Source organism: Gossypium raimondii, unplaced genomic scaffold (genome assembly GCF_025698545.1).
Source record: "Gossypium raimondii isolate GPD5lz unplaced genomic scaffold, ASM2569854v1 Contig00268, whole genome shotgun sequence".
In the NCBI taxonomy this organism is placed as follows: domain Eukaryota; kingdom Viridiplantae; phylum Streptophyta; class Magnoliopsida; order Malvales; family Malvaceae; genus Gossypium; species Gossypium raimondii.
The window spans coordinates 1-130,678 of record NW_026291368.1 but is presented as its reverse complement, the minus strand read 5'-3'; the positions used below and the strand labels follow the sequence as shown (position 1 = coordinate 130,678).

The window sequence follows — 130,678 nt, the reverse complement described above, 5'->3', positions numbered from 1 at the left end:
ATTTAACATTGAAAGAAGCATGCTTAAGCTAATTAATTCAACAATAAAACCACTTTTCTAACGATCAAAACTTTGAAAAACAAAAGCTACATTTGCAATTTGTAAATCACGCCAGGAATGGATTTTGGCTTTGCTCAAAGAAGCAGCAATTGGATTTTAGAATACAGAATACAGATTATCTTGTTTCAAGACTTTTTATTTGGAACAAAAAGGAAATTTCTCTGGAATCCGGTGGTGATGGGAATCATCTGGAAGTAGATGATGGTGAAGGTTCTCAAGAAGATGTGGATAGAAATACTAAGAAGGAAGAGACCAACGGTGAGGCGAACACAGAAATGACGGTTGACCCAAGCCGACCCCAAATCTATCATGGAAGGACAAACTAATGGGGATTGGAACCGGTAATATTGCTAAAACGGCGATGACAAATTCTGGCATGGGGGATGATGATGATCTTGAATTCCTCGAAGGAGATATTAACAGATCTACTATCAATGGATTCCTGCAATAGATTTTTCTGATAGGATTCCATGAATCTTTTAAGGAAATGGAAACTACGGTGGTTCTGAAACTGCTAGGTAGGAACATCGACTATGGGGCTTTAAACAATCGGATCAGTAGCCTTTGGAGACCCTCTAAACCCTTTCATCGTATGGATATAGAAAACATATATTACTTGTCAAAGTTTCAGTGCACGAATGATTTTGAGAAAGTTTTATTGCAAGGCCCTTGAATAATCTATGGGCAATACTTGACTGTCCAAGTTTAATCCGTTACAACCATATCCAAGCATGGTGATGGCTTGGATATGTCTACTAAGACACTCAGGTTTTTCATATCATTCCTCAAAGACTCAGGTTTTTCATATCATTCCTCAAAGAATATTAATAGAAATAAAATATTTGTGCATACGCCACATATGTGGTTAATAATCTTTCATATCACATTAATAATATAAGTTATTTTTACCCTTTGAAGAGTTATCTTGAGAACTCTCATTGTTCTCTTATTTATTACTATGTTCCCACTTTTAGTGATCCATGATTATATCTTCAGGGAATGCAACAAATCTAGTAGGATAGACTTCTAAACGGCTCCATTGATTATTTATTTCTTAAACATCACCGCAAATGTACGTGAATTTCAAATCAGAATCTATCTATTAATGTTGTCATGATTAGTCTCTACTAGGGGAGATAGTCTAATCCTACTTAAATTCCTAAAAGATAAATACATTTAATTGAAGATAAATAAAGATAAAATAAAATCTTAAAAATAATCCTTAATAATTATCTCAATATTAATTATCCTAATATAATTAAAATAGAGTTTAATAGAATAAAATCTCTTCTTTTTGCATTTCAACCCTTGTGTCCTCCATGCTTGCACTTTTGGCACCAACTTTTCCTTGTGTCTCACATTGGCCCATTTTATCTCTAAATTCAAGCTTTTGGCCCTTAATTTTGCTTTTGCCTCAAATTTAGTCCCTATGAGATAAAAGATCATAAATAGCTCAAATTAGCAGGATCATACTCAGAATAAATACATAATTAATACATAAAAATACGTTATTCTAGAGTGTTATCAGTCTCCAATTATAATAAACATGATATAATAAATAAATTATAGTAAAATATACCTGAAGATCTTTAACATCATCGTCATCACCCACGTAAGGATTATATAAATTTCTTTGGGTAATAATTACATATAGTGCGAAGGCCTCAATTGAAGACTTGAAATTGCAATAGCTCTTGCAAGGCAATCGACAACAACTTGAGTAGCAGATTTAGAGTGATCGTACTATAAAATAAAATAGAATCGTGCTGATAACGTGTTATAAAATAAAAGGCAGAAAATAAATAACAAAGAGAATGAGAGAGCACAAAGAGAGCGTATTTTATTAATTAATCGAAATAATTACAATGCTTCTCCAAAGTCTATATTTATAGACATAATAAGTATAAATGAAATAGAACTGTACTTCTAATAACTATTAGAATTCAAAGTATATCAAGACTTATCTAGATCTTGATGGCATTCACTTAATAATAAAATATTCATAACACAAAATTCATTGTTATTTAAACCGAACCAGACCAATCAATTGAATAGGTTGGATCAGGAATGGTTGGGGAATTGATCTAGTGAGAGGTAAAAAATCGATTGACTCGTGAACTGGTATGGATTAGTTGAAACAAGCTAAAAAACCAGTTGAATCGATTTCGAATTGGTCTAATTAATTGGTTCCTAAAACGACTGGTCTGATTGCCCAAAGCAAAAAATTATTAAAATTATAAAATTTAGTTCAACTATCACTTCAACTAGTTTTTTTAGCTCGGTTCAATTAGTCTGTACTAGCTCGTGGGTCAACTAATTTTCTACTACTCAACAGACCAATACCCCAACTGATTCTTGATCCAACCAATCCAATTTGGTTTAGATAACATTAAGTTTTAGAAATTTTTTTATATTTTAAAAATATTTTCAAAAAATATTTTTATTTTGAATTTTAAAGAGTTTTATTTTTATTATTTTAAATTAAATTTTTTTGTTTAAAATATGACAAAAATATTTTTTATTTTTTTATGTACATTTAGGTAGAGGTGATCATGGCGGCCCGGCCCGATAGCCTGCCCGAAATATGGGTTTGGGCAAAAAAACTAGGCCCGTTTAGAAAACGGGTCGGGCCTCAAGCACCACTTTTTTGATCCAGGCCTGGCCCGAATATATAACAAATTTTTATTTTTTTATTTTTAAAATATTTTTAAAATACTTTTTTATTTATTTTTTATTTTTAAAATAAATTTTTGGTGTTTATTAAAAAGATGGGCCGGGCCGAGCCAGGCTCAGGCTTAGGAATTTTTCCCGGGCCGGGTCTGGACAAAATTTCAAGCCCATATTTCGAGCCAGGCTGGGCCGGGGCCTAGGACGCGGGCCGAAAATTTTTTCCGAACCCAGCCCGACCTGGCCCATGATCACCTCTACATTTAGGGTAATCAAACAATTTAACAAACCAAATAAATTTTAAAAAAAGTAATTTTGAAAATAATTTTAAAAATTATGTTAAGGATGGCTTGAATTTGAGAGAGTTGGATTGGAACCGATTTTACCTTTCTTAAATTGGGTTGAACTTGAACAAAAAATAAACGCACTTTTAAGTCGAACTGGATAATAACTTGAAAATAGTCTAGATACTATATATAAACCCACCCGACCCATGATAATGCACCAATTTTTATCGTGGCAACAATTTTTATTACCATTTTCGAATTGCCCAACCATATTAAATGTGGCTATTAAAAATTATTATTACCATCTTCCAATTGTCAAGCTTTATTAAATGTATTAGAAAGTAAAGTAAGTCAGTTTTCTGTTAGTAGTTAGCCTCTGTTATGATTAGTTAGGAGAACAGTTAAGTAACGGTTCTTGGGTTGTATTAAATATGTGTTTTCATTTATTGCTAAATGATATACAGAATTCTTTTCTTCAAGTGCTATTCTATTATCTTAGCATGGTATCAGAGCCAAGGTTCTCTTGGTATATTCATAATTTTTTTCTGGTTTTCTCTTCCTCTCATGGCCACCGTTGCAATCCCAGATGGTGTCCCTGCTGTTGATACACCGCGTCACTCCTCCAATACTAGGGAGGCTGATCATTCGTAAGGCAATGGTATTGTATGTGCATCGACAGTTCAATATTTCTCTAAACATGACACCATAAAACTTGCCTCGCATAATTTTCTCCGTTGGAAGCATCAAATCTTGTTGATTCTTGAAGGCTATGGGCTTGAAGGTTTTGTGTTAGGTACCACTCCATCTCCTCCTCCTGTTGTTCCTGGTTCAGATGGCCAACAAGTTGACAATCCAGCGTTTCTTGTGCATCATAAGCAAGATAAGTTTCTTGCATCCTGGCTATTGTCGACTGTTACAGATGAGTTGTTAGTTCATCTCACGAATTCCAAAACCAGTTTTGATATATGGACTATTATTGAACGACGGTTTAGTGCCAAGTCCAATCTCAAGATCTCAAGCATGCGACATGTGTTGTATTCCCTCAAGAAGTCAACTTTATCTGTTACAGACTATGTATCGAAGGTCAGACAACTAAGTGATGACTTGACTGCTGCTGGTAGCTTCATCTCGGAGCAAGAACAAGTGAGCGTAATTTTGGCCGGTCTTTCAGTTGAATTCGAGTCAATCAGAATTTATGCTTCTGCTACTCTTTTGTCCCTTGACTTGTTGACAGAAATGCTGCTTGACTGTGAGTCACGACAGTTAGAATTGGTAACAGAAGGTTCTTGTAAAGCCAATCTCGTAACTCGACAACAAGGCACGGAGGATCATTTGAAACAGTCTAGTGATTCTCTTCAGTGACCTAAACCAGATTATAAAGGATCGGGTAGAGGTTGGTCTCGTGGTCGGTCTCGTGGAAATGGAAGGGGTTGGTCTCGTTCCAGGCCGCAGTGTCAGTTATGTGGCAAATTGGGGCACATAGTTCAAACATGTTATCACAGGTTTGATGAGAGTTTCTCTGGTGTTGCAGGGTCAAATTCAGTTCAAGTTAACTGTCATCAATCGCATGGTTCTAGATGTTCATCCACTGTTCATTCTTTCCAAACGGGGGTTCATTGCTGTGGCTCGTCTGGTCATTTGCCTCCTCCAGCTACATCTTCCTCACAGTCTGACTCAATTTGGTACCCTGACTCAGGTGCAACGAATCACATTACACCTGAGGTATCCAATCTCACAACAGCTACTCCGTATACAGGTAACAGCCATGTCACTATGGGCAATGGTAAATCTGTTTCTATTGCTAATATAGGCTCCTCTTTTCTCTTAGCTGGGGCTAGACTACTGAAGCTTTAGAATGTTTTGCATGTTCCTCCAGTGTGCAAGAACTTGATGTCTGTGGCACAGTTTGCCAAAGACAATGGTGTTTATTTTGAGTTTCACCCGATTTTGTGTTTTGTGAAGGACATACAGACAGGGGTGACACTGCTCGAGGGCCACATGCATGAAGGGTTATACCGTTTTCATCTCACCAAGTCGACACCCACTGTTGCCTCAAAACCCGGTTCCAGTTTGTTGAGTAATGCTGAACTTACTTCATTTTCCTTATGGCATAATAGACTTGGTCATCCGTGTAATAATGTTTTTGCTCATGTCTTAAAGTCGTGTAATATTTCCTTCAAACAAGATAGTTTACAATAATTATGTACAGCTTGTCAGCTTGGGAAAGCTCATAAGCTTCCCTTTTTAGCTTCAAAAACAGTATATACTTCTCCTTTTACACTTGTAGTGTCTGATTTGTGGGGCCCTGCTAGTGTGTTTTCAAATGGCTTTTGGTACTATGTTTCTTTTGTTGATGTCTATAGTAGGTATACTTGGATTTACTTTCTTAAAACCAAGTCTGAAGTGGCTCAAAGTTTCCTGGACTTCCACTGCATGGTTACTGTTCAATTTGTACATGCTATTTATTTGACTAATCAGTTGCCTACACCTGTCTTGAACCAGTCAAGTCTGTATAAAATGCTTTACAAAGTTAAGCTTGAGTATGGTTCCATGCGTGTTTTTGGGTGTGCTTGCTTTCCTGATCTCAGGCCTTTTCAACAGCATAAGTTCAGCTTCAGGCCTCAACGCTGTGTGTTTTTAGGCAGTGTTCCTACTACCAAAGGGTATCGTTGTCTTGCAGAAGATGGTCGAGTTTTCTTGTCTCGACATGTTCGGTTCGATGAGACCAAATTTCCTTTCAATGAGGGGTTTCAAAAAGAATCATCTTCCAGATGTGTGCCGAGGTGTTCTTCTTGTTCTGTTCTTCCTTTGGTTCTGGCGGCTAATCCACCTGATTTTTCTCACTATTTTCCTACTACAGCACCACCAAGTATCAGTACAGATACGTATTTTGATGTGTGGCCTTCTTCTGAACAGTTACAACCCAGCCCAGTGTCTTCTCCTACTGGAGTTCCTGATATAGTGGTGGAGCCTACGAGTAATGGTTAGCATAATGGTCCTGTACTAGCTCAAATCCCTTTCGTACCTGGAAACCATCATTCTATGCAGACTCATTCAAAGAATGGGATTTTCAAACCCAAGGTCTTTGCTTCTGTTGTGGATGAAACTGAACCCACCAGCATTCGTGAAGCATTTCAAAGTCCTGTGTGGACAAAAGCAGCCACTACCGAGTATGAAGCCTTGATTGCCAATCGTACGTGGGATCTTGTTGCCTTACCAGAGGGTCAACGTGCTGTTGGTTGTAAGTGGATCTTCAAAATTAAAAGACATGTGGATGGTTCTATTGCCAGGTACAAGGGTAGGTTAGTTGTCAAAGGTTATCTACAGGAAGCTGGAGTGGACTTCCAAGAAACTTTCAGTCCTGTGGTCAAGCCAACCACTATCAGGGTTGTTATTGCTTTGGCTGTGTCCCTTAACTGGTCTCTTCGACAGATTGATATTAATAATGTATTTTTAAATGGAGATTTAAGTGAAGATATCTACATGTTTCAACTTCCAGGGTTTGAGCAAAGTGGGTTAAATGGTGAACCACTCGTATGTAAATTGAAGAAGGCATTATATGGCCTCAAACAAGCACCCCGTGCATGGTTTCAAAAGTTAAGAGATTTTCTGGTGGCTACGGGGTTTATGGTCTCAAAGGCAGATAACTCGCTTTTCATTCTTCGATCGGGTGCTCGGATGTTGTACGTCCTTGTTTACGTTGATGACATCATAGTCATTGGTACTGATTCTCAGGCCATTGACAGTTTTGTCACTCAACTAAATGATCGGTTCTCCTTAAAAGACCTAGGTAAGTTAAACTACTTCCTTGGTATTGAGGTACAGCACACGTCTGAAGGGATGGTTTTGTCTCAAACCAAATATGTTCAGGACTTACTTCGTAAAGCCTCTATGGATCGATCGAATAGCCTTCCAACTCCAATGGTCACCAATTGTCACTTGTCTGCTGGTGAAGGCAGTCCGGTCGAGGATCAACATTACTATAGAAGCATCGTTGGTGCACTACAATATGTAGTAATCACCGGACCTGACATAGCTTATTCAGTGAACAAGGTCTGTCAGTTCATGCACAATCCCCTAGATGTACACTTCAAGGCTGTAAAATGGATATTGAGGTATTTACAAGGGACGTTGAGTTATGGTCTACAGTTTACTCGTGCCTCAAAGTTTCTGTTAGAAGGCTATTTAGATGTCAGTTGGGGCTCTGATGTTGACGACCGATGGTCCACTTCAGGGTTCTGCGTCTTTCTCGAAGGTAATCCAATTTCTTGGAGATCTAAGAAACAGTCAGCGGTTTCCCGATCCACGGCCGAGGCGAAGTATAAAAGTGTTGCACATACAGCCGCGGAAATGATTTGGATCCAATCATTGTTGGCTGAATTATGCGTTCCTGTTTCACCGAAAGCTTTAATCTGGTGTGACAGTTCTGCTGCGGTTGCTGTAGCAGGGAATCCCGTTATGCACTCCAAGTTCAAACATGTGGAGTTGGATGTTTTCTTTGTTAGAGAAAAGGTGGCAGCTGGTATACTTCAGGTTGGGCATGTTCCAGGGTCCTTTCAACTTGCAGATATCTTGACAAAGCCACTCTCAGCACCAATGTTCAATAAGCTTCGAAGTCAGCTTCGAGTAGTTAGTATGAGTTTAAAGAAGGTTGAAGAGCAGTAGAGAAGTATGAAGAATATTAGAAAGTAAAGTAAGTCAGTTTTCTGTTAGTAGTTAGCCTCTGTTATGATTAGTTAGGAGAACAGTTAAGTAACGGTTCTTGGGTTGTATTAAATATGTGTTTTCACTGATTGCTAAATGATATACAGAATTCTTTTCTTCAAGTGCTATTCTATTATCTTAGCAAAATGTAGCTATTAACTTGAATCTCATGCAAACTAATATAAATACAGCTTAATTCTAAGCCACGAGACACTATTTTTTTTACAATTTCTCTGTGATGGAATCTTATCCAATGAAGAAACGAAAATAGGAGTGTGAGTATATAAATAGCATATTAGTTTCTCATATCTTCCCACACCTCATACCCAAAAAGTATCAGTTCATAAATATTTGCATTTAACCAAATTGTTTATATAATTGGAAGAGAAAAATGGGTGTTTTTGCAAAAGAAGCAGAGGTTAGTACCCCACTCCCACCTGCCAAGGCGTTTAAGGCCTTTGTTGTTGATCTGGACACCCTAATGCCCAAGGTTTCCCCACAAGCAATCAAGAGTGTGGAGCTCCTTCAAGGAGATGGTGGCCCTGGAACTATCAAGAAGATCACCTTTTTCGAATGTAATTTAATTACTTAAAGGGTAAACTACTACAAATTGAGATGTTGAAGTTGGCCTACATGCAGCCAAGAAGCAAAGAAGCAGCCCAAGCCATAAATGTTGCAGCTGAAGATGGTGTTGCTGTTTTTGTTTAGTTTTGTTACTTTAATTAACATTTTGTAACTTAGTTAGATTCAAACCATTTTGTTAATGTACTTGATGTAATTTGTCAATGTTTGAGCTGATAAATCAGCTTTACTAAGTGTGCAAGTTATGTTTCATTAGTTTCAAGGTTACTTAGTGGTAGTAGGTAATGTTTAGGTAACAATTTGCTTATTTTTTACCAGCTTATGTCTAGTATATGTATTGGCATTGTAACACCCCTTAACCACAAACCGTCGTCGGAATAGGATTATGAGACATTACCGGATATCTCGGACAATTTACAAATAATTCTTAAATAAATAACAAACATATTATAAAATGATTATAAATTCATATAAATTTATGCTAATTGGCTTCATTCATTTTTTTCATTTTTTTTAAAATTTCGACAATATTTCTACTTATTTTTACATAAAACCCCCTGCAAACTTAAAACCAAAAACAAACCAATACCAATATTTCAATCAATGATTTTATACTTTAAAACGCTACTAAATCATGCTTAATAAATTGATTCACTATTTTATTTATCATTCAAAAGATTATAACCATTTACTCACAACCAAGATCATTTAGCATATACATATTTATATATATACAACTCGTGTTCAATCACCTAGTACATGCCACTTAAACAAAAGGAAGAAATACATCATCAAAATTCTCTTGATCGAGTCGGGGATCTTTCTGGATGCTGAACTGGACCTTGAACTCTAATGACCTACGCATAGAAACAACCGTACGTTGAGTATTTCATACTCAGTGGTATTACCATAATTCAAATTATAATATTAATAAACATGTAATGCATAAAATCATACATAAAAATTTAAACTCACATTTCATATTTCCACAATAACAATTCATCAATTAATATCATATATCCACAATTTGGAACTTGGACACATCATGAACCTTAGATTCATTTCTCAATCTCATATCACATTTCAATTCACAATTCGACTTCTCATTTCATTTCAATAGCTCGATTGAACAACTCATTCAGTTTATCATTTTATTATTTACCCTATTAACAAAACTCGGACTTTGGCGGATACACAGATCCAACCAAACACTCCAGTATGGCCCCCAGTGTCTCATCGGATAGTTCGAAGCAATAGTTGACACCCAGTGTCTCATCGGCAAAGCCGAAGAAAATTGGTACCCAATATCTCTCGAATCTATCCGAAGAAATATAGTGACACCCAGTGTCTCATCGACTCGAGGTCGAAGTATCGCTGAACTCTTCCAATCCTATGGCATGCCAACTATATCCGACTCAGCCCGACTAGTTAATAGGGTCTCCAAATTCACATTTCAGTTCAATTTCACTTTTTCACTTTTTCACTTTCAAATCACAATTCAATTCAAAATTCACTTTTCCATTTTTCAAGTCAATATTCAATTCAATGCCAAACATATATTCATCATTCAATTGAATTTCTTTCAACTTAATAATAATACTTACCATATATTTCACTTACCATACATATAAATTTAAATATAGCATTTAATAATAAATAATTTGAATTATAGTAATACAAACCGTAAATCTCCCGTTGTTGTCCTCGATAGCTTTCTCCTTTCCTCTTGATGCTGATGCCTCGGGTTCTTTGTTAGCTACGAAAATAATAATAATTTACACTATTAATTACAGCACTAATTATAATAAATAATTGAACTTCTAATCGATTCCTACCTTGTTCTCAATTTAATCCTAAATAAGTTTTCTTACTTTTCTAATTCAATTCACACTCTATTTCTATTCAAATTTCATCCAAACTCAAATTTAATTATTAAAATTTCAGCATATTTTCCAAATTTCGAATTTCCCTCAATTTAGTCCCTAAAACATAAAACTTATAGTTTCTTTTACAATTTAATCCTTTTATCAATTCTAACTTAAAATTTATTCAATTAAATCCCTAATTTAACAATTTATTCAACATGAATCATGCTTAAAACCTATAAACTTCCAAACCTCTACTTAATTTCATCAAAACTCTACTCTAAAGCTTCTAAAACATCAAAACTAAAAGAAAAAGGGCTTAATTGACTTACCAAATTAAACTCCAAGCTTTAAAACCATATTTTCCTTTTTCTTTCTTTTTCTTCTTTCTTTCTTTCCTTTCCCCAGTTTCGAAATAGCTTCTGTTCTTTTTCTTCTCCGTTTCTTTCTTTTACTTTATTTTATTTGCTTTATTGTTTTTAATTACTAAATAATTAATATAATATTAATATAAAATACCTTATGCTTAAATATTAAGTAAACCAATTGTTTAATTACATTTGTACATATTTATTTTATTACACTTGTATAAATTTTATACCATTTATTTGTCAATTATTTTATTTATTTAATAAAAATCTATTTAACAACAATTGATAATATTATAAATGTACATATATATTTTATTTATAATTGTATAATATCATCTATATCATACACTTGTCATCATTTATTTTATTTATCACACAAAAATCTTATAATTTAATTATTTATCTAATAAATATCTATCTAATAATTTAATATAATTATTACAAATGTATATACTTCTATCAATACATTTGTATTAAATCACTTCTATACATTTGTCTTTGTTTAACTTATTTCATAATATAATAATAATAATAATAATAAATATATTTTATTATTTAATATTAAACCTTAATGATTATTAATGAAATTAAAAAATATCACATAAAATCTTCTCTTACCCACTTATGTCGCTTCATACTTGTGAATTGGCTTAATTGCCATTTTGGTCCTTTATACTTTCTTTTAATCTGTAAGTAAACTTTTACCCTTTACTCTATTTAATCCTTTTCCTAATTATTCTTAATTAGACTAAATTCACCTATCTAAAACCTAATTAAACACACAACTAGTCTCGTAAATATTTCTAATAATTATTTTTGAACTCAATTTACTAAGACGGAGGCCCGATATCATACTTTTCTGATGCCTGTGAATTTTGGGTCATTACAGGCATTATGCCATCTTTCAATGTTAATGAAAAATTCATCATAAAATTCTCTTTTCTTGCTTTCTTTTTCCTTTCAAGCTCAATTCTGTTTTGTTTGCTCAACAAGTATCGAGCTCTCAAGCTCAAGAAACTAATAACTTCATTCATTTCACATTCTTAGTTCCAACAGATGTAGTTATATTAGTTATCTTCATATACCTACGTGCAAGTCCGATTTGGTTGATATCAAATGCATGGTAAGGATTCACATATGCGAAACACAGAGTCGATGTATTAGACAAAGACAACTTGATATACACTTATGTTGTGATCGAAAGTGATTTTTTTAACAACGTGGTGGAGAAAATCAGCTACGAGACTAAGTTTGTAACTGTAAGATACCACAAAATATGTATGCAAAGAAATAAAAGTATAGTATAATTCTTTAGTCTTTATTCCTTATCTTGAATGAAAACATTGATGATGATTATATACACATGTGAGAATCATAGCTCCTAACCAACTGCTTAACAAACTGCATAACAAACTAACAAACTAACCATCAAACTTATATTACTGTTTAACATTCACCCAGCTTCTCCACGGGTATGACCCGAAGTAAACTTTGAATACGAGTAAACAAAGAGACAAATAATGGTTTAGTAAGAATATCGACAACTTGATCACAGGCATGCACTTCACCAACAATAAGAGACCCATTAGCCACTTTTTCACAGACAAAAAACAAATCAAGTTCAACATGTTTGAATTTGGAGTGTAAGACTGGATTGGCTGTAACGACAACCGCACTTGAATTATCACACCAAACTATAGGAGGATCAGCAGAACCAATTTGTAATTCTTGTAACAAAGACACTAACCAAGTAATGTCACTAGAAGCTGCAGCTAGACTTCTATACTTAGCCTCTACCGTTGACTGAGATACAACTTGTTGTTTCTTAGAACACCATGAAACATGCATATGGGCAAAGTAAACATAAAACCCTGTCGTAGATCGACGGTCATCAAAGTCAAGACCCCAATTGGCATCAACATATCCAACCAAAGATAGTCTGTTGCAACGTCGAAAAACCAGCCCATGAGTAACAGTACCATGTAAATATCCCAGAATACGTTTTAAGGCTATCAAATGAATCGTAGTAGGTGCATGCATGAACTGACATATACAATTTATAGCATAGGCAATATCTGGTCGAGTCAGAACCACATACTGAAGAGCACTAGCCGAACTTCTATATTCAGTAGGATCATTAAGCCTATCACGATCATCTTTAGAAAGAGTTGATGAATTAACCATCGGTGTATGACCACTTTTTGTATTAGCCAGAGAACTCCTGTCAAGAAGGTCTTGAATGTATTTGCGCTAACATAAATGAAGACTACCAGTGGAGGACTGAGTGCCCTTAATCCCCCAAAAATAGTGAAGCTCACCCGTATCCTTTAGAGATAACTTGTTATGTAGTTGCTGAACAAAACAATTTATTTCATCAGTCGAACTGCCAGTAATAACAATATCATCCACATAAACCAAGATATAAACAGTGGACGTGGTTGACACTTTAACAAACAATGAGGCATCAGCTTTAGACAAGACAAACCCAGTAGAAATAAGAAATTGTTTTAATGTTTCAAACTAGGCACGGGGAGCTTGCCGTAATTCGTATAAAGCCTTTTTTAGACGACACACCAATGGCTCACCATTTGGTCCATATTGAACATATCATGGAGGCTGCTGCATAAATACTTCATCAATCAGGTCTCTATTCAAAAAGGCATTGTTTACATCGACTTGACAAAGTATCCAACCATTAGTCACAGCAACAGACAAAATGGTTCGAATAGTAGTAGGTTTGACCAATGGTCTAAATGTTTCTTTGAAGTCACAACTAGGAACCCAAGAACACCCATTTGCAACTAACTGAGCTTTTTGATGACTAATTGACCCATCAGGATTCTTTTTTATTTTGAAAAGTCATTTACATCCAATCACTTTCCGACCAGGAGGTAGAAAAACCAGCTCCTAGGTAGAGTAGGCCATTAAAGCATCAAATTCAGCTTGAACTACAAACTTTCATTCTATATGAGCAAGAGCTTCCTGAATAGATCAAGGCTCAAATTCTATAACATCAACTGTCAAAGCTTTAGGCTTAAAAATGCTTGCCTTAGACCGAGTAACCATAGTATGTGTATTCTCTGTAGGAAGAGAAGGAATAATTGAAGATACACTGAATTGACCAATCGGACTAGCTTCTGTAGACGAACTTGAAAGACAATGCTCCCTTATATTATTCCCACATTCAGCCTGCAACCAACTGTGACGGACTCACGGGAATGAAGCATATTTGCCAACTCAAATGTACCAGATCGATGAGAATTGCAACCTAGATCAGAATTGCAACCTAGATCAGAAGGTAAAGGTACAGTCGGTGATGGGACAATGATGCTGCTAGGTTGTGCAGTAGACTAGACAGAAGAAGTTCGAATGACTGGAACATATATAAAAAATGAGAAGATGACTTAACAGTGGGCAATTCAGACAAATGAAATAGAAACTGACGTTCATCAAACATAACATGACGAGAAATAACAACTTTACCCTCTAGAGTGAGACAATAATAACCCTTATGCTAAGAGCTATACCCTAGAAACGTACATGGCTGTAAGTGAAAATCCAACTTGTGTGACACAAAATGACGTAAATACAGGAAGCAACAATAACCAAACACCCTTAAGTGATCATACCTAGGCTCACGACCATAAAGAATCTAATACGGAGATTGACCTTTCAAAATTGACGTGGGCAACAGATAAATAAGATGCACAACACCGCAGAATGCATATCCCCAATAATTCATAGATAGATTTGCCTGAGCCAAAAGTGTAAGACCAGTTTCCACAATGTGCCTGTGTTTGCGCTTAGCAACGCCATTTTGTTCTGAAGTGTGAGGGCAGGAAAGACGATGAAGAATCCCATGGCTAGCTAGAATTGAAGCAAAAGCATGAAACTCACCGCCCCAATCACTTTGAAATTTCTTAATAGTCTTCCCAAACTGAGTGCTGACCATTTTCTAAAACTGAATAAAACACTCAACTGCTTGTGATTTAAGCTTAATCCCATAAACCTAGGTAAACCGACTACACATGTCAACAAACGACACACAATACATATTACCGCCGCAGTCATAGACAACCAATTCAAACAATGCAACATATTCAGTGGTAGAGAGTGAAAAAGGCAACTTATGTGATTTCCCTTTCTGACAAGCAATACAAACATTATCAAGACATTTTTTATTTGAAGCAATTTGACACTTGTCAAGTACAAGTTTAACAATCGCAGAATAAGGGTGACCAAGTCTTTTATGCCACAGTGAAAAGACATCATCATCATTCAATCGAGAATCTTGGATCCTAGTGTTGTTGATAGAAGGAATGACATCAGAATGAACAAACGAACCAGCCGAAAACTGACAGAGAACATCACGAACTTGGCCCCGCAGTAAAATTTCCTATGTCTGAATGTCCTTAACAACACAATAAGAGGGGTGAAATTCAAAAAATACATTGTTGTCAACAGCAAATTGAGAAACAAACATAAGATTTTTACGGATACTTGGCACGCACAAAACATTAGAAAGATGCAATAACTTTTTCATTGTTGGTAAAACAATATTCCCAATAGATGAAATTTTAGTAGGAGCCCCATTTCCCATTAAAAGAGAAGAAGTGCCTATATATGGAGTGGAGGTATGTAAACCAGACGCATTCTAACACACATGATGAGTGGCCCCTAATTCTGGATACCATGATGAGGTTCCTATCGGCATAGGAACACATGAGTTAGTATTACCAAAATTAGAATCATACTGTGTGGCATCTAAAAAATCAAATGCATGAAAATCAAGAATTCGGGGTAGCCCAACACACTGTGAGGAATCAAAATCAAATACGCGTGCTCTTGGTTTAGTTCGCCACCAAACTTTAGGAGCATTATGACGCATAGAGCCTTCAAAATCAACAGAATTAGCATTAGGCCCAAGAGAACTGATTCCAAAATTTTTACTAGCATTGATCGACCCATTATTTTGCCCACTAACAGGCTCAATATACTGGCCTACAGTCAGCCCATTATTTTGTCCAAAAACATGTCCAACAGACTAGCCTGCATTCGGCCCAAAACGCTGCCTAGCAAACTGCACTTGAAACTGCCCACTATTTTGTCCAAAAACAGGTCCAATAGACTGGCCTGCATAACTCAGCCTGTATGTTGCAGCAGAAGGCCCAACATGCAGTACAGACCGCTGGCCCACAACATGCCCCACATCATTCTGCATGATACGCCTATCATAACACTCAGATGGGCCACCAACAGACCCAAACCAATGACCTCTTGACCCACCAGTTAACTCAACCCCATAATCAGCTCCATTAGGGTAAAATTCCCTAGCATGCGACGAATACATCTCCCGATTCGAAAAAGACGACCAGCCTCGCTAGAAATCACCAAACCCAAAACCATCCAACAAACCAAAACCTTGTAACCCCTGTGTATTATGCGTGGAAGCCGTCGAAAATTGCACCGTGGTGGAAGCATTTGGGCCATTGTAGGACCGATTGGATAGATAGAAACACCGCTGCGCCATATGACCAAATCTATTGCAGATTTGACACTACAATCGTGACCAAAAACCACACCCTTGCGACCCATTGTAGCACGTCCTCCACGCACATCGCTTGAAACCGAATCAACTATTGCAGCAACCACAGGCGGTTCAACTAGATGAGCATGCATGGGAACCTCACGCGCCACCCGCATCTGTCGATTTTCGACCTCCATGAGAACATCGACTAAACGCCGAAAGGGAAGAGGCTCCGTCGAGAAAAAGGCCAAGGTCAATACTGCATCAAAATCCGACGAGAGTCTAGCCAAAATGACTTCCAGCTTTTTGGATTCTGACACCGCCGATCCAGAGGCTGCAAGTAAAGCACATATATTTTCTATTTTTGCAATATACTCTTTCACAGTTAACACACCCTTCTTTGTAGAGTGAAGATCATGCTTAATGTGAGAAACTTTTGCACTGGTTGAGGCAGCAAAAAGACGATTCGCGATGCTTCGTATTTCGCATGCAGACTGATACCATGTAAGATACCACAAAATATGTATGTACAGAAATAAAAGTATAGTATAATTCTTTAGTCTTTATTCCTTATCTTGAATGAACACATTGATGAGGATTATATACACATGTGAGAATCATAGCTCCTAACCAACTGCTTAACAGATTGCATAACAAACTAACAAACTAACCATCAAACTTATATTATTGTTTAACAGTAACAGCAGCAGATGGAGGAACAAGTATTAAGGTAACTACCACCTTTTACACCATTGGTTGACATTAATAAGATCTCTCCAGACCTAATGCTCCAAATCAAGGTAGCATCCGAGAAGAGCCCTTCTTTTGAAAGCTATTGAAAATTATGTGTTGGCAAATCCCGATTTCCGAAACTCTACTTTCATTGCGTTCAACGTTTAATGGTGTGGTTTGGATGATGTTTCATGTTGTCTTACCCAAAAACTGTGTTTGATTGTGTAATAAGTGATTTGTCTCTCTGGATTTCATCATTTCTATTTCCATTGTAATAAGTCTTTTGAGTCATTTCAAAATATATACTTGAAAGCAATGTTTTATGGTTCACGACAGTAACACTATTATTATTAATAGAAATAGGCAATGATTGGTTGAATTAACAAGTTAATTATGTTCTGTTAACATTACCTTGCAAAGTCAAATGGAAATACCAAAACAAGAAAAAAGAATTACAAATTGCCACATTCCAAGCACATGAATTCAGGGTCTTATATTGAACATTATCCAAGGTGTCTAGATTCAGGTCATTCTCAGTGCTCGATCACGAACCAGATTAGGCCATCACTGCTTTGACTTGTAAGCATCGTTGCCACAACTAATTATCTTCAACGATAAATTTATCCCTTGCATGGATAAGTGTAACTTTTAGAACTGGAATTAGGTGTGGTGCGCAAGCTACTGTGATGACTCTCCCACTCAAAAAATAAATTTAATATCAGATACTAAACTGATAAGAACAGATACTACACTTGATCTTAGCCTAAAGGCCAAGAAAGGTATGCTTTTACACATCAAGCATCGGGCAATTTAAAGCCTGCTTCTCGCCTGTTCTTTCGTACTCTTCCTGATGTGGGATTTTATGCAAATCAGCTATAGAAGAGCCGCCTACTGGTTTTCCTACAAAGACTGAACCCCTCCTGAATAGACTGGTTCTGGGCCACTTCGGATTTGAATCAACAACCAAGGCACCTTTCAACAAGAAAACCACTGCATTTGCAATTTGTAAAACACACCACGAATAGGATTATGACTCTGCCCAACGAAAGGCTAAAGTGACTCATTTTATTCCCCAAGTGAAATCAACAATCAAGCTTACCATTAAAGAACAATTTGTGAAACTCGAAAGCAACATGCCTGGAACTTTACAACAAGAGCGGAAAATTTCTTTAATCATAGCTGGTTTATTGATCATAATTGTCCATTAACTTTGTACCTTGCAGAAATAATTACAAATATTGGAACTGGAATTGGGTGGAGTGCGCCAGACCCGAGCTATAGTGCAAAGCCTGGGCGACGCCCGAGAGCCCCAGTAGCAAGCTATTGTGATGGACTCTCCCCCTTCAAAAATAAATTTAATATCATGTGAGCCAATGGCCCACGTATCAGATATTAAACTGATAAGAACAGATACTACACTTGATCTTAGCCAAAAGGCCGAGAAAGGTATGCTCATCTCTGTCAAGCATCGCGATATTTAAAACCTGCTACTCGCCTCTTCTTGCGTACGCTCCTTGATGTGGGATCTTATGCGAAGGAGCAAGGCACCATCCCAGCAAAGATTTAGTTTCCGTAGTTGCATCAAACAAACAAATTTAACATTGAAAGAAGCATGCTTAAGCTAATTAATTCAACAATAAAACCACTTTTCTAACGATCAAAACTTTGAAAAACAAAAGCTACATTTGCAATTTGTAAATCACGCCAGGAATGGGATTTTGGCTTTGCTCAAAGAAGCAGCAATTGGATTTTAGAATACTGATTATCTTGTTTCAAGACTTTTTATTTGGAACAAAATGGAAATTTCTCTGGAATCCGGTGGTGATGGGAATCATCTGGAAGTAGATGATGGTGAAGGTTCTCAAGAAGATGTGGATAGAAATACTAAGAAGGAAGAGACCAACGGTGAGGCGAACACAGAAATGACGGTTGACCCAAGGCCGACCCCAAATCTATCATGGAAGGACAAACTAATGGGGATTGGAACCGGTAATATTGCTAAAACGGCGATGACAAATTCTGGCATGGGGGATGATGATGATCTTGAATTTCTGGAAGGAGATATTAACAGATCTACTATCAATGGATTCCTGCAAAGATTTTTCTGATAGGATTCAATGAATCCTTTTTAAGGAAATGGAAACTACGGTGGTTCTGAAACTGCTAGGTAGGAACATCGACTATGGAGCTTTAAACAATCGGATTAGTAGCCTTTGGAGACCCTCTAAACCCTTTCATCTTATGGATATAGAAAACAAATATTACTTGGCAAAGTTTCAGCGTACAGACTTTTTTGAGAAGGTATTATCGCAAGGCCCTTGAATAATCTATGGGCAATACTTGATTGTCCAACCTTGGACCAAAGAGTTTAATCCGTTACAACCATATCCAAGCATGGTGATGGCTTGGATATGTCTACCAAGACTCTCAGGTTTCTTATAAAAAAAAGGATTCTTGAAGAAATAGAGGGACTATAGCGAAGGTAGCCAGATTGGACTTCAACATAGACAACAGAACTAGAGGCCAATTCACAAGAATTGTCGTTTATGTGAATCTTGACAAGCCCCTTGTGTCACAAGTCATGGTTAATGGAGCTCTTGAGAAGGTTCAATATGAATCACTTCCCATGATTTGTTTCAAATGTGGGAAGTATGGACACACGAAAGAAATCTGTTCATTATCGGAGCAGAGGTTGACCGTGGAAAAAGAGCGGGGGGAATCTGCTCTAAATCAGGCAGCAAGTGGAGGGGACAGCGCAATCAATGGGCCATGGATGGTGGATGAGAGGAAAATTAGGCGAAACTCAAGGGTCAATGGTAATAGGAAAGTTGATTTGAGGGGGAAAAAGGATAGGGATCCAGATTTGGTACACTATCTAATCCGCTAACATCGGATGGCTTGGGGGTAAGGCGAGTAAGGTAGGCTTGGAGGGTGAGACGAGTAAGGAAGAATCTGGAAAAGCAGTAGGGGTTAAGGAAAAAGGGTTGGCTCGTAGGAGGGGATGATTTTCAAGGAAACCCTATTTTAATGAAAGGGGAAAGTTTGATTGGAATTAAAATAAATGAAAATGAAGTCGGGACTTTGAGTCCAATGGGAAATGGGGAAGCTTCTTTGGTTAAAGTGGGTTGTGAGTTGCTTGGACCAAGTTTTAAAGCTCTGGGGAAAATCCTGTTGAGTGCGTTGGGCCTTCCCTTTTAAGTAGCGGGCCTGTTGAGGCACGCATATTAAACGCAAAACCCATTTTGAGAAATTACAAGGCAGATTTTGTAGGCAATAAGCTAGATGTGTAGGAGACAAGAAGGATTTTTAGCACCCGGTGGCCCTCTTCAAAGCAATAGTCCAGAGAGTTCTATTAATAATGGAAATTCCATTGCAAACAAACCCCCGATAGGTTCTAGAATTTTTAATGCTTCTAATAATTTTGTTAATTCTTCCTCAATGATTGTTTCTTGTCTTAATCCCATTTTTGAAGGTACGGAAGAAATGATGGTTAAGTTAAATGATGTGGTTTTGAATATTGGAAAACACTCAGCAGTCATCTTTAAAAATAACAACAATGGCCTAAATGAGAGAAGTTTAGGCAGTGGTGAAATTCATAATTGGGACTGTGATACATCTATCATATTTAAGGGATGTGGTTTTGAGATCAGAAGTAGCCAAATGCGTAGTGGAAAGAGACTTAATCGGACAATTAGAGATTGTGGGGAACGATTTAAAGTTACTAGTAATTCTAAGGTTCCTTTAATGGAATCATTGAATTCGATAGTCGAGCTAATTAGCACCCAATTAAATCCATGAGCCTCAAATAGTAAGGTTTGGTTTTCCCTCTCATCCTTTCCTTATGAATTTAACAATTTTTTCTTAGAATTGTCAGGGTTGTGCGAGTGTCAAATTCCTGCAGATTTTTTGAGAGTATTATAAGGAGCATAACCCTAATATTGTGAGTCTACTTGAGACAAAAGTCATAGTGATATGGCAAATAGAATCATTGAGAAGCTAAGATTTCAACATTCCCATCAAGTGGAGGCGATTGGTTTCACTGGTGGTATTTGGGTTGGTTGGAAGGATTCGGTCCAAGTAAAGATAATGTGTAATCATCCACAATTTATCTTGTTACGAGTCCTTAAAGGTAATAATTCACAACCCATTCTAATTGCTTTTGTGTATGGGAGTCAAGATAAGTTGATGGGAGCATCAATGCCCAATCAAGGGAGCATGGAAATGATGGGCTAACTCTACCTCAAGGTCCTATTACAAGATTGAAAGCTAAGCAAATCAAGTCCAGATTGAATATAGTAGTCCAAGAGTTTCTGATGAAGACCCTAAAAACTTAATCAAAGGAAAAATGAGACCAAGATTCACTTTCTTGACCCAATTCCATCATATATGAAGATCCAAGAGTTCAAAGAAAACAAGATTATGAATCTTGGTCTAAGAAACCACATTTTGGAGTTGGAACGAAATGGATCACACTGATAAGCTTAAACAAGCCCAATCTTGCAATGAGCAGATCCAACATCCAAAATCAGCCCATAAGGACGTCCATAAGCCCATCTTAAAGTTTTAACTAGAGTCTATTTGGATCACTTTAGGACTTAGTTTAATTTTCAATTTTAGTTTGTCCCAATTTGTTAATGGCCCAATTAATAAGCTTGGTCAAGTCAAGTTACCTTTCACAATTTTATGGATTTGTTTGGCTAAATTGTAGGCATTTGTCTTTCACAATTTTATGGATTTGTTTGGCTAATTTGTAGGCATTTGTCTTCCATAATTTTAGGGATTTGTTTGGCTAAATTGTGGGCATTTGTCTTCCACAATTTTAAGGATTTGTTTCTATTTTATTCAACCTCTTTGTAGTATAAAAATGAGTGTTATCCACTATCTTTAGGACAAATTGTGAGTTTTTTATTAAAAAAAAATTTTGAGTTCCTTTTTCCAAGATTTGTTTCTTGACTGTTTTAGAAGTTGTTTAACACAATCTTCTTAGATTGTTGGAGATTGTCTTCAAGCTTCGACTCACAAAGAGCTCTTTCTTGGAGGGAAGATTAGAACTGATTGAAGGGAGTTGGATCTCTTGTTCCAAAGGTTTCTTAGGGCGTCCATTCAATCATTCATACTCCATATCCCATCTTCATTTCTTTCCACCCATCATCTTTTTCATCTCTTCTTTAGTTTTACTTGTTTATTTTATTTATTTGCTTTCCTTGAATCTAAGCACTTCAAGTTCTTATTTTTTAGGTTTAAGAATCTGAAAATACATTTGGTATTAAAGCTACAATTTTCTAGTCAAGTCGGTCTAGCGCCTTAAGTTAAATCCACAAATTAGAAGCTTTTCGATCCTAATCCGCTGCCTATATCATAGACGGAGAAGAGTCTGTAGGAAGATCTCAAATTGGTCATTCCAGAAATTCTATTCCAGGGCTTGCGATCAGTGATTTTAATGCTATGTTGTCTTCCAATGAAAAGAGAGGAAGACGATAGGAAGCGAGGAGGTGTTTGCTTTTTAATAATTTCCTTGAAGAGGTTGGATTACATGATTTGGGCTTTTAGGGTCTTAATTATACATGGCATAGGGGGTATTTTTAAGAGTTTCGATAGAGCTATAGGGAATTTTGCTTGGGGTAATGCTTTCCCTCACAGTTTGGTCATGCACCTTCTTAGATTGAAATCTGATCATAGACCTCTTTTACTTTTTCTTAGTCTTATGCCTACGGGGCGTCCGTTCAGGCTTTTGGCTGGTTGGGTGGAGCATCCCAGTTTTACTAATTTTGTTAGAAATAATTGGAACTTTAACGGAAATATGGCTAAGCCTATCTCTTGGTTTACCATGTCCATAAAAAATTGAAATAAGACGGTGTATGGACACTTATATGTTCGCAAAAGACAGTTGATATAGAAACTTGCTCAGATTTACAAAGCTCTTGAAAGATCAGATTCAGATAATTTGGTTCAGTCTAAATTTCAGATTCGAGAGGAGATTGAGAAAGTCCTACATCATAAAGAGTTGTTGTGGAAACAAAGAGCTAGACACGATTGGTTTCATTTAGGAGACCGTAATACCAAGTTATTTCATGCCCACACGCTGCAAAGAATGAAGCATAACCGGATCACGTGTCTAAAAAAAATGAAAATAGAGAATTGTTATATGATGAAGATGATCTTCAAGGTGAGGCTATTAAGTTTTTTCAAAGATTGTATGGGGAAAAATCGAGTCAGATGCTAGTGTTATCAGTTAGTCCCTTTCTGAGGCTAGATTATTTAGGAAGAATGGTTTCAAAGGAAGAATGTAACACCCCCTAACTCCAAACCGTCACCGGAACAGGGTTACGAGGCATTATCGGACATACCAAGCAATTTAAAAATAATTCTTAAATAAATAACCAACCTATTAAAATAATTCATAAATTGTTATAAATTTTACTAATTGATTTCATTCATTTTAGAAAAATTTCTAAAGATTTCGCTTATTTTACATCAAACCCCCGCAATTTAAAACCATATCATTTTCAAATATAACCAATCAACCAATTCATTTCACATTCACATTTTCTATTCTAAATATTTCTAATCAAACTCAATCAACATAATATCAATTTAAAATTTAACAAGGTAATAAATAAATCAAAATAGATAAACTTCTTTCATAATAATTCATAAACTTTTAATACTAACATTTTTTAACCATTTATATTAAAAACATAACAACCTTTATACACATCCTATGTACATGCCACATTACCCAAAGGAAAATATACATCACCAAAGTTATGTCAAGTCGGGATTAACTGGATGTCAACCGGACCTTTCACTTCTATCGACTGCACGACGGAAACAATCAGACACGAGTATTTCATACTCAAGTGGTATTACCATAATTCAAATTATAACAATATTTAAACATGTAATGCATAATTCGTATATACAATTTAAATTCAATATCTCAACAATAGCAATTCATCAACCAATATCGTATATCCACAATTTGAGTTTGAACAAATCATGAACCTTAGGTTCATTTCTCAATCTCATTTCATATTTCGATTCACAATTCAACTTTTTCATATCATTTCAATAGCTCGTTTGACCAACTCGTTCGGTTTATCATTTCATCATTTACCCTATTAACAAAACTCGGACTTTGGCGGATACACGGATCCAACCAAACACACCAGAATGGCACCCAGTGCCTCATCGGATAGTTCGAAGCAATAGTTGACACCCAGTGTCTCATCGGCCAAGCCGAAGTAAGTTGGTACCCAGTACCTCATCGAAACTATCCGAAGAAATATTGTGACACCCAGTGTCTCATCGACTCGAGGTCAAAGTATCCCTGACTCTTCCAATCCTATGGCATGCCAACTATATCCGACTCAGCCCGACTAGTTAATAGGGTATTTAAATCACATATAACCTCAATTCAATCACAATTTCTCACATTTTCAATTCAATCATTTTTCCACCTTTCGATCAATAATTAATCCGCAATTCACACATTTTCACAACTCAATACATTTCCATTCAATTTAATATCAATCACAATTTGATTCAAATTCACTTCCTGCTTTCAATCAACAAACAATTCAAATATTAATTTATATCAACTATTCAATTTAATTCCCTACTAATAATAATAATAATAATAATAATAATAATAATAATAATAATATTAATACTAATATTAATACTAATATTAATACTTACCTCACATTTCATTTACTAGACACATAAATTAAAATTTAGCATTTAATAATAAATAACTTGAATTATAGTAATACAAACCGTAATCTCCCGCTTTAGTCCTCGATAGCTTTCCATTTTCCTTTTGATGCCGATGCCTCGGGTTCTTTGTTAGCTACGAAAATAATAATAATTTATACTATTAATTTCAACACTAATTATGATAAATAATTAAATTTCTATTCAATTTCTTCATTATTCTCAATTTAATCCTAACTAAATTCACTTACTTTCCTAATTCAGTTCACACTCTATTTCTATTCAAATTTCATCCAAACTTAAATTTAACTATTAAAATTTCAGCATATTTTCCTAATTTCGAATTTTCCCAATTTAGTCCCTAACACATAAAACTTATAGTTTCTTTTATAATTAATCCTTTTATCAATTCTAACTTGAAATTTATTCAATTAAATCCCTAATTCAACAATTTATTCAACATGAATCATGCTTAAAAAAACTATAAACTTCCAAAATATCAACTTAATTTCATCAAAACTTTGTTTTAAAACTTCTAAATCATCAAAACTAAATAAAAGGGCTTAATTGACTTACCAAATTAACTCCAAGCTTTAAAATTTATTTTCCCTTTTCTTTCTTTTTCCTTCTTTCTTCCCCTGTTTCGTTTGCCTCTCTGTTTGTTTGTTCTTTCTATTCTGTTTCTTTTCTTTTGTTTTTATTTCTTTACTTTCTTTTATTTACTTTGTTGTTTTAATTATAACAATATAATAATATATTTACTTAATTAATAAGTAATATATTTTATTCTTAAATACATATGTTTATTATTATTACACATGTATTTACCAACACCACCCACTTGTCTATTATCATCACTATACATTTGTCCTTATTTAATTTATTTCTTAATATAATATTTATAATATAATTAATTTAATAATATACTTTACAATTAATTTATATATTATATAAATAAATAATATAAATATCTAAGATTTTTCCCATGTATTACCGCCTATTCTTAAGCCATTGGCTTATTTACCTATTTAGTCCCTTTTATTTTCTTTTAATTTATAATTAGACTTTTACCCTTTATTCATTTTAATCCTTTTTCCTAATTACTCTTAATTAAGATAAATTCACCTTTCTAAAACCTAATTAAATACACAACTAGTCTAGTAAATATTTCAAATAATTATTTCCAGACTCAGTTTACTAAGACGGAGGCCCGATATTATACTTTTCCGATGCCCGTGAATTTTGGGTCATTACAAAGAAATTAAGGCAACACTGTTGGACATGGCACCTTTAAAAGCACCGGGAAGTGATGGTTTCTATGTATTATTCTTCTAAACTCACTTGGTTGGGGTGCAGTTAGTGATTGAGTTTAGAAGGTCTTTCCTTAACACACTGTTGACCCAGAGTTCAATAATTCGCTTATTGTCCTTATACTAAAGCTTGCTAATCTGGAGAGTTTTGTCCAATTTAGACTGATAAGCTTATGTTCAGTTCTCTATAAACTGGTAATGAAGGTCATCGCCAATTGGTTCAAAGTGGTATTCCCTAAGATCATCGCTTTGGAGCAGGCAGGGTTCATTGCAGGCAGAAATATTATTGACAACATTATTGTGGCCCAAAAAGTAATTCACTCCATAAGAAGAAAACAAAAGAACAGGAAGTGGATGGCCATCAAAATAAACTTGGAAAAAGCTTACGATCGAGTTAGGTGGGAATTTATTGAAGCTTCACCCCATGCTGTAGGTATCCCTGGATTTCTTATAAATGTTATTATGTCAACAATTACGAGTTCTTCTATGCAGATTTTGTGGAATGGGGATCCAACACAAAAATGTCGTCTAGCAAGAAGAGTTAGGCAGGGATGTCCTCTGTCACCATACTTGTTCATCTTGTGTATAGAATGATTTGGATATTGCGTAAAGTTTAATATTCATGCTAGGCAATGGTGTCCGATATGGTTGTCCCGATCTGGTCCAGCGCTTTCACATTTATTCTTCGCAGGTAATCTGGTCATTTTTAGTCAAGCTGATATACAACATGTAAGTTTGATTAAGAAAGTTTTAGATGAATTTTATGTTTTTTCCAGGACATCGAATTAATGCATCAAAGACCAATATGGTTTTCTCTAATGGAGTGGATAAAGATCTAGGAAGGAAGTTGTGTAAAACTCTTGGATTTCAAATAACATAAAATCTAGGGAATTATCTTGGAGTTCCCTTATTTCATGAAAGGGTAATGAACAATTCTTTGTGATTTATATTTGAAAAGGTTCGAAACAAGCTTCAAAATTGCTAAACTTGGAAATTACTATTGTCGGTAGGGTTACTCTAGCCCAATCAGTTCTCCTATTTATCCCTAATTTTTTCATGCAACATATAATGATCCCCAAAGGTATTTGTGATGAAATCGAAATTTTGGTGCTAAAGTTCATTTGGGGGCAACTAGGGACAATAGGAAAGTGTTATTGGTTAGTTGGCAAACGATTTGTCAACCAAAGGCTTGTGGTGGGCTTGGTTTTCGCAAACTAAAAGACCAAAATAAGTTTTCTATGCTGAAATTGGGCTTCACTATTGTATCAACCAAGATTTTTTGTAGGTGCGAGTACTTAGGTCTAGATATGGGGAATTTAGGGCCTGGATGAAACGACACCATTTCACTAGGCCTATTTAAATTAAAAAATTTTCAAAAAATTCATTTCAACCCCCTATTTTAAAAAAATTGAAAACCTTTTATTTTTTTCTAAAATTTTCCTAAGGCCGGCCCTCAAGTTTGATGAACCCCATGCGACGGCCACCGGTCACCGACGACGGCTCCGCCATCCACGGTGGATGAAAAATGCCCATTTTAACCATTTTTTAACCCTAGGAACCCTATTTAAAGGCTAGTGCCTAAAATCAAAAAAAGAAAAGAAAAGAAAATCCCAGCCTATCGTGTTCGTTGAACCCTCGGTAAATCCTTAATGGGTTTTGAGGTGTTCGAGACCAAAGGAGGTCCCTAACGACGGCGGAATGTGGAACGGCAGGTAAGAGAACCCTTCCCTTTTTTATATGTTTATTATATCTTTTTAAACGAAAAAATAAAAAATAAAAAGACTACCTTTGTTTTTTTTGCGAAATCTTTTTATTACTTTTCTTTTTTCTTTTTTTTTGTATCTAATTGCTTGCTTTTTTGTATTCAATTTCTCTATCAAAAATACATAGAAATTGTAGCTTTTATAGCCGAATTACATTATCTTTTTTTTACTGTTTTTCTACTATTTCTACTATTTTTTGTTGATGTCCTTCTCTTTTCTTTTGCAGGTGTCCTTAGCTAACAGTGGGGAGAGGCACTCCCGAGGCATCAGATCTTAGGCGACGTGTGTTCTGACATAGCGAAGTGGAGGCGACGTCACACAGAAACCCTAGGTTTTTTGGCATTTCTGAAAAGTTTAGGTTATTGGGCCTATCGGGCTTTAGGTTATTGGGTTTGTAATTTGGGTAGTGTATTAGGCTTGATATTTTTTTAATTGGACTTTGGACTTTATTTTTATTTTGTTTATTTATTTCTTGTTTCTTATTTGGGCTGAATAAAATTGGCCCGTTACAGCTGCCCCTCTTTGCGCATTGACGTGTAACGGGAATGGAGCAAAGACTTTAAAAAGGGCCAATTTTGTCTGGTTTTTGCCGAATCTCGACTTCTTTGGTGCTTCTCTTTTTCAAGTGACTTCATCTTAACCCATTGCAACTTTAGGGGTATAAGAATTGTGATTTTAATCTACTCCGCTGCAATCTCAAAAAGATGAAATTCGTATTTTCAATCTTCCCCTCTGCAACTTCAGGGAGATAAGATTTGTAGCTTGTAGCGTTAATCTATTCTACTGGAACTTCAGGGAAATAATACTGGCTATGGTAGGTTTAATTCGACCTCTTACAACTTCACAGATATTGGATTTGTCGCTTCAATCTGCTCCACTGCAACTTCAGGGAAACTGGATTTGTAGCTTCAATCTGCTCCATTGCAACTTCAGGGAGATAAGATTTTTAGCTTCAATTTGCTCTACTGTAACTTTAGAGAGATAAGATTCGCTATCTTCAATCTGCTCTACTGCAACTTCAGGGAGATAAGGTTTGTAGCTTCAATCTGCTCTACTACAACTTTAGAGAGATAAGATCGCTATCTTCAATCTGCTGCACTACAAATTTAAGGAGATAAGATTTGTAGCATCAATCTGCTCCACTGCAACTTTAGAGAGATAATATTGGCTATGATGATTTCAATCCCTCCCACAACAACTTCAGGGGTATAGGATCTGTGGTTTCACTGATCTGTTACACCGTTCTCTGGGAACATGACTTGTAGAATCCATTTCATGGGCTTATATTTATGCCAAACGATTAGGATGTTATGATCAAAATGAATCAGATGCTCCTAACTAGATGTATATGAATGATATTTACGTGCATGCAGAATGTCATTTTTCAAGAGTGATTCCCTTTTTAATGCTTAAGTTGGCATTGCTCATTATTCGTCGAGGTTCCATCACCGATATATTGTCATGCTTTTTGTTCAGATCTGGTATCTTTGATAGAAAACTCGAAGAAGTAATTACGATTTAAACTACTCGTTCCCCGCATTTCCAACTCTTAGATTTGCTTAGTTCCAACTAGTGGTCCTATTTTAGGTCATTGTACTGTTTAGAAAACCATTAATCATTATTTCAATGTAAAAATGCTTGAAAAATGTTGTAACAATGGACAAGGTTGGAATTTATCAAAGCTCGAAATAAATAAATTAATCGAAATATCAAACGTTGCTAAAATAAAAAATGAGTAAGATGAAATTAGATGCCCCAAATATCGCAACATGAGCTTTTATGCACAAACTTCTTGAGGACCATTTTGAGCCTGATATGTGTTTAGGAGATCTGGAGTACTTTGTTGATGCCTCAAGATGCAACGTCTCTTCTTCTAAAGGGACACGATTATCACATGTTCAATTTTTTATCTAAATCTGAGCTGCCCTTTCTTGGGTTTTCAAATCGAAACCCTTTTGGTCTCAAGGTGCCCTTTGCAAGTTTTCGCCTTGGCCTTTCCCCTTTTTTAGGTGAAGTATTTCTTGACTGAATCCGAATTCACAGTGTTAGGCAGGTTTTTGCCATCCATCTCAGTCAAAATCAACGTTACTCTAAAAAATGCCTTCTTTACCACATAAGGTTCTTCCCAGTTTGGCATCCACTTTCCTCTAAAGTCCTTTTGTATAGGAAGGATCTTTTTCAATACTAGGTCCCCCTCATGGAATTCTTTGGGGTGAACCTTTTTGTCATAGGCTCGTATCATTCATTTTTGGTACATCTGACCATGACAGATAACTTTCAACCTCTTTTCATCAATCAAGTTCTGCTGATCATATCGAGATTGGATTCATTCTGCTTCGTCTAACTTCAACTCTGACAAAACTCGGAAAGAAAGGATATCAAATTCAATGGGAAAAACCATCTCCATTCCATAAACCAATGAGAAAGGCGTTGCCCCAGTGGAGGTTCTGACAGACGTTCGATAAGCATAGAAGGCAAATGGTAACTTCTCATGCCAATCTTTATAAGTCTTAGTCATTTTCCCCACAATCTTGTTGATTTTCTTTTTGGCTGCCTCCACTGCACCACTCATTTTTGGGCGGTATGGTGATGAGTTGTTGTGTTTGATCTTGAATTAACTACAGACCTCCACTATAATGTTGTTGTTCAAATTCAGTGCATTGTCAGATATAATCCTTTCTAGCATTCCATATCAACATATGATTTCTTTTTTTAAGAATTTGTTGACTGCCGATTTTGTGACATTGGCATATGAAGCGGCCTCTACCCACTTGGTGAAGTAGTCGATAACCACAGAAATAAATCGATGTCCATTGGAAGCTTTTGGTGAGATCGGCCCAATGACGTCCATGCCCTATATAGAGAAAGGCAATAGAGAAGTCATAACATGAAAATGATAAGGAGGCACATGAATTTTGTCTCCATAAATTTGGGTAAATGAGGCACATGAATTTTGTCTCCATAAATTTGGCACTTATGGCATCTCTTGGCATAATTGATGCAATCCCCTTCCATGGTGGACTAGTAATATCTGAATCTCACGATTCGCTTGGCCATTGTAAAACCATTAGCATGTGTTCTGCAGACGCCCTCATGAACTTCTTCTAAGTTTTTCTTGGCCTCAACAACGTCCACACATCTTAGTAGCACTTGATCCCTCCTTTTATATAGGATCTCCCCATCTAAGACATAATCGTTGGCCAGTCTTCTTAACATTATTTTATCATTCTCGGTTGCTTGATCAGGGTATTCACGATTCTTCACATATCGCAGTATATCGTGGTACCAAGGGTGGTCATCTTTTTCTTCTACCTCGATGTTGTAACAATTGATCGGAGCCTCATAAATACTCATCTTGATAGGTTTTACATCCTCTTATTTGTTCACTTTGACCATGGAAGCTAAGGTAGCCAGGGCGTCAACCATTTGATTTTCATCTCACGGGAGGTAGCAAAAGGTGATGTCATCAAACTCTTTAATTAACTCTAGGACCAGCCTTCTATACTCGATCAACTTGGGATCTCTTGTCTCTTATTCACCTTTAAGTTGATAGATTACTAATGTAGAATCCCCATATACCTCTAGTACTTGATCTTGCATTTTATGGCTGTATGGATACCCATGATGCATGCTCCGTATTCTGCCATATTGTTCGTGCAATCAAAATCCAATTTACTAGTAAAGGGGTAATGATCTTCGTTTGGGGATACCAGGACTGCCTCAATTCCGTTACCCATAGCGTTTGAAGCTCCGGAAAAATTTAGTTTCCAAGGTCCATCTTGAGCATCTTCTTCAGCAGTTGCAATATACATCAGATCTTCATTTGAGAAATTGAAATTTAAAGGCTCGTAATCTTCTAGAGCTCTACTGGATAGAAAATTTGCTATTGCACTGCCTTTTATTGCTTTTTGGTTCACATGGACTATATCAAATTCGAAAAATAGAATTTTCCATCGGGTCATTCTTCCATTCAGAGCAGTCGACTCCATCATGTACATTAGAAGGTCCATTTTTTAGATTAGCCAAGTTGAATGGTATAGCATGTACTGTCTTAGCCTCTGGGTTGTCCAGATTAAAGCATAACACAACTTCTCAATTGGCGAATATCTTGTTTCACATTCAGTGAACTTCTTACTGATGTAGTATATCGTTCTTTCTTTCCTTCCTAACTCATCATGTTGGCCTAACATTCATCCCATAGAAGTTCCAAATACTGCCAAGTACAATATTAGTGGGTTATCTGGACTAGGTGGCATCAGTACAGGAGCATTGGATAAGTAATGTTTGACATTGTCAAAAGTTTTCTGACACTCCTCATCCCATACACTTGGATTATGTTTCTTAAGGAGATGGAATATGGGCTCGCATTTCTCAGTTAGTTGTGAAATGAACCAGGTAATGTAATTTAATCTCCCGAAGAAACCCCGGACCTCCTTTTGAGTGCGCGGCGAAGGCAACTCCTATATAGCCTTAACTTTGTCCAGGTCGATCTCGATCCCCTTTCACTAACTACGAATCCTAGCAATTTTCTTAACCTAGCCTCGAAGGTACATTTTGCTAGATTGAACTTTAATTGGAATTTTCTCAACCTCAAGAATAGTTTCCTCAGGACTTGCACATGCTCCTTCTTTGTTCGGGATTTTGTAATCATATCATCGACATAAACCTTGATTTTTTTGTGCATCATATCATGAAACAAAGTTACCATGGCTCATTGATACATCGCTCACGTATTTTTCAGTTTGAATGGTATCACTTTATAGCAAAATGGTCTCCACATGGTTACGAAAGTGGTTTTTTCCATGTCTTCAGGATGCATCTTTATCTGGTTGTAACCGAAGAAGCGATCCATGAAGGAGAACAACGAGTAACCTGTCGTGTTGTAAGGTAGGATTTGTTTCTCATCTTGTTCTATTATCCTTAACAAATCAAGGGATATGTTACAATCTCAATCATCTTCAAAGTCCTGAGGTTCCTCTAGACACAAATCTTGCTCAAAAAGAGACTCTGAGTCAGTAGCAACATCGCTCATATCATTGATATCTAGAGATCTATTGTAGGAATAAAGGAAGACCCAAAGAACAAATGAATTTAAGAATAATTATCTGTGTGGTATGAGTATGAATGAAATGGAAAAGATAAAAGAATATTTGCCCAAAATGTGATACAAAGATACATTTTATTGAAATAAAGGTGTTAGACATATGTCTTTTTCACAAAAGAATTCTTATTGCTCCCAGGCTTAGAGCAATAAGAGTATTTTAAACATTACTCTGAATTAGCTCTAAAAATTACAGGGATCTCTTCTGCAGTCTAATTGTTCAGAACATTTTCAGGGATATAAAGGCAAATTCCTGATAAGTTTTCCCGAATTCCTTCTTCGGATATAACGTTAGTACTCAGATTTCTCAACATTTGTTCTGTAGTTCCTTTTTCTGACCTCCTCCGTTTAGGGTAAATGGTTTCTCCTGACACAAATGGTTTGGATATATAGGGAAATATCATCAGTTCCCACTTGACCTCTCCCCCACTCAATCACGCTCTTCTCCTTTCTTGCTTCTTCTCTAGCTCTTTCCTCTTTTGCCTTGCATCTGGCTTATATCCTAAGCAAAGCGGTCTCGTTTGTCCATCAGCATTAGTGCCTCGACTCTCCCTTGAAGGAATTTTTCTAAGTTCTCTTCTAGGTAAGGCTCCTTTTTCCAACCATCAACTGTAGGACCATCTTCGTGGTTTTGGATATTCTTGGTTCTGGGATTTTGTTTCCTCCGACAAAGAAAGTTGCGTTAACAAATTCTAATGATCAGAAGGAAAATTCTATTACCTTTTCATCCGCTCCTATGTATGTTGCGTCACTAGTTACAGATGTAATGATATCCTCTTCAGCGTTTATCGTCACCAGTCGACCCTCTGTTACCAACTTCAGTTTTTGGTGTAGTGACAACGGCACTGCCCCAGTCGAGTAAATCCAAGGCCTCCGTAATAAGCAATTGTAAAAGGGCTTGATATCCATCACCAAAAAGTCTACCTCATATGTATTTGAGCCAATTAATAGGGGTATTTCAAACCTTCTTAGTACTCTTCTTTCCGTACCATCAAATGCTCTTACTATATTTTGGCACGTCTTCATGTGAGAGCTATCCACTGGCAATCTATTCAGTGTGGATAGATTAAAACATTCAGTACAGATCAATTGTCGATTCATACCCTAGGCAATGTATATCCTTTACAGCGGGTAGTGATGTGTAGAGCCTTCGTGGATCCCATGCCCCCTGGCGGTATTTCATCATCATTGAAAAAGATGAAATTGTCGACACTCGGATTGTTAACCAGACAGTCTAGCTTGTTTACAGAGATATCATCAGCGACATAAGTTTCATTTAACACCTTCATCAACGCGCTATGATGTGTCTCTAAGCTAAAGAGCAAGGCTAGTACTGCTATGTAAGCTGGTTATTTGTATAGTTATTCTACAACAATATACTCGCTATGCTTCAAGAATTTTAAAAATTTCTTAGCCTCGTTTTCAGTTACCAGCTCATTAACAGGTGATTCAAGTCTAGCCATCATTTCTTTCTTGTGTTCAACCGTCAAGGTTTTTCCTTTAACAGGTTCGGTTCTTGTATTACAGGGTTATAGCACCTCCCACTGCGCGTGTAGAAACCAACTTCCTGGCACTCTTCTGAAGTGCTAACCTAGTTCTGCTCTCCTAGGATCATCACGTTGCAGTCGTAGTTCCATGGAACCTTTTTGCTGCCCTTATAGGGAAAAGCCAAGGGTTTTTGAATAATAATTCCCAACGCAGCTTGTGTTCCCGCCTCATTACTTATTGGTTGTGAAATAATCACCATCAAGATGTTGACCTTGCAGACCTTCTCCGTCAATCCTTCCTTTGAGGCGTACACATCTCTCATTCTAAGCCCTTAACATCTTCATAAAATTCAATTTTTTTGTTATTTATCATATTTTGCACTAGAACTCTGAATTCAACGCACTCTTGGATCTCATGACCCTCTTTAGCGTGGAACTCATAGTAGCTCCTCGCTCCTTTGGGTCTCTTCTCTGAATCTTGCATGATTAATCCTCCGTCTATCATTTTTTGCTAGACCCATTTTAGCGGGGATTTGAATAACTTTTATTATACACACCCGCAGTGTTCACTTCATTTTCCTTCTTTTTCGGGGTTGATCTTTTAGTGTTTTCCCCCGTATCTATTTTCCCACTCATTACTGCATTTTCAATCATCTCTCTGGACATTACTATATCTGAGAAGCTCTTGGTAGCACTTCCCAACATATGGTTAATGAACAGGGCTTTCAGAGTATTTATGAAAAGTATTGTTGTCTCCTTCTATAGAAAATGTGGTTGGACTTGCGTTGCCACCTTTCTCCATCTTTAAGCGTACTGCCTAAAGCTTTCACTTTGCTTCTTCTCTATGTTTTGCAGCGTAATTCTGCCGAGTGTCATGTCGGTCACATGGTTGTATTGTTTCATGAAAGCCTATGCCAAGTCTTTCCATGAGTTGATTTTGACACGGCTTAACTGGATGTACCACTTGGTAGCTGACCCGATCAAGCTATCTTGAAAGTAGTGGATTAACGTATCTTGTCATCCTTCGGCAGAACATTGTGATATGGGCCTCAAGACAACTAGTCCCATTATATTTTTCAAATTTTAGAGTCTTGAATTTTGGTGGGAGTACTAGATCTGGGACTAAACTCAGTTCTTTAGCATTGACCCGGCAAAGGTAATCAGCACTCTCCATAGCTCTGAATTTCTCCTCTAACCACTTGCACTGGTCTTCTAATTGTTTTAACAATTCTACTCTTCCTCTATCCATTTCAGCCATGTCGTCCAAATTGGGAACAACTAGGTTGGTCAGATTATCCCCGGGATTGGAACCTGAACTTGTTGGGAAGTTTACCAGTGCTGAAATACTGGCTTGATATTGTTGAGGTCTTATGGTGACGGGTACCCTTCGTGGATATGTATCTGGTTGGGATTAGACATTCACCGGGGCAAAGCTTGGGGGTATGTAGGGTCTTCATTATCATCCCTGAGTTAACCACAGTACTTTTCCCTTTTTCGATCCTTCTGGCCAGCAGCTGAGTCAATTGGCTTATCATACTTCGTTGGGATTCTTGTATTTGATCACTCATGTCTTGCTGTACTTTAGCTAATTGTTCCTGCAGCTGCGCTTGCAATTGATCTTGCATGTCTTTTTGAATTTGTTCTAATCTTTCTAATCTTTGATCCGTTACTTTGGTTTTTCCACGAGTACCGTAACGATATTCAGTCGGTAGATTCTTGTTGGTTTCCATGGTAATTGTCATAATTTTGATTAATTAGGGTCTTTTTATGAAACTTATGATGAAATGTAATGCTGATGAATAAAATGAATGCAAAAGAGGCATTGATTCCGATTCAATTCTATTAGAACAACTTTACTAGAAAATTAATCTCTTTACATAAAACGGATATTTTACTTATACGACCTTACCCTAATACTCAAAGCCTTAACTTTCCTAAGAAGCCAAGCCAATTCTCAGCCCTGATTTGATTTTGACTCGTATATCAAGTTTAGCATGTCGGCTTGAACTGCTAGGGTTTTCAAATGGTCGGTTACTTCTCGTACTAGAGTCACAGCTTCACCCATGATGTGATCTCTATCCCTAATCTGACCTTGAGAGTGTTAGAGTTACTTTTTCCAGTGTTCATTGTTCATTTCAAGAAGCTCAACTCGAAGTTCATAATTTTGGAATGCGGCTTCGAGCTCTTCTATCTTTCCTTTTAACTCTTTAATCCTATTTAGGCTTGCTTTCAACTTAATTGCGAAGTTACGACTACAATATTGATGCAGTCACCTTTCTAATTCTGCTACCCGAGCTCTCAATCCAACCTTTTCATTTTGACTTTTTAACAAATCCCTTTCTAGAGCATATTCTCGAAATCGAGCATATTGGAATTTCTTTTCCCACTTATCAACTCTAATATTTTTTTCTTTAATTTTTTACCGTTATTGTTCCGATGTTTTACCCAGCCCAGCAATCCTCATTGACAAACGCTGCTTCTTATAATCTTTTTTGAGACTGTCCAAGTCCTCCTCATCCTTGTTCTTTCATTTTTTTCATTTTCTTGGCTTTTAACTTCTAGACGTCAATTTCTAATCCTAGCCGCATCTGTTCCTCTTCTAGATGTTCTATCTTTTTCCCCAACTTCGAACTCCTCTTTTCAAAGTCTTGCTTTATAATTTCTAGCTCAGACGGGACCACTTATAAGTGTTCTTCTATTGGTCGAGTGTTTTCTTCACTTGACACAGGGACATTGTCATTGACTCTTTTACCCCACCACCAATCATATTCGGGGGTCGCCATGGGATTTGCGGCAAATCTTTTCATTTTGCGGGTTTGGTTCCAAACATTCGATATTTCACAAACCTTCTTCTTGTAATTATCACTTGTATATGTAAACTCACACTAAGCCAACCCTTGCTGTAATGGCCCAAATTCAAGGTTATCGGAATAGTGGTTTCGTAACTACAAATCCAATTTAAAGAGAAATTTATTTTAATATTTTTGCGTGAATATTGGTATGATAGGAAAATAGTATGAAAATATAGATAGAAAAATTTTACCGATTTAGTGATTAGTTAGAAAAGAAATTAGTGAAGAAATTGGGTAAAATAAGGTATCGAGACCTCAATCTCAGAAACCGAGTCAAAAATATTTTTATAAATATTTATGAAGTGTTAATAATATGGTATTAAAATTTCGTTAGAATATTTTAATGTTTGGGTAGTCAATTAAGTGAAAAGGACTAAATTGAAAAAGGTGTAAAAGTTACTAGAAGGATTAAATAGCTCAATTGTTAAATGAGGAGGGACATAAATTGAAAATAACCCCAAAAGAAGATATTTTGGGCGGCATACGCTGAGAAAAATCAGGAGAATTGAAGAATTAAGGGTAAAATTGGAATATTGCAAAATTTGCTTTAAAAGTTAGGACTAAAGTGGAATTATCTAGATTTCTCTTCATTTTTTCTACATTCTCATCAGCCAAAAACGTCCTAAGGGTTTCTTCAAGCTGTTTTTTCATAATTTTTGCACCAAGTGAGTTAATCCTTGCCTTTTTCTTGTAATTTTTGTGTTTCTAAGACTTTTACAACTAGGTCCTATTACTAAATTCATTAGTTTTTGATTTTATGGATGAAATTGAAAGTTGCTATGAATATGTGCTGGAATTTTATGATGAAATAGCATGAAATTGAAGCTTTAACTTATTTATGAGATGATTTTATTAGGTAATTTCAATAGAAATTGTTTTGTAGGACCTAATTGTGAAAAAGTTTCCAATTAAAGTCTAGTACTAAAATTCTGATTTCCAAAGCTTATAAAGTGGTTTAAAGTGATGGGATAAAGTGTTAATTGAGAAAAATAAGCTCAATTGAGAGGTTAATTGAGCAGGGATGAAATTATCATTTATTGAAAGTTTAGGGAAAATGGTAATTAACATCATACACTAAAACAGTTTTGGACAGCAGCAGTACTCTAACTTTGAAAATTCACCAAAAATTGTAGAGATCGAATTAGAGGATGAATAAAATATGAAATTAAAGCTTGTTGAGTCTAGTTTCTCATAGAATAAATGGTTTAATCAATGTAATTTTAAATAATGAGATATAATATATTTTGTGAGACAAGGTCAGAATGAATTCGGGTTCCCCTGTTCTGACTTTGGAAAATCATTAAGAATTGTAAAAAAATTATTATGAGTTATAATTTATATGATTAGAATCCTTAATGAGTCTATTTTCAGAAGAAACAAATGGAAACATCATCCAAATTCTGTACTATGAGATAATTAATTTTTAGTGAAGAGAGGTCGGAACTGTCGAACAGTGAAACAGGGGAAACTTTAAAGAATAAACTGTACTTATTGGCTAAACCAAAAATTCTGAAAATTTTATGGTAAGAATATATATGAGTCTAGTTTCAGGGAAAATTAAAGGATCTTGATTTGGAGTTCCGTAGCTCAAGATATAAATAATTTAGTGACTGTGACTTAGTGAGACAGCTTTGAATGCACTACAAATAATAATAGAATTATAGAGAATGTCACATATGAACATGAAAAGTATTAGATTAATGATTAAATTTATTTATTTAGATCTGGAAAATTCAAATACGAAGCTAGATCAGGGAAAAGAAAAAGTTTGGGATTAGTAGATTTTTGGTTACGAACAAGTGTCGAGGTAAGTTCGTGTAACTTGAATTATATTCCTAAATGCTTGAAATGTTTGTTATAGATGTGAATATGATTTGGATGTTTATTGTATGATAATTGATGAAGTATTGATATATTTGATAAAAAGGGGAAGAAATCCCGGTTGAATAAAAGGAAAATTCGATGGATCTCTGAAAATGAATTGACGGTAAAAAGGATCTAGCCCGGACGGGTGATCCTATTCTGATATAGCCCTCCCGAAGAATATGTGGAAAATGGATTTAGCCCGGACGGGTAATCCGAATTAGGGTATTTAGCCTGGACTGGTAATTTAGATCCAAGCTCATTAGAGTAATTGTCGTTGCAGGGGATTTAGCCTGGACTGGTAATCTCGACAATACTCTATGAGTTTATATTACGTGATTTAGCTCGGACCGTAATCCACTGTAAGGATGAGGCTCACGGAGTGTGCTCTCGAAATGAAAATGTCGACATGAATATGAATTGACGGACCGAATTTGTACACTTAGGTGTACCCTGAAAATCCATCGAAATTCCAAGTAGTTCAACGGGATAAATATGGAAAAATAACAAGGGAATAGAAATCATGGAATTGATGAGCTCATCAATCATGGTATATATATTATTGATACATGGAAATTATTGGACTAATTTGAATGTTGAGTTTGTGCATGATAGGGGAATAATGTATGGAATGGGTGTATGAATGTTTATTACATTGTATAGAAAATATTAGGTAAGTATAATTCTTGTTACATGAGCTTACTAAGCACAAAGTGCTTATCCTGCTTTTTTCCCTGCTTTGTAGTGTTAAGAGCTCTGAGGTCGGATTTGGTCGGAGAAGCATCACACTATCAACGTCAAGATCTCAGTACATAAAGAAACTTATTTTGGAAATCAATGGCATGTATAAGCTAGTAAAGTAGATGTTAATGTGGAATGAATGTATGGTTAGCCATTGGTATGGCCAACAAATTTTGGTTTTGGCATGTGATGAGATTATCTTATGAATACAATAAATTTATCTTGAAAATATGTTGAAATGGATTGGTTGTGTTGGCTTGGTCTCAGTTTAAAATTTGTAGGGAGGATTAGATATTTATAAATGGGTTATATTGAGTTTAAAAAAAATCAGTAAAATCTGGTAATACCTCGTATCCTATTCCGGCGACGGATACGGGTAAGGGGTGTTACACTTGCTTTGCCGGTATAAACTGCCTCGACCTATATTGCCTCAATATAAGTAGAATGGCATATCCAACAGCTTCTCATATCCTGAGTAGAAAGACCCGGTTGAAGTTTCCATATCGGTACAAAATCTCATCAGGGATTATCTAAAGGGCCCTCCATTCGACGTCTTCATCTTGGAAATTCTAGAGAATTGATATCCACCTTTCTTCAGAAATATTATCTCGCCTTAGAGCATCCACAAATTCTTTCAACAGAGAGTAGTTCTTAGATAATACTCGATAGGAGACCTTTTTTACCTTTCAAAAGTGGTTATAAAACCAGGCTAGCAAGAGTTGTGTACATCCGATAAACCTTCCTTCACCCGCTCTCCGGCATGCACTCAAAGATCTGAAAGTTTTAGCCAAAATTGTTGGGACGGGCGTGACCCTTTTTGTCAAGTCAATCAAATAGATCTGAAACTGCATCATCTATGTGCCCTAGTGCCTTAGGGAAGATGACCAACCCGTAAATACTCAAGGCGAAGATGTCGACTCTTTTTTTCATATCTGGATGTGCCAAGATCAAATTTCCGCAAAATTTTCCAATAGATGCATTTACTATCTCCCTTTTGTTTAATCCGGGCCACAACTCATTGCTCGCTCATCCCCGTGATGCTTATTAGCCTCTTTAAGAAAGTCAGGACGTTGGCAGCTCTAGAATAAGCTTTGTCGGCTTGGATCCTTAGGCAACGGAGCAGAGTTGTGTACTCTTCCACGGTGGTCACCAAATCTACCTTCCTGAAAGTAAAACAACTATAGGCGGGATTCCAATACTAGCAAGAGCTCGGAATAAGTGCTTATCCACTTTGACATCGAGTAAATAAGGCAAATCACTATAGACTCGGTAGAATAACTGCTTGGTTTCGTCATCCCATTGGTCCCATACCTCTTTCAACTCTTGGAGATTATTCTGAGTCACACTGATGCGAGTGAAATCCCATAATTCTGACACGTACCCCTCCGTTCTGCTGTTAGCCTTCTCTTGTTGTGTATTCTCGGACCATATCTGGATGGTCGCATTGTCTTCCACTTTATCAAGAAATCCCTTTTCCATGACAAGCTCTCTATTTAGCAACTGAACGTGAATCAACACCATTTTCTATGATGAAAATGTAATGCAATCACAACCAAAACAAAACGAGATAAGTTAGTACGTTTCATACAAAACTAGAATACAAAGCAAGAAATTGTAAATAGAGTATCTATTCGAGTGACGGCTAGGGGTTTGACGTGGTTCTACCTAGGGTAGGTTTTTAGGGTTCATTATATGTGGTTCGGTTCTAAAGTAAAGGTACCTGAACCAGCAGATTCCTCAATCCTTACCCATTATAGGCTTATACGAATCGAGTTCAATTCAGGGGAATACATTTTCCTATGGCTATACGAAGATGAAAATATCACGAAGACATAGGTACGGATGTATCCCAAAAGCGATCCACTATCCTATAAGGAGGTGAAAACCTCACGAAGGAATAGCTTCTCACTCCCACTTAAAAAGGGCAAAATTGAACGATTAGGCAATGTCATGTGTGGAAAACATACAAAAAGAAACTTTTGAACCAATAAAACAGATATGCTAGATCGCTATATAACCCGAGATATCAAAGGCAAAACATGAAGGATGAAATGCAATAAAGGGATCAAAAATTTAAACCAAATTATCCATTTTCGACAAAAAGACCAAAAGTAATCAACTCGCGATTTGACTCTTTTATTTAATCCCCAGTGGAGTCGTCAAGCTGTTGAAACCCTTTTTTTTTGAAATCGACTTTTTATTTTAAAATGAAAAATGGAGACGCGACCAATCACTTTCAAAATGTATGATCGGGTCACCTCGTAATTTGATCATTTTAATAAGAGGTTTGATTTACTAAAAAAATGTTTTTCGGTCTACAAAATTCCGAAATTAGGTTCGAGAGTTGGTTACGCACGAGGAAGGATTAGCACCCTCGTTATGCCCAAAATTGGTACCTAATTGATTAATTGATGTCTTAATGTCGAAAATTGAAAATTTGAAGAGAATTTAAAATGTGGTCCCTTTGTATTAAAATATTTTAATAGAAAAGACTTTATTCCGGATTAATCAAGAAGAAGGATCATGCCTCGTGAGTTAGGACACGACGCTTTTAGTTTTCGAAAACTAGAATAATCGTCATTTTAATTGTTACTTAAATCTCATTTTTTATATTTTTGAAATGGATATTCAATTACTTCGGTTTTAGAAAGAAGCTATATTCCGTAAGTTAGGAACACGACTCTTCTAATTCCAAAAATAATGAACATTGCCCCGGTTTTAAAAATTTTCCTTTTTTATACATCGTGCGAAGAAAACGAACATAACGCTTATAGTGATGTGCATTTAACTTATTCGGGCATAATATTCAAATGGATAAATGCTTAAACCTAATGTATGATATAGTGGTAATGAAATAATTTAAAATGACTATGTGGGTAGAATGATAATAATAAGTAAATAAAGGAATACCATAATAATAGCATAATATTAATATTAATATTAATATTAATATTAATATTAATAATAATAATCATATTAGTAATAATAAATAAACGAAGTAATTTAAGATAAAAAATGGAAGATGCATGATTAAAAAGGATAAATGGACATGACACGAAAGTGCCAAAATAATAAGAGAAATAATAAAATAACAAGAACACACTAAAAATAAAAATAAAATAATAATGGCAATAATAATAAAAAATGCACTAATAAATGCATGTATACAATCTAATTCTTAAATGTGTATAACAATAAAGAAGTAATAAATAAATAAATAAATAAATAATAATAAAATAGTAATAATAATAAATGCACAAAAGAAGAAAAGGAAAAAAATAAATACTGATAAAAGAAAATAAAACAATTTTAAATATAAAAGATGAAGGAATAATAAATAAATGGATAAAAGAATTAAAATAAAAAGTAAATAAGTGAATAATATATAAATAAATAAGTAAATGGGTAAATAAATGAATAAAGTAAAAGGAATAGTGAATAAATATATAAGTAAATAAGTAAATAGATGAATAAAAGAAAAATAAAAAGGACTTATGTGTAACTTAAATGAAATTAAAGAGATAAATCACGATAAAATAAATAATAAAGGGGCTAAAATGTGATGCGCGAAAAAGAGCAGGGACCAGTTGGGAAATTATTTCGAGACCCCCAAACGCACTGTTCCATGAGGGACCAAAATGAAACAAAATAAAATCATAGGGTAAAAATTAAAAAAGAAAAAAAAGAAACAGGACTGGCTTGAAAACAGCCTAAAAAGCGGAAGGACTAGGGTAACAATTATACCCTAGTCACAAAAATGTGCGGATCCTGCCAGGAAATCGGGTTGGGTTTTGGGTCAAATGAAACAACACCGTTTCAGGTGCCCATCCCTTAAAATGGTCTAAAGACCAAAACGAAATAAAATGGCAAAATAAAAAATAAAAAAAGCAAGATATGACTAGATTGAAACAAGCCAAAAAAGCGGAAGGACCAAAGGAGCAAATAGACCACTTTACAAAAACATGCGGATCCCAGAGGATTCGGGTCGGGTAATCGAGTTGGGACTGGATGAAACGACACCATTTCACCAAGCCTATTTAAATTAAAAAAATTTCAAAAAATTCATTTCAGCCCCCTGTTTTAAAAAAACTGAAAACCCTTTTTTTTTGTTCTGAAATCGCCCTAGGGCCAGCCTTCAAGTCTGGCAAACCCCACACAACGGTCACCCCCCTTTTTTAACCCCAAGAACCCTATTTAAAGGCTAGTGCCTAAAATCAAAAAAAGAAAAGAAAATCCCAGCCTATCGTGTTCATTGAACCCTCGGCAGATCCCTAATGGGTTCTGAGGTGTTCGAGACTAGAGGAGGTCCCTGACGATGGCGAAAGGTGGAACGACAGGTAAGAGAACCCTTCCTTATATATATATATATATATATATATATATATATATATATATATATATATATGTTTATTATATCTTTTAAACGAAAAAATAAAAAATAAAAGACTACCTTTGTTTTCTTTTCAAATCTTTTTATTTCTTTTCTATGTTTTTTTTGTATCTAATTGCTTGCTTTTTTGTATTCAATTTCTCTGTCAAAAATACATAGAAATCGTGGCTTTTATAGTCGAATACATTATCCTTTTTTACTATTTTTCTACTATTTCTACTATTTTTTGCTGCTATCCTTCTATTTTCTTTTGCAGGTGCCCCTGGCTGACGATGGGGAGAGGCGCTCTCTAGGCGTCAGACCTCGGGCGATGTTAGTGCTGACATGGCGAAGTGAAGGCAGAGGCGCGCAGAAACCCTAGGGTTTTTGGCGTTTCTTAAAATTTTAGGTTTTTGGGCATATCAGGCTTTAGGTTATTGGATTTGTAATTTAGGTAGTGTATTGGGCCCGATATTTTTTTTGTAATTGGACTTTATTTATTTATTTCTTGTTTCTTATTTGGCCGGATAAATTGGCCCGTTACAATTATTATTTTCTAATCTAAAGCTTATGACAGTGGAGAGAAAATTAAATAAAATCTCAATTCAAATAGATATCTATTTCAATAATTACTAATCAAGAGATAATCTTTGGCATCCGAGACCTAATGCTCCAAATCAAGGAAGCATCCGAGAATCCAGTCCTTGTTTTGAAAGCTATTGAAAATTATGAGTTGGCTAATCCCAATTTCTGAAACTCTACTCTCATGGCGTTTGGATGATGTTTCATGTTTTGTCTTACCCAAAAACTGTGGTCGATTGTGTAATAATTGATCTGTCTCTTTGGATTTTGTCATTTCTTTTTTCTTTGTAATAAGAGTCTTTTGAGTTTTTTCAAGAATATATACTTGAAAGTAATGTTTTATGGTTCACGGCAGTAACACAGTTATTATTCAACAAAAATAGGCAATGATTGGTTGAATTAACAATTAAGTTAATCATGTTTTGTTGACACTAACCTGGAAAATCAAATGGAAATACCGAAACAAGAAAAATAAATTGGTATGTTTACTTAATTTTATATCAACTATGTTAAAGTATATCTGTTTAATTATTAATATTTGAATTTATTATTTACACGCTTTATTATTGATGTCAAACCTTACATTAAGGAAACTATGTTAGGTGTTAAATTAAAATAATGATACAAATATAATTTTATATTATTATAAGAAATTAGTTTGTAATAACGATATAAAACCTTATATTAAGGAAACCATGTTTGGTGTTAGATTAAAATAATGATAGAAATATAAGTTTTATATTAATAAAATTTTCTATATAAAAGTTAATTTATAATAACTATATTTTTATATATAATTTTAGGATGAAACCATAACAGTATTATTACTACGAAGTTTAGCAGAAATTGAAGCCAATTACTTTGAAGATATAAGAAAAAAGAGAAAAATCATTATATTGTCAAATGTAAATGGAAATACTTATCTAAGTAATTATTAAGCTCAATTAAGATTAATATTATGGCATGTACATAGGTAATTATATATATATATATGTGCGACATTTTGTGAATGGATGATATTGGTTTAAACTTCAGTTAAAGTTGATTTGGGAGATTAATGTATACTTTACATAAATGCATGTTTTTGATATATGATAAGCCCTGTATGGAAGTCATTATAAATGACTATTTTGAATATGAAAATTAATGTTGTGTATATATATGTGTATGTTTTAGTAAGGTGACAAACCATTATATTACTAAGACGAATGTGAAATGACATGGTTAAGTGTTGGTTGGGACGGTTTAAAAGCATGTGAAGTAAGTTAAATAAAAGTAAGTTGCTTTGGTTTGATTTGGTGTCTACTTGTGGCATATTGGTTTGAACGATGTGGGATTGGTTAATTGCCTTGTTTTTTGGATGAATTTTGGTCAGTTTTGTGAATGTATGGATGTGTAATTATGCACAGAATAAGTTAATGGTATAGTTGGTGTGAAATAGCTACCAAATGACTTGATTTTCACCAAAAACAGAGTTTTTGTCCTGACAACCACATTTCCTCGTTGCAACGTCGGATGGATAGTATGTGACGTCGGGTGATTTGACGTCGTGACGTCGGTCCTAAATTTTCAAAAATTTAAAAATTTGTCATATTTCATGTTCGGGTCAACAAAAGAGCTTTCGTAAATTCGATTAAGAATTGAATTTAATTATATATCATAATATTTGAGTATTTATGACATGATTGATCAGTTAAAGGATTTATTGATGATATAATTGATCTAAAATTTTGAATATGTTGCAAATTAGCCCTTATTCAGTTCTGGGTTGATTCTAGAGCATATGTAGGCTCGTATAAGACCCAAGAAAGGTTGTATTCGGTGATTATGAACTGAATTGACTATGATTGTATGATTTATGTGTTATTTGAATGTTAATTGCCCGTATTTACTCCGGTAATGACTGTAGCATCCCGTAACTTGGATCCGGCGATCAGGTTGGGTGAGGGGTGTTACACCTATCTTGAGCATCAATAGACTCGAGTTATATCGGAGCATCAATCTTGAACTTCTCCTATTTTTTCGGGTCATTCAAATCAGACACAATAGTTTTTGAATCCCCTGCTTCAAAGTAGGCATCCGTTGCACTGGATGGTTTGAAGCACTGGCATTGGCAAATTGTTGCCTTGCAATCGTGAGAGGGCCCCGTGGGTATACCCCTCGTGGCACATGAGGTGGGGTAAATCCTGGCGGGTATATTGGATCCTCGATATCATTTGTATAGTGTGGGTATCCTCTTGTGTTAAGATTTTCAGCAAGTCCTTTGCCATTGATCAGTTCCTTATCATCTGTATCATCAGAGTCATCTCATCTCTTGACTCCTCCCTTTGCTCCCTCATTTCCTGTTAAGATTTGGCTAATTGTTCTTTCAATTCCTTTTATGCCTTTTCTATCTTCTCTATCTGGGCTGTTTGTTCATTTTCCATAATTCTACTCTTTATCGTATGTTGTACTAATGATGAATCTGTTGATTACCACTTGATTCTAGAAACAACTGTTGGTAAATCTCGCCACAACCATTAATTAGGGATCAAAACAATGTGATGATGAGAAAATGCATGTCATGTTCATGAGTGAACGTTTTTGAATGAAAGGCTAAAAGGATGGAAACATAGATGATAATGTAAGCATAGCCAAATAAATGCATGAATGCAAAAAGTGTTCATTGAGACCCGATCAGGTTAAAATTAACCCTTTTGCTGCAACATATTTTACTCCCAGAAAACTAACAAACAAACATTGAAAATTATTATGTTGCTCTAACTTTTCATTATTCTTGAAGTACCTGTATATGGTACTTGTGTTATCTGGACATTAGTGGGGGATATGATCCTCATAAGACTCTAAATATATGAAACATAATAAAATTGAAGATAACTGCGCTAGATACATGCCCATGTCCGAAAATCTGTCTAATTTAGAATAATATTTTGATTACAATGTCAAAACAAAAGCTGCAACAATAATGTAATAGTCCAAGCACTTGCATCCAAGGTTTTGATTGCTTAAAATATTAGTCTATTTAGAGTTTTCTTCCTTCCAATCTTCTTCAGAGTTCCAATAATATTGCTCTCAAGATTCAATAATTTGTCCATCCATGATAAGCTTGATTGAAGACATAAGTAAGATAAGTACACAAACCAGAATCAATTAAAAAAATATTACTAAAGTACAAAATTTCACTAAATGGCAAAACATCCCATAAAATATAAAGAAATCACCCAAGATTTCTAAGGGCCTAAAACTCACAACAGCTAAATCTTGAAGTTGACACTATAAATACTTCCCTTATATATCAGATATGTACATCAGCAAATATAAAAAAAATTCACTGCAAAGTAGTAATCAAATCCCAAATCACTAGAAATCATGGGAGTTTTAACTTATGAATCTGAGGTTATTACAGCAATCCCACCAGCCAAGATGTTTAAGGCTTGCATCCTTGATGGTGACAATCTCATTCTCAAGATTCTTCCTCAGGCTTTTAAGAGCATTGAGTGCATTGAAGGCAATGGTGAGCCTGGTAGCATCAAGAAGGTCACCTTTGGAGAAGGTTACTTCATTTATGTAACTTTATACTTTGAATCATATATATAATATATATAAATTTGAAGGAAAAAGGGTGAAAACTGTGTGTTTTTCTTCATACAGGAATCCAATTAAATACATGAAGCAGAAGGTCGAAGCAGTAGACAAAGAAAATTTACATTTACAGTGTGATTGAAGGCGATGCGTTGATGAACAAGCTTGAAAAAATCACTTACGAGACAAAGCTAGAAGCCTTTCCAGATGAGCGATCCGTATGTAAGACTACTAGTAAGTATCACACCATTGGTGACTTTGAGCTCAAGGAAGAGGGAATCAAGGCTGTCAAAGAAAAGGCGTCGGGAATATTCAAGGCCATTGAAGCTTACCTACTGGCGAATCCCGATGCCTACTAAAAGTCCTAATTCTATGACAGGATCCACTTCTTGTTTTCATTTTATATTGCTAATAAGAGTTCATAGTTTGCCTTGGTTACTAGGAAGCTTGAACTGTAATGTGAGGCCTGTAATAAACAAAAGTGCATGCAATGTATTCAATAAAATTTGTTGTATGAGATATCCATTGAGAATAAAGAATTCATTATCTTCCATCTTTGAAGATTTATTAATTATATATTGAAGTTGAGCATAGCAAACTTGAGTTTCAGAAGAATCGAAATTAATTATAAAACTCCATTCATACATCAGAAAACTTTGAGGATGGGCTACAATATAATGGGATATTTTCATTAGTGGGGGGGATTTGCAAGGACATAAGCGTCAACAGCCTTGAGTATTTGCAAGGCTTTTTCATTGCCAGCCTTGAGTCCTTCTTCTGTGATCCCAAAATCACCAATGGTGTAATACTTACAGCTGATCTTAGGAATGGATCCACCTGCCAATGATGGCTCCAACTTGGTTTCATATGTGATTTTCTACAGTTTGTTCATAAAAACACTCCCTTCAATCACACTGTAGCTGTACACAAGTTCATCTTTGTCCGATGCTTCCACCTTTTCCATCATATAATGACTGGCTGCCTACGTGTTGATAAATACATAATTTTCACCAACTTAATAGTATATACGATTCCAAGTTATATAAATGAACTAACCTTCTTCAAAGGTAATTTTCTTGATGCTACCAGGCTCACCATTGCCTTCAATGTAGTCAATACTCTTAAAAGCTTGATCAGGAACAACCTTGGGAATAAGGTGCTCTCCATCAAGGATGCAAGCCTTAAACATCTGGGCTGATGGGATTTCTGTAATAACCTCATATTCGTAAGTGAAAATGCCCATGATTGGAAATTATCAAAATACAAAGGGAAACTGTTGAAAATGGCCAACCATGCTACTGTTATGTTTTTGTTAAAGTGCATGCTACCATGATGATTTTGTTGAGTGCATACAGCTTGTATGCATACTGCAGCAATTGTATGCATGTTGCAGCAACATATTTTCTGTTTTAGTTGCAATGTATTTAGTTTAGTTGAAAATGAACTTAGTTGTTGTTGTTTTGATGGGATGATTGAGCTGATAAGTCAACTTATTCATGTGTACAAGCAATGTTTTAATAGTCCCAATGCTGATTAGTGGGATTAGTTGAATATTTGGTGATGTATTTTGATTATAAATGTATTGTTTTCATATTGAATAAGCAAGCATATTAGTTGTGTAAAGCAGATTGCTTCCTTGCTGCACATTTGTGAGCAAGTAAATTGTTCTTTGTTTCTTCTTCCTTTGTTCTCTGTCTTGTTCTCTTCTTATGTTGCTGTCAAAACCCCAACTGTTGAAAGTGGCGAACCATGCTGTTATGTTTTTGTTAAAGTGCATGCAGGCTATTTGCATATTGCAGCTCTTGTACATGCTGCATTAACAAGTTTTTTGTTTAGTTACATTGTAATTAAACTTAGCTGAAAATGAACAAGCTGATAAAAGCTTGAAGTATTTAGGTAGTTGAATGACTAGTTTAGGTGCCTTGTTTATGTGCACAAGTAATGTTTTACAAGTTACTAGGCTACTTAGTGGTAGTAGACAGTATTTAATGATGTATTTGGTTATAAATGTATTGTTCTTTCTAGTTGAATGAATGAGCAAAATGAGCTATCAGCCATAAGCTCCCTTGTTGCATGATTGTGAGCAAGTAAAAATATTTCATGCATCTTGCTTCCTTGTTTTTGGTGTTTTGACAGAAAAACAAAGGAGAAAAAGCAAAGAAACAGATGCAAAGAAATTTTGAACAAAATTGAAATCCTGAAACATTGATTTCTATTATCATTTCATTAAGATAAAAGAAACATATAAGTTACATGATGGTTTCCTAATGCATCACTGCTCCCACTAATTGATTGACTAAAACATAGCTTAAATTACACACAAAATGCAGCTGACATATCAGCTATTACATCATATTCAAATTAGCAGCTAATCCTACTAACTTTAAATACAAATTACAAAAGAACTAAAGCTAGTTACATATGAACAAAATGTTGCTATTGTACTAGTTGAGCATCAATGCTTTTCAGTTGTTGCATTACAGGCCAAAGTTCAACACTCCTCCTTGGACTGTATGCAACAAACACCAATACTTCTTCTTAAGTTCTCAAATCTTTTAGCACCGACAGACTTGGTTAGAATATCAGCAAGCTGGTTTTCTGAGCTGAAATGAATCAGATTAACTTCCTTTGATTGTTCAGCCTCTCTAACAAAATGAAATTTAATCTGAAAATGCTTCGTTTTGCCATGCAATACTGGATTTTTTGCTATGGTAACAACTGACTGATTGTTAACTCTAATCTCAGTAGCTTCAACTTGATCTTCATTCAAATCACATAATAGCTTCCTAAGCCACATGGCTTGATTAACAGCTGCAGCAACTGCAATGTATTCTGCTTCTTCTATTGATTGAGCAATTGTTTGTTGTTTCTTTGAACTCCAACAAAAGACCCTTGAGCCAAGAGTGAATAAATAGCTAGATGTGCTCTTCATGTCATCAATGGATCTTGCCCAATCACTATCAGAACCCTATCAACTTGAGTTCTTTTTCCTTCTCAAATTTCACTCCATAATCCAAAGTCTCTTTCACATAACTAAGAACTCTTTTGGCTACCTTAAAATGAACAACATTGTAACAATGCATGAATCTAGATAGAAGACTAACAATAAACATGATATCAGGCCTTGTAGCTGTCAAATAGAGCAGACAACCTACAAGGCTTCTATATTCTTTCTCATCAACTTTTTCATGGTTGCCATTGTTGGTTAATTTCTCACCTTAAGCCACTAGTGTGCTAACAATTTTGCAGTTTGACATGCAAAATTTGTTTAAGATCTTCAAGGCAAAGGCGTGCTAACTTATGAAGATGGCATGATCAGATTGATTCACTTCCATGCCAAGAAAGTAAGTCATTTCAAAAACATCTTGCATCTGCATTTTAAATTCTTCAATCAGCTCCCTCTTGCTTCCAATTACCAACAAATCATCTACATAAAATGACACAATCAACAGGGTTTCATTCTCTGATTTCTTCACATAGAGAGTAGGCTCACTGATGCTCTTTTCAAATTCGAGCCTAAACAGGTATGTATCAACTCTATCATACTAGGCCATTGGTGCCTGCTTCAAACCATACAAGACCTTCTTTAGCTTGTAGACCTTATCCTCTTTATCAGGAACCTTGAACCCATCTGGTTGTTCAATGAAGATTTCTTCCTTCAGGAAACCATTCAAAAAAGTAGACTTGACATCCAATTGGTGCACTCTCCATTGCTTTTGAGCAGCCAAGGCAAACAAAAGGCTTATAGTATCTAACCTTAGAAAATGAGCAAAAGTTTCTATGAAGTCAATGCCATACTGTTGGCTGTATCCTTTCACCACAAGTCTTGCCTTGTATTTGTTTAGAGACCTATCAGCATTGTAGTTGACCCTAAACACCTACTTCACACCAATAACCATCTTCTGGTCTGGCCTGTCAACCAATTCCCATGTATTGTTCTTGTGTATCATCTCCATTTCAGCTACCATGGCTCTTTTCCAACACTTTTCTTTAGCAGCCTTATCAAAACTTGAAGGCTCTAGTATTGCAACATCACATCTTTGATAGATGTCAGTGATGGTTCTTGTGCCTCTCACAGGTACATCATCAAAATCATCACCAATTGGCTCTTCTTCTTCTTCTTCTTCAGCTGGTTGCAGACTATTGTCTTGTTGACCTTGTTCACACAAGCTTGCATCTGTTCCATTCCAGTTCCATACATTTTTCTCATCAAATTTCACATCCCTACTCACCATGATCTTTTTGGTGGAAGGATCAAAGATCCTATAACCTTTCTTTGTGTTGTTGTAACCAACAAAGATCCCTGGCATAGATCTTTTTTCCAGATTGGTTCTCTTCTCTGCTGGAATAAGAGTGTAGTAGACACAACCAAACACCTTTAGGTGTGAAACAGTCGGCTTAAGTTCAAACCAAGCTTCAAAAAGAGTTTTTTCTTTGACAACATTGGTTGGTAATCTGTTAAGCAGGTACATTGAAGTGCTCACAGCCTCAGCCCAAAATTTACTTGGTAATTTACTTTGAAACAGTAAGCATCTAGCCATGTCAAGTACTGTTCGATTCTTTCTTTCACAAACTCCATTTTGCTGAGGGGTATAGATGGTTGTCAGCTAATGTTGAATTCCAGCCTACTCACATAGCTTCTAAAACCTCTCTGACAGGTACTCAGTGCCATTATTTGATCTCAAGGTCTTAAGCTTGCAACCTGATTGAGTCTCAGCTAAGGCTTTGAACTTGCTAAATACTTCAAGTATTTCTGAATTTTGTTTCAGAAAATTCACCCAGCAAAACCTTGTATAATCATCTATGAACAGCACAAAGTATCTGCTGTCATTCAAAGAAGAAGTCTTCATTGGTCTACAAATGTCAGTATGGACCAATTGAAGCTTGTCTCGAGCTCTCCATGCTTTGTTAACTGGAAAAGGCAGTCTCACTTGCTTCTCAAGCTGACAAATCTCACAAACTCTGTCTTTGAATTCAACCTTGGACATGTCTTCAACTAGATTGTATTTGTGCAGCAAACTAAGTGATCTATAATTAACATGGCCTAACCTTTTGTGTCATAAACTAGCTTTATCAGCAAGACTAGTATAGACTTTCTTTTCCAAATGATTCACATCCAGTATAAAGCATCTCTCAGTCATGGCTACTGTGACTAGTTCTTGACCAAGTGAGTCCTCAATAACATCTTTATTAACTGACCAACACTAAGTAAATTTTGGTCTATATCAGGTACAAAAAGGACATCTGAGATTATTTTATTACCTGAATGTGTTTTGATTACAACATTGTTTTTACCTCTGGCTTCAATGAGGTTTCTATTTCCAATCCTGACTTTGGAAGCAAAGCTTTTGTCAAGATCTTTAAATAAATCTTCATCAGATGCCATATGAAGAGTGCAACCACTGTCTACTAACCAGTACCTTCTGACTTTGCTTGAAGTTGCAAAACAGGATGCAATGAAAACATGCTCCTCCTAAGCTTGAATATCCTCAGCAGCCTGAGCTTGATTTTGCTGCTGAGTTTGTGCCCTTCCCTTATTTTTGCAAACCTTTTCAATGTGACCAAACTACTTGTAGCTCCTACACTGAATATCAGGCCTGTACCAACAGTACCTCTCCAAGTGTGTGGACTTTTTGCAGTGAATGCATGGTGGAAATTTTTTCTTCCCTACATCCCTCTTTGGTTTCTCCCTTTTTTCAAGCCATGGTTTCTTCCCTTTGGAGCTCGAACCTGAGCTTTTTTTGGTTTTTGCTTGGAAAGCTCCTTTAGGATTCTCCTCCAGCCTATTGGCCCTTCTTTGCTCTAGTGCATACAGAGCATTTATCAACTCAGACAGTGAAATGGTTGATAAGTCTATCGAGTCCTCCAAAGAGGAGATTTTTGCTTCAAATTTTTCAGGAAGAGTTGTAATGACCTTCTCAACAATTTTGCTCTCACAGAAATCATCTCCAAGGAGCCTGATGTTGTTGACTATGGCCATTATTCTATCAGAGTACTGCTTAATTGTTTCAGACTCTCTCATCTTCAAGTTCTCAAAGTCCCTCCTAAGGTTGATCAACTGCTGCTACCTGGTTTTGTCTGACCCCAGAAACCCTTCCTTCAGCTTCTCCTAGGCTTGTTTTGGAGTGTCATAGACCGTTATTCGAGTGAAAATCACATCAGACACTCCATTTTGTAAGCATGACATTGCTTTGTGCTTCTTAGCACACTTTTCACTATGTTGTCTGATTTGTGCAATAGTGGGATTGGCCCTCAATGGAGTTGGTTCTGTGTCATTTTCAACCACATTCTATAAGTCATATGCTTGCAGGTAAGTTTTCATCTTCACTACCTAAATGTGGTAGTTTTCATTAGCAAAGACAGGTGGTGGTAGTGGTGTAAAAATTATTTTGCAGAAACAATAAAAACATCAGCTTTAGTTTCTTTTTCTTCAAGGTTTCTCACAAAAACAGCTACCAAAAATAAATGCCCTTAAATATGACAGGCTCTGATACCATTTTTTGGTGTTTTGATAGAAAAAAAAAAGAGAAAAAGCAAAGAAACGGATGCAAAGAAATTTTGAACAAAATTGAAATCCTGAAAAATTGATTTCTATTATCATTTCATTAAGATAAAAGAAACATATAAGTTACATGACAGTTTCCTAATGCATAACTGCTCACACTAATTGATTGACTAAAACATAGCTTAAATTACGCACAAAATGTAGCTGACATATCAGCTATTACATCATATTCAAATCAACAACTAATCCTACTAACTTTAAATACAAATTACAAAAGAACTATACCTAGTTACATATGAACAAAATGTTGCTGCTGTATTGGTTGAGCTTCAATGCTTCTCAGCTGTTGCATTGCAGGCTAAAGTTCAACACTTGTTCTATTTCCTAGTAACCCCAACAAATGGTATCATGAGCCTAAGTCTTTGAGGGCCATTGATTTTGCTTTTGCTGCTTGTTAAGAAAGACAGCAGCTTCTAAAGTCTGTCATCTTTGAGGGCTGCTTGTAAAGAAAACAACAACAGCTCATCCTTGTGAGACTCCCAAATAAGCTTGGGATAAGCTGAATGAGGAGTTGATGGAGTATGTGCATGAAGACATTCCACAGCAGGAGGGAGTATGTCCAAGAAGAAACAAGACTGTAATGAAGAAGGCAAGATGTGTTTAAAGGGAAGTTGCCAACCAAGGCTGTGAAGGAGGAGAAAACTCCATTTGAAGAACAAATCTTTGGCACAAAAGACTGGGATAGTCAAGTGTGTGAGTCAGATTTTGTTGATAATGAGGCCAAGGCTGAAAATGAGTTGAAAATGAATTGCTTGAGCAGAGTCAAGTTGAAACAAAGCATCTTGGGACTGCCAAGCTTGAAAAAGAAACTGATGAATGATTGGTAGTTGCAGCATGGAAGCCAAGGAGGAGTGTTGAAAAGTGGCCAACCATGCCGTTGTTATGCTTTTGTTAAAGTGCATCATGCTATTTGCATGTTGCAGCTCTTGTGCATGCTGCATTAACAAGTTTTTTGTTTAGTTACATTGTAATTAAACTTAGTTAAAAATGAACAAGCTGATAAAAGCTTGAAGTGTTTAGGTAGTTGAATGACTAGTTTAGGTGCCTTGTTTATGTGCACAAGCAATGTTTTACAAGTTACTAGGCTACTTAGTGGTAGTAGGTAGTATTTAGTAATGTATTTGGTTATAATTGTATTGTTTTTTCTAGTTGAATGAATGAACAAAATGAGTTATCAACCATAAGTTCCCTTGCTGCACGATTGTGAGCAAGTAAATATATTTCATGCATCTTGCTTCCTTATTCTATGTCCTGATAACCCCAACAGAAATTGATACTTATTTTGCAGATGTGAGATTTTGGGGTAGAGGTTGTTGAATTGATATTTCTTTATATTTGATTCAATGCAGTGCCAACCATTGTTACAATGCAATATTCATCAATAGATTTTAATTAAAATTCTGTACTTTAGCAGAGAAAGCATCATTGTAAATCCATAAAAGAACAAATTAGTGAATCTTGAAAATAAATTTGTTGCTATGGAAGATTGAAAGGAAAAGAAGTATATGATAGATTAATTAAATATTATAAAAAAGCAAAACCTTGAATTCAAGTGTTTGGACTGTTAGATTATTCTGGCAACTCACTGTTGACACTGTAATGAGTAGATTCCATTTTGCATGCATACTATTTGGGTTACCGAATATATGTGATATTAATCCTTGGATCTGTAGCTTTTATAGTTAATGCCTGCAACAGGTAAAGTCAAATTTGGATATAATATGCAATTAAAATTAATTTATATCAATAATAGTTGAATTAATTAATAAATATAATAATTAAAATATTTTCCAAAATGGAAATGATAATAAATTAATTATAAAATTGAATTAATTAATTATGTTACCAATTTTTGTACCTTATATTTTGAATTTAAAATTAAATTAAATTTATTTTAATTTTAATTAAAAATAAATTTATTCAACTCATTTATCAACACTTATTTTTATCACTAATCCTTCCGACAGAATAAGAGAAGCTTAAACGCACTCAAATTTACTGCTCCTAATCATTGTAATAATATCTGTGTCAACTGAGTTAAAATTCAATCAATTGAATAACTCAACAAATTAGATTTAAAGCAATTATATAAATTCAAATTCGAATTTAAATTAGGAAAGAAATCATAGATATTTGATAAGATGTCAATAGACCGATCTATTATAATCAAACCAGAAAACCTGATTCGATCAACCAAATTCCAAATCCTATTGACAGAATTACAGTTTGTTCACCAATTTCGTAAATCCTGAAAGGAAGAAAGATGAAGATAAATAGATGATGCACCAGCAATTGCAATAAATAGCCTGCATCAATTACAGTTTGTTCCAAATATCTTTGAAGCTTCTTTATTTACTTCTGGAAACACTGATAACATAAGCTTGACAAATTGACCTGTTATTTAGCTAACTAAAGATCACCTGGACCAGCAATAGCAAATTTAAAAGGTGAAACACACACAAACATACAAAAGGGAAAAATTAAGCATAAATGCAATCAAACATTTAATATGCTGATTGCAGCGGCTGCAAACAAAATATTTGGATATTTTCAACATTGGTCAGGATTTGCCAGGAGATAAGCTTCAACAGCCTTGAATATTTGCAAGGCTTTTTCTTTGCCAGCCTTGATTCCTTCTTCTGTGATCTCAAAGTCACCAATGGTGTAATATTTACTGCTGGTCTTACAAATGGATCCCCCACCCGGTGATGCCTCCAACTTGGTTTCGTAAGTGATTTTCTCCAGTTTGTTCATCAATGCATCCCCTTCAATCACACTGTACCTGTACACTAATTTATCTTTGTCTAATGCTTCCACTTTCTCCTTCATATAATTGAACTGGCTTCCTGCATGTCCAAAACATATAATTTTTCACCATTATATATATACCCATATATATTATTCCAAGTATAAAGTTATATAAATGAACTGACCTTCTCCAAAAGTGACCTTCTTGATGCTACCAGGCTCACCATTGCCTTCAATGTACTCAACGGTCTTAAAAGCCTGAGGAACAATCTTGGGAATGAGAGTGTCACCATCAACGATGCAAGCCTTAAACATCTTGGCTGGTGGGATTGCTGTAATAACCTCAGATTCATATGTGAAAACACCCATGATTTCTAGTGATTTGGGATTTGATTACTACTTTGCAGAGGATGTTTTTTTATGTTTGCTGATGTACATTTCTGATATATAAGGGAAGTATTTATAGTGTCAGCTTCAAGATTTAGCTGTTTGTGAGTTTTAGGCCCTTTGGAATCTTCGATGATTTCTTTATATTTTATGGGATCAATGTTTTGCCAGTTACAGAAATTTTGTACTTCAGTATGAGAAAGACACCTACAATTTCTCAAATGATTCTGGTTTATGTACTTATATTACTTATCTCTTCAATATACAACATCAAGCTTACCATAAATGAACAAATTAATGAATCTTGAGAACTATATTATTGGAACTCTAAAGAAGATTGAAAGGAAAAGAACTCTAATAGACTAATATTTTAATCAATCAAAAACTTGAATGCAAGTGCTTGGACTATTCGATTATTCTTGTAGCCTTTTTTTTTTTTTTTGGTAGCTTATTCTTGCAGCTTTTAGTTTGATATTGTAACCAATTGTTGGAACAATGAAACAAAGACAAAGGAACAGAACAGATTCTTGAGCAACAAGGCTCGAGACTTGCAGAACAAACAATGATAGAATTAAACTTTGAAGAACAAAAATGAAAACTAAAAATTGAGAGGGTGTAGAATGATAAATTCTTGGATGATTTTTCATTAAAATGAACAATGGCATAAAGCCAATACAAATACCAGACATGAGCTGGTCAGCATAAGCAAATCAACACCTAAACACTACCTAACTCCACTAATTGCATTGTAACTTACAAAACATAACTTGCACACATAGGTAAGCTGATTTATCAACTTATCAGCACCTAATAATCAAGTACAACTTAGCTCGACTTTAACTAAGTTACAAAACATCACTTGGAGAAACAAAAATAAAACAGTAGCTTGTACTTCTGCTGCAACTGCATGGCTCGGGCTGTTTCTGATGCACCATGGCAGTATGCTTGCCAACTTCAACACCAATACATTATATTACTCCGATTTTTCAGACATGGCTATGTGGCTATGTTCAATTTTTACTATGATTTTCATGTTTTTGAAAGGCCTACAAGGATCATATTTCCACACTGTTACCAAATATGAGTACTTTAAGAAAAAAAGAAGACAAAAGTCGGAACAACATATTATTTGTTGATGACTGTTGGTTAGTTTTTGGAAATATAACACGTTGCAGCAAAGTAACAAAATAAATGAAATGACTTAGAAAGGTGGTACAAATATGAAATCCTTACAGAAAATGTTATTACCACCACCATAGTGATAGAAATTCTGTTTGATCAATGTTTCAAGTACCAAATTTAACATCGTTATGTTATCCTAAGATAGAACAAAAGGTGAAATCTTCCCAAAAACTCTCTTCAACCCCATTTCGGTGTTGGGTACTTTTAACCTCTTCAACACTTCCATTTTCCCATTGAATTATTGGTTCCTGCAGTCAATGGGTACCTTTGATTTATCAATTCTTTCATTATGTTACCTGGACTTGTTGATGAGTTTTGGATACGGATATATAAAATGAAAAGTCCGGATAACATTATTGATGATACTAATCCAGAGTCCTTTGGCAGTAGTTAAATACTTGATTTTAGCACAGTGAGAGGAGCAATTTTGGGATCATTGAATTATGACTAAAATTATTCCAATTTAGAGAAAATGTATGAACTATATATGTTTAAGCCAAGAACACAATCCATTACATATAACTTATCCAACTAATAATTAAAGGTGGATAATATGTTCTATAAGATATATTCAATGCTAAAGCTAGTGGAATTATATCATTTCTTTTTTCTTAAACTTGAGTTTGTTATGTTCAATATATAATTAGTAAATACTGAAAGATGAAAGATGATGAATTCTTTATTCTCAATGGATATCTAACACAACAAGATTCAGTAAATACATTGTATGCTCTTCAGTTTATTACCTGTTTCACTTTTTAGTCCAAGCTTCCTAGTAATCAGGGCAAACTATGAACTCTTATTAGCAATTTGAAGGTCATATGATGGAAAACTTACAACTAAAAGGAAAAAGGCCAAATGTTCGATATTCATTGCGTGCAGTGGATGCAATCTCAATCTTGTGATAGTTTCAATAGGCGTTAGGGTTTGCCAGGAGGTAGGCTTCAATGGCCTTGAATATTCCAATGCCTTTTCTTTGCCTGCTTTGATTCCCTCTTCCTTGAGCTCAAAGTCACCTATGGTGTAATACATGCAAGTAGTCTTGCATATGGATCCCCCATCTGGAGAGGCCTCTAACTTTGTCTCATACGTGATTTTTTCAAGCTTGTTCATCAATGCATCACCTTCGGTAATATACACAAAATTTTCTTTGTCTAGTGCTTCAACCTTCTGCTTCATGTAATTGAATTGGCTTTCTGCATAAAGAAAAACACATAACTTTCACCTTTTCCCTTCAGGTTTAATATACACATATGTATATGATTCAAAGTATAATGTTATATAAATGAAGTGACTTTCTCCAAAGGTGAGCTTCTTGATGCTACCAGGCTCACCATTGCCTTCAATGTACTCAACGCTCTTAAAAGCATGATGATCAATCTTCGGTATAAGGTTGTCTCCATCGAGGATGCAAGCCTTAAACATCTTGGCTGGTGGGATTGCTGTAAAACCTCAGATTCATGAGTGAAAACACCCATGATTTCAAGTGAATTGGGATTTGATTCCTTTGCAGTTTGCAGAGGATATGTTTTATGTTTGCTGATGTACATATCTGATATATAAGTGTAGTATTTATAGTGTCAGCTTCAAGATTTTGCTGTTGTGAGTTTCAAGCCTTTGGAACCTTTGGTGATTTCTTTATATTTTATGGGATGTTTTTCCATTTAGTGAAATTTTGTACTTTAGTAATATTTTTTAATTGATTCTGGTTTGTGTACTTATCTTACTTATGTCTTCAATCAAGCTTATCATAAATTGTTGGCGTTAAGAACAAGTGCAAGCAAATTAGCTTGTGGCTTGAGCAGCAAGGCTCTCTTGCTGAAGAAACAACAGAATTTTAGAAGGAAGAAAAGAAGCAAGGACAAGAAAAATGGAGAGTATATGGAAAGAAAACTTATGAATTCATTCAGAATTGAGAAAATGGCATAATGCGAATACATAAACCAAGCAATAAGCTTGTCAAAATCAGTGTATGGTCACCTAATAAGTACCTACTACCATTAATACATTAAAACTTGAAAAACAAAGCTTGTACACATAAACAAAGCTGAGTTAACAGCACAATCACTATCAAATTACATCAAACATTAACCTCACATGGTTCAAAATGAACTAAAACATATTTCATCAAACTAAAGTTACAAAATGAACAAAAGATCAATAGCTGCACTTGCTTCAGCAGCTCCTGCATGGCTTGGCCTGCATGGCCTGCTTCTTGACTGCTACTGGTGTTGCATGCTGACCAACCTTCGACATAAGTGAACAAATTATTGAATCTTCAATTGATTCTGGTTTGTGTACGTATCTTCCTTATATCTTCAATCAAGCTTATCATAAATGAACAAATTATTAAATCTTCATAGCAATATTATTGGAACTCAGAAGAAGATTAGTACTCTAATAGACTGACATTTTAAGATATCAAAACCTTGGATGCAAGTGCTTGGACTATCAGAATATTGTTGCAGCTTTTATTTTGACATTGTAATCAATATATTATTCTAAATTAGTTAGACTTCCAGACATAGGTATGTATCTAACACAATTAAGTTTAATTTTATTATGTATTTCATGTATCTGCAGAGTTTTATGAGGATCATATCCCTATACTAATTCTCAGATAACACAGACACTATATACAGGTACTTCAAGAATAATGAATAGTCATGAGTGACATAGTAATTATCGGTGATAGTTTCTTAGTTTTCTAGAAATAAAACATGTTGCATGAAAAGTATGAACATGAAATCCTGACATAACATGTTATTACAGCCACCATAGTTCCAGAAATTCAATTTGATCAGTGATTTATGTGCCAAATTTCACATGGTTATGTTCTTGTAAGATAAAAAAGGTGAAATCTTAGACTTTCAGTAATTGCCCCAAAAGCTGTCTCTTGAACTTCGGTGTTAGGTACTTGAACCATCTTGAGCACTTCCATCGTCCTATTGTGTTATCAGGTTCCTATAGTAGATGTTGAGTGTTGGATGTAGACACACTATACAAAATGAAGAGTTTGGATAATAGGTGTTGAAAATGGCTAACCATGCTGTTGTTATGTTTTTGTTAAGGTGCATGCTGCTATGATGACTTTGTTGAGTGCATATAGCTTGTATGCATGCTGCAGCAATTGTGCATGTTGCAATAACATATTTCGTATTTTAGTTGCAATGTAATTTAGTTTGGTTGAAAATGAACTTAGTTGTTGATGTCTTGATGGGTTTAGGTGTGATTGAGCTAATAAGTCAGCTTATTCATATGTACAAGCAATGTTTTAATAGTCCCAATGCTGTTTAGTGGGATTAGTTGAATATTTGGTGACGTATTTTGATTATAAATATATTATTTTCATATTGAATGAGCAAGCATATCAGTTGTGTAAAGTAAATTACTTCATTGCTGCACGTTTGTGAGCAAGTAAATTATGTCAAGCTTCTTACTCCTTTGTTATTTGTCTTGTTCTTTTCTTTTACTGCTGTCAAAACCCCAACAAAAGGTATCAGAGTCTAAGTCTTTGAAGGCCATTGATTTTACTTCTGTTGCTTGTTAAGAAAGACAAAAGTTGCCAAAGTCTGACATCTTTGAGGGCTGCTTGTTAAGGTAGCAGCAACTCACCTTTATGAGACTCCCAAACAAGCTTGGGATAAGCTGAATTAGGAGTTGATGGAGTATGTGCATGAAGACACTCCACAGTAGAAAGGAGTATGTGTAAGAAGAAAAAGGACTGTAATGAACAAAGGAACAAGGTAAAATGTGTTTGAAAGAGGCAAGTTGCCAACCAAGGCTGTGAAGGAGGAGAAGACTCCATTTGATGAACAAATCTTTGGCATAAAAGACTAGGATAGTTAAGTGTATAAGTTAAATTTGCTTGATAATGGCCAAGGTTGAAAATGAATTATTTGAGCAGAGTCAACTTGAAACAAAGCATCTAAGGACTGCCAAGCTCAAAAAACTTGATGAATGATTGGTATTTGCAACACGGAGGCCAATGGGGAGTGTTGAAAATGGCCAACCATGTTGCTGTTATGTTTTTGTTAAAGTGCATGTTGCTATTATGATTTTGTTGAGTGCATACAGCATGTACAATTGCTGTAGCATGCATACAAGCAATGTTTTAATAGTCCCAATGTTGATTAGTGGGATTAGTTGAACATTTGGTGATGTATTTTGATTATAAATGTATTGTTTTCATATTGAATGAGCAAGCATATCAGTTGTGTAAAGCAGATTGCTTCCTTGCTGCACGTTTGTGACGAAGTAAATTATGTCAAGTTTCTCGCTCCTTTGTTCCCTGTCTTGTTCTCTTCTTTTACTGTTGTTAAAACCCCAACAATAGGGTTTTATAAGACCAAGATTATTTAATACCAAAGCTAGTGGAATTCATTATATCAATGACCCAAAAAACGTAGGGAGATAGCCAAACAATAAAGATTTTTATGGATTTGAATTTCCCCAACAATTTTCTTACCTTCTAGGTTGACCTTTAAGGAATATATGTCTAAATTAGTTTCAAATTTCTTCTTAAACTTGAGTTTGTTAATGTTCAAATTTAATATAGTAAATCTTGAACGATGAAAGATGATGAACTCTTTATTCTCAGTATCTCACACAACAAGATTTAGTAAATACATAGGATTCTCTTTTGTTTATTACATGTTTCACATTTTAGTTCAAACTCTTTGGTAATTAAGGCAAACCATGAAGTCTTTATTAGAAATCTGAAGTTCATTTGCTGCAGAACTAAAAACTAGAAAGAAATATAACCAATTGCTTGATATTCATTGAAGTGGATGCTACCATAATACTGAATTTTTAGTAGCCATAGGGATTTGGAAGGAGGTAGGCTTCAATGGTTGAAGAATACACACGAAATCTTTTCTTTGCCTGCCTTGATTGCCTTTTCCTTTAGCTTAATGTCACCCATGTTGTAATATTTACTACTACTCTTACATATGGATCATCCACCTGGAGAGGCCTCTAACTTTATTTTGTAAGTTTTTTTGTCAAGCATGTTCATCAGCGGATCGCCTTCAGTCACACTATAAATGTACACAAAATTTTCTGTTAAGAAATGTCTTATATGTAGCTAAGCTTGTTTTGTTGCATGTTATATGCATGCATGTTGCAACAAGATAGATTGTTGCCTTTAGCTCTTTTGCTATGTTGATTAGTTGTAATTGAACTAAGTTGGTAAGATATTTGGTGTGATTAGGTGCTGATTGATTTGATTAATCAACTTATCTTTTGTGTACAAGTTTCTTTTAGAGTTTCAATATGTATTAGTATTGTTAGATAAGTATTAGGTGATTGTATTTTTTATCACTCAAGCTGACTTATTGCTAATATATTTTTGTTTTGGTCTAATTAAGCACTTGTTTTTTGAGAAAGTCCATCGGGACAGTAAACATGTAACTCTCTATGATGTCTGTGTGACATGATCTGCAAAGCCTTAGTGGCATATTTTGTGAGGCTTGTGTGGTGTATTTTGTAATGCCTATGTGGCATATTCAGTAATGCCTTCGTGGCAAAAATCTAGTTAATCGCCTTTGTGACAAGATCTAGGTAAGATCTAAGGTTTCTTTACTAACTAACTCTATGATAAAGATCTGATAAGTTTGAAGATAACTATGTTTGGTTAGCCTTGTGTTGAGATTGAATGTGCTTTGAGGGGCGTTTCCTGAAAAGAGTTCGCAACAGTGTTTCTAAAAGAGGGAATTCACCTTAATAATCCGTCAGTACATAGAACTTGTAACACCCCTAACCCTAATCCATCGCCGAATTAGGATTACGAGGCATTACTGATCAAAACACAGTTCAAAACAATCATTCATTACAATTCAAGCACAAATTAATATAATCTCATTTACAATTTTTTTCCGAACTCAATTAATAACCATCTAATCAATCATAAAACATATTCATTCTTTGCCATCATTTAAATCATAAAAATGTCACCTATCGTAATAAGCATGCTAAACACATATCTAATATACATACATATCAATTACCATGATTCATCTCATAACATAATCCCAAACACAACTCCATCATATACACCATTTCCAAGCCAACTCACATGGCTAGAATTACAATTCAAAATATAACAAAAGTTCACTAGCCTATACATGCCATATACCATATATATAAAAGCTTCAAAAGTACCAACAAGATGATCGATAGTGTGATGACATTTCCTGACGATCCCTGAGTCCGAGCTAGCTTCGATAAATTATAAAACAGTAGAAGGATGCACAAAGTAAGCTTTGGAAGCTTAGTAAGCCATAAGCAAATAAATCATTTCAATAATATTTATAATTCAATTCAACTAGGTCCAATTCAAATATATCTTAAACACATATATATTTAACTATCTCACATAAATTCATATTATTACATTAAGTACTAAACTTACCTTTATATTTTATAAACATATAACTTCACACATACCTGAACCATTCAACTTAAATTCACATTTGGATTTGTTAAGAACACACAGAAATCATATAAAGCTCATACAATGCCATATCCCGGATATGGTCTTACATGTTAATGCCACTATCCCAGATAGGGTCTTATACGAATCATATACGATGTTGATGTCCCAGACATGGTCTTACACGTTTTCTTACTTCGATGCCAATGTCCTAGACATGGTCTTACACGAAATCACACCTCAGAAGTGCTGATATCATGTCATCAAAATCAATACATTTTCTAAGGTTCATTCAAAGTTATCGACTTCGTAATTAAATCATTTCATGCACGTAACAAGTCATCCAATGCTCATATCAATTCAACAATATCTATATTCATATACGAATCAAATTCGGAAATGTATAATCATATACAAATCAATTTGGCAATGAATAACCATATATGAATCAAGTTTAGAAATGTATAATCATATACAAATCAAATTCTACATTGTATAACCATATACGAATTAATTCGGCAACTTATCTTCATATACAAATCAATTTCGACAATGTATAACTATAAACAATTCAAATTTAGCAATATATAAAACAATCAAATTCGGCAATATATATATCTATAATTAATCAAATTCAGCCATGTATAAAACATATACATTTAAATTTGAAAACATTTATTTACTTATGAACTTACCTTGTACAGAAATGAACGGATCAGAACGACTATTCTACAACCTTCGACTTTCCCCGATCGAACTCTGATTTCTTTCTTTATTGATCTAAATCAATTCAAATTTAACTCATTTAATCACAAATCCATTTAATTTCATCCAAAAACACAAATGAGCATTTTGCATTTTAGCCCTTAAAATTTCACATTTTTTAATTTAGTCCCTATTTCAAAACAACACAAAATACACATAATTTCATTAAACCCATGCTTGGCCAAATTTAGGGTGCGTTTGTTTGCTGTAAAATGGTTTCCGGAAAACATTTTACACCATTTCCAGTGTTTGTTTGGGGGAAAATGAAGTCCTTTAGTAAAACATTTTCCAAAACACGGTAAAATCAAACCCATTCCTCCGGAAAATGTCTTACGCCTTCAAAATTGGTAAGACATTTTCCATTTTTCTCTAAGCAGACATTTTCCATTCTCTTCTAAGCAGCAGACATTTTTCATTTCTCAAAGCTTCCGCCTCTCCTCCTCATCTCTGCCTCGCCATCTCTGTCTCTCAGCTTCATCTTCCTTCTCCATCTCTCTGCTTCATAGATATGTCGATGAGTCACCCAAAAGCTTCAAGTTTTTATGAAATTGGTGGTTTTTGCTGGATTTTCTAGAAATTGGAAAAAGGATGAAAACTCATCCTCTTCTTCCCTACACCACTCGAGCCCCACTTCTTCACTAAAGGGAAGCTTTCCCTTTTAATTTTCTTGCTATTTTCACTATAAAAATCTCAACATTTCTACCTTTAAAGCTTCAGTTAGTAGATGCGATTGACCCGATTCATTTATTAAGTACATGATTATAAATCTTGCTTATTTTTGCTGAATTACAATGATATCGGTATTTCTGCAACAGGCTTATTTTGTTTCTTCCTTTTGATTTCTGAGTTTTTGATCCACTGCCTTGAGAAAGTGAATCTTTTTTCTGAAGGGATGCTTTGGGTTCATTTAAAAATGCATGAAAAAGGCACCGATGAAATACCAGTAAATTCTTGGTGACAGTTTATATTACTAGGATTTGGATTTTGTGTTTCTAGTGTTTGCCCTTTTTTGAGTGGAATTGTTATAGCTTTGATTCCAATTTTAGAGACCAGATAAGAAGAGAAAATGGAGAGAAAAAAAAGAATATTTGGTATTTTTTCTTTCATGAGAAGTTGTGAATACACTTGATAAACATTGTATGTTTTAGCTCTTCTCTCAATTATAATAGCTTTTACCTTCAACTGCTTCCTTATACCATCTTGCTTCGTTGTTTCCTTCTTGCCTACTAGTTTCACGACACTCTTCTTGATTTCCACTAAAGCAAAAAGATGGTCAAGCAACCAATATGTTTACATACAGAGAAAAAGAATATCAGGAATTTCTCCATTTCAATTACCCTCCCCTTCTACAAACTCTGAATCACAACTGATTAGGGACCACCGCCTCAGACAGTATCAGACTCTGGGTGGTTCGGACCGCTGAGCTTCCTTCACCACCCATGTCTTTCACCTTCTTTCGCCTACTTTTCTTTGAGTCTTTTGTGGTTGTCTCGGTTGTTTGGCTTGCATATAAGATAGTAATCGTGTACTTAATAAGCATGTAGCAGATTAGTAGCGTCCTATGTGGAGATTTTAGCTTCACCAGTGGTGCACTAAATAATCCTTTTTTTTCATGGAGACAATAGATTCTTTTATGTTAAGCATACTAGCAAATAGTGTATTCCATTGCAATTCCTCCTAGACTCCTGCTAATGAATGATATGGATGTTTGAGTTATGCTAATTGAATTTCAAATGCAGTTTATCCTGAGGTGCTTAATGTTTGAGAATGGATGTTAAGCAATATTATTTGTTTAGTTATTTCAAGGATATCATACTTTTTTGCAGGGCTATTGAGCACCTAACTTTTTCAGCACTTATAAGACCACTGTGTGATCTGTATTCACTTATTCCTCCTCTTCTAGTTGTAACGTATAAGAAACTCAGGGTATGTAGATGTTTTTGTAGTTTATGATATTCTGAATGCCGTGGGTCTTATTTACTGGAATAAATTGTTAATGCTTTTAGTCCTTTGCATTATAATTGATCCCATGGTTTAGTTTTAGCATTGAGTTAATAGATTAAAAAGAAGTATTGAAGTGATTCTCCTTTGCAGTTTAACATGGGGAATGATGTGTTGTCTTTTGGTGATTTGAATGTTTATGGAAGTTGAGTTCTTCTAGTAATGAGTTTGAGAGCTTTGATGGAGGTAATAAAGGAAAGCTGCTGGTTTTTATGGTGTTGAAGATTGGGGTGAAATTGGTGGCATTGATCCCTTGCCTTCTGATTATGGATTAGGCTCAGGAGTTGCAATGGGCAAGCACTAGGTTTAAAGGCAATTAGGATTTTATTGATGTGCATGTATAAGTTTTTTAGCTAATGTCTGGTTCATCATTTTTTCTTTGATGAAATTTATGCTAATGTATAAGAGACTTTATGCTTGAGATTTTGGACTCGTTTTCATATGCCAATTGTTTGTGAAATGAGTTGGTAACATGCTGAACATGTTTAAGAGCATGTAGGAGACCATTAGCATATCTTGAAATTCTATTTGTTTGAGTTACTCCATCAACAAATTTTGCATCTTTCATCCAAATCCTCAAATTTGCACCTAATAATATATTGATTTTAAATAAATTCCATTCAAATTTTCCATTCAAATTCTTGATTAAATATATAATGAGGATTAATTAATTAATTAATTATACGGAAAGATAACCTAATAATATATAACAAAATCTTGCACCAATCAAACTCATGATTCAACACATTAGTTACAATTCTTTCACAATTTCCTACAAGAAAACTCATTTTCATGCTTTCATTTTAAGTGGTACTTTCAAAAATTTATATATGTAAAACAATTTATTAATATATATTAATATATATTAATATATGTAAAACAACTTTTTCGAAAATATTTTCGTGAAATCATAAACAATGAAAAATATTTTACATGATTTACCAAACACCAGAAAATATTTTCGAGTAAATCATTTTACAGAAAAGTAAAACATTTTCCAGAAATCATTTTACGGAAAACATTTTACTGCCAATCACACAGACCCTTAATACATGTTACTAGTAGCCCATATTTTCACTTTATTCATACTTTTAACCACTACATTTCACATTTTATCAATTTAATCCCTTTCTGACATTTTTGTCAAAAATCACTTAACAAAACTTGTATATCTAACATTAAACCTTCATAATCTATCATTAAACACTTAAACAACCAAGAATTCAACAATGGCATCATTTGAAATCTATAACAGTTTCAAAAACGAAGGTACAGGCTAGCTAGATTAAACTGTAACGAGCTCAAAAACGTAGAAATCATTAAAAACCGAGTCAAAACCGTACCTAATTGAGCTTGAGAAGCTTGTCCGAATATCAAGCCCTTAAAATGGCTTTTTCTTCTTGTTAAAAATCGGCTAGGAAGATGAATGAATTAATGAATTTTGTTTGTTTTATTTATTATTAACATCAATAATCAAATGACTAAATTAACCTTTAAAAATATTTAAAACTACACCAACTACCATGCTATCATCTTCCACTAACTCTCCAATGGTCTATTAACCACTTAAGGACCTTTACTTTAAGGTTCTATAGCTATTTAATACCTTTAGCTATTAGAACTCAACTTTTACGCTTTACGCGATTTAGTCCTTTTTATCAAATTAACTAACCAATCGGTAAAATTAAATCACAAAATTTTCACACATATCAAATAAAATACTATAAATATAAAAATAATAATATTAAAATAATTTTACGACCTCAGATTTGTTGTTCTAAAACCATTGTTCCGATTTAGTTAAAACCGAGCTATTACAGAACTTGGTGTAATTGTAGATATGGATGGTTTATGTGATCATCAAATCTGAGTTTGTCTACGCTATGTAAAGACTTGTGTCGAAACTTTTTTTTTAAATCGACTTTTTATTTTTAAAAAAACGAAAACGAAAGTCGCCACCAATCTTTTTTATAAGGTGTGATCAGATTACCTCATAATTTGATCATTTTAATAAAAGGTTTGGTTTACTAAAACAATGATTTTTGGTCAACAAAATCAAGGAAACGGGTTCAGGAGTCGGTTAAGCACGAGGAAGGATTAGCACCCTCATGGCGCCCAAAATTGGTACCTAGTTGATTACTTGATGTCTTAGTGTCAAGAATTGAAAATTTGAAGGGAGTTTAAAACATGACCCCTTTTTGTATTAAGGCATTACTTAACTAAATTAATTTTCACGAAAGGGGCTTATTTCAAGTTAATCGAGAAGAGAGGATCATGTCCCGTAAGTTAGGACACAATGCCTTAAATCCTCGAAATCGAGAATAAACACTACTTGATCATTACTTAAATCTCGTTTTTTATTTTTAAAATTGATATTCAAGTATCTCGGTTTTAGAAAGAAACCATATTCCGTGAGTTAGAAACACGACCATTCTAATTCCAAAAAAAATGAACATTACCTTTTTTCCTTTAAAATATTTTCTATTCATGTGGTAAAACGAATGCTACTTTTTAATGATATATTTCTTATTTATCTAGATCTAAGAATAAAATGGACGAATATGTTTTAACACAATATACAACACGGTGTTAGCGAAATAACATAATAACAGGTAAAAATGGAATGATGACGTTAAAATGATAAATGAATAAATAAGTAAAAATAAAAGTATTATGCAAGTGGGTAATAATAACACGACTATGATGGCAATAAAAAAAGATAATTTAGTAATAATAGTGATCATTGTACTGTAGTTGTTATCATAATATTAACATGACTAATAAAATTATAATAATAATAATAAGGATGAAAAATGCATCGTAAAAGGAAATATGAATGATATGAATTTAATTATTAAAAGGGTCAAAGGAATAATAAATACACAAATAAATGAAGAAATAAATAAATAAATTCAAAACAGGTTAAAATTAAATAAAGCAAGGACTAAATTAGAATAAAAATGAAATTAAAAGCATAAATTGTAAATAAATAAATAAGTAAATAAAGGATTAAAATATAACATGCGAAAAATAACAGGGCCCAAAATGATGCTGTTTTGGGGCGTTTAGGGCCTGAACGAAACTACGTCGTTTAGGGGACCCTATTTAAGTCAAAAAAATGTTTCAAAAAAATCATTTTGAATTGTTTTTAAAAAGAAATCCTCTTTTCTCTCATTTTTTTTGAAAGGGTCTCAGAGTTTGGCCATAGGAACGACAGATGTCCGTCGAGGCCGTTGGTCGCCGGCGACGGTGAACACTGTCTCCAGTGGCCAGAGATCGCTCGAAAAACCCATTTTAACCCCTTTTTTGCGTAGAACTCCGATTCAGAGTTAAAAATGCCGACTAAATCTGAAACTCCCAAAAAGGAAGAAAACCCTTCTATTCTCGATGCCCTCCGCCGCAACCTCGGTCGAATCCCTAGGGATTCGACGACCTCTTGAACTGGAGGAGGCACCGACAAACAAACGACAGGTGAAATTTTATTTATTTATTTACTTCGAAAAAAAAATAGAATAAATCACTTTTGGAATTTTTTTATTCTGTTTTCTTGTTGATTGTTGTGTTTTTTTTTTGTATTCAATTTTTCTGTAAAAAAAATACATGCTGTTGTGGGGGCTTTTATAGCCAATTATAAATTGTTATTTTCACTGTTTTTTCTATTGTTTTCATTTCCTATTTCTACGCCGTTTTTGTCCTTGTGTCTGTCATTTTTCTCTCTTTGTTTGTAGGTGTCCCTGGCCGACAGTGCGGAGAGGTGCTCCCGAGGCGTCAAACCTCGGGCGACGTTCGTGCTGACATGGCGAAGGCATAAGAACGGTGGCGGCTAGAGGCTTAGGAATTAGGGTTTCTGTTTAGTGTTTTTCTGAAAACTTAATGTTATGGGCTTAGGGTTTTTTTTTATTTGGGTCATTTGGGCTTGTAATATCCCGAGCCCTATTTGTAAATGGACTTTTATTATTTGGTCTTGTTTTATTATTGGGCCCGTGCAAAATTGGGCTCCTACAAAGTGATCTGAGTTATCTAGTATCTGCCAAATCTGAAAAATTTTCATGTTATGCATAAAGGCTATTTGGAATCTAAGTTGTTTGTCAAGTTGGACGTTATCATGATATGTTACGTAGTCATCTGGAATTCTTAAAATGATTTAGAATATTTCATTATCAGTATAAGTGATTTGGGGTTAATTTAAGATATGATCTTATTGGTATTTTGATAGTTATCATAATCAATATGAGAATCCACCAAAGGTAAGATCGATATGGAGTTCATCCTGGGGGAAAAGTATTTGTGAGTACTCATCCTGGGGGAAAAGTATTCAATGTTTGTTTGAAGAAGATTCTGTCAAAGATAGGTTCTGTATGGATATTCTTTTGAGAATTACATTTGTTTTTTGAGAAGGAAATGAGATCTGTATTGATTGGTGAAGTTTGAAATCAGTTCGAAGAGTGACTTGTGAATAGATTGGTCAAGCATGGAAATTGATGAATATGTATACGCCGTTACAGAAAAATATCCACACAAGACAGAGATGAAACCCAAAACCTTCAAGATGATGAATTTAACTAGAAATATTTCAACGTAATCTAGAATTAAAACTCACTAAGTTTATTTGAACTTATAGGTATTTGTTCATGTTTCAAGTTCTACTGTAGAGTGGTTACGCCAGGAGAGATCAAGCCAGGATTGCACCAGGTAGCAATGAGTTACGATATTATGCATACAAAGATATCATAGGAGTGTGACGTATAGTACACTACACCATGAATAGTCTGCTTTAATAAAGTTTTATGTTGTAACATCTTACGCTATTCAAAGATTTAATGTAAATATTTAATATCTTCTTTATATTAACGAACAGAAAAAAAAATAAAAAAAATATGTTTTAAAATAGATTACGCCAGATGTGTGTTTTTGTGTTTTTCTCTTTTAAAAGCATGTTTGGCAATTTGTCTCTACCAAACAACACCTTAAGCAATCCTTGTTGAGCAATCCTTGTTGAACCAATATTGCTTGCATCTTGATGCACCATAGACTGAAACTATTTTTCCTAGTGAATTTCTTGACTTCATATTTAGTCAATGATACACTTGTAGACATATCAATGTTTTAAGTGACAATGGAAGCAAAAAAAAAAAAATCAAGAGCACAACCACTTTGCAAATACCACAAAAGTAATCGAAACGAAGTTCTAATACCAGTTTGTTGAGAATGGATTAGACTAAGTATGTCAATACGACCACAAATAAATTTATTGAGACTAAATAGGACACACCACAAGAAATAATGTGTGAAATAAATAAATAAATAGACGCAAGGCTTTACGTGGTCCGACTTTAAAGCCTACCTTCACGGGCAAGGATGACAAGAAATTTCACTATAACAAGAATGTGAGAATTATAAGTGTTTTGACACTCAAAACACAACCCGGAAAGTTTACAACTCACACCCGAAAAATTGCCCAAGAATTATTATTCAATTGCTCTCAAATTAACCACTCACTAGCTAATTCACTCTAAAAAAAATGGTGTGTCTCATGGCTTAGTTCGAACTAAAGCCTGTTTATACTAGTTTACATCTCCTTCAAGTTAATAGCCACATTTCATAAGACTTAATAGCCACATTTAATAAGACTTGCCAATTGGAAAATGATAGTAGTAATTTTTGGGTGGTAAAAATTGGTGCATAAATTAGCCACCAATTTTAACATTTGCTAGGATTCATGGCTTGTTAAATTCAAACCAAAATCTTGACTATTTGGCTTGGAAATTCAATCCATCCTTAACGGAAAAGAATAATAAAATATAGAAAACCAAAACGAGGAAGAAAGTAAACCACTTAAATTACAACTTGTGGATGGCTTGCCAATTGTCTGGCAGAGAGTCATATGTGAACTGAAGCAGCACAGAACATGTTCATGCATATAATGTTTCAAAGCTGCAATAGTTTTTAACTTAGAACAAAATTGCCGACTTTGATTGGGATTCAATCAAGCTAAACTTGTTTTTTGTTACAATGAAAGAAAGGTGCCTGATCCAGAACTGTGTATTGTTTATTTATGGGAAGGTGTCTGATTCAAACTAATGCTGTTTCCATTGCTGCTTTTCTGAGCAGAGCCATAATCCTTTTCCTGGTGTGATTTACCATTGCAAATGCCTGTTTGCTTTTCAAAGTTTTGCTCGTTAGGACAGTGGTTTTATTGTTGAATTAATTTGCTTAAGCATGCTTCTTTGAATATTAAATTTTCTTTTATGATGCAACTATGAAAACTAAATCTTTGATGGGATTGTGCCTTGGTTCTTGAATCAACTCCTAAGTGGCCCAGAATTAGGGTATTCAGGAAGGCTTCACTCTTTATTCCGGCACCAGTACCCGGATCCTTTATAGCTGGTTTTGCATAACATCCCACATCAGGGAGCGTACGTAAGAAGAGGCGAGAAGCAGGCTTTAAATAGCGCGAAGCTTGCGGGGTTACGGCATACCTTTCTCGGCCTTTTGGCTAAGATCAAGTGTAGTATCTGTTCTTATCAGTTTAATATCTGATACGTGGTTCATTGGATCACATGATATTAAATTTATTTTTTGAGTGGGGGAGTCTAACGCAGTAGCTTGCTACTGGGGCTCTCGAGCGTCGCCCAGGTTTTGCACTATTGCTTGGGCCTGGCGCACCACACCCAATTTCAGTAAAAAATTAATAACATGGTATGACCTAGCACTGAATTTAAAACGTTGTTCTACTCTTTCACTAGCCTCGAGTGCATTGGTTTTATAAAGTGAATTTCAAGTATAATCAATAAAATTATAACTGTAGGATGTAAAAATGTGCAGTAGAATTAATATGGTACGAAAAGTCTGCCCTGTTTTCGTTTATAAACAAGTCAGGCTAGTTTTTCAGCTGAACAGAGGTTGATATCCCGCTCCCTTCCACAGATAGTTCAGGTGACTAGGAAACCTCCAGCTGCCTGCTCTTTCGAAGTTAATACGGATGGATCCTCCAGTAATCCGGGGAAAGGTGGTGTGCGTGCAATTATACAAGATGAGAAAGGGGAGTGGGTGAGAGGTTCATATAGGCATGCTGAATTATGGGTGCTTAGAGATGGACTCTCCTTATTTCATCAGTTGAATATTTCACACTTGGAGATTGAAATTTGATGCTGAAATTGTTGTTAAAATCATTATGTTAAAATCATTAAAAATGTTGATTCTAATATGATCTTCTCTGTACTTGTAAATGACAATATGTCACTCATGTCCAAATTCGGGATGGCCTCAATCATATCTGATAGGGAGGAAAAAGAGTGAGCAGATATGACAGCTCAGCTAGGGTGCAGTTTTCCACAATGAATTTCTAGCACTTTTTGTATTAGGGACTTTTTGTTCATTTGTATGGAAGCTTGTAATTGTATTTAGGGACCTTTAAATGGGTGGTGTGTTTATCTATAGTTAATGTAAAAACAGCAATGTCGATTAGATTATATTGTAAAGTGAGACATAAAGAAAACTAAATGCACTGAAAGTAGATACCTACTCAAAGGGACCCTTTGTCTCTATTGAAGACTGATGCTTATGGACAAGATATGAATCTTTTACTTATTTTGATTTATGAAATGTTATATGTTATATTAAAAAATTGTATCTTTAGCAATTGTGTGGTATTAACAAGTTTTATCATTTATGAGAAATTAGCTTTTGTTCAGGTATGATGTTATACAATTATAAGTGAACTTTAAGGAACCGAATTAAACAAGGAAGAATGTAAACTTAAAAAATTAAATTAATATTACTAAAGAATTACTAATATATATAAAACAAAAGATTTAAGAAGCCGAAACATGAAAGAAAGTAAACTTTAGGAGTACAAATATTTAATACCTATACATGAATATATAAATGTTAAATTGTAAAATTAAATTAATTAAGTTACTAAATTGTTTTGTTTTATATTTTGAATTTAAAATATTTTTTATTTTATACTTATTTAAAAATTTAACTTGAATTCATATATCTGACTAATATTGTTATTTAATTTAAATTTTGAATAATAACACTTGAATTTAATATGTAAATTCGATTTTGAAGCAATTATGTAAATTTGAATTAAAAAGTTGTTTAAAAAATGCAAATATTTGATATGTTGTCATCAATACATAGTCTATTAGAATTGTTTTCCCTTCCTTTTTTTTCCAAATTCCAACAATGTTGGTATTAAGATTCACTAATTTGTTCTTTTATGGTAAGCTTGATTGTTGTTCTTTTTTTTCTGAAGAAAGAAATAACTGACAGTCTATAGATCACAAGCAAAGTTTCAGGTAAGATCTGTTGATGATTGCATAATGAAAATGGCAGCGTATAAAGAAACCACCACAATTTTCAGGCCTAAATTCAATCACCTAATATTTGAAATGATCTGAATCTGAATTGATTCTCGATAATATTCATGATGTGGAATTGAAGTGTGTTATGATACTTGTTATCACCGGCCCAAGACCCGAATGGTTCGGGTTGGATGGGCCGGTTTCCATTGAGCTCGTACATTGATCTCGCAAACTGAGCTCACAGGATGGGTACTTATGTTCTCCTCCGAGGTCACGCATGAAACTACATAAACATGTGTTAAGCCTAAAGTAAGCTAAGTGTTGATGTGCATGAAACATATCTAGTATGTCATATCAATGAACAATATCTATATCATATAAATATACAATCACCACCATTTAAGAGTTAAGAGAGAAAAATACTCAACAATGTGTCACAATTAATTTCAATTATCTTCCAACTAAACTTCAGTTTATAAGTTCAATATATAAATCTTGAAAAATTCAGTAAATAAATTGGATGCTTTATTGCAGGCTTCATGCATTTCAGTTCAAGCTTCCTGGTCAACCTATGAGCTCTTATTAGCAATCTGAATTTCATATGAACCCCCAACTTCAAAACTAAAAACTAATAGAAGAGAAAAACAGGCAATTGCTTGATATTCATTGAAGTGGATGATGCTATCTTAGTAAGCATCAGAATTTGCCAGGAGATGGACTTCAATGGCCTTGAATATTCTCAATGCCTTTTCTTTACCTGCTTTGATTCCCTCTTCCTTGAGCTCAAAGTCACCTACGGTGTAATACTTACAAGTAGTCTTGCTTATGGATCCCCCAGCTAGAGAGTCCTCTAACTTCGTCTCATAAGTGATTTTTTCAAGCTTGTTCATCAATGCATCACCTTCGATAACACTGTAAATATACACACAATTTTCTTTGTCTAGTGCTTCAACCTTCTGCTTCATGTAATTGAATTGGCTTTCTGCATGAAGAAAACACGTAACTTTCACTTTTTCCCTTCTGATTTAATATACACATTTGTATATGATTCAAAGTATAAAGTTATATAAATGAAGTGACCTTCTCCAAAGGTGACCTTCTTGGTGCTACCAGGCTCACCATTGCCTTCAATGTACTCAACGCTCTTAAAAGCCTGAGGAACAATCTTCGGTATAAGGTTGAGCCTTGAACATCTTTGCCGGTGGGATTGCTGTAATAACCTCAGATTCATATGTGAAAATAGCCATGATTTTCTTGTGATTTTAAGAAATGATGAAAGAGGTATTTGAGCTGTGGAGATGTAAACCAGTGGATGTAGTATTTATAGACTGTGGGAACAATGAAGAATAGCCTCTTTCAAATCCTAGCCAGGTGATTCGTTTCTTCATATTTTATTGGATTGTTAATTTATTAGTTGAAAATTCGTAATACAATCTAGAAATCACCGCTTACAATATTGATTCTGGTTTGCGTACTGACATTAGATGTTCTTCGATATGAAACAGATAAAAGGCTAATACAAATAACAAAAACATGGATCATGAAAGCAGTCTATCACAAGAAAGATTAAAAGGAAAGAACTCTAATATTTTAAACACATCAATTAGACACTCAATTCAAGTGCTTGGACCATTAGTAATGTGGCGTATTGTAATATATATTTTTTAAAGTGAGAAATATATAATTCTCTATACAGCGAAGTCAGAAAATTTTTCGGGGTAAAAATTAAATTATAATTTTTATAACATTAAAAATATAATTTCTTCATTTTAATAGCTAATATCTTTATAATTTTTCAAGGATTAAATCAATTTTGTACCATTTTTAGGAGAGCCAAAGTGAAATCTTTCCGGTCCCCCTCTCATGGAGGCTATCCTTCATATTTATGAGGTACGGTTCTTTGATGTGACATGTTAGGGGTAACTAGATGTCATGCATAATGACACGTTACCCCCCTTAGACTCAACATGTATCCTTAGAATTATCTCTGCTAAGATCTTGCGAGCTAGGGAGGAGGCGAGCTAGCAGAGTGATGTGCTAGCAGAGTGCCACAAGGTGGTGTCGTCCTTTCCTGATCGGGTCAAAGTCTGGAACACTTAGGCGGATCGAATTTCGTGTTTTTGAAGTATTCTATAACAAAAGTATACTAATAGCGGTCTCGAATAAACTCACTGAAAGCATCCCACATGACATATTAAAATTTTTTTACGACTAAAATATCTTTCATGTTTAGGTTGTCTATAAAAATAGAAAAAGCCTTGTTAGTGTATAAATTTATACGTTACAATAAGCTACACACATATACATTTTTAAAAATTTTACAAACAAAATAGATAATTTAAAATTTTAATTGTTAATTAAATTTGTTAAAGGGATAGCAGCTAGTAGTTCCCTGAAAGAGAATGAACTTTTACATTATTGCATCAAGTATAAATCTTATAATTATAATGATTTACTAATGGTACACTATTCTGAAGTTAAGATTTTCCTGTAAATCGTTTAACCCTTGTGAATCTGTGTCATATACATATACGGATATGGGGTTTAAAATATGATTCGTTAAAGTATTTGAGGTTGTTGAAATGTGTTGGGGAAGTGTTCATTTCCTTAACTATTGCAACAAAATAATTTGTCATATTCGGAAGACTGATAATTTATTGAATTGTATATATGGGCTGAGTTGATATTATAGAATGACTTGCAGAATCTTATTTAGAAGATTAGGTCGAATCATGCGAATCAAATCCCTTTAATAGAGGAATTAAAATTAGATTGAATTGAAACGTTGAAGACCTATATTGTCAATAGCCTATTTTATGTTGTTTGTTAATATTATATTGTATATAACTATTTCAAATGTTGTTTATTGTGGATTGTGATAGATCTTTATTATGTTAGTAAGTCTTGAAAAAATTATATAATTGAGAGACTTGTATAGACTAATGTATTGATTATTGAGAGCACTTATCTATTCAAATGAGGAGCATTATTCGTGTGAGTGCATTTATGGTTGTAAATAGGAGTGAGCAAAACTCGATTCGATTAAAAAATAAAAAAATTTTGAATTTCGAGTTAATCGAATCGAGTTATTCGAGTTTCGAGTTCGAATCAAGTTGAATTTTACAATTCGAATAATTGAATAACAGATTGGTGTAAATACTCTTTTGGTCCCTGTCAATTTTGAAAATGAGCAAATTGATCTCTCTCAATAAAAATTACAAAATAATCAAAATAATTTTCAAAATTCAAAATTTTATATTTTAAAAAAATTATAATAATTAAAAAATTTCTAAATCATATATAAAAAAAAGTTAAAATTTTAAAATTTTCTAAAATAATAATTTTGGGAACCTAAATAAGTTAATTAACGATTCAAGTTTATCATACTAAAGTATCTTTATTATTATTATTTTGTTTTGAAAAGTTTTAAATATATATGGTTTCAAATTTTATCTTTGTAACATAGAATTAGTTATATTGTAACAAGATTTTAATTTAACACGTTAAATTTTTTAATTTAACTCGATTCGAATTTCATTTCACTCGGCTTGATTCGAAAAAAATTTTAAATCAAGTTAGGATGATAAAGTAGGACTAGTCAACTTAAGTTGAAATTTTTCAATCAATTCGATTCAATTCGATTGGATTCGATTTGATCAAACGCTCACCCCTAATTATAAAACCTTTGTGTTGTAATTCTCAAGGGGAGAATTTAATGGTGAGAGGTCTAGTCTTCGAAGTACAAGAGTGAGAATTCTTCACTAGGGTGTGTTAAAAATAGATTTTTTTTTTTAGATTCACTGGTTGTATTTAGTTGAAAATAGTAGATTCTTCTCATTGAACTAGGCTCTGCAAATATAGAGATTGGTTGAAATTAGTAGATTGGTTGAAACCAATCACTGGTTGTATTTGGCAATGTCGATGTCCACAAACATCAACCCTTGCTGTAGATATAAAGATGAACGACTCATGACTACGTTTACTTTTCATCTATCATGTAATGTTAATGAGAGAATATCATTTACCCATTTCTTGGGTTATGAATTTCACTATTGTGAATGATGTTATATACTGCAGAAGTCGTATATCCAACACATCAGCTTTCAGTTCCTTATCTATTTAAACTCAGGCTTTTACTTACATCAAAGAATACGAATCACACATACATAGTTCATCATCCACTCATAATTAATGTATGTCACATTATGAACGTCACAAGTGAATAAATTCATAAACGGATCTAGGATCTATTCTACATGGGTCTTGTCCAATGTACTATCAATCTAGTCAGCCACATCTTTGTCTTTTTCTTCTGGGAGTCATCCACTTCGATGATCAAGACAAAATATCTCTCCAGTTGAACTTGACAGACGACATATTAGTCTTTCAATCGGGTTGCTTAGTTTCGGTTAAACTAAGGACATGTTTAGGTTCATCTACTAGTTCAAGTTGTCTTTCATATTACGATCCTACCACATAATACCGCTTAATAATAGCTAAACATTAGATAACCAGTGAGCCAATATTTGCTTCCATTTTTTCTTTGAGTGTAAAAACAATTGAGGACAAAATAAAAAGGGTATAATGTAATTAATGGATATTATTAAACTAATTTGTTTGAAAAATACAAGTATACAAAATGAATTTACTACACTTAGGGAACCAAATCCAATAGGATTCTCCAGAGCGATCTAAGATATCCGCGATTAGTAAAATAGAGAAAGCAAAGCTTGATGAGGAAGAGGTGTTGAAGCTTGGATCAATGATACTAAGTTTTGCGAAAGCGAAGAGGAATTGCAAGAAGAAAGGCTTGATATTTGTGGACATCGACATTGCTAGTCGAAGGAGAAGTGCTCTTGTTGATAGGGGGCATCTGATTTGTTCATATCGGAGAAAGTTATGGGTAAACTTAGTCTCTCAATTAGCAAATCAACTAAAAAGATCAAGACTGTTAATTCTAAAAAAGTCTCAACTGTGGGAGTAACACAAGGAGTTAAGCTACAAGTTGGCCAATGAAAAGGTAAGAAAGACTTCGAGGTACAGGTTGGCCTATGAAAAAGCAAGAAAGACTTCGAGGTAATTTATTTAAATAATTATAATTTCGTTCTTAGCTTGAATTTCCTTGACAAGATTAATGTTTTGTTGGTTCATTAACAAAATTTAAGTCCAGTCAAGTTGAATTTGTTTTTAAGTTAAATTCTAAGAATTAAAATGACAAATTAAAATCTTGTTGACAATATGACTAATTTCAAGCTAGAGCATATAAATTTAAGCCCATATATATATTTGACAACTCTTTTAAAATAAAATAATAGAAAAAAGAGAAAATTTTAGTATCATAAACTTGACTTGGTAAGTTATTTGTTTAAGGCTCAAATTTATCATTTGAATTTTTATTATTATTTAACATTTTATATAAATTTTAGAATTTTATGTAATTTTTAATTTAATATTTTACTATGATTTTGTAACACCCTAAAATTTTAGTTTTTGAATTGTTAAAAAAATTATCAAAGTGAATTAACCTGGTTTAGTGGTTAAGGGTTGTGAATAGTGTGTGAAAGGTTTTGGGTTAGAACATTTTTTCTTTTAAATTTTGTTAATTTTTGCCTAACCCTTGACTTTGGATATTGGATTTTTATATTATTTTCGCTCAACTGATGATAGAATGAGCCTGCTGGTGTAATGGTAAGACTTCAGCTTACCCTATGGTCTAGTGTTTAAATCATTGTGCATGTAAACAAAAATAACTTTTGCTTCTCCATGAGTGTGCCGCACATGTTGTAGTAGTTGGGTGGAATTTGAATTCTAAGGGAAAATTGATTAACTTAGTGTACCAAATTTAGTGGAGAGGTGGTTAGTTTCATTATTTTTTTTTTGAAATTATCCCAAAATTATTCCCCAAATTTCTCCCAAAACGGACGTTTACTTCCTCATTCCCTTTTTTCTCACATGTTCCAAGCTTCTTCCATTTTCCTCTATCTCTTTTCCTTTTCCTTTTATCGTTCTTTTCCTCTTATTCTTCTAGTTTTTGCCTTTTGCTAGCGTTATTGCTTTTGTGTTGCTGTCACTTGGTGCGATCGATTGAGTGATGTTCATTAGAGTTGATTGTAATTAATTAATTATTGGTGTAAGTATTGTTGTTCTTCTATGTTGGGGTTTTAAACTTTCCCTTACACCCAATTGTTGTTTTAGTTTGCTATGAACCTCATTTGTTAATCGTGTGGGTTTCCTAGGTGAAGATCGTGTGGCAATTAACCTTCCGGCAAGCTAAGGGTTTGTGAGGTTGTTGTTTGTTCAAGGGTAAGCATTGAAACGCCAAATTGAGGGTTGTTGTGGTTGTTTTGGGTTGAATGCCCTATTATTTAGGGTAGAATTTTAGGAAACAATGGTCATATTCTCTTAATTGATTCTCATTTTGTTTTCTAATTCATTAGGTGAATGTCGTTTTTAGTTACTGGAATTCTCGCTATTGGATTTGCATCGAAAACTAACTAGGTATGTAACGAAAAACTCGAAAAATAGCAAACGACACGAAGTTGAAAAGTGGACTGTCGATGTCACACAGCCATGTGTGAGGCCATGTGAGCCACACTGGTTGGGTTATTTGGGCTGTGTGGGCCACACGGGCATGTGTTAGGCCATGTGGGCCATACGGGTTAGGCCAATTAGACCGTGTAGGCTACACGGGCTTGTGGGCCCAATTTTCGTAAAATTTAGTTATGGTCGTATTTGAAGTGCGATTAAGATTAGCCACTTCGTAGGCTTCGATATGTGTTATGTATGATATATAGTTATAAAACCTGATATTTTGTCTTTGTTTACATGACTTCTGAAAGCATGATTTTGTAATTTGATGTGTTTAGCATGTATAGCATGTATGTATCTAATATCTGATTAGTATGGCATGAGCATTGGGTTGGGATATTGAAAAAGATGGAGGAAGTGTTGACAGTTTAATAATTTGCCTTATCTAGTGGCTAAGACCACATATCTGTTCTGGTGGCATTGCCACACTTATCTATTTTTGACAACTTGTCTGCACTGTTCTGAAAAATGACATTCGTTCACTTATAGGTGTGTGGGGTTGGATGAATATTTATTACCCTAATTGGTGTGTAGGGTTGGACGGAGATGATGTATAACGGATGGGGGTTGGATCTGATTATGTATATGAATATGCATTTGATTTTGTATCTAAATATGCATTCGATTCTGTACTTGAACTACAACTGCATATGTATCTGTTAAATTTTATATTTCTGATTTGCTTGTTGGGTTAAGTTTCACACTAGGCTCGTCAACTCACCCTTTTGTTTAATCCTCTCAGGTAATTAGCAAACCTAGGAGCGGACGACGTGCGGGAACTTAGAATAGGATTCTTTCGATAAAATGGTTTAAATGGACTTTATGTTTAATTTGGACTTTTCAGACTTTTGAACTGTAAATTGTTTTAGACTTTACTTTCATTTTAGCGTGCTTTTCCGAATTAAGTAGTATTAAATTTCTATCCGCAAAATGATTTGATGCAAACTAAACCACAATTTTCAAAACCTTATAGCTCAATAAATTCCGCTGCAAAACGTTATAATCAATTTAATGTTTTCTTGTAATAAAATAACAATATTAACAAGAATATTCCCTAAAATTGAAAAATGATTTATCAATGTGAGCATTGTTTTAACCACATGATTTCAAAGTAAATTTTCAAGTTTTCAAGCGAGTTAAAGTAACTCCTTAGGATTCGGCCATAACGTCTAGGTCGGGTTTGGGGTGTTACAGATTTTTATAGAATTTTGAATTTTTTTAATAAATAGCTTGAAATTTTGAGGATTATTTTGAAGTTTTTTTGTAATTTTTTTTATAAGTGACCAATTTGCTCAATTTTGAAATTGATAGGGACCAAGAGGTATTTACACCAATTTTTAATTTCAGTTATTTGAGTTATTTGTGTGGAGTGTGTCTCGCATTTTTCGGTCAAAGTAGAGGCAACGTTGCGACGAGGAATCACAGGACGTCACAACGACGCGACAACATTCGAAACAGAGGCAAAACGGAAACGACATCGTGACAAGGAGCCTAGGACATCACGACAATGTGACGAATTCCAAACTTAAAGCAGCTACGTATTAGACTCTTAGCAGGGTTACTTTTTCTAGTTAAACTCTGATTATTTCAAAGATATTTAAATCATATTAGAATTCTAATCTCAGCCTATTTAAAGGGCCATAACAACCTTAAAATTGGGAGACAATAATAAAACATTAGAGAGAAAATCATGTGAGAGTTTTAGAGAGCTTTAAGGGAATTTTGTGTTTTAGCCAAAGAGAACTTTGTATTCAGGGTTAGGTTTGTTTTGAATTTCTCCATCTTGTACTTTTCATTTGTTTGCTCATTAGTGAAGTCTCATTTGCCCATGATTTTTTATCCTCTTGATTGGATGAGTTTTTCCACGTAAATTTGTGTGCCCAATTTTCTCTATTCCGTCTTTCTCATTGTTTATATGGGTTGATCCCCAACAATTCGAGTTATTTGAGTTGTAATATTCAACTCGTGTCAATCTTGAGAAACTAAATCACTTATTCAAGTTGATTTGAAAAACCAAAAAACCCAATTTGATTAACTCAAATTCTAAAGAGAATTCATTTTTTCAAGTCGAATCGAGTTTTCTCAACCTTCCTTGAATAAAATTACAATTTTTGTAAGCCAAAGTAGGGGTTAGCAAAACTTGATTCAACTAAAAAAAAATTTGAATTCCAAGTTAATTGAATTGAGTCATTCAGTTTTTTTTAGTCAACTCGAATAAGTAATTAGAGTTTCAAGTTCGAGTTGAGTTAAATTTTACAATTCGAATAACTCAAATAGCAGATTGGTGCAATCCACATTTGATCCTTTTCAATTTTGAAAATGAGCAAATTGGTCTCTCTCAACAATAATTACAAAATAATTCAAAATAAATTTTAAAATTCTAAATATTATATTTATAAAAATTTTAAAATATTACAAAAATAAAAAAAATCTAAAGAATATAAAAAGAATCTAAAATAATAATTTTTGGGACCTTATAAATTAATGATTCAAGTTTATCATACTAAAGTATCTTTCTTTTCCCTCTTATGTTGCTTTGAATGAGTTTTCAAAAATATATGGTTTCAAATTTATGTGTTGTAACATGAAATTTGAATATTGTAATAAAATTTTAATTTGACATGTTTAATTTTTTTAAATTTAACTCGAACAATTTTATTCGATTCAACTCACTCGAATTTCATTTTACTCGATTCAATTCGAAAAAATTCAAATCAAGTTAAGATGATAAAATAAGACTCGTCAGCTCGAACTTTTTAACTCGATTCATTCGAACGGTCACCCCTAATTCAAATATTAATTTTTTTTTTACATAATAACTTATTTAGTCCACTAACTTTATAAAATGAGTCATTTTAGCCTTTCGTTGAGCAGAGTCATAATCCTATTCGTGGTGTGTTTTACAAATTGCAAATGCAGTGGTTTTCTTGTTGAAAGGTGCCTTGGTTGTTGATTCAAATCCTAAGTGGCCCAGAACCAGTCTATTCAGGAAGGATTCAGTCTTTATAGGAGCACCAGTAGGCGGCTCTTTTATAGCTGATTTGCATAAAATCCCACATCAGGAAGAGTACGAAAGAACAGGCGAGAAGCAGGCTTTAAATTGCCCGATGCTTGATGATTGAAAGCATACCTTTCTCGGCCTTTTGGCTAAGATCAAGTGTAGTATCTGTTCTTATCAGTTTAATATCTGATACGTGATCCATTGGATCACACGATATTAAATTTATTTTTTGAGTGGGAGAGTCCATCACAGTAGCTCGCTACTGGGGTTCTCAAGCGTCGTCCAGGTTTTGCACTACTGCTTTGGCCTGGCGCACCACACCTAATTCCAGTTCTATAAGTTATACTTATCCATGCAAGGGATAAATTTATCGTTGAAGATAATTAGTTGTGGCAATGATGTTTACAAGTCAAATAAGTGATGGCCTAATCTAGTTCGTGAGGATGATCTGAATCTAGACACCTTGGATAATGTTCCAATGTAAGACCCTGAATTCATTTGCTTGGAATGTGGCAATTTGTAATTCTTTTTTCTTGTTTTGGTATTTCCATTTGACCTTGCAAGGTAATGTCAACAGAACATAATTAACTTGTTAATTCAACCAATCATTGCCTATTTCTAGTAAATAATAATAGTGTTACTGTCCTGAACCAGGAAACATTGCTTTCAAGTATATATTTTTGAAACGACTCAAAAGACTCTTATTACAATGGAAATAGAAATGATGAAATCCAGAGAGACAAATCACTTAGTACACAATCAAACACAATTTTTGGGTAAGACAACATGAAACATCATCCAAACCACACCATTAAACGTTGAACGCCATTAAAGTAGAGTTTCAGAAATCGGGATTTTGTTGGTGTTATAAGCAAAGTCAGCTGAGACTTGAGCAACAAGGCTCGTGACTTGCAGAAGAAACAATCAAAATTCAAGAACAAATTTAAGCTTCTATGAGCAGAAAAATGAAAGCTAAAAAAAGAGAGTATTGGATGATGAAACTTGAATGAATTTTCATTAAAAATGAACAATGGCATAAGCCAATACAAATACCAAACATGAGCTGGTTAGCATAAACAAAATCAGCACCTAAAACACTACCTAACTCCACTAATTACATTGTAACTTACAAAACCTTACTTGCACTCATAGACAAGCTAATTTTTTTTTTATCTTTTCAGCACCTAAAACATTAGGTACAACATGCTTAGCTTTCAACTAAGTTACAAAACATTAGTTCAAAAGTAACAAAACAAAACAGTAGCTTGGACTGCAGCAGCTTCACTGGCTCGAGCTGTTTCTAAGAGAACAAGGTAGCATGCTGGCCAACTTCAACACTCTTCCTTGGCTTGCATGCTTCAAACTCCTAAAATCATTCTCAAGTGCTCGAATTTTGATACACTAAGGGGCTTAGTCAAAATGTCAGCAAGTTGATCCTCTGAATTGCAATGAATCAGTTTCACTTCCTGTGCTTGCTCCATTTCTCTGACAACATGAAACTTAATGTTGAAGTGCTTTGTTCTTCCATGGAACACTGGATTCTTTGCAATTGCAACAGCAGATTGGTTGTCACAATAGATCTATGTTGCTTCCCTTTGGTGTACATTCAAATCTGCCATGATTTTTCTTAGCCAAATGGCTTGGTTGACAGCACTTGCAGCTGCTACATACTCAGCTTCAGCAGTAGATTTAGCAACTATTGTTTGCTTCTTCAAGCTCCAGCAAAACATAGCTGAACTGAGGGTGAAAACATCCCCTGAGGTGCTTTCATGTCATCCATCGAACCAGCCCAATCACTATTAGTATACCCAACCAATCTCAAGCTTTCAGTTTTGCTATACAGCATTCCATAACTCAGGGTACCCTTGATATACCTAAGTACCCTTTTTGCAGCTTGAAAATGCTTCTCATTGCAACAATGCATAAACCTTGAGAGCAAACTTACAGCAAACATGATATCTGGCCTAGTGGCAGTCAAGTATATCAAACAACCAACTAGGCTCCTATAGACAGTTTCACTAATCTGCTCAAAATTGCCTTGGCTCGATAGTTTTTCTCCCATGGCAATTGGAGTGCCTTGCTGTTTTGCATAGAGAATTTGGTCAGAATTTTGGAGGCAAAAGCTTTCTGACTTAGGAATATTCCCTTCTGTGTTTGTGTAACCTCCATGCTAAGAAAATAAGTCATCATTCCTAGATCAGACATCTCAAACATCTGTTGCATCTTATTTTTGAAGTCAAACAGTATTGCTTGGTCTCCTCGTGTCACCAGCAGGTCATCAACATACAGGGATACAATGAGCTGAGTTTGCACCCCTTCCTTCTTGACATACAATGTTGGCTCGATAATGCTCCTTTCAAATCCCAAATGACCAAGTAGCTATTGATCCTGCTATACCAGGCCCTTGGTGCCTGTTTCAAGCCATACAAGGCTTTCTTTAGTCTGTAAATCATGTCTTCCTTACCAGCCACTTCGAAGCCTTGAGGTTGTTCAACATATATTTCTTCTTCAAGAAATCCATTGAGGAAGGCTAACTTCACATCGAGCTGGTGAATTTTCCACTGCATTTGAGCTGCTAAGGTAACTAACAATCTGATGGTGTCAAGTTTGGCCACTGGTGCAAAGGTCTCTAGATAGTCTATGCCATACTTTTGGCTAAACCCCTTCACAACTAGCCTTGGTTTCAACCTGTTCAAACTTCCATCATTATGTTTGGCTCTATAGACCCATTTCACCCTAATGATCTTCTTGTTGGCTGGTATTTCAACTAATCCCCAAGTTTGATTCTTCTCAATCATGCTGATTTCATCAGCCATTGCTTATTTCCAGCCTTGCTAAGCTTCAGCCTCTTCAAAGCAGCTTGGTTCCACTATGGCTACTTGAGCTCTTTCATAAATTTCAGCCAATGGTCTAGTGCCCCTGACTGGTTCATCATCAATGTCCATTTCAGGACCATTCTGATCAGATTCAGTCTGATTTGCTACAAGATCTTCAGAAATTGCCTCTGGCTCATTCTTTTCCCAATTCCAGCTTGACATCTCTTCAAATACCACATCTCTGCTCACAATCACTTTGTTTGCCAAAGGATCCAAGATCCTATACCCCTTTTTAATTGAGCTGTTGTAACACCCATTACCCGTATCCAACACCGGAATAAGGTACGTGACATTACCAAAACCCATACACTTGTAAACGTATTAAACCGAGTTATAAAATTTCATCTAAATTAAAACTTTCAAAATAATTAACATGCTTCTATAACTTTTCACAATATATCCTCAAAATATTATAATCATAATAATTAGGGCCTACGAGACTCGATACATACTCATGCAATTCAATGCTTCATTTCCATTTCATTCAATTCGCAATTTCTCATGCTCACAATTTAAATCATATCACTAGATATTTCCATTTAATTCACGTACAATTCAATGACATTAAGTTCAACACTAATACGTATTTACCATTTATCTCAATGTTTATCGATTATACCATTCAATAACACATTTATGAAATTCTCAATTTTGCAATGAAAATATCACTTTAGCTTAAATAACAACATCATCCTGTTATAAATACACAACCACTTATCCATTTGCTTTAATTCTTTTGGGCCCATTTGTCACTTACCATCCTTAATCAAATTAGGGAACGGTTACGGAAAATTGAGTACTTCACTTCCTCTTGGCTATAGTATAACTATGGTCTTACGTATGATCACTTATCACTTGTCCCTGATCAGATAAGTGTAGCTAGGCTACCACTTATCACTTTGTCACTTGATCAGATAAGTGTAGCTAGGCTACCACTTATCACTTTGTCACTTGATCAGATAAGTGTAGCTAAATCTACCACTTATCACTTTGTCACTTGATTAGAAGTACTCAAATCCGGCGTTCCGCTCAATTTGATCATTTATTCAGTTTTCACATTTTTATTCTATTCTCATTTCAACAATAAATATATATTTCATCATACATTATATAATTCATAAAATTAACATTTAATCATTAAATTTCGTCCATATGAACTTACTATTTCATTATCTTTCCACACTTGTTCCTATGCACATCACACAAGATATAAACATATCATTCAACCATAGTTGCAAGCTAGTGTATTTAAACATAACTCTTTTTGTAACTAACCACATGATAAACCATTCATGACATTATTTCATGCCAAATCATATACCGAATATACCATACGCACATACTATGAAATTTTATTTTCACACATGAGCTTAAACCATGACCAATAATACACAAATATAAGCATCATTCATATTTCATCGTTTATCAGTTATAATCAAGCATATGACCAATTATACACAAATCATCCATATGTTTCCCAATTTTCCTCCACCTCCTCTCCATTCCTCATCCTTAATGTGTATAACACATTTAAACAACATTATTCGTACTTTCACTATTTTCTTGTATGTAAAATTCAAGCTGTCCGTCTGAGTTAGAGTCACTAAATTATTTTTCCCTGGAGCTACAGAACTTAAAATTAAGATCCGTAAATTTTCCCCAAAACTAGATTCACATATATTCTCACCATAAAAATTTCATATTTTTTGGTTTAGCAAAATAATACAGTTTATTCTTTAAAGTTTCCCCTGTTTCGCTATCTGACAGTTTTAACCCCTCTTCACTAAAAATTAATTATCTCATTTTAAAGAATTCGGATGATGTTTCCGTTTATTTATTTTGAAAATAGACTCATTAAGGATTCTAAGAATATAAACTATAACTCAAAATTATTTTTGTAAAATTTTTTAAAATTTTCCAAATTCAGAACAGGGGATTCTGAACTCATTCTGACTTGGACTAACTAAACTTCAAATATCTCAAAATTTACAATTCCATTACTTACACCGCTTCTTCTATGAGAAATTAGACTCAACAAGCTTTAATTTCATATTTTATTCATCCTCTAGTTCAATTCCCACAATTTTTAGTGATTTTTCAAAGTTAGACTACTGCTGCTGTCCAAAACTGCTTTAGTGCAAAATGTTGATTTCCATTTTGCCCCAAATTTCACAGAGTTATACATTTCGGTCCTTTCTCAATTAACCCTCAATTAATCTAATTTTCTCAATTAATACTTTACCTAGACATTATAAGTTGCTACACAACTATTGGAATTCAGAATTTCCACATATAACTCTATCTTCAAACTCTTTTACTATTAGGTCCCAAACATTCACTTTCTATTCAATTCTTTAAATAAAATCAGCATATGAACAATTTAAGGCTCTAATTCCATGCTAAATCATCATATACTTCCAGCACATATTCATAGCAACTTTCAACTTCTTTCATAGAATCAAAAACTAATGAATTCAACAAGTGGGCCTAGTTGTAAAAGTCACAAAAACATAAAATTTTCAAGAAATAATCAAGAATTGAACTTACCTGCAGTAAAAATAGGAAGAACCAGCTTAAGAAAACCCTTATATGGTGTTTTCGCTGATGAGAATGCAGAAAAATAAAGAGAAATCTAGATAATTCCACTTTGGTCCTAACTTTATTAAGTAAATTTTGCAATATTCCAATTCTGCCCTTAATTCTCCTTAATTTGTTGCTGATTTCATGCCTTTGCGTCCAGCCCAAATAGACCTTGGGTCTATTTGCCTTTTAAGCCCTCTTCCTTTTATCATTTAAGCTATTTAATCATTTCCCATAATTTTGCATTTGTTACAATTTAGTCCTTTTTGTTCAATTAATTATCGAAACTTTAAAATTTCTTAACGAAACTTTAATACTAACTTTTTAACACTACATAAATATTTATAAAAATATTTATGGCTCAGTTTAAAATCCCCGAGGTCTCGATACCTCATTTTCGATTCTAATTATTTTAATATTTATTTCTAGTGTACTATTCACTATTTCAAAAATTTTCCTAACTTCACATTTAACTTATACTCACTAAATTAATAATATTTTCTACCCATTTGTCGAATTTAGTGATCTCGAATCACCGTTCCGACACTTCTAAAAATTTAGGCCATTACATTTTTCCTCGTCGGATTTGTGGTCCCAAAACCACTGTTCTGACTAGACCCAAAATCGGGCTGTTACAGCTGTAGCCCACCAGTATGCCAGGTTGAGCCCTCTTTGACAATTTGTCCCTTTTCACAGCTGGGACATGTGCATAGCATATGCAACCAAAGATCCTCTGGTGAGCCAATGATGGTTTGAACCCAAACCAGACCTCAAATGGAGTTTTGTGAGCCAAAGCCTCTGTTAGGAGTCTGTTTTGGATATACACAGCAGTGTTAAGCGCCTCACCCATATGGTTTTAGGCATATTCTTTTCAACATCAAGCACCGCCATATCCATCAAGCTTCTATTTTTCTTTCACTAACACCATTCTATTGAGAAGTATAGGTGTTGGTGAGATGGTGTTGATGCCCTTCATCACAAAAAGCTTGAAACTAAATTGAGGTGTACTTAGTTCCATTATCGCACCTTAGGGTCTTGAGTTTGCATCATGTTTCAGTCTCTGCAGTAGCCTTGAACTTCCAGAACATTGAGGCCATGATTTATGCTTCAAAAAATAAATCCAACAAAATCTCGAGTGATTATCAATAAACAGAATGAAGTACCTATTGCCATTCAATGACTGAGTCTTCATAGGGCCACACACATCAGTGTGCACAAGCTGCAACCTTTCTGAGGCTCTCTAGGCCTTGTTTGAAGGAAATGGCAGCTTGGCCTGCTTTCCTAGCTGACATACCTCACAAACCTCCTCCTTTTCAACTGAGTTGATGAAGTTCTCAACCAGATCTTCTTTGGTTAGCTGGTTCATCGATCTGTAGTTGGCATGACCAAGCCTTTGATGCCAAAGCTTAGATTCATCTGATGAGGCTATGTAGGATGAGTTTAAGTCATTTGTCCAGTCAACAACAAAACTTTTATCAGCCATAGTGACTGACATGAGCCTAGATCCATTTGGATCATCGATTTGGCACTCCTTGCCTTTGAACACAACGGAATAGCCTTTCTCTAGTAGCTGAGCTATGCTGAGCAGAGATTTCTGTCAATCTCAAGCACTAACAACACATTTGAAACAAGCTTGTTACCTGTGGGAGTGCTTATCAGAACATCCCCTTTGCCTTCTACCTTGATGAAGTGGTCATTTCCTACTTTCACCTTTGTTTTGAAGCTTCTATCAATTGACTTGAAGATGGCAGCATCTGGTGTCATATGATTGGTGCAACCACTGTCAATGAGCCAACCCTTTGAAGCCTTTTCTTTAGTGGCTGAGCATGAAATTGAAAAAACTTGCTCTTCATGGTCACTTCCTTCTTACGCTACTCGAGCTTGACCTTTGGCTATTGTGGTTAATCTTGCATTGGTGCGCCTTTGCTCCGCAAACCTTTTCAACATGACCCATCTTTTTGCAGTATTGGCACTGCACATGTGGTCTAAACCAACAATTGGCTTCTAGATGACCAGATCTTTAGCAATGCCTGCAGGGTCAATCCCTTCTTCTTGCAGCATCTGACTTAGGCTTGTCTATCCAAGCCTTTTTGCCTTTGTAGGTAGAGGTGCTCGAGGCAGGTTTGGTTTTTTCTTGGAAGGCACGTTCTTGGTGCTCCTCCAGTTTACTGGCTCTTCTTTGCTCTTGTGCATAAAGAGCATTGATTAACTCACAATGAAATCTTGGTCAAGTCCTTGAGTCTTGAGGAAGATATTTTTGCCTCATACCTCTCGGTAAGGTTGAGGTCACTTTCTCCACAATTCTTGCTTCACTGAACTGCTCTCCAAGAAGCCTTATGCTATTTACCACAGCCATAATCCTATCTGAATACTGCTTGACTATTTCTTCCTCCTTCATCTTCAAGTTCTTGAAATCCCTTCTCAAATTCAATAGCTATTGCTGCCTTGTTCTCTCAGTTCCTTTGAACTCCTCTTTTAATTTGTCCCAGGCCTGCTTTGGTGTCTCACAGGCCATAATCCTTGTAAAGATCACATCTGACACACAATTTTGAATGCAGGACACGGCCTTGTGCCTCTTGGTCTTTTCATCAGCATGTTGTCTGATCTGAGCCACAGTTGGATTGGCTCTAAGTGGTGCAGGTTCAACATCAAAGTTGACCACCTCCCATAGGTCGAATGCCTGCAGATAGGTCTTCATTTTCACCACCCATATGTGATAGCCCTCTCCATTGAAGATTGGTGGTGTAGGTGGTGAGAAGCTTTGATGAAACCATGGTTTTAAATGTTGATGTATAACAGGTCCACTGAGATTATGGCTCTAGATACCAATTGTTGGTGTTATAAGCAAAGCCAGCTGAGACTTGAGCAACAAGGCTCGAGACTTGCAGAAGAAGTAATCAAAATTCAAGAACAAATTTAAGCTTCTATGAGCAGAAAAATGAAAGCTGAAAAAATAGAGTATTGGATGATGAAATTTGAATAAATTTTCATTAAAAATGAACAATGGCATAAGCCAATACAAATACCAGACATGAGCTGGTCAGCATAAACAAAATCAGCACCTAAAACACTACCTAACTCCACTAATTACATTGTAACTTACAAAACCTTACTTGCACTCATAAACAAGCTAATTTTTCATCTTTTCATTCCCTAAAACATCAAGTACAACATGTTTAGCTTTCAACTAAGTTACAAAACAAAACAGTAGCTTGGACTGCAGCAGCTTCACTGGCTCGAGCTGTTTCTGAGAGAACAAGGCAGCATGCTGGCCAACTTCAACAGATTTGCCAGCACAATTTTCAATAGCTTTCAAAACAAGGGCTCGCTTCTCGGATGCTTCCTTGATTTGGAGCATTAGGTCTGGAGAGATCTGAATGTCACCAATGGTGTAAAAGGTGGTAGTTACCTTAATACTTGTTCCTCCATCTGCTACTGCTACAAACTTGGTCTCGTAGCTGATTTTCTCCACCACGTTATTAAAAAAATCGCTTTCGATCACAACGTAAGTGTATAACAAGTTGTCTTTGTCTAATACATCGACTCTGTGTTTCGCATATGTGAATCAATACCCTGCATTTGATATCAACCAAATCAGACTTGCACGTAGGTATATGAAGATAACTAATATAACTACATCTCAATTTGTAGTAGTTTACCCTTTAAGTAATTAAATTACCTTCGGCAAAGGTGATCTTCTTGATAGTTCCAGGGCCACCATCTCTTTGAAGGAGCTCCACACTATTGATTGCTTGTGGGGCAACCTTGGGCATTAGGGTGTCCAGATCAACAACAAAGGCCTTAAACGCCTTGGCAGGTGGGAGTGGGGTACTAACCTCTGCTTCTTTTGCAAAAACACCCATTTTTCTCTTCCAATTATACAAACAATTTGATTAAACGCAAATATTTATTAACTGATACTTTATGGGTATGAGGTGTGGGAAGATATGAGAAACTAATATGCTATTTATATACTCACACTCATATTTTCTTTCTTCATTGGATAAGATTCCATCACAGAAAAATCGTAAAAATAGTGTCTCGTGGCTTAGAATTAAGCCGTATTTATATTAGTTTGCATGAGATTCAAGTTAATAGCTACATTTAATAAAGCTTGACAATTGGAAGACGGTAATAATAATTTTAATAGCCACATTTAATACGGTTTGGCAATTGGAAGATGGTAATAAAATTGTTGCCACGATAAAATTGGTGCATCATGGGTCGGTTCATATATAGTATCTAGACCAATTTTTCAAGTTTTGTCCAGTTCAACTTAAAAGTGCGCTTATTTTTTGTCCAAATTCAACCCAATTTAAGAAAGGTAAACTCGGTTCCAATCCACTCTCTCATATTTGATTTTTTTAGATTAGTTTTATTTTAAAATAATTTTTTAAAATATAATACACTAAGTGTATTGAAAAAAGCTAAAATAGAAGTTTTCTAACACATTAAAATATATTAAAAAGTATTTATATTAAAAACACTACCATAAATATAATATTTTTATTATATTAAAAAACAAATAAATATAATAAATATTTTATTATATTAAATATAATTTTAAAATTTTATATTTTGTGTTGGGTTATTTAGTTAGTTTTTTTAGGTTTGGGTAGGGAGTTTAATTGTTATTTTGTTAGTGATTTAATATAAATATAAATATATATAATTATTATTTAACATTTATAATTAATATAATATTTTTATAACATAATATATATTCGGGCAGGGCTTGGGTCAAAAGACTTGTCCAATGCCCAACCCATATAGAAAACGAGCCTTAAATTTTACGAACTTATTTTACGGTCCTCGTATTTTGTCCAAAACTCACCCATTTTTAGACAGACCTTCTATCTTGGATGATGACTCAACCCATGAGCAGATTTATTAGCCACCAATTTTGACATTTGTTAGGATTCATGGCTTGTTAAATTCAAGCCATCCTTAACAAAATTTTTAAAATTATTTTCAAAATTACTTTTTTAAAAATTATTTGGTTTGTTAAATTGTTTGATTACCCTAGATGTACATAAAAAATTAAAAATACTTTTGTCATATTTTAAACAAAAATTATAATTTAAAAATAATAAAAATAAAAACTTTTAAAATTCAAAATAAAATATTTTTTGAAAATATTTTTAAAATATATAAAAAAATCTAAAACTCAATATTATCAAAACCAAATTAGATTGGTTGGATCAATTGGTTGGGGTATTGGTCTGTTGAGTAGTAGAAAATTAGTTGACCCACGAACTAGTACAAACTAATTGAACCGATATGAAAAACCTGAGTCTTGGTAGACATATCCAAGCCATCACCATGCTTGGATATGTTGTAACGGATTAAACTCTCTGGTCCAAGGATGGACAGTCAAGTATTGCCCATAGATTATTCAAGGGCCTTGCAATAAAACTTTCTCAAAATCATTCGTGCACTGAAACTTTGACAAGTAATATATGTTTTCTATATCCATACGATGAAAGGGTTTAGAGGGTCTCCAAAGGCTACTGATCCGATTGTTTAAAGCCCCATAGTCGATGTTCCTACCTAGCAGTTTCAGAACCACCGTAGTTTCCATTTCCTTAAAAGATTCATGGAATCCTATCAGAAAAATCTATTGCAGGAATCCATTGATAGTAGATCTGTTAATATCTCCTTCGAGGAATTCAAGATCATCATCATCCCCCATGCCAGAATTTGTCATCGCCGTTTTAGCAATATTACCGGTTCCAATCCCCATTAGTTTGTCCTTCCATGATAGATTTGGGGTCGGCCTTGGGTCAACCGTCATTTCTGTGTTCGCCTCACCGTTGGTCTCTTCCTTCTTAGTATTTCTATCCACATCTTCTTGAGAACCTTCACCATCATCTACTTCCAGATGATTCCCATCACCACCGGATTCCAGAGAAATTTCCATTTTGTTCCAAATAAAAAGTCTTGAAACAAGATAATCTGTATTCTAAAATCCAATTGCTGCTTCTTTGAGCAAAGCCAAAATCCATTCCTGGCGTGATTTACAAATTGCAAATGTAGCTTTTGTTTTTCAAAGTTTTGATCGTTAGAAAAGTGGTTTTATTGTTGAATTAATTAGCTTAAGCATGCTTCTTTCAATGTTAAATTTGTTTGTCTGATGCAACTACGGAAACTAAATCTTTGCTGGGATGGTGCCTTGCTCCTTCGCATAAGATCCCACATCAAGGAGCGTACGCAAGAAGAGGCGAGAAGCAGGTTTTAAATAGCGCGATGCTTGACAGAGATGAGCATACCTTTCTCGGCCTTTTGGCTAAGATCAAGTGTAGTATCTGTTCTTATCAGTTTAATATCTGATACGTGGGCCATTGGCTCACATGATATTAAATTTATTTTGAGGGGAAGAGTCCATCACAATAGCTTGCTACTGGGGCTCTCGGGCGTCGCCCAGGCTTTGCACTATAGCTCGGGCCTGGCGCACTCCACCCAATTCCAGTTCCAATATTTGTAATTATTTCTGCAAGGTGCAAAGTTAATGGACGATTATGATCAATAAAACAGCTATGATTAAAGAAATTTTCGGCTCTTGTTGTAAGGTTCCAGGCATGTTGCTTTCGAGTTTCACAAATTGTTCTTTAATGGTAAGCTTGATTATTGATTTCACTTGGGGAATAAAATATAGTAAAACCAGAATCAATTGAAAATCTAAATTCAACACGTTGCGGATAATATAAATCTTGATAGATTCAGTAAATAAATTGTATGATTTTTATTTACTTATTTATTTATTTATTACAGGCTTCACCCATTTCAGCTCAAGCTTCCCGGTAATCAGAGTAAACTATTGACTCTTTATTAGCAATCTGAAGTTCATACGAACTACCAAATTCAAAACTAAAAACTAGAAGAGAAAAATGGCCAATAGCGTACGTGATATTCATTGAAGTGGATAATGCTCTCTTAGTAAGCATCAGGATTTGCCAGGAGGTAGGCTTCAATGGCCTTGAACATTCCCAATGCCTTTTCTTTGCCTGCCTTGATTCCCTCTTCCTTGAGCTCAAACTCACCAACGGTGTAATACTTGCTACTAGTCTTGCATAGAGATCCCCCATCCGGAGAGGCCTCCAATTTCGTCTCGTAAGTGATTTTCTCAAGCTTGTTCATCAACGCATCACCTTCGATCACACTGTAAATATATACAAAATTTTCTTTGTCTACTGCTTCAACCTTCTGCTTCATGTATTTGAACTGGCTTCCTGCATGAAGAAAAACACATAATGTTCACCCTTCTCCCTTCAAAATTAAGATAGATATATGTATATGATTCAAAGTATAAAGTTATATAAATGAGCTGACCTTCTCCAAAGGTGACCTTCTTGATGCTACCAGGCTCACCATTGCCTTCAATGTACTCAATGCTCTTAAAAGCCTGAGGAAGAATCTTGGGAATGAGATTGTCACCATCAAGAACGCAAGCCTTGAACATCTTGGCAGGTGGTATGGCTGTAACAACCTGAGATTCGTAAGTGAAAACACCCATGACTTTCTACTGATTTCAGAAATGATCAAACAGGTTTTTGAGCTGTGGAGATGTAGGCCAGATGATGTAGTATTTATAGACTGGGAACAATGAAGAATAGCCTCTTTCAAATCCTAGCCAGGTGATTCGTTTCTTCATATTTTATCGGATTGTTAATTTATTAGTTGAAATTTTGTAATATAAATTGGAAATCACCACTTGCAATATTGATTCTGGTTTGTGGACTGGCATTAGATCTTCTTGGATATGAATAGATATAAGCTTACAGAAAAGAGCAAAATCATGGATCTTGAAAGCAGTCTATCAGAAGAATGATTAAAAGAACTCCAATATTTTAAACGCATCAATAAGACCCTCAATTCAAGTGCTTGGACTATTAGTAATGTGGCACATTGTAATTATAAGTTGTTTTTTTTAAACAGAAAGTGAGAAATTTATAAAAAGCAAATAAAAACAGTGTATACAAGACGCAAAGGACCACGACATGGGCAAGTGGTGAAAACAAAGGCAAAACAGAAATCCAGGATAAATACACAAAACATAAGACTGCAGGCAAGAAACAGTAACACTAAATAGAATTGATACATGGGATGGACTTTATTAGATTAAATTTAGCAATATTGTCATTTTCAAGCTTAGAACTCAGCTGTCTTACAACTCATTTTCGGATGGGATCCCGGGATTCTTAGGTTGAATTGTCTCTCACTGAATGAAAAGTTGTCTTTTAGTTCCGCAACATATTTTAAGACACATTTTTTCGAGCTTAGATCTCAAATATGATCATTTTAATAAAAAATTAACCCATTTAAATAAATTTGATACTTTAAATAATTAAATTACGAGTCAACCAAATCCGACGAGTAAGTTCGTAAATGTTATTATTTAATATTTACGAGTCAAATATAATTTTAAAAATATTTTTGATATGATAATTTATGCTATTTGAATGATTAATTAAGTTCAAGTGGTAAGACCTTAAGGTCAAGTGGTTCTAAAAAATGAGGTATTGGGACCTCGTTTCTATAAACCGAGCCGTAAATATTTTTATAAATATTTACGGAGTGTCATTAAGATGGTATCAAAGTTTCGTTGAAAAATTTTAACGTTTCGATAGTTAATTAATTGAAAAAGACTAAATTGTAAAGTGTCATTAAGATGCTTATCTTTATCATATAAAGTTTATTATTGAATTGGAATATTATGTTTAAAGTTTGTACGAGCTTACTAAGCATTCATTGCTTATGTAATTGTTTATCACTTACTTCTGATTATCGGAAGCTCGATCGTGTTGAAAGTTCGTGGAGATCTATCACACTATACAACGATTATATCTATAGATTTTGATATCTTGGTTAAGGTTATAATGGCATGTATAGGTGGATTATGTCTAATGTTTAATTGATGAGTTTGGTATATATATATATGTCTAATTATAGCATGAAATGTTGCCTTTGAATTTGAGGTACTTAAGATACTATTGATATCTTGTTGGTTATGGTTAATATGGTCAACTTGATGCATGTTTAGAAATAACCAAAGTTGGTATATGTTGTATCGATCTCAATATGGCCAAGACATGGTATGTTTTGGAAAAGTCTTGAATAGAACAAACTTATTTGAACGAAGTTTATTTAAGCTACATCACATATCCAGACCACATAATCATAAACTACAACATAAATAATTATACAATTCATCAAAGTATTAGAATGAATTGAATAATTACAGATTTAACTATTCTAATTGACAAGGCAATCATTCGAAACTATCCAATATCGCCCGAATACTTAATAAACCTAAAAAAATGTAATTAAAACAAAAGATGCGGAAATACACAAATTAAGTCTCATGAATTTATTAATTCAAATTATTTATTTTGATTTGAAAATCAAATTATTCTAATAATAGCTCTCTATTTTTATTTTTCTTGTAAGTAAATGACAATAAGTTTATAAGTATTATATTATTAAATGAAATTAAGAAATTAAAATTTTTATGATCTTATCCTCCGATTATTTAAGATATCTTGAAATTTCACAACAAATTAGAATGTGTTGCTTTAACAATGAAAAAGAATTTGTCATCTTGATTTATAATCATCAACTCTTTTTTCTTCTTGCACCATACTTTGTTCTCATCATCAATTTCAACTTTTTGATGCATTTTTACAAGCATCATGCCAAGGTTTATCTTTATTGGTGATATTCATTATAATAGGTGGTGGAATCATAAAACTTTTTGGGCCGAAATTAAATTGTATATTTTTACAATAATAAAAAGGTAATTTCATTATTTTAATAACTTATATTTTTATAATTTTTTAAAAAATTAAATCAAATTTTTATCATTTTTAGGGAGTCGATGTGTAATTTTACCATTAATAATTTAAAATTTTATAAATTATAAAGAGCCTAAATTAAAAATTTTACCATTTTAAGAGGTATCATATCTTCTGGTTCTCTACTAAGCTTCGCCACCGGATATAATTGCATTTGAATGAATGCACCATATCCCACAAAAGTATTTAAAAGACATTAATTTCTTCTTCTTTTTTCCGATACCAAGTCACAATATATAAAAGAAACTATATAAAATTTAGCACCTATCATGTTTCCTAATGGTTTCCTTTCCAATATGAGCTGGTGAGAAGTCTGTCGTGTGATAGCTCCACTCTGGGCCATTATGGTACTTTTTCTTTGTTCCTCCTTTGGTAGGAAAGCTTGTTTGGCCAGTTGTAATTGATCGATCACTTGTCTTATTATTGCAACCGAGTTAGGCTCTTGTCCTTCAAAGATAACTTTATTTCAGTGAGTCCGAATTCCCCACAATACATATGCTAATGGGATCAGGTGTAGAGTATCCATTTGTCTTTGTTCATCCCATGTACTTGATCTCATAGGTCCAATTCTTTATTGAGGTGGTTCCTATAGCATCACTTCTAATTGCAAATGATGTTCCTAACCAGACTGTTCTAGTAAAAGGGCGCGATAGAAAAAGATGATCTTCACTTTCATCTTCCTCAAGACAGATGGCACAGTTCGTCTCAGCTGATCCGATTCTTCTTTGAATTTCCACTTTGCATGGGAGGCACGAGTTCATAGTTCTAACATTACTAGTTTGAAAGGCATTTTAAGACACCACAATTTTGACCCTAAATTCCCCATTGTGTGTGTTTCTCCATAGATTACGTCCACTGTTGTTGTAGAGTTTGGGGTCCTACCCCACCATCCACAAGGTAACTTCCCATTCTAATGAATATCACCAATAAAGACAAACCTTGTCATATTTTAACATTAACATATAGATATATTTTCGCATGAAATAAAAAATTTTAATTATAATATAAGAATATTTGAATGAAATTTGCTTTCATTTTTTTATACAAGTACACATGTAATCATCCGTTTTACGGTTTAAGAATAATCTTGTTCGGGTAGGATAGTATTTAGGTAAAACGCTCCCACAATGATGACATCAAAATTCAAACTTGTTTTAAATGCCTAGAAAAAATGTCCATTCCTACATTTTTCTAAGTAGTTGTTGGTTTTGAATAAAGTTTATTCAAATATTACTAGAATTTACCATTTGTTGATATGAAGGATGGGATACACAAAATTTACTAAGCTATAAAGGACCAAATTTGTTTTTTAGAAAGTTTAAGCATTGTTAAAAAAAATTGTAAGCTTTTATCAAATAGTAAACACAATATTTAATAATTACCTTCATATGTATTTCCTTTTACATCTCACAAAGCAATAAATTGTCTTTCTTTTCTCATATCTTCAAGTAATTGGATTCCAATTTCTGCTAAACTTCTCCATAGTAATGCTATCATAAGTTTCATCCTAAAATTATATATGAAATTATAATCATTATAAATTAACTTATTAAAAAGAAAAAAAATTTGGGTAAACTATACCATTAATTACCCAACTATTAGCGTGTTTTTATTTTGGTCATCGAATTACAAAAACTTTCAATTTCACCACTAACATTTTCGATCGATTTTGTTTTGGCCACCTTTCGTTAAATCGTTAACGAAAATGAAGACATGACCCTTTTTTAATTGGTGTAAATAACATTTAGTCCTCAATTAGTTCCTAATTCTAAATAATTTAACAAATGTAATCCTCTATTTATACAAATTTTATCAATTTAATCCACAAACACTTAAAAAATTGAAGTATAAAATAGACTCTTTATGTCAACTTTTTTCCACAGTGTTAGACACTAAAGAGATTCTAAAAACCCTCTAAGAGTTTAGTAACCAAGCAAAAGATGCCATACATAGAAACATGAAAAAGTACATGAGTAATTAACCAAACTATAAACCCAACCTTAAAAACACAAACAAAAGCTAGAGGTCTACAAATAATAAGAGTGTAAGTGTCATGAACCATAAAACATTGGTTTCAAGTATGTATGAAAGATGATAACAACTCCAAAGACTTTTATTACAATGGAAACAGAAATGATGAAATCCAGAGAGACAAACAATCTACTACCCAAATCAAATACAGTTTTTGGGTAAGACAAATTAGACACCGGGATTTGCCAACACATAATTCTCTATAGCTTTCAAAATAAGGGCTCGCTTCTCGGATGCTTCCTTGATTTGGAGCATTAGGTCTGGAGTGATCTGAATGTCACCAATGGTGTAAAAGGTGGTATTTACCTTAATACTTGTTCCTCCATCTGCTGCTGCTACAAACTTTGTCTCGTAGCTGATTTTCTCCACCATGTTGTTAAAAAAGTCGCTTTCGATCACAACGTAAGTGTACAACAAGTTGTCTTTGTCTAACACATCTACTCTGTGTTTCGCATAACTGAATCCATACCCTGCATTTGTTATCACCCCACAGGCACATTGGTATGTGAAGAAAGATAATCTAAAATTGTAGTTTACCTTTTAAGGAATTGAATTACCTTCAGCAAAGGTGATCTTCTTTATAGTTCCAGGGATACTATCTCCTTTAAGGCGTTCCACACTCTTGATTGCTTGTGGGGCAACCTTGGGCAATAGGGTGTCTAGATCTTCAGCAAATGCCTTAAATGCCTTGGCTGGGGGAAGTGATGTACTAACCTCTACTTCTTTTGCAAAACCACCCATCTTTCTCTTCAAATTATACAAACAAATTGATTCCACACAAATATCTATGAACTGATGCTATCCGATATGGGAAGAAATGAGAAACTAACATGCTATTTATACACTCACATTTCATTTCCATCTTATCCTTCATTGGATAAGATTGATTGACAAAGAAATAGTCAAAATAATACCACCTTGCATAAAGATTGTAATTTTATTCCTCTTCTCTGCATGCATGGAAAATTATAAGGCGGCGGCTAGTTTCCAACGAAAAGTACAAACAAAAGGCGGCTAACTTGGTTTCCATACAATCCTTATAACCGAGATATCAAAATTACAGTCAAATGCTTTGCAATCTAGAAAGCAATGTGAAATAAAATTTCATAAATGTTGATAATTATAATATATTTAATTTAATTTAAAATGTGTAGCTTTTTACAAATAATACTAAAAAAAGGTATTCTAAATATTGTACGTTGTATGGGATTTAAATGCGATATTTTAATACTATAAAATTGTTTAGACATTATATCAATTGTTTCCATTTAAAATAATTTCATAGAATTAATTAGGGGTAAATTTGAAAACTATACGTGTACTTTGATTTTGTGTAATTTTATACATGAAATTTTGATTTGATCAAATTCTCATAAATTATTAATAACATCATTTTATGTTTGTATATTACATATGCATATAATTATATTTATCCAATATAAAAATAAATTGATGTATTTATTTCTTTAAATGTGCAAATAATTGAATCAAAATTAAAGTTTCATAAATTTTCCCCAAAACTAGATTCACATATATCTCACCATAAAATTTCATATTTTTGGTTTAGCAAAATAATACAGTTTATTCTTTAAAGTTTCCCTGTTTCGCTATCTGACAGTTTTAACCCTCTTCACTAAAAATTAATTATCTCATTTTAAAGAATTCGGATGATGTTTCCGCTTATTTATTTTGAAAATAGACTCATTAAGGATTCTAAGAATATAAACTATAACTCAAAATTATTTTGTAAAATTTTTAAAATTTTCCAAATTCAGAACAGGGATTCTGAACTCATTCTGACTTGGACTAACTAAACTTCAAATATCTCAAAATTTACAATTCCATTACTTACACCGCTTCTTCTATGAGAAATTAGACTCAACAAGCTTTAATTTCATATTTTATTCATCCTCTAGTTCAATTCCCACAATTTTTAGTGATTTTTCAAAGTTAGACTACTGCTGCTGTCCAAAACTGCTTTAGTGCAAAATGTTGATTTCCATTTTGCCCCAAATTTCACAGGTTATACATTTCGGTCCTTTCTCAATTAACCCCTCAATTAATCTAATTTTCTCAATTAATACTTTACCTAGACATTATAAGTTGCTACACAACTATTGGAATTCAGAATTTCCACATATAACTCTATCTTCAAACTCTTTTACTATTAGGTCCCAAACATTCACTTTCTATTCAATTCTTTAAATAAAATCAGCATATGAACAATTTAAGGCTCTAATTCCATGCTAAATCATCATATACTTCCAGCACATATTCATAGCAACTTTCAACTTCTTTCATAGAATCAAAACTAATGAATTCAACAAGTGGGCCTAGTTGTAAAAGTCACAAAAACATAAAATTTTCAAGAAATAATCAAGAATTGAACTTACCTGCAGTAAAAATAGGAAGAACCAGCTTAAGAAAACCCTTATATGGTGTTTTCGCTGATGAGAATGCAGAAAAATAAAGAGAAATCTAGATAATTCCACTTTGGTCCTAACTTTATTAAGTAAATTTTGCAATATTCCAATTCTGCCCTTAATTCTCCTTAATTTGTTGCTGATTTCATGCCTTTGCGTCCAGCCCAAATAGACCTTGGGTCTATTTGCCTTTTAAGCCCTCTTCCTTTTATCATTTAAGCTATTTAATCATTTCCCATAATTTTGCATTTGTTACAATTTAGTCCTTTTTGTTCAATTAATTATCGAAACTTTAAAATTTCTTAACGAAACTTTAATACTAACTTTTTAACACTACATAAATATTTATAAAAATATTTATGGCTCAGTTTAAAATCCCCGAGGTCTCGATACCTCATTTTCGATTCTAATTATTTTAATATTTATTTCTAGTGTACTATTCACTATTTCAAAAATTTTCCTAACTTCACATTTAACTTATACTCACTAAATTAATAATATTTTCTACCCATTTGTCGAATTTAGTGATCTCGAATCACCGTTCCGACACTTCTAAAAATTTAGGCCATTACATTTTTCCTCGCTTGATTTGTGGTCCCAAAACCACTGTTCTGACTAGACCCAAAATCGGGCTGTTACAGCTGTAGCCCACCAGTATGCCAGGTTGAGCCCTCTTTGACAATTTGTCCCTTTTCACAGCTGGGACATGTGCATAGCATATGCAACCAAAGATCCTCTGGTGAGCCAATGATGGTTTGAACCCAAACCAGACCTCAAATGGAGTTTTGTGAGCCAAAGCCTCTGTTAGGAGTCTGTTTTGGATATACACAGCAGTGTTAACTGCCTCAGCCCATATGGTTTTAGGCATATTCTTTTCGAACATCAAGCACCTGGCCATATCCATCAAGCTTCTATTTTTTCTTTCACTAACACCATTCTATTGAGAAGTATAGGTGTTGGTGAGATGGTGTTTGATGCCTGCTTCATCACAAAAAGCTTGAAACTAAATTGAGGTGTACTTAGTTCCATTATCAGACCTTAGGGTCTTGAGTTTGCATCATGTTTCAGTCTCTGCAGTAGCCTTGAACTTCCAGAACATTGAGGCCATGATTTATGCTTCAAAAAATAAATCCAACAAAATCTCGAGTGATTATCAATAAACAGAATGAAGTACCTATTGCCATTCAATGACTGAGTCTTCATAGGGCCACACACATCAATGTGCACAAGCTGCAACCTTTCTGAGGCTCTCTAGGCCTTGTTTGAAGGAAATGGCGGCTTGGCTCGCTTCCTAGTGACATACCTCACAAACCTCCTCCTTTTCAACTGAAGTTGATGAAGTTCTCAACCGATCTTCTTTGGTTAGCCGGTTCATCGATCAGAAGTTGGCATGACCAAGCCTTTGATGCCAAAGCTTAGATTCATCCGATGAGGCTATGTAGGATGAGTTTAAGTCATTTGTCCAGTCAACAACAAAACTTTTATCAGCCATAGTGACTGACATGAGCCTAGATCCATTTGGATCATCGATTTGGCACTCCTTGCCTTTGAACACAACGGAATAGCCTTTCTCTAGTAGCTGAGCTATGCTGAGCAGAGATTTCTGTCAATCTCAAGCACTAACAACACATTTGAAACAAGCTTGTTACCTGTGGGAGTGCTTATCAGAACATCCCCTTTGCCTTCTACCTTGATGAAGTGGTCATTTCCTACTTTCACCTTTGTTTTGAAGCTTCTATCAATTGACTTGAAGATGGCAGCATCTGGTGTCATATGATTGGTGCAACCACTGTCAATGAGCCAACCCTTTGAAGCCTTTTCTTTAGTGGCTGAGCATGAAATTGAAAAAACTTGCTCTTCATGGTCACTTCCTTCTTCTGCTACTCGAGCTTCAGCCTTTGGCTATTGTGGTTAATACTGCATTGGTCTGCCTTTGCTCCTGCAAACCTTTTCAACATGACCCATCTTTTTGCAGTATTGGCACTGCACATGTGGTCTAAACCAACAATTGGCTTCTAGATGACCGATCTTTAGCAATGCCTCGCAGGTCAATCCTTCTTCTTGCAAAGATCGACTTAGGCTTGTCTATCCAAGCCTTTTGCCTTTGTAGGTAGAGGTGCTCGAGGCAGTTTGGTTTTTTCTTGGAAGGCACGTTCTTGGTGCTCCTCCAGTTTACTGGCTCTTCTTTGCTCTTGTGCATAAAGAGCATTGATTAACTCTGTCAATGAAATGCTGGTCAAGTCCCTTGAGTCTTCGAGGGAAGATATTTTTGCCTCATACCTCTCAGGTAAGGTTGAGGTCACTTTCTCCACAATTCTTGCTTCACTGAACTGCTCTCCAAGAAGCCTTATGCTATTTACCACAGCCATAATCCTATCTGAATACTGCTTGACTATTTCTTCCTCCTTCATCTTCAAGTTCTTGAAATCCCTTCTCAAATTCAATAGCTATTGCTGCCTTGTTCTCTCAGTTCCTTTGAACTCCTCTTTTAATTTGTCCCAGGCCTGCTTTGGTGTCTCACAGGCCATAATCCTTGTAAAGATCACATCCGACACACAATTTTGAATGCAGGATACTACCTTGTGCCTCTTGGTCTTTTCATCAGCATGTTGTCTGATCTGAGCCACAGTTGGATTGGCTCTAAGTGGTGCAGGTTCAACATCAAAGTTGACCACCTCCCATAGGTCGAATGCCTGCAGATAGGTCTTCATTTTCACCACCCATATGTGATAGCCCTCTCCATTGAAGATTGGTGGTGTAGCTGGTGAGAAGCCTGATGAAACCATGGTTTTAAATGTTGATGTATAACAGGTCCACTGAGATTATGGCTCTAGATACCAATTGTTGGTGTTATAAGCAAAGCCAGCTGAGACTTGAGCAACAAGGCTCGAGACTTGCAGAAGAAGTAATCAAAATTCAAGAACAAATTTAAGCTTCTATGAGCAGAAAAATGAAAGCTGAAAAAATAGAGTATTGGATGATGAAATTTGAATAAATTTTCATTAAAAATGAACAATGGCATAAGCCAATACAAATACCAGACATGAGCTGGTCAGCATAAACAAAATCAGCACCTAAAACACTACCTAACTCCACTAATTACATTGTAACTTACAAAACCTTACTTGCACTCATAAACAAGCTAATTTTTCATCTTTTCATTCCCTAAAACATCAAGTACAACATGTTTAGCTTTCAACTAAGTTACAAAACAAAACAGTAGCTTGGACTGCAGCAGCTTCACTGGCTCGAGCTGTTTCTGAGAGAACAAGGCAGCATGCTGGCCAACTTCAACAGATTTGCCAGCACAATTTTCAATAGCTTTCAAAACAAGGGCTCGCTTCTCGGATGCTTCCTTGATTTGGAGCATTAGGTCTGGAGAGATCTGAATGTCACCAATGGTGTAAAGGTGGTAGTTACCTTAATACTTGTTCCTCCATCTGCTACTGCTACAAACTTGGTCTCGTAGCTGATTTTCTCCACCACGTTATTAAAAAAATCGCTTTCGATCACAACGTAAGTGTATAACAAGTTGTCTTTGTCTAATACATCGACTCTGTGTTTCGCATATGTGAATCAATACCCTGCATTTGATATCAACCAAATCAGACTTGCACGTAGGTATATGAAGATAACTAATATAACTACATCTCAATTTGTAGTAGTTTACCCTTTAAGTAATTAAATTACCTTCGGCAAAGGTGATCTTCTTGATAGTTCCAGGGCCACCATCTCTTTGAAGGAGCTCCACACTATTGATTGCTTGTGGGGCAACCTTGGGCATTAGGGTGTCCAGATCAACAACAAAGGCCTTAAACGCCTTGGCAGGTGGGAGTGGGGTACTAACCTCTGCTTCTTTTGCAAAAACACCCATTTTTCTCTTCCAATTATACAAACAATTTGATTAAACGCAAATATTTATTAACTGATACTTTATGGGTATGAGGTGTGGGAAGATATGAGAAACTAATATGCTATTTATATACTCACACTCATATTTTTCTTTCTTCATTGGATAAGATTCCATCACAGAAAAATCGTAAAAAATAGTGTCTCGTGGCTTAGAATTAAGCCGTATTTATATTAGTTTGCATGAGATTCAAGTTAATAGCTACATTTAATAAAGCTTGACAATTGGAAGACGGTAATAATAATTTTTAATAGCCACATTTAATACGGTTTGGCAATTGGAAGATGGTAATAAAAATTGTTGCCACGATAAAAATTGGTGCATCATGGGTCGGTTCATATATAGTATCTAGACCAATTTTTCAAGTTTTTGTCCAGTTCAACTTAAAAGTGCGCTTATTTTTTTGTCCAAATTCAACCCAATTTAAGAAAGGTAAACTCGGTTCCAATCCAGCTCTCTCATATTTGATTTTTTTTAGATTAGTTTTTATTTTAAAATAATTTTTTTTAAAATATAATACACTAAGTGTATTGAAAAAAAGCTAAAATAGAAGTTTTCTAACACATTAAAAATATATTAAAAAGTATTTATATTAAAAAACACTACCATAAATATAATATTTTTATTATATTAAAAAACAAATAAATATAATAAATATTTTATTATATTAAATATAATTTTTAAAATTTTATATTTTGTGTTGGGTTATTTAGTTAGTTTTTTTTAGGTTTGGGTAGGGAGTTTAATTGTTATTTTGTTAGTGATTTAATATAAATATAAATATATATAATTATTATTTAACATTTATAATTAATATAATATTTTTTATAACATAATATATATTCGGGCCAGGCTTGGGTCAAAAAGACTTGTCCAATGCCCAACCCATATAGAAAACGAGCCTTAAATTTTACCAGAACTTATTTTACGGTCCTCGTATTTTGTCCAAAACTCACCCATTTTTTAGACGAACCTTCTATCTTGGACAGATGACTCAACCCATGAGCAGATTTATTAGCCACCAATTTTGACATTTGCTAGGATTCATGGCTTGTTAAATTCAAGCCATCCTTAACAAAATTTTTAAAATTATTTTCAAAATTACTTTTTTAAAAATTATTTGGTTTGTTAAATTGTTTGATTACCCTAGATGTACATAAAAAAATTAAAAAATACTTTTGTCATATTTTAAACAAAAAATTATAATTTAAAAATAATAAAAATAAAAACTTTTTAAAATTCAAAATAAAAATATTTTTTTGAAAATATTTTTAAAATATATAAAAAAATCTAAAACTCAATATTATCAAAACCAAATTAGATTGGTTGGATCAATTGGTTGGGGTATTGGTCTGTTGAGTAGTAGAAAATTAGTTGACCCACGAACTAGTACAAACTAATTGAACCGATATGAAAAACCTGAGTCTTGGTAGACATATCCAAGCCATCACCATGCTTGGATATGTTGTAACGGATTAAACTCTCTGGTCCAAGGATGGACAGTCAAGTATTGCCCATAGATTATTCAAGGGCCTTGCAATAAAACTTTCTCAAAATCATTCGTGCACTGAAACTTTGACAAGTAATATATGTTTTCTATATCCATACGATGAAAGGGTTTAGAGGGTCTCCAAAGGCTACTGATCCGATTGTTTAAAGCCCCATAGTCGATGTTCCTACCTAGCAGTTTCAGAACCACCGTAGTTTCCATTTCCTTAAAAGATTCATGGAATCCTATCAGAAAAATCTATTGCAGGAATCCATTGATAGTAGATCTGTTAATATCTCCTTCGAGGAATTCAAGATCATCATCATCCCCCATGCCAGAATTTGTCATCGCCGTTTTAGCAATATTACCGGTTCCAATCCCCATTAGTTTGTCCTTCCATGATAGATTTGGGGTCGGCCTTGGGTCAACCGTCATTTCTGTGTTCGCCTCACCGTTGGTCTCTTCCTTCTTAGTATTTCTATCCACATCTTCTTGAGAACCTTCACCATCATCTACTTCCAGATGATTCCCATCACCACCGGATTCCAGAGAAATTTCCATTTTGTTCCAAATAAAAAGTCTTGAAACAAGATAATCTGTATTCTAAAATCCAATTGCTGCTTCTTTGAGCAAAGCCAAAATCCATTCCTGGCGTGATTTACAAATTGCAAATGTAGCTTTTGTTTTTCAAAGTTTTGATCGTTAGAAAAGTGGTTTTATTGTTGAATTAATTAGCTTAAGCATGCTTCTTTCAATGTTAAATTTGTTTGTCTGATGCAACTACGGAAACTAAATCTTTGCTGGGATGGTGCCTTGCTCCTTCGCATAAGATCCCACATCAAGGAGCGTACGCAAGAAGAGGCGAGAAGCAGGTTTTAAATAGCGCGATGCTTGACAGAGATGAGCATACCTTTCTCGGCCTTTTGGCTAAGATCAAGTGTAGTATCTGTTCTTATCAGTTTAATATCTGATACGTGGGCCATTGGCTCACATGATATTAAATTTATTTTTGAGGGGGAAGAGTCCATCACAATAGCTTGCTACTGGGGCTCTCGGGCGTCGCCCAGGCTTTGCACTATAGCTCGGGCCTGGCGCACTCCACCCAATTCCAGTTCCAATATTTGTAATTATTTCTGCAAGGTGCAAAGTTAATGGACGATTATGATCAATAAAACAGCTATGATTAAAGAAATTTTCGGCTCTTGTTGTAAGGTTCCAGGCATGTTGCTTTCGAGTTTCACAAATTGTTCTTTAATGGTAAGCTTGATTATTGATTTCACTTGGGGAATAAAATATAGTAAAACCAGAATCAATTGAAAATCTAAATTCAACACGTTGCGGATAATATAAATCTTGATAGATTCAGTAAATAAATTGTATGATTTTTATTTACTTATTTATTTATTTATTACAGGCTTCACCCATTTCAGCTCAAGCTTCCCGGTAATCAGAGTAAACTATTGACTCTTTATTAGCAATCTGAAGTTCATACGAACTACCAAATTCAAAACTAAAAACTAGAAGAGAAAAATGGCCAATAGCGTACGTGATATTCATTGAAGTGGATAATGCTCTCTTAGTAAGCATCAGGATTTGCCAGGAGGTAGGCTTCAATGGCCTTGAACATTCCCAATGCCTTTTCTTTGCCTGCCTTGATTCCCTCTTCCTTGAGCTCAAACTCACCAACGGTGTAATACTTGCTACTAGTCTTGCATAGAGATCCCCCATCCGGAGAGGCCTCCAATTTCGTCTCGTAAGTGATTTTCTCAAGCTTGTTCATCAACGCATCACCTTCGATCACACTGTAAATATATACAAAATTTTCTTTGTCTACTGCTTCAACCTTCTGCTTCATGTATTTGAACTGGCTTCCTGCATGAAGAAAAACACATAATGTTCACCCTTCTCCCTTCAAAATTAAGATAGATATATGTATATGATTCAAAGTATAAAGTTATATAAATGAGCTGACCTTCTCCAAAGGTGACCTTCTTGATGCTACCAGGCTCACCATTGCCTTCAATGTACTCAATGCTCTTAAAAGCCTGAGGAAGAATCTTGGGAATGAGATTGTCACCATCAAGAACGCAAGCCTTGAACATCTTGGCAGGTGGTATGGCTGTAACAACCTGAGATTCGTAAGTGAAAACACCCATGACTTTCTACTGATTTCAGAAATGATCAAACAGGTTTTTGAGCTGTGGAGATGTAGGCCAGATGATGTAGTATTTATAGACTGGGAACAATGAAGAATAGCCTCTTTCAAATCCTAGCCAGGTGATTCGTTTCTTCATATTTTATCGGATTGTTAATTTATTAGTTGAAATTTTGTAATATAAATTGGAAATCACCACTTGCAATATTGATTCTGGTTTGTGGACTGGCATTAGATCTTCTTGGATATGAATAGATATAAGCTTACAGAAAAGAGCAAAATCATGGATCTTGAAAGCAGTCTATCAGAAGAATGATTAAAAGAACTCCAATATTTTAAACGCATCAATAAGACCCTCAATTCAAGTGCTTGGACTATTAGTAATGTGGCACATTGTAATTATAAGTTGTTTTTTTTAAACAGAAAGTGAGAAATTTATAAAAAGCAAATAAAAACAGTGTATACAAGACGCAAAGGACCACGACATGGGCAAGTGGTGAAAACAAAGGCAAAACAGAAATCCAGGATAAATACACAAAACATAAGACTGCAGGCAAGAAACAGTAACACTAAATAGAATTGATACATGGGATGGACTTTATTAGATTAAATTTAGCAATATTGTCATTTTTCAAGCTTAGAACTCAGCTGTCTTACAACTCATTTTCGGATGGGATCCCGGGATTCTTAGGTTGAATTGTCTCTCACTGAATGAAAAGTTGTCTTTTAGTTCCGCAACATATTTTAAGACACATTTTTTCGAGCTTAGATCTCAAATATGATCATTTTAATAAAAAATTAACCCATTTAAATAAATTTGATACTTTAAATAATTAAATTACGAGTCAACCAAATCCGACGAGTAAGTTCGTAAATGTTATTATTTAATATTTACGAGTCAAATATAATTTTAAAAATATTTTGATATGATAATTTATGCTATTTGAATGATTAATTAAGTTCAAGTGGTAAGACCTTAAGGTCAAGTGGTTCTAAAAAATGAGGTATTGGGACCTCGTTTCTATAAACCGAGCCGTAAATATTTTTATAAATATTTACGGAGTGTCATTAAGATGGTATCAAAGTTTCGTTGAAAAATTTTAACGTTTCGATAGTTAATTAATTGAAAAAGACTAAATTGTAAAGTGTCATTAAGATGCTTATCTTTATCATATAAAGTTTATTATTGAATTGGAATATTATGTTTAAAGTTTGTACGAGCTTACTAAGCATTCATTGCTTATGTAATTGTTTATCACTTACTTTACAGATTATCGGAAGCTCGATCGTGTTGAAAGTTCGTCGGAGATCTATCACACTATACAACGATTATATCTATAGATTTTGATATCTTGGTTAAGGTTATAATGGCATGTATAGGTGGATTATGTCTAATGTTTAATTGATGAGTTTGGTATATATATATATGTCTAATTATAGCATGAAATGTTGCCTTTGAATTTGAGGTACTTAAGATACTATTGATATCTTGTTGGTTATGGTTAATATGGTCAACTTGATGCATGTTTAGAAATAACCAAAGTTGGTATATGTTGTATCGATCTCAATATGGCCAAGACATGGTATGTTTTGGAAAAGTCTTGAATAGAACAAACTTATTTGAACGAAGTTTATTTAAGCTACATCACATATCCAGACCACATAATCATAAACTACAACATAAATAATTATACAATTCATCAAAGTATTAGAATGAATTGAATAATTACAGATTTAACTATTCTAATTGACAAGGCAATCATTCAAACTATCCAATATCGCCTCAATACTTAATAAACCTAAAAATGTAATTAAAACAAAAGATGCGGAAATACACAAATTAAGTCTCATGAATTTATTAATTCAAATTATTTATTTTGATTTGAAAATCAAATTATTCTAATAATAGCTCTCTATTTTTATTTTTCTTGTAAGTAAATGACAATAAGTTTATAAGTATTATATTATTAAATGAAATTAAGAAATTAAAATTTTTATGATCTTATCCTCCGATTATTTAAGATATCTTGAAATTTCACAACAAATTAGAATGTGTTGCTTTAACAATGAAAAAGAATTTGTCATCTTGATTTATAATCATCAACTCTTTTTCTTCTTGCACCATACTTTGTTCTCATCATCAATTTCAACTTTTTGATGCATTTTTACAAGCATCATGCCAAGGTTTATCTTTATTGGTGATATTCATTATAATAGGTGGTGGAATCATAAAACTTTTGGGCGAAATTAAATTGTATATTTTACAATAATAAAAGGTAATTTCATTATTTTAATAACTTATATTTTATAATTTTTAAAAATTAAATCAAATTTTTATCATTTTAGGAGTCGATGTGTAATTTTACCATTAATAATTTAAAATTTTATAAATTATAAAGAGCCTAAATTAAAAATTTTACCATTTTAAGAGGTATCATATCTTCGGTTCTCTACTAAGCTTATACGGATATAATTGCATTTGAATGAATGCACCATATCCTACAAAAGTATTTAAAAGACATTAATTTCTTCTTCTTTTTCCGATACCAAGTCACAATATATAAAAGAAACTATATAAAATTTAGCACCTATCATGTTTCCTAATGGTTTCCTTTCCAATATGAGCTGGTGAGAAGTCTGTCGTGTGATAGCTCCACTCTGGGCCATTATGGTACTTTTTCTTTGTTCCTCCTTTGGTAGGAAAGCTTGTTTGGCCAGTTGTAATTGATCGATCACTTGTCTTATTATTGCAACCGAGTTAGGCTCTTGTCCTTCAAAGATAACTTTATTTCAGTGAGTCCGAATTCCCCACAATACATATGCTAATGGGATCAGGTGTAGAGTATCCATTTGTCTTTGTTCATCCCATGTACTTGATCTCATAGGTCCAATTCTTTATTGAGGTGGTTCCTATAGCATCACTTCTAATTGCAAATGATGTTCCTAACCAGACTGTTCTAGTAAAAGGGCGCGATAGAAAAAGATGATCTTCACTTTCATCTTCCTCAAGACAGATGGCACAGTTCGTCTCAGCTGATCCGATTCTTCTTTGAATTTCCACTTTGCATGGGAGGCACGAGTTCATAGTTCTAACATTACTAGTTTGAAAGGCATTTTAAGACACCACAATTTTGACCCTAAATTACCCAATGTGTGTGTTTCTCCAAAGATTATGCCCACTGTTGTTGTAGAGTTTGGGGTCCTACCCACCATCCACAAGGTAACTTCCTATTCTAATGAATATCACCAATAAAGACAAACCTTGTCATAATTTAACATTCATAATTAAAAAGCCTAGCATATAAATATATTTTTGCATGAAATAAAAAATTTTAATTATAAAATAAGAATATTTGAATGAAATTTGCTTTCATTTTTTGATATAAGTACACGTGTCCTCATCCATTTTACGGTTTAAGAATAATCTTGTTCGGACAGGGTAGTATTTAGGTAAAACGCTCCCCACAATGATGACATCAAAATTCAAACTTGATTTAAATGCCTAGAAAAAAATGTCCATTCCTACCTTTTTCTAACTAGTTATTGGTTTTGAATAAAGTTTATTCAAATATTACTAGAATTTACCATTTGTTGATATGAAGGATGGGATACACAAAATTTACTAAGCTATAAAGGACCAAATTTGTTTTTTAGAAAGTTTAAGCATTGTTAAAAAATTGTAAGCTTTTATCAAATAGTAAACACAATATTTAATAATTACCTTCATATGTATTTCCTTTTACATCTCACAAAGCAATAAATTGTCTTTCTTTTCTCATATCTTCAAGTAATTGATTCCAATTTCTGCTAAACTTCTCCATAGTAATGCTATCATAAGTTTCATCCTAAAATTATATATGAAATTATAATTATTATAAATTAACTTATTAAAAAGAAAAAAAATTGGGTAAACTATACCATTAATTACCCAACTATTAGCGTGTTTTTATTTTGGTCATCGAATTACAAAAACTTTCAATTTCATCACTAACATTTTCGATCGATTTTGTTTTGGCCACCCTTCGTTAAATCGTTAACGAAAATGATGACATGACCCTTTTTTAATTGGTGTAAATAACATTTAGTCCTCAATTAGTTCCTAATTCTAAATAATTTAACAAATGTAGTCCTCTATTTATACAAATTTTATCAATTTAATCCACAAACACTTAAAAAATGAAGTATAAAATAGACTCTTTATGTCAACTTTTTTCCACAGTGTTAGACACTAAAGAGATTCTAAAAACCCTCTAAGAGTTTAGTAACCAAGCAAAAGATGCCATACATAGAAACATGAAAAAGTACATAAGTAATTAACAAAACTATAAATCCAACCTTAAAAACACAAACAAAAGCTAGAGGTCTACAAATAATAAGAGTGTAAGTGTCATGAACCATAAAACATTGGTTTCAAGTATATATGAAAGATGATAACAACTCCAAAGACTTTTATTACAATGGAAATAGAAATGATGAAATCCAGAGAGACAAACATTACTACCCAAATCAAATACAATTTTTGGGTAAGACAAATTAGGCACCGGGATTTGCCAACACATAATTTTCAATAGCTTTCAAAATAAGAGCTCGCTTCTCGGATGCTTCCTTGATTTGGAGCATTAGGTCTAGAGTGATCTGAATGTCACCAATGGTGTAAAAGGTGGTAGTTACCTTAATACTTGTTCCTCCATCTGCTGCTGCTACAAACTTTGTCTCGTAGCTGATTTTCTCCACCATGTTGTTAAAAAAGTCGCTTTCGATCACAACGTAAGTGTACAACAAGTTGTCTTTGTCTAACACATCTACTCTGTGTTTCGCATAACTGAATCCATACCCTGCATTTGTTATCACCCCACAGGCACATTGGTATGTGAAGAAAGATAATCTAAAATTGTAGTTTACCTTTTTAAGGAATTGAATTACCTTCAGCAAAGGTGATCTTCTTTATAGTTCCAGGGCCACCATCTCCTTCAAGGCGTTCCACACTCTTGATTGCTTGTGGGGCAACCTTGGGCAATAGGGTGTCCAGATCTTCAGCAAATGCCTTAAATGCCTTGGCTGGGGGAAGTGATGTACTAACCTCTGCTTCTTTTGCAAAACCACCCATCTTTCTCTTCAAATTATACAAACAAATTGATTCAACGCAAATATCTATGAACTGATGCTATCCGATATGGGAAGAAATGAGAAACTAACATGCTATTTATACACTCACATTTCATTTCCATCTTATTCTTCATTGGATAAGATTGATTGACAAAGAAATGGTCAAAATAATACCACCTTGCATAAAGAATGTAATTTTATTCCTCTTCTCTGCATGCATGGAAAATAATAATAAGGCGGCTAGTTTCCAACGAAAAGGACAAACAAAAGGCGGCTAACTTGGTTTCCATACAATCCTTATAACCGAGATATCAAAATTACACTCAAATGCTTGGCAATCTAGAAAGCAATGTGAAACAAAATTTCATAAATGTCGATAATTATAATATATTTAATTTAATTTAATTTAAAAATGTGTAGCTTTTTACAAATAATACTAAAAAAGGTATTCTAAATATTGTACGTTGTATGGGATTTAAATGCGATATTTTAATACTATAAAATTGTTTAGACATTATATCAATTGTTTCCATTTAAAATAATTTCATAGAATTAATTAGGGTAAATTTGAAAACTATACGTGTACTTTGATTTTGTGTAATTTTATACATGAAATTTTGATTTGATCAAATTCTCATAAATTATTAATAACATCATTTTATGTTTGTATATTACATATGCATATAATTATATTTATCCAATATAAAAATAAATTGATGTATTTATTTCTTTAAATGTGCAAATAATTGAATCAAAATTAAAGTTTCATGTATACATTTGAACCACAATCAAAGTTTCATGTGTATAATTGCATCAAATTAAAGTTCATATATCAAGTTGCACATTGAATCAAAGTTGATATATAATTTTAGAATTTATCCCCATATTTTAAAATGCTTCATTTTCAAATCTAATCCATATGAATATTTTCTTATATATTTTTAAAGATTATATTATTCAAAAGAATCTCATGCCAATATTTCTATTTAATGACCAAAACATTTTAATAATGGAGTGGCTAAAAATGAAATCCAGCTTACATGAGTAATTAAATTAATAAAAAATTGAATAACTAAAACAGAACGCATTAAAACTTGGGTGACTATCTAAATAGTTTACCTTTCAAATTTTTATTACGTAAAAATATACATGAATGTGGTCAACAACCTCTTAGCTTAATGATAAGATATTAAGTTACCAAAACAGAATAATTACCTTGATGTGTATTTCCTCTTACATTTCACAAAGCAAAATTGTTTTCTTTTCTCAAATCTGTTCATATACACAATCCCACATTTTCTTAAATGATTTAAGTGATTGATTCAAAAACTAAAATTAACTGTTTAATTAACTAATGAACATGACAAAGAACAAAACAAGTAAATAAATGATTAACAACCAAGAAGCAAAACAATACTAATGAAAGAATTCATCTAGATTTCATCTGTCACTATCAATTTAAATTACACGATTTCTTTACTTAGTATATTGGTCCGTAGAAATTTTTAAATTATGTTAACATCTCTTTCAAGAGTAAGAGCAACTGACTTTAGGTTGATTAATTGAAAATTTTTCTTATTAAAACCCATATTATCGCACTAACTCAATCTATAGATTCCCCTATATTAGATTTGACTCGAATCCAATAGATTTATGTCACCCTATTTCTAAGATTGTATGCAACCCCACTCAATTACGCAAGACCTACTCTTAAACAGGGTTTATTTCTCCTCTAATTTAAGTACATCAAACATAGATCAATATTTTAAAAATGTTAAACCAATGATTAAGCACACATAATTGAGAATAAGAAACTAATAATTTATTTCGTAAAATTAAAATAAAAATAGAAATCATTTTAGGGTTCATCTCCCTTAGTTATTTAGAAAATTAGTTTATGCTTCAAAATAAAAACATCTCAACGCAGTATAACCACAAGAAATAAAGAAACTCATGATATCTTTCTAAAAACCAACTGGGAGTCTTCAATCTTGACAGAAATCTTCTTTCGAATCGGCTTCAATGGTATCTTTTGAGTTGTTTTCTTGAGTATTTTATGACAACCCTCCCTTTATCTTCTTATGTTTGTCATATATACGTCTTAAAATGCCCGAAAAACCTAAAAATATTTTTTTCCGCAATTTAGAGTGCCAATTCACGAAATCGACACAACATGCTACATGGACGTGTGGCATCCCTTGTGGCTCACATGGCCGTGTGGAAGGGGTTAGCTCATGTGGCTCCTGTACATTACTTCAATTTTTCTGGTTTTCGCTTCTTTTGCTTTCAAATACTCTCTTAAGTATAAAAACATGAATTTAAAAGATTAAGAGCATAAAATTCATCATTAACATCTAAGCATTAAGAATGAGAATAAAACATATTACTTTTAGCACTTATCACCTAAGATAGAACAAATGGTGAAATCTCCCTAAAACTCTCTTTAACCCCATTTCAGTGCTTGGGTACTTAAAACCATCTTCAGCACCTCAATTTTCCTATTGAGTTATTGGTTGCTGCAGTCAATGGGTACCTTCCATTTATAAATTCTTTCATTATGTTACCTGGACTTGATGATGAGTTTTGGATATGGATATATTTCCACGGTAGATATATAAAATCGAAAGTTATTGATGGTAATAATCCACAGTCCTCTAGCAGTAGTTAAATACTTGATTTTAGCACTATAAGAGGAACAATTTTGGGATCATGGAATTATGACTGAAATTACTCAAATTTTGAGTAAATGTATGAAGTATATATGTCAATATAATTTCTCTTCCAGGTTGAATTTTAAGGAATATCTATTAGAATTAGTTTCAAATTTCTTTTAAAGTTGAAAGATGAAAGATGATGAACTCTTTATTATCAATGGATATCTAACAACAAGATTCAAGAATATGTTGAAAATTCGCCAACCATGTTGCTGTGATATTTTTGGTTGAAGTGCATGTAGCTTGTAAACATGTTGTAGCATGTATGCTTGCTGTAACAACAAGGTTTTTTTTTTGTTTAGTTTCATTGTAATCAAACTAGTTGAAAATGAACAAGTTGATGACAACTTGATACATTAGGTGTTGAATGACTACTTTAGGAGGCTTGTTTATGTGTACAAGCAATGTTTATCAAGTTACTAGGCTACTTAGTGGTAGTAGGTAGTATTTGGTGATTTATTTGGCTATAAATGTATTGTTTCTTCTAGTTGAATGAATGAGCAAAATGAGCTAAAAGCCATAAGCTCCCTTGCTACACATTTGTGAGCAAGAAAAATGTTTTCTTGTATCTTGCTGCCTTGTCTTGTGTCCTATTTTTCTTCCTTTACTCTTACAAAAACTCCAACAATTGGTATCATGAGCCTAAGTCTTTAAGGGCCATTGATTTTGTAACACCCCTTACCTGAGACCATTGCTAGAGTTGAGCATGGGGCTTTACTTGACTTAACTTATTAGTTCGGGGCATAAAAATTTACTTTTAAAGTTTATTTCACTGTTCACCATAATGTTGTGCACCTGCGAAGTAGTCACTAATTTAACTATAACTCGAGTTAAAAAACTCTAAATTTAGATCTGTAAATTTTCCCTAAAACTAGACTCATATACTCCCAGAAAATTTTCAGAATTTTTGGTTTAGCCAATTAGTATAGTTTATTCATTAAAGTCTCCCATGTTTCACTGCCTGACGGTTCTGACCTTTATTCACTAAAAATAAATTTTCTCATTGTGTTATTTTCATATGGTGTTCTCACTTGTTTCTACAGAAAATAGGATCACTAAGGAATCTAGACATATAAATTATAACTCTTAATTATTTTTGTACAATTTTTAATGATTTTCTAAAGTCAGAACAGGGGACTCCAAAAACCATTCTGACCCTGTCTAACCAAAATTCAAATATCTCAGAATATAAAATTCCTTTACCCACACTGTTATTTTTCTATGAAAATAGACTTGATAAGCTTTAATTATATATATCATTCACTCTCTAATTCATTTTATACTATCCTTGGTGATTTTTCAAAATCACTGCTGCTGTCCCAAAACTGTTTCATTGCAAATTTTTACTCTTTCATAATTTCTAGGTATAAACTTTCATCTAGGCATTCATAATACCAAACATATTCTTACTTAGCCATTTTAATAGCTAAACATTATCACATATTTACACATCATCCTTTAGCAATATCATAAGGACATACATTCAAAATGACTGAGTCCCTATACATGCCATAGCTTAAACATTGATCATCATAAAATACCGAGTTGTTGTTGTTGATAGTGTGAGCGCTCTCCGACGTCTTTAAGATCCCCGAATTAGCTTTGCAATACTATAAAAGAAGGAAAATAAAAGAAGTAAGCATAAAGCTTAGTAAGTTTACAAGCAAATAAATAACAACATTTAACACAAATAATTATACTCAAATGTCATGATCTTTAATTTCCTCTTTACTTACTCTCTTACTCGTTCACTTACTTGTTTACTTAGATAACTCATGATTATAACTTACTCTTCTCTTGCTGAAATGTTGGTTCTCAATTGATAACATAATATGTTCTTAACTCTTATAACTCACCTGAATTTGCTATTTATGCTTTTACCTGAACTTTCATGGAACATAATTTGTTTACTAGCCCGTTAGCCACATTGGAATAATAAGGATACTTGGGTCTCTTTTCTGATAATAACATTCCAAAGCCATGTCCCAGACATGGTCTTACATGAGATGTTTCTTGTACTGCCAACGCCATATCCCAGATATGGTCTTACATGGGACTTCTCATATCGGTGCCCATGCCATGTCCCAGACATGGTCTTACGGGAGACCTCTCATCTCGATGCCAACGCCATGTCCCAGACATGCTCTTACATGAGACCTCTCATAATCTCAATGATACCAATGCCATATCCCAGACATGGTTTTACATGGGATCTCATTCCCTTAATGTCATGACATTTGTATCCGATACATTCCCAATGTTTCAACGGGGCTTTTATCGCTGATTCTCTATCATCTCATACTTAAGTCGAACATTAGATATTTTCATGAAATAAATACATAATTGCTGAAAAACAACACCATTAATAATAATTATCAAAATATTACATTTATTTACCGTAAACTTACCTTGGTACAAAATATGGCCAAATCTATCAACTTAGTCTTCAACCTTTTTCTTTACTCGGTCTAACCCTAGATTTCGTTCTTATTTATCTATAATAGAAAATTTAGTTTATTTAATACTCACATTTATCAAAACATCCCTCGACTCTAACTTTGGCAAAATTATGATTTTGCCCCTAAACTTTTACATATTTACACTTTTGCCCTAAAGCTCGGAAATTAAACTTCATCCCATATTCTTATGTTTTATAACATGCAGAACATTTCTCCCTTCCATGGTAACATCAAATTCCCATTCTAACACTTACTTATGAACATTAGGTATTTTTACCGATTATGTCATTTTACTCGTTTTCACTTAAAATCGCTTAGCACAAATTGTTTAACATAATTAAAGACTTCATATTCTACCATAAAACATCAAAACAAACACATATCACCTATGGGTACTTTTCCAAATATGAACTCTAGGTTAAATTATTGCTAGAATAAGCTAAATCAAGTTACCGGGGCTTCAAAAACGTAAAGAACATTAAAAACGGGGATTGGGATAACTTAATATGGAGCTTGGAAGCCTGAAAACCCTAACTATGGCTTTCCCCCTAGCTAATTTCAGCCAAATAAAGAAGATGAGCACAATTTTCCATCTTTTTCCCTTTTAATTCATTTTAATTACCAATTTACCAAAATACCCCTAACTTAAAAATTTCCTATTTCACTTATATCATGTCCATTTTTGTCCATAACTTAACCAATGGTCTAATTACCATATAAAGACCTCCAATTTAAAATTTCATAACAATTGGACACCTCTAACATGTAGAACACAACTTTTGCACTTTTTACAATTTAGTCCTTTTGACTAAATTGAGTGCCCAAACGTCGAAATTTTTGAACGAAATTTTCACGAAATCATTCCGTGAAATTAAAGGCCATAAAAATATAGTAAAAATAATTTTTTCTCATCGAATTTGTGGTCCCGAAACCATTGTTTCGACTATGCCCAAAATCAAGATGTTACAGATTTTGCTTCCGCTGCTTGTTAAAAAGAAAGAAGCTGCCAAAGCATGTCATTTAAGACTGCTTGTTGAGAAGACGACAATAGCTCAACCCTGTGAGTCTCCCAAACAAGCTTGAATAAGCTGAAGGAGGAGTTTCAAGGAAAGTATGTAAGCTTTCCAATGTGTAAGCTATAACCTCAGCAAAAATGTGCAAGCTGCAAGCTCAGCAAGATGTCAAAGCTACAAGCTTAGCGAGAAGTGCGAGCTCTGAGCTTAGCAAGTGGTGCGAGCTCATCAAAAGGTGCGAGCCCTATATAGTTGCGAGCCTATTGAAGATACCAGCTGAAGACAGTATGCAAATATGTAAGTCTGTCAAAGGTACGAGATCAGCAACATGTGGAAGCTCAATGCAAGTTGTAAAGTTGCAAGCCTGTTGAAGACAGTAAGCAAAGTGCGAGCCTGTCAAAGTGTGAGCCTATCAAATTGCAAGCCGAAGTGGCGGTCAGTCTAAATGCAAGCTCGAGTGGGTGCAAGCCAAAATAGCAGACTGAAGGCAAGCAAACTATACTCGCAAACTGTATATGCAAGAAGAAATAGGATTGTAATGAACAAGGGAACAAGACAAGATGTGTTGTCAACTAAGGCTGTGAAGGAGGAGAATACTCCATTTGATGAACAAATATTTGACACAAAAGACTGGTATGGACAATTGTGTGAGTCAGATTTGGTTGAAAATGAGGCCAAGGTTGAAAATGTATTGCTTGAGCAGGTTCAGCTTGAAACAAATCATCTTTTGATTGCCAAGTTAAAAATTGTTGAATGATTGGTATTCGCAGCATGGAGTCCAAGGAGGAGTGTTGAAAATTGGCCAACCATGCTGCTATGATATTTTTGGTTGAAGTGCATGTAGCTTGTAAACATGTTGCAACACGTATGCTTGCTGTAACAACAAGGTTTTTTTGTTTAGTTTCATTGTAATCAAACTAGTTGAAAATGAACAAATTGATGACAACTTGATACATTAGATGTTGAATGACTAGTTTAGGTGGCTTGTTTATGTGTATAAGCAATGTTTATCAAGTTACTAGGCTACTTAGTGGTAGTAGGTAGTATTTGGTGATGTATTTGGCTATAAATGTATTGTTTTTTCTAGTTGAATTAATGGGCAAAATGACCTAAAAGCCATAAGCTCCCTTGCTCACATTTGTGAGCATGTAAAAATGTTTTCTTGTATCTTGCTGCCTTGTCTTGTGTCCTCTTTTTCTTACAAAACTCCAACAAAATACATTGGATGCTCTTCTGATTATTACATGCTTTACATTTCAGTTCAAGCTTCCTGGTAACCAGGGCAAACTATGAACTCTTATTAGCAGTTTAAAGGTCGTATGTTGCAACACCAAAAACTAGAAGAAAGAAGGCAATTGTTTGATATTCATTGCATGCAGTGGATGCAATCTCAATATTGGGATATTTTCAATAGGCGTTAGGATTTTCCAGGATGTACGCTTCAATGGCCTTAAATATTCCCAAAGCCTTGTCTTTGCCAGCCTTGACTCCATCCTCCTTGAGCTCAAAGTCACCAATGGTATAATAATACTAGTAGTCCTACATATGGATCCCCCATCTGGAGAGGCCTCTAACTTTGTCTCGTAAGTGATTTTCTCAAGCTTGTTCATCAATGCATCACCTTCAACCACACTGTAAATGTACACAAAATTCTCCTTGTCTATTGCTTCAACCTTCTGCTTCATGTATTTGAATTGGCTTCCTGCATGAAGAATAACACATAGCTTTCACCCTTTTCCTTCAGACTTAATGTACATATATGTATATGATTCAAAATTATATAAATGAGCAGACCTTCTCCAAAGGTGACCTTCTTGATGCTACCAGCCTCACCATTGCCTTCAATGTACTCAACACTCTTAAAATCCTATGAAACAATCTTGGGAATGAGAGTGTCACCATCAAGGATGCAAGCCTTAAACATCTTCGCTGGTGGGATCACTGTAATAACCACAGATTCATATGTGAAAACACCCATGGTTTCAAGTGATTTGGGATTTGGTTACTTTGCAGAGGATATGTTTTATGTTTGCCGATGATGTACATATCTGATATATAATTGTAGTATTTATAGTGTCAGCTTCAAGATTTAGCTGTTTGTGAGTTTTAGGCCATCTAGAATCTTTGTTGATTTCTTTATATTTTATGGGATTTTTGTCATTTAGTGAAATTTTGTACTTTAGTATGAGAAAAGCACCTAAAAATTTTCAAATGATTCTGGTTTGTGTACATATCTTACTTATCTCTTCAATATACAACATCAAGCTTACCATAAACCAACAAATCATTGAATCATGAGACCAATATTATTGGAACTCTGAAGAAGATTGAAAAGAAAAGACTCTAATTCACTAATATTTTAAGCAATCAAAACCTTGGATCTAACACAGTTATCTTCAATTTTATTATGTGTTTCATGTATCTAGAGAGTCTTATGAGGATCATATCCCCATACTAATGTCCGGATAACATAAGTACCATGTATGGCTGTATGGGTACTTCAAGAATAATGAATCGTCAGAGCAACATAGTAACTTTCGGTGATAGTTTGTTAGTTTTCTAGAAATAAACCTGTTGCAGCAAAAGTATTAACATGAAATCCTGAATATTATGTTACTACAGCCACCGTACGTGGTTCCAGAAATTCAGTTGATCAGTGATTTATGTGCCAAATTTAACATGGTTATATTCTTGTAAGATAGAACAAAAGGTGAATATCTTATACTTTAATTGTCCCTAGGATTTTCCCAAAAACTCACTTTAACCCCATTTCAGTTTTTATAGCCTAGAGCTTTCACTGTTGGGTACTTAAAACCATCTTCAGCACTTGCATTTTCTATCGTGTTATCAGGTTCCTGCAGTCAATGAGTACCTTTAATTCATCAATTCTAGCATTATGTAATACCGACTTAATGTTGAGTGTTGCATACTGATTTTTTTCAGTACAGATATACAAACTGAAGAGTCTTGTTGAAATTATTGGCAAGACTAATCCAGAATCCTCTAGCAGTAGTAAATACTATGAGAGGAAAAAATTTCAGATCATAGAATCATAACTGAAATTGTTAAATTTTCAGGTAAATGTCTTGAGTAAATGGATTATGAGCTACACATGTTTAATCCATGAGCCAGCTCTATAACATTTAACTTATGCAACTAATGACTAAAGGTGGTTAATAGGACAAGGATTATTCAGATGAAAGATGACCAACTCTTTATTCTCAATGAATATCTCACACAACAAGATTCAGTACATACACTGTCTGGTCTTTTGTTTATTTCAGGCAAACTATGAAGTCTTTATTAGAAATTTGAAGCTCATTTGCTGCAGAAGTAAAAGCTAGAAGAGGAGAAGGCCAATTTCTTGATATTCATTGTAGTGAATGCAATCTCAATAGGCGTTAGTATTTGCGACGAGGTAGGCTTCGATGGACTTGAACAATACACCCAAAGCCTTTTCTTTGCCTGCCTTGATTGCCTCTTCCTTGAGCTCAATGTCACCAATGGTGTAATACTTACTACTAGTCTTACATATGGATCCCCCACCTGGAGAGTCTTCTAACTTTATTTCATAAGTTATTTTGTCGAGCATGTTCATCAGCGGATCGCCTTCAATCACACTGTAAATGTACTCAAATTTTTCTGTGTCTAATGCTTCTACCTTCTGTTTCATGTAATTGAATTGGTTTCCTGCAACATACATGTCCAAAAACCACATCATTTTCATCCTTTTTTCCTTCAAACTTAATCATATATTAGATTTGGCTCAAAATATGAAGTTAAATAAATAAGCTAAATAACCTTGTGCAAAGGTGACCTTCCTGATACTCCCAGGCTCACCATTACCTTCCAAGTACTCAACACTCTTAAAAACCTGAGGAACAATCTTGGGAATGAGAGTGTCCCCGTCAAGGATGCAAGCCTTAAACATCTTGGCTGGTGGGATTGCAGTAACAATCTCAGATTCGTATGTGAAAACACCCATTATTTTCTACTGATTTTATGAAATGATCGAACAGGTTTTTGAGCTGTGGAGATGTAAACAGGATGTTGGAGTATTTATAGAGTGAGAATAATGAAGAATATTAGGCTCTTTCAAAGCCTAGGTAGGTGATCAATTTCTTCATATTTTATTGAAATTTTTAAATTTAGTCTGGAAATCACCGAAGATATCTTGCAAAATTGATTCTGGTTTGCGTACTGACCTTACATATCGTTGGACATGAAACAGATGTAAGCTTATCATGGAGAACAAAATATATGGATCTTGAGAGGAGTCAATATCAAAAGAAGATTAAAAAGAAAGAACTCTGTAATAATAAATCTTGAAAACAGAGTCAGCTTATATTCTCCCATTCTCCATGAAAATGACAAAAATTGTGAAGTCCTAAGCTGTAGAATAGAAAAGAATAATAAAACAAAAGATATGGGAGACGGAAACAAGGAAGAAAGTAAACCATTGAAATTACAACTTGTGGATGGCTTGCCTATTGCATGGAAGAGTGTCACATGCGAACCGAAGCAGCATGTTCACGTATTTGATTGGGATTCAAGCTAAATTTGCTTTTTACAATGAAAGAAAAGGTGTCTGATACAGAACTGTGTACTGTTTGTTATGGGAAGGTCCGTCTGCAATGATCCAAAGCGGAAGACTTCTATCCTGGAAACAATGTTGTACAAGGACTTCCAGTTCAACATAGATACAACTAATGCTTTTGCCATTGCTGCTTCTTTGAGCAAAGCCATAATCCTATTCCTGGTTTGATTTATAAATTGCAAATGCAGTGTTTGTTTTTCAAAGTTTTGGTGGTTAGGAGAGTTGTTTTCTTGTTGTATGGTACCTTGGTTGTTGAATCAAATCGTAAGTAGCCCAGAATCAGTCTATTCAGGAAGGGTTCAATCTTTATAGGAGCACCAGTAGGCGGCTCTTGTAACTGATTTGCATAAAATCCCACATCATAAAGAGTACGTAAGAACAAGCGAGAAGCAGAATTTAAAATGCCCGATGCTTGCTGAATGAAAGCATACGTTTCTCGGCCTTTTGGCTAAGATCAAGTGTAGTATCTGTTCTTATCAGTTTAATATCTGATACGTGGTCCATTGGATCACATGATATTAAATTTATTTTTTGAGTGGGAGAGTCCATAAAGGTATCTTGCTACTGAGGTTCACGATCGTTGCCCAGGTTTTGCAGTATTGCTTGGGCTTGGCGAACCACACCCAATTCCAGTTCAAAGAGTCTTACTAGTCACTACACCAAAACAGGCTTTTAGCGGTGTTTTTTTAGGTCTTTAGCGGCGTTTATTAGCGCCGCTAAAAGTATTTGCGGCGCTTTCACTAGCGCCGCAAAAAATGCCGCTATTGACAACGTCGCTAACTTTTGCGACGTTTATTTGAAAAAACGCCGCTAAAGAACATGATCTTTAGCAGCGCTTTTCCACAAACACCGCTAAAGAACATGATCTTTAGCGACGCTTTTTTCACAAACGCCGCTAAAGAACATGACCTTTAGCGGCGCTTTTCCCAAAAACGCCACTAAAGGTTAAGTTCTTTAACGACGCTTTTCCCACAAATGCCGCTAAAAAACCTGACCTTTAGCGGCGCTTTTTCCAAAAACGCCGCTAAAGATCATAAAAAATAAAAAAAATATTATAGAAACGTCACAAATCCAATTTAAAAATGTATAATTTAATTTGAAAACGTATTAAAATGAAAATTCATGAATAAGACATAAGGAATCACAATCGAGGTACATTGATACCAATAGCATGATCAAAAAACTTAATCACGTACGGAAAACACATGGTTAGACAGAACTTTTTACATTTTAATACATCATAACCATAACTGGTACAATTTTCTACCCTAATTGCTGCACCAACTGCAGTTTCCAGTTGAAGAACCTTGATTCCATTGACCACCTGCAGC

General features: G+C 34.3%; 6 protein-coding genes, 3 long non-coding RNA genes, 6 other non-coding genes and 7 pseudogenes across 15 annotated transcripts; 8 read left to right on the top strand and 14 right to left on the bottom strand.

Annotated features, from left to right (window-relative positions):
• Positions 1-17,113: 17,113 nt before the first annotated feature.
• LOC128037712 (uncharacterized) lies at positions 17,114-19,807 on the bottom strand. The gene is made up of 2 exons (XR_008193413.1): positions 17,895-19,807; positions 17,114-17,785 (listed from the first exon to the last, which is right to left on the bottom strand). It is a non-coding gene; the product is annotated as an uncharacterized LOC128037712 (long non-coding RNA).
• LOC128037720 (U2 spliceosomal RNA) lies at positions 17,411-17,578 on the bottom strand (annotated as a pseudogene).
• LOC128037721 (U2 spliceosomal RNA) lies at positions 18,050-18,245 on the bottom strand. The gene has a single exon (XR_008193419.1). It is a non-coding gene; the product is annotated as a U2 spliceosomal RNA (small nuclear RNA).
• A 28,107-nt stretch (positions 19,808-47,914) lies between the features above and the next one.
• LOC105796869 (major strawberry allergen Fra a 1.06-like) lies at positions 47,915-48,714 on the top strand (annotated as a pseudogene).
• A 138-nt stretch (positions 48,715-48,852) lies between these two features.
• Positions 48,853-49,404, bottom strand: LOC105795643 (major strawberry allergen Fra a 1.05-like; annotated as a pseudogene).
• Positions 49,405-57,037: 7,633 nt separating this feature from the next.
• LOC105796868 (major strawberry allergen Fra a 1.05) lies at positions 57,038-58,484 on the bottom strand. The gene is made up of 2 exons (XM_012626701.2): positions 57,660-58,484; positions 57,038-57,572 (listed from the first exon to the last, which is right to left on the bottom strand). The coding sequence occupies exons 1-2, from the start codon at positions 57,841-57,843 to the stop codon at positions 57,277-57,279; spliced, it is 480 nt and encodes a 159-aa protein (XP_012482155.1). The 5' UTR covers positions 57,844-58,484; the 3' UTR covers positions 57,038-57,276.
• A 1,469-nt stretch (positions 58,485-59,953) lies between these two features.
• Positions 59,954-60,521, bottom strand: LOC105795644 (major strawberry allergen Fra a 1.05-like; annotated as a pseudogene).
• Positions 60,522-74,717: 14,196 nt separating this feature from the next.
• Positions 74,718-74,913, top strand: LOC128037722 (U2 spliceosomal RNA). The gene has a single exon (XR_008193420.1). It is a non-coding gene; the product is annotated as a U2 spliceosomal RNA (small nuclear RNA).
• Positions 74,914-77,240: 2,327 nt separating this feature from the next.
• Positions 77,241-77,801, bottom strand: LOC105796876 (major strawberry allergen Fra a 1-2). Its single transcript, XM_012626704.2, is given in 3 exon segments — positions 77,241-77,536; positions 77,635-77,735; positions 77,737-77,801. Coding segments are annotated over 3 exon segments (462 nt in total).
• An 8,467-nt stretch (positions 77,802-86,268) lies between these two features.
• Positions 86,269-86,464, top strand: LOC128037718 (U2 spliceosomal RNA). Its single transcript, XR_008193417.1, has one exon. It is a non-coding gene; the product is annotated as a U2 spliceosomal RNA (small nuclear RNA).
• Positions 86,465-94,565: 8,101 nt separating this feature from the next.
• Positions 94,566-95,504, bottom strand: LOC128037713 (major allergen Pru ar 1-like; annotated as a pseudogene).
• Positions 95,505-97,864: 2,360 nt separating this feature from the next.
• Positions 97,865-98,058, top strand: LOC128037723 (U2 spliceosomal RNA). Its single transcript, XR_008193421.1, has one exon. It is a non-coding gene; the product is annotated as a U2 spliceosomal RNA (small nuclear RNA).
• Positions 98,059-98,163: 105 nt separating this feature from the next.
• On the top strand, positions 98,164-99,318 carry LOC128037715 (uncharacterized). The gene is made up of 2 exons (XR_008193415.1): positions 98,164-98,213; positions 98,371-99,318. It is a non-coding gene; the product is annotated as an uncharacterized LOC128037715 (long non-coding RNA).
• Positions 99,319-103,499: 4,181 nt separating this feature from the next.
• Positions 103,500-104,222, bottom strand: LOC105796866 (major allergen Pru ar 1). The gene is made up of 2 exons (XM_012626699.2): positions 104,039-104,222; positions 103,500-103,951 (listed from the first exon to the last, which is right to left on the bottom strand). Exons 1-2 carry the CDS (start codon positions 104,220-104,222, stop codon positions 103,650-103,652), a joined length of 486 nt encoding a protein of 161 aa, XP_012482153.2. The 3' UTR covers positions 103,500-103,649.
• Positions 104,223-107,282: 3,060 nt separating this feature from the next.
• LOC128037716 (uncharacterized) lies at positions 107,283-108,315 on the bottom strand. Its single transcript, XM_052627357.1, has 3 exons — positions 108,007-108,315; positions 107,594-107,806; positions 107,283-107,507 (listed from the first exon to the last, which is right to left on the bottom strand). The coding sequence occupies exons 1-3, from the start codon at positions 108,313-108,315 to the stop codon at positions 107,283-107,285; spliced, it is 747 nt and encodes a 248-aa protein (XP_052483317.1).
• A 567-nt stretch (positions 108,316-108,882) lies between these two features.
• LOC105796872 (major allergen Pru ar 1-like) lies at positions 108,883-110,026 on the bottom strand (annotated as a pseudogene).
• Positions 110,027-112,209: 2,183 nt separating this feature from the next.
• On the top strand, positions 112,210-112,405 carry LOC105796870 (U2 spliceosomal RNA). Its single transcript, XR_001134548.2, has one exon. It is a non-coding gene; the product is annotated as a U2 spliceosomal RNA (small nuclear RNA).
• A 105-nt stretch (positions 112,406-112,510) lies between these two features.
• Positions 112,511-113,665, top strand: LOC128037714 (uncharacterized). Its single transcript, XR_008193414.1, has 2 exons — positions 112,511-112,560; positions 112,718-113,665. It is a non-coding gene; the product is annotated as an uncharacterized LOC128037714 (long non-coding RNA).
• Positions 113,666-117,991: 4,326 nt separating this feature from the next.
• Positions 117,992-118,629, bottom strand: LOC105796878 (major allergen Pru ar 1-like). The gene is made up of 2 exons (XM_052627356.1): positions 118,382-118,629; positions 117,992-118,293 (listed from the first exon to the last, which is right to left on the bottom strand). The coding sequence occupies exons 1-2, from the start codon at positions 118,563-118,565 to the stop codon at positions 117,992-117,994; spliced, it is 486 nt and encodes a 161-aa protein (XP_052483316.1). The 5' UTR covers positions 118,566-118,629.
• A 7,528-nt stretch (positions 118,630-126,157) lies between these two features.
• On the bottom strand, positions 126,158-126,728 carry LOC105796865 (major allergen Pru ar 1-like; annotated as a pseudogene).
• Positions 126,729-128,141: 1,413 nt separating this feature from the next.
• Positions 128,142-128,735, bottom strand: LOC105796874 (major allergen Pru ar 1). Its single transcript, XM_012626702.2, has 2 exons — positions 128,552-128,735; positions 128,142-128,440 (listed from the first exon to the last, which is right to left on the bottom strand). Exons 1-2 carry the CDS (start codon positions 128,733-128,735, stop codon positions 128,142-128,144), a joined length of 483 nt encoding a protein of 160 aa, XP_012482156.2.
• A 1,039-nt stretch (positions 128,736-129,774) lies between these two features.
• On the top strand, positions 129,775-129,970 carry LOC128037719 (U2 spliceosomal RNA). Its single transcript, XR_008193418.1, has one exon. It is a non-coding gene; the product is annotated as a U2 spliceosomal RNA (small nuclear RNA).
• Positions 129,971-130,678: the final 708 nt, after the last annotated feature.

Bases quoted from the DNA above. Each gene is read 5' to 3' on its own strand.
- LOC105796866 (XM_012626699.2), bottom strand. From the start codon at position 104,222: ATGGGTGGTTTTGCAAAAGAAGTAGAGGTTAGTACATCACTTCCCCCA. The intron at 103,952-104,038 runs GTAATTCAATTC...TAACAAATGCAG, and splicing joins GAAGATCACCTTTGCTGAAG to GGTATGGATTCAGTTATGCG.
- LOC128037716 (XM_052627357.1), bottom strand. From the start codon at position 108,315: ATGAAGGAGGAAGAAATAGTCAAGCAGTATTCAGATAGGATTATGGCT. The intron at 107,807-108,006 runs GCAAAAGGCTTG...TAACCACAATAG, and splicing joins GAGCACCTCTACCTACAAAG to CCAAAGGCTGAAGCTCGAGT. The intron at 107,508-107,593 runs GTAGAAGGCAAA...TGAGATTGACAG, and splicing joins GAAATGACCACTTCATCAAG to AAATCTCTGCTCAGCATAGC.
- LOC105796868 (XM_012626701.2), bottom strand. From the start codon at position 57,843: ATGGGTGTTTTCACATATGAATCTGAGGTTATTACAGCAATCCCACCA. The intron at 57,573-57,659 runs GTCAGTTCATTT...TTGGACATGCAG, and splicing joins GAAGGTCACTTTTGGAGAAG to GAAGCCAGTTCAATTATATG.
- LOC105796874 (XM_012626702.2), bottom strand. From the start codon at position 128,735: ATGGGTGTTTTCACATACGAATCTGAGATTGTTACTGCAATCCCACCA. The intron at 128,441-128,551 runs GTTATTTAGCTT...TGTATGTTGCAG, and splicing joins GAAGGTCACCTTTGCACAAG to GAAACCAATTCAATTACATG.
- LOC105796878 (XM_052627356.1), bottom strand. From the start codon at position 118,565: ATGGGTGGTTTTGCAAAAGAAGCAGAGGTTAGTACATCACTTCCCCCA. The intron at 118,294-118,381 runs GTAATTCAATTC...TAACAAATGCAG, and splicing joins GAAGATCACCTTTGCTGAAG to GGTATGGATTCAGTTATGCG.